This window comes from Leptidea sinapis, chromosome 10 (genome assembly GCF_905404315.1).
Source record: "Leptidea sinapis chromosome 10, ilLepSina1.1, whole genome shotgun sequence".
Lineage (NCBI taxonomy): Eukaryota > Metazoa > Arthropoda > Insecta > Lepidoptera > Pieridae > Leptidea > Leptidea sinapis.
This window is the reverse complement of record NC_066274.1, coordinates 4,289,188-4,433,366: the sequence shown is the minus strand read 5'-3', so window position 1 is coordinate 4,433,366 and position 144,179 is coordinate 4,289,188. Positions and strand designations below refer to the sequence as shown.

The following is a 144,179-nucleotide window of genomic DNA, read 5'->3' as shown; positions in this document are numbered from 1 at the left end:
ATGTACATCATGCTTTTTACTTTGACTTATAGCTCTTATTTAATACCGCTACTACAAAATATCTAAAATAATAAAGAGAAGACTAAACAAAAACTAATAACGGAGGAGAGCATACACATTATACCAAAAAAAAAACTAATGACTAAGAATCAATCTCTTAAAAAGGCAATGATTTGAGTGCAAACGGGGAGATTATACAAATATGTGGATCGCGTCGATCAAGCATTGCACGCATTGAAGCGACGTAATTGTTCCATCGATCGTAACTGTGAAAGAAAACTATCTTATCATGCAAATTTTAACAAAACATCTGAAAGTGAATGTCTGGATACTTTCTATTGCGGTGCTGAATATTTAGTGGACAAGTTAACAGAAACCGAAATTACAATTATTATCATATTTAATACTGAATACGTATTATATCAAATACCGCCGAGTATTACCTGTTAGTTAAAACTTACCTTTATTGTTATAAACATAAGTATAATTATTATTGATGGTAAAGGAGTGGTTATCGTTAGTTGTGGTATATAGTATACGCCACACAACCATATAGTGATACCACTTAAATTGTAAGTTGCAATTTATCAAAATGTAATTATGTGTCACGGACTAGTAAAAAAAGAAGGACTCCGCGCCGTGATATTAGCAAGTGAAGCACCTTTATGCTAGTGTGTGCGGTTACGGGATATACACAATTTTTTCCTAAATTCTCATATATACAAATACTTTTATAGTATTGTTTTTACACTTTTTCACAACGCACGATGGCATATTTAAAATATTTTATTGCGACGCAAATTGATCTGTCACAGACGATGGCAAATCTCATAATGGCGGCCGATCGGCTTGTATAAGTGTAAGTATATGCGTGGGGCATGGGCTATTGTATTTACACGTTTACCGGCTTGTTTTGGTGCCTCACTGTTATGTATGGTGACACGGAGTCCTTATTTTACTCGTCCGTGTTATGTGTATAATATTAATAACGAGTAAAGCGGAAACAATGTGGCTGGACTCAAACACAGTGAATACAAGTCTGATTTCATATATTTTAATTTCATATGTATTATTATATAAGACAGCATGGAAATAAATATAAATATTTTCGCATATCAATTTTTCAGATCAATCTGTCAGAATTAACGAGGATTAAAGAATCCTCAAATAATCAAGTGATTATTGGTTATAAAAATTCAGATCACACGTATTTCCAAACATTTCTATAAAGCTAGCACATACATACACACTGCAACTAGTAGCGTTCGAGAGTTCTATTGACTTCGGACTAGTATGCACTCCTAAAACTGTATGAACCACGTATTGTGAATTCTGTCCATTAATTGTGAAATGAGGCCAGCCATAAAGTTAAGGTGGTATAATACATAATTGTGCATCCAACAGGCGCAACATGCCAAACATGTTACAAATGTTCCGCGTGAATGAGGCGCCCAGTGTTTGGTGATGAGTGCGCAAACTACGTGATACAACAGACAGAAGCGTGGGTACAACAGACAAGCACACCGGTCACCGGCAGTCGGTACGGTACCGTCGCTGTGTGTCTCGCGGGGGCGTGGCCGGCTGTGCCGCATGCGCACTGTTCGCCGCGTCCCTCGCCTGCTGGAGACGTCGCCCCACGCTGCTCTCCTTCTTCCATCCCTTCTGTTTCTCGTCCAAACGAGATTTCTTTCTGTTGCTTCGTTAAAACTTTATCTATCAGTATCAAACCTTGTCAAATTGCCGAAATAAAAATTGCTTGAACCTATTTATTACAAAAAAAAAACGTTGCAAGAAACCACGTTCTATTAAAATTACGATACATATCGGTACAAACAGACGTTTAAACGATAATTCATTATTTGCCGAAAGTATATTATATATTATTTTTAATGTAGGTCACACAAAAATGATTAAGGAATGTATTTCAAAATAGTCTTCGTTTCTTTTGGAGAATTGTAACATGCGATGGAACCGTTATTAGAAGACCCCATCTTCTTTAGAATCTTCCACGTATATTTCAAATGCATCTTGGGGTACATAATGCGATTTAGTTGAGTTTACATTACATTATAGAATATAAGCAAAAACAACAAGCAGTGCCAAACCTTTTGTTGATATTGAGATTGGGCGATCGTTGTCGTGATCGTTTCTGCGACGTCTTAAGGTATTGATGGACGGTGTTCGATTTGTAATGAACATCCCACATGTGAATTCATGTCCCGAAACTTCACATAAAGTGTGAAATGGGGTGCCCTGGTATTTTTGCTAGGATTGACCTCGGTGATTAGCGAAATACGTCGGGCGAGAATGCTCAGGGAGGGCTTTCTCTTGGCGTAAAATCTCTAGGATCACTGCCATATTGTGGTCGACGAACGGGCGCCACTTCTCGACACTAACCTATTATTACATAGCGGCGTTAGAACTTAAAACTTATGTATAACACGAGTATATTTTTTTTAATGATAGTATAATTTTGCTAATCTGCTGGTTTGTAAAATCGAAATGACATTGGCACAAAATGAATTATTTAATTGAAAGTCTAAAATATAAAATAAATCACATGTTACACATTACACAAATAACTTCAAACATTCGAATCGGCGAAGCGTGTCGTACAACGAAATAATAGAACAACTGTAGCTTGTGAAACTTTTTAAAATCACATTAACATTTTAAATTCACTTTCACTTCAACGATTAAAATGTAAGTAATAATTTAACATTTATAATTTAAAATTATGTTTACAAAATATATAAAAAAGACTTATTTTCTGTATGTTTCGTACCTAATCCTGTTAAAGCATAACTGTACTCTTTTTGCTAAGATATTCATCCAAATTAATGGACGATGCGGGACTCGCACCCGCGCCTCTCGGGTTTAGCCAACCATCCGAGTGACGCATCGACCGATATTTTAGTACGTCTTGTTCAACTCTCAGGTTGTGGCTCCATGTATTAAGTAGAGAAAAGTGTAGAAAGTACAGGAGTACAGTTGATAACCTGCTGAACCTCAATAAATTAAAACATTTATTGGGAGGCACTTTCAAAATTTGATTTCTTTAAATAAATCTCTAAGCGAATCACGAGGTCTTAATATATGGTCTATATATAATGGTGTGTAGGACTCTCTTTTGTAATACAAATATGTCCTGAGTATTAACTGCAGATCTCCACAACAACATACAATATGACATAGCAGTATTGAAGTAACTGAAATATACAAGCCTTGCTGTCTCAACATCAGACACAAATCTAATTTTTTTACAGCAAAAACAGCCAACCTGAATCTTCCTGTTAAGGTACTATTAATATAAGGATTTCATTGGAACCGTGAATCTAAAGTTATTCCTAAAAATACCGTCGTTAACTTCAATATTTGTACTGACCTGTTTGACATTTGGTAATGAAAATTTAATATATTTAGTTTTATTTAAATTTAATAACAAGTTACTATTAGTAAACCAACACACTACATTGGAAAGGGCATTATTCACATCGTCAACAATTTCTATTCAACATTCTCGTCTATTTAACTTTAAAATAAAAGAAGTGTCATCTGCATATTATACCGTCTAACATAATTTGTATACATAGAAAGACAGGTCATTTCTATAAATCAGAAAATGAAATGGACCTAATATCGAACCCTGTGGCACGCCCATAACAATAGGGGCACCAGAAGACTTTGCTTTATAAATGACCGATTACAAACAGTGGTTATTTATAACCACTGTTTGTATCACATCACTCAAGTATGATTTAATCATTTTTATTGAGTTTTAATTTGCCCATTAAGAATTATTTATGTTTTACACAGTCGAAGGCTTTAGACAAGTCACAGAAGACTCTTAGAGCATCTTGTTTATTTTAATTTGTTACGATACAACACAGCTGCAAACTGCGTACGATTTAAAATTAATCTTAGAAGCGGGTGTCTACAATTATTATTTCTTTAAAAGGTACGTAAGTAAAACTTGTGTACTATTCATCTTTGTGTGACTAAACATACAGATCATCATACATACATTTTTAGATCTGGTATCCTACATGGACTCTTAAGAAACATATTAAACATAACTAGTGGGAGGCTCCTTTGCCCAGGAAGCCGGCTAGATTATGGGTACCACAACGGCGCCTATTTCTGCCGTGAAGCAGTAATTTGTAAGCATTACTGTGTTTCGGTCTGAAGGGCGCCGTAGCTAGTGAAATTACTGGGCAAATGAGGCTTAACATCTTATGTCTCAAGGTGACGAGCGCAATTGTAGTGCCGCTCAGAATTTTTGGGTTTTTTGAGAACCCTAAGCGCCACTGCATTGTAATGCGCATGGCGTATTAATTACCATCAGTTGAACGTCCTGCTCGTCTCGTCCCTTATTATCATAAAAAGAAAATAATAATAATAATTTAAGGACTACATACCTTTCCCTTTGGTTGTCTCGGTTCTGGCGCAGTGGTGGAGATTGTATCTGAGGCTGCGGAGATTCCTCCCAGTCGTCGCCGGTGGGCACGGGGTTCGGTGTCTGGTTCTCCGTGGGCTTGCCACGTCTGTGTACAAAAATGGAAACCTTTATTATTAATACCAAATCATCACATACCTCACCATACAGGGGCCCAGATAACTCGCGTTGAAAAACTAATAACACAATAAATCCAATTTAACTTTTTATTTGCTACGGCTTAATAATAAATCAAAAGACGAAGGCCAAATCGTACGTTATAGCGTCAAGATATACATATATATACTAGCTGACCCAGAAAACGTTGTATTGCCGATATTAAAATCGCGATACAAAAGTAACTGTTGATCGTAGATGGAATGGAAAATTTGGAGTTGTATGTATTTTTTAACGCTGACTCATAATCAAACAAATTAAAAAAAAAAAAAAAATCGTGTGGACCACCCTTAACATTTAGGGGGATGAAAAATAGATGTTGTCCGATTCTCAGACCTACCCAATATGCACTCAAAATTTCATAAGAATCGGTTAAGCCGTTTCGGAGGAGTTCAATGTTTAACACCATGACACGAGAATTTTATATATTAGATATTTAAAAAAAAAAAAAAATATTTATACATTTCTAAAATTTTAAAATTACATTCAAAAGAGGCTAATCTGCTGATTTGTTGGCTTTTACCAATTATCTATCAAAAGGATCAGTAGCAGTTTGAGTATTTTGTTAGCAGTAAAAATCGAAACGTTAAATCATCGCTTTATTCAATCGTTTATATATTTTTATAGTTACTGTCATCAATAAAGGACGAACACTTTGAGATACCACGATAACATCATCAGTTTTTCAATAAACACCTTATAAATCAACAGTTATAGCCAGTAGACATTGTTTACGATTTGTTATGATCAGTTTATGACCAATCTTTACATATATATATATTTCTTGTGTGCGTGTGTATGTCACTGAACTCCTCCTAAACGGCTGGACCGATTTTTATGAAACTTTCTGTGCGTCTTCAGGTGGATCCGAGAATGGTTTAGATTCACAATTGAACTACCTCCTAAACGGCTGGACCGATTTAGATGATTTTTTTGTGTGTTCCGGTGAATTTGAGATTGGTGTGTGTCTTCAGGTAGATTTGAGAATGGTGTAGGTTCACAATTGAACTACCTCCTAAACGGCTGGACGGATTTTGATGATTTTTTTGTGTGTTCCAGTGAATTTGAGATTGATATAGATTCTCAATCTCCGTCTATATAATATAATTATCCTGTTCATGTGTACGTTAGTGAACTCCTCCTTACGGCAGGACCGATTTTTCAAATTTAACACGTGTGTACAGGACAACGTCTGTTGGGTCCACTAGTAATTATATAAATCTTTACTATCGTAAAATCAGATATTTAGAAACCCTTTCTTACCTATCTTGTCTCTCGGGCTTGGCGAATTTGTCGCTGTGGCGTCCCGGCGCCGATCTATCGAAACCATCCTTGTGATCCCTGAGACACAAAAAGTCAATAATTACGTCATGGTCAGTACAGAAAGTACATCAAAGATTCAAATTCAGAACAGCATCCAAATCGGCTTATGAGATTTCACGAAGAAACAGATAAGCAGACAAAAATTATTAAAACTATTTTATTAGCCTCGGCAAAATTTTGTATGGCAAAGTCTTGCCATAAATACTGAAACAAAAAAAAAATTTCTATTGCAGATAATTAAAACTAGGCGTGTACACTAGTTGTACTTATTACTAGTTGTACTTACAATTAATATCTAGTTGCAGACGACTTAATCCGCGTAGATTTCGTTAAAATGGCAGTCTGACTTATGTATTAAATCTTTATTGATAATTTCAGAAACTATTACGAAACTATAAAGTTCTATCTTTACTATTACAGTATAGTTTCTTATGAACTATACTGTTGAAACTTCGTAAGTAGATGTATTCTGTGAACCGCATAATTTTGGGGGTTAAAAAAAAATTTTTTTCATCAAACCCATACGGGGTGTCTATGGATAGGTCTTTATGAACATCTTCATGGACATGGTCTTCGAAAATTATATTGACGTTTCCAATATATTTTTTTTTTCTAATCAGAACGGTTTAGGCGAAAGACACTTCCAAAGTGGTAAAATGTGTGTGAATGAACAATGATAAAACTAAAAAAAATATATGATGTACATTGTCATGCAAACTTCCACCGAAATTTGGTTTGAACGAGATCTAAGCAAGTAGTTTTTTTTAATACGTCATAAATCGTTTCATCAATAACTGGATTGAAAAAAATACACTATTATTAAAATATAGATCAAAGTTACACGAGAAGTTTTATATTATGTTACTTACTGCTACGGAAACCTACGTGGGCGAGTCCGACTCGCACTTGGCCGCTTTTTTATTCCTCTGGTGCTACGAGAGAGTATGGGCGGCGGTGATCACTTACCATCAGGTGACTTGTATGCTCGTTTGTTCTCTTCTTCCATAAAATAGGTAAAATAAACAAAACCTTTACGTAAATATTATATATATAAATTTTAAACAAATTTGAAAAAAAAAATATTTCCCCACAATAATGAGAGTTGCTTTTGTACATAAATAAACAATGGTGCATTTGTTTTGTACTTACATTAAGGTGTTATTATGTCCAAAATTATCACAGAAATTGCGATTTATTTCAAGATGTATATCGTTGAGCTTATCATCCCCTCATCATTAACTCAACAACACAACTAAAACTTATATAGTATAAGGCTCACAAGTAATTCTACTTACAATAATAAAATTTTGTCACAACTTTTATTATGATAAACTTTTCATTGCTTAACTCTTCGCCTAATTTAATGAACGAATCTCATAATAATAATTATAGTTAATCAAGACACACCTCAAAAATTGCTTATACATGTTATGGCTTCGATGATAGATCTCAACTGATCTCTCAGCATTAACCAGTTCAATGAACCCAGAAGGCCATTTCGGTCATGATTCAGAGCAATTACTTTTTGTTGTATCAACAAAAAGTAAAAGAGCTGAGTTATTATTTAACGGGCGTCGGAAATTGAGATTTGAAAAAGGAATTTATATAATTACTTCTTATGTTAAATCTTACAAAACTACAAAGCAATACATACAAAGACCCTTAAGAGCTAAGGCCCTATTAGCTAAGCCCTTTCTCGGACTAAAGAATTCAAAAGAAAACTGCAATTAAAAAACCGACTCAAACAACTTAAAAAAATAAAATAACTTAATAAAGATTTAATTTGATACACCTCTTATGCAAACCTAATACCTTTAATATTAATAAAATACTATTATTTGTATGTACTACCTATTGATATATTTTAAGTAATTCCCCCTCTTATATAAAAAAAGAACACAAAATAAAATTACATCGTCCATGTAAACAACAACATCATCCACGTAAACATGAATCACGTAAATCAGCTCCAAATAAAAATCCTGAGCAAATTAAAAAAAATCCGACTTTTGTTCCCAACAATTCCCTTCTCTAAAACATATTGGTTAAGTTTAAGTCCAACGAATTTTTGAAAGCTGTATGAGATTATATGAGATATTCTGTAGTAGGCTGTTTCACTTTATCGTTGTCGGATTTGTTTATTGTAAAGCCGTTTACAATTTCAAAATCAGCAAGACACATAATATAATAATGATATTGGTCTTATTTGAAAATATTATTGATCAAGGGTTAAAATGCAAGGAGAGAACAGTCGAGAACGTTTGTATGGAGAAATGGCTTTTTTTATTGAAAATGAGGACAAACGAGCGTACGTGTGTATAATATCCGGTGTTAAGTGATCACCGCCGCCCACATTCTTGTGTTGCCGGTCTTTGTGGAAGTTAAGTGTTGGAAGGTGTACGCGCTTTTTTTTGAAGGTACCAATGTCGTATCGTCTCGGAAACACCGCATAAGGAAGCTAATTCCGCACTGTGGAGGACCACCACACAAGCAGATGATGCTGCAAATGTTTCCCTTAAAACTAAGAAATGTTACTAAACAATTGGCGCCGACTCATGCAGGTTTAGCTGTATTGGCCCGACGTAAGAGTACGTTTCGGAGATTTTGACCATTGTGATTGGTCAATTGTCAGTAGGCTCCGCCTGGTTTCGCATTAGCGGAAACAGTGTAAGCGGAACTCAGCAGACTTTTAAATTATATAATATGATAACACGCGGCCCCGAAATGGACAGATTGGAGTAGAGCGGACTGTGGTAGCCAAGCTCCGCTCCGCAGTCCGCTTAACTCCGCTCTTTGCGAAGCGGAGGGTAGCGAGGTGGTGCGGAACGGCACGGCGCGACGCCATGTGGGGTGGGGTAGTCTTTTCACAACACGAGTCGTGCGCTGCATTTGTTTGTTTTACTTTAGTATAGGTTAGCGACGTCAAAAAACTTCACACATCGAATAAAATGGATGAATAATTAATTGAAAGTGTATATTTTTTAAAGTTATAGGTTGGATTTGACTAATCGGCTGATTCCAGCTTTTGTCTGCTTAGATCAGCTCCACTCCGTATAGTTCCGATTCAACAGAATCACTTTCCTCGTTTCACCGCTCCTATCCGCTTCTCTCTGCCTTAGTGGAAACGCACCCTACACTACTTCTGTGATCGTTTTCTTTACGATACGATGTCCTACTTTCATTATTATATTAATGAGGAACGTTACGTGTTTACTGCGGACATGCAATCGCTTTATAATCGACTAGTAATCGAGTTCACTTTGGAGTACAAAAATGGCTTGGCTAATTGTTTTTAACTTAGACTATTGCTATTTTTTCAAGGAGCTCTTTAATTTAATAAATTGATCCGCGTGCGATGGAAAATCTCCATGTCCGTTAAACATAGAGCCTAAGTCATTTAAAATGGAGTACAAGAGAAAGAATTTATACAATAATAATATAATGATTACCTTATTGGGTATTTTATTTTATTAAAAGGCATAAAAGGCATTTATTTTCTCAAAATTGATTCCTTTAGAATTCTTTTTGATGTCATTTCTAATAACTACTAGATACTACTACCGCTTCGAAAACAAATGGCGCTCTGAGAGAGAAGGAGCGGCGCAAGAAACTCTCCTAGCATTCTTTTTTTGCGCTCTTTTCAATAACTATCGCTATAAAATAATCACAATCTAGTCCCAGGCTGTCCGATCATTTAGATATTCAGCAGTGGAGTAATAGGATTTACGACAAAGCCATTTTTTTATAAAACATTTAAATTTATTTTTAGATAATGCCTGAACAGTGGCTGGGACTTTATTATAGAAGTGTATACATTTACCCTTAAAGCTATTATATATCTTATGAAGCCTACTAGAATTAGTTACAAGCAATCCCTTATTTCTAGTGTTATAATAATGAAAATCACTATTAAGAGCAAAAAGGTGACGATTTTTGTGAGTTATTAAAAACTAAGATAAATATATTGATGTAGACTGAAAATAAAATTGAAATCAAACGAAAAAATACAAAGTAGCAGACATTTAAGCTTTTTTAGTAAGGTTCTTCTGTCCCTATCTCGCAAGATAATTTTTTTTATAAAGTTGGCAATACTAAGGTGTGACGTCATATCTTATTATTGCTTATCTCTGTTTAGTGAGAAATATTAAAATCCTTATAACTTTTTTGTTATTTGATCGATTGAATTAGTGTTTCATTATTTTATTTGTTATTAAATGTCGTTTCAAAAATGAGTCAAAAATATTTTTATTTTAGTATAATACTCAATTATCTTGTAAAACAATTATTAATTTTGATTTATACAACGGAATATTCCACCTCTCAGGAAATTTATCATTTCACATTCTTAATAAAATTAAAACACGTTCTTACTTCCCGCGAAAGCTGCTTCCCCTCTGCCCAAAACCGTCCTCTCTCGGTTTCCTCTCATCTCTGAAACTCTTCTCCTTCCAGAAACCGGTCTTGCGAGGGTCGTCCGGAACGCTACCTTCTGGTGAGCTGATGCTATCGCTGTTGTCTTTCTGTACTGGTGTTGTTGCTTTCTGTACAGTGTTATATGAAATTTTAACAAAGTGGACCAGAAAAACAATACCCTAAATAGGTTAATAGTAACACAACTAAATGCTGTTCCTTACGGGGCAGTGACGGACGCAGTGCGACGCGATGGGGTTCGCTTAAGGTGGTTATACAATGCGTTTTGACCATAAACGTTTACTACCGTGATACACAAACACTCTCCTCATTACGGCGAGACTAAATTTAAAATGTTCATATTGTGTGCTAGTTTTACAGATGTGTTAGTGAGTAAGTTACAGACTTCAGTGGCTCGTATTAAAATCGAATCGAAAATAAACATCGTGAAAGTAGAAGAATCAGAATTTACCTGTGAAATGATTCTTAAGTTCGATTGTTGCTATATGTAATTACACAATCTAATACAGAAAACGACACCTTTAGATTTTTAAATAAATTTTCGTTAAAAAACAGAACAATAACGTTAAAAATACTAAAATTAAAACGCGGTCTAATTTGATAAGAGACTAATGGACACTAAATTGTTTCAAAACGGTTTCATGGTCTTCATCTATTCATTTAAGGATAGTTCTCTCACTTTCAGACAGGGTTCTTCTATTACGGTAGTATACTAAGTTTATGGTTTTGAATAATATCGGCAATATTATGGGATGATTCCGCTTAACTCCCGTAAAAAAATTCAAGAGAACAGGTGGCAAACAAATTTGTCACACACGATTATTTCTTAAGATTATTTTCGAATGAACCTCGTCGTAAGCATGTTTCAAAGTCATAATTTATAAGTCGCAAGGTTTAATTTAAACCTTTTTTTATATGAAATAAACCTGAATGTTGACACGTGTAAAAATTCAATCATATGAAGACCTTCCGACAATGGGTAGAAATAGCAACCTGAATGAAACGATATCCTTTATAGTGTTTTTTAAAAGCATTTATTTTTATTATTTTGACTTTGTGTATATTTCTTAGCTACTTCGTATTTTTTTATTAAATTATATTTTATTGTACTATGGATCTCTGAGACTGCCACAGTTATATTATTATTAAAATATATTGTAAATATACGTGTTAAGAAATAATATTAATATTTCAGTACATCTTAAAAGTACTATAATACACAATTAACTGTAAAATACCATCTTTAATCCATATTTAAAACAGATTTCACTCATCATCGCAATTAAACGAAACTTTAATAACTTTCCAACTATTAAAATAAATTGTCACTAAAATTCACTCGGCGTGCTAAGTTTAAAAAAAATTAAAAACCTCAATATCCAACCAATCCAATTAATTTTCGGATTATAATCACTGAACGTCTGAGCTGAACTGAACGTCAAAAACTACCACGCATTCGAAATAGCATGCCTCAGACCTGAGAAGAACGGGCGTAAGAAACTCAGCGGTTTTTTTTTTCAATTTAGTTTTAATATAATAATAATATGTAGTATCGATAAATAAAATTTATAATTAAGTAGCCTGAGGGAGTTAGTTCTATTCCCTGCATAAATGATAGAATCAATGCCGCACCAATTGTCAAATAAACTTATAAATAACTCCGTCCCTTATCTGAAAAGAGTTAACATAAGATTATGTATGAGAATTTACCTCGTGATGAGTATTGCCCCTTGGTTGAGACAGCTGGTTCATCCTCCTCGCAATATCTAATGGCGGACTGACAGTGTCATCCACCAGAGACACCAACATTGTATCGTTAGACAGAACACCAACTACAGTTGCAGTCAATGTCTTCTCCAGGGCAAGCATTTCCAATTGATTCGAGGTCTTGGTTTCCACTGGCTTATTCTCAAAACCCTGTTGAATTAAAGTTATTTAAAGTTGATTGTTTTTCACGTATTCGTAATGAGGTTATGAAGCTAAACTCACGCACAAACGTAAAATGACAATGACTAACGTCACAAATAAAAGTTATAATTAGAAAATCGATCTACCCTCATATTATTTATTGTGTAATAATGTTTTTAATGCTTTTAATAGTTTTTTATGCAACTGTTGTCTAATAAGGGGTACTAATTATCAACAGTTGCATACAAGACTTTATCTACACCCAGAATATGAATCCTCTAAAAGATTCTGGAACAGTTAGAAAAGTGCTAACATTAAAACACCAGTCCTAGTAGTAACCTAATATCATTCATTTCTGATTATATACAAATAAAGTAAGTATTAATGAAACAATTATTTATTTTAGTAGTAATTTACATTTTCTATAGTGCAATAATTAAAATTCACTCGCTCGCACATGAATCCCTAATTATTTGTAAACAAAACAGTAAAAATATTAATAAAAATTGCGGGGATTCGAATAACCTTCTTTTTTTTACGGCGCGCGACGTTCTGGTAGTGTGTAACGCGCGTAAACGAAAATGTTCTTTTTTTGAAATTCATACAGATACCACGCATCGAGCAATAAGAATGTGGCTGTCTGTTGAAACTCTTTGCGCATGAAGAGATCGAAAAAAAAAACAAAAGATTGTTGTTATGAAATTCAGTACAACATTACAACATTCTTTTGGGTGATGTAATGGTTATTAGAACATTGGGTGTTTTAATGTTGGCAATAAGCTAACTGTTTCAGAATCTTTAATAGAGGATTTAAAGCATGGGTATAAAGATAAATAAATATAAATAAATAAACTTGGGGTATAAAGATAAATAAATAAACTTGACCGAGACATAAAAGGAAAATGGAGCCAGGCACTGACGGAATGTTATCCAAGGGATGGCAAACGAAACCGAGGCAGGTAGTTTACCAAATGGGAGGATGAAATAAAGTTAACATCGCGTCCGAACTGGAGGAGAGCCACGCGAGACAGGAAGCAGGCACACCGAAATTAGAGATGTTTTGTAAAATTGGTTTAAGAATTATTATATGTACATAGGTTCAGAATAAAAAGGTCTATTATTATTAATGTTTTAAGATATTCTTGGTGGATGTATTTTGGATAGAGCTGATGTTTTCGTTGCCAATGCCTTAAATAAATAAAATAATACTAACTATTGCATTATTTGAAAGGGTTGACCGTATGCCTCCCTTCATATTTTTACTCCACAGACTATAATGATTTATCTACATATTTTTTTGAAGTGAAACTTCTTTAGAATCGTTGTGCTTGAAATTCGATGAAACGAAAAAGCGAGACGATAGAGGAGCATTTGTCAGCTATGATTTATATAACTATTATTTTCGCCGCCGCGCCAAATTATGATGTCAACAATGTGGATATCCAACCCGAGGTTCTCGAGGGTACTGAGAACGAATTTGTAATTATTTTTGAAATCCAAGATGGCCTCTGCGCAAAATTATGATTTCAACAATATGAATATCGTATCCGAGATTCTCGAGGATGCAGAGAACTAATTTGGAATCATTTTTGAAATCCAAGATGGCCACCGCGCAAAATTATGATCTCAACAATTTGATGAAATTTGGGATCATTTTTGAAATCCAAATGGCCCCGGCGCAAAATTATTTTTGACGCTATATGCATGCGTGGTGGTTATAATGATAGCCCTTATGCCAAACAACTAAAAGTTGTTGAAATCAGGAAACTATGTGCTAACGAACACGCACACAAAGGACTAGAAAACGTCAGTATTTTGATGTGTTCTTCTTTACTGCATAATATTAATATAACTGCTCAATCTTCACGGACTAATGATGCAAATGAGAATGAAAGTGATGGTTATATTATAGATAACTTAGAAGAAAATGGGGACGATCGGGCACCTCCAATTTAAAAGCAACCACACAACCTTTACTCTACTCCCACTGAATTCATCATAGGTTTGGAAAAAATAAAGCCTTTGAGGGCATACAAGAAGCACACCAACTCACATTGTTGTAGATATATATAACAAAAAATTGAATGGTATATTTTATATAAACAATATGTTTGTTTCATTTCTACGATGACAGCACTCAAAATATTATTATGTTCATATTTTTTAACCAACAGAAGTGTAATAATAAAATATTATTGTATTGGATGCACTGAAGCAGCAGCAACCTTAAGCTAACAACTGTGCTGCTAGCAAAAAAGCAAGTAAATTTCAATGAAATATAATCTTTACATCAGTTTTTAAGAGCTGCAGACAGTTCTGCATTCGTTGGGGCCGTGCTCCAAATGTAAATAGCTAACCTTAAGATACAACTTATTTAAATGAGACCCTGGAATTCATAAATAATGCTAAAATAAACATCAAAAAACAATTATTACTGTATTATAAAACAATTATTAATTTAATAAAATTGACCTCCTGATTGAGTTAAGTTTTTCGATAATTTTATAATTAATTGATAAAATGGTAATTATAAATACCTTCAGTGCACACTTCAAAGCTTGAGCAGGCAGCTGAATCAAGCCCGGTGTAATAGTTCTCAGATCGGAAACATTAACTTCTTGTTCGTTTCCATAATCCACATATGCTACAACCACTTGTTCACCTTGAGTATGTCGTACCATTGCCCTGTACCAGTTGTCATCATCAGGGAATCTAGCACAACACACAGCTCCATCGGGCAGAGGACCAGGAGAAGAACTATTCTCACAGTGGGTTTTCACCGCCTTCATCACAGCATTCAACTCATTTAATTTCTCAGATATTTGGACATAAAATTTTGTACAACTATCTACATAAGAAACAAGAACTGAGTGTCTTGTCCCAAGGGTTAACATTTCTGTCCACTTGAACTGCAACTTGTCTTTCATGTTTGCCATTAATAATTCTAGAACATTCTTATTATCCAAATATAGCTCTCCATATTGAATCAAAGGTGGGCCCTCTGGTGCCACAACTTTTAATGTTAACTTTTTTCCATTTACAAGCTGCTTAAATGTTTCATTTAAGTGGGGGCTCTTCTCTAGTTTCTTCACTCCTGATAAGCAAAACCTCATTGCAAACACATATGGCTTCACAAACTCTTCAGGTATATCAAAAATATCATAGTAGGACACCATTTCTGTGTCTCCAAAATCAACAAAGAAAAGTTTACACTGCGACCCTGAGAGATTCATGACAATTGCTCTACATATAATTCTGTCACCAGACATTCTTCCAAGACATACTGTCCCAATCATTGGTGGCTCTGCCAAACTTTTATGTGGCCTGCGATTTATTTCATCCATCATATCTTGAAATTCATTTGTATCGGAAACCAATTGGATTGCAAATAATTCAGGACCTTCTTCTGCATATGACACAAATGCATAATGTTGTGAGTTAACTTCCAGAAGTCTACTCTTATAAGTTGTAGATTTTTTTGGAGGTGATGGTTTTGATGCCACAACCTTAGGTGGTGGTATGGCTGTCACTGTTGGTTGTGGATTTTCGGCTGTGATATGTTGAAGCTGCCGCCCTGGTGCACGGAGGTTCACAGCATTTCTAGATGCCCGGTTAACTATAAGCCTTTGGCTTATAGAGGATGGTTTGGATGGTACATTATATGGTAATGTCATTTGCTGATTTAATCTCATTGCTGTGGCCGGGTTTGGAAAGTTCTGATTAATTAGAAATGGTACATGTTCAGTTAATGGTGATTCAATCAGTACACTTGGAGACCAATTGGAACCTACTTGATTTTCTGTCATTTGTGATAACATCACTTCTTGCCTAGGCAGTGGTACAAAGGCTCCCAATCTATTAGCTGCAATATGTGTTGCTAAATCAGTACCTTTGAATTGGATTGCAATTAAGGGTAGACTCTTTGTTTGTGCTTCTATTGTAGCTGGATATTCAGCATAACAAACTGAGCTCTGTAGTTTCATTAGAAGGGGCTCTTCCCAACGTCCTGCTGCTTGCATAAGCCTAGCCAAATAATAATCAGTAGCTTGACCAGGTATTTGTAAAAACAGAGGATCGTATTTATCTAAAAAACGTATTGTGCTCAGCGAAATAATATCTTTATTGCCGAAATCAATAAAATGCACTCCAATTAATCCAGTGGTAATGTTGGATGTATTAATAATTTTCGCTCTATAGTACGTCCCATCTTTGTATTTGGCGGCACAAATGATACCCTCACGAATAGCTGCCGGAGGTGCTGATCCTACACCTTTTTCGAGGTCCTCCCGAGCTGCTTCAAACAGCGATTCCACCATCAACGAAGATTGATGATCCAATTGTCCACTTATTTTTAAAAAATGACCAACTCCATCCAAATGTGTGATATAAATGTGAAATGCTTTCTGCAATTCTGATGTTGAGGCCATTTTTACGAAATTGGTTTACAATTATTATTATAAATATTCTTGCTTGTCAATAAAATATTTTCTTTATTTTAAATCAGTATTCTGTTTACACCGTGGTACAGTAGTCTATTTCACACTTTTGACTGCTTTGCCCAGTGGCTTTTATTAAAGAGTTTAAACTTAGAGTCATACTCAAGCCAATTAAGCCCAGTGCCCACACGCACACAATTTTATTTTCCTAATATTTAGGTATTCTTGCCTTAATGTCTAATAAGACAGAACTGTCAGTTGAGCTCAACTTTATTTTTTAATTCCACTACTTTTTGGAGATATTGGCTCGTGCATCCACCACCCTTAAGTTTTTTTCTTAATTTTTCATATTGGAAGTTTTCTTGCATGTTTTACATCGAAGTGCTTTAATTTATTCGAAAGTAGGTAAAATATCTTCAAAGAAAGCGGATGTGCACCCACCAAACACAATCTCATAAAAATTGAGAAGCTTTTCACATTTAGTAACTACGTATGCACTACTAACGACGATGGGCCGTCTTGCCGCGATCGCTCGTGTCCGTCTCTGTGCAAACAAATTTAATTAATTTAATTTAAATTACCTGTAAAGCTAATTAATATTAACAAAACAGTTCTTAATACAATATAGTTAACTATATGCGTATAACTGTTCAATACTTAGCTTAGCCATTCTTTAATTTATTAATTGTTAAAAATATTAAAACATTCGAATAAGACAATACTACTAGTTTTTAATGCTTTGTTTAGACTGTTGGTTAGTAATTGTAAATAAAGTATCGATAAACTAGAATTGTGGGGTATGCCCTATTTACGCCTTTATTTATTTTCAATAAAATGTTATTTAAGTATTTGTAATTTGTTATTCAGATTAACGCGAGCTTTCGGAATGTGTGTATCGTCGTCTGTAATGTCCAAGCTAGTGCTATACGCAGCCCGCGAATGTTTCAAGTTTTGTTGAACAAGTTAAAGTTGTATTTATTAATTTAACTTTCTTAAAGTTCGAGTGAAATGTTTCAATCAATTTTCATTTCTTTGCTACTAATTGTGGTATTCTTAAGAGCTTGTTTACGAGAAGAGAAGAAAGAGCCAATTCGCCGCTGTGAGCTACGTTGTCGCTCCTCGGGGTCAAAGTACGTAGTCTAAACAGACTGTTTTCTTTTTTCTAATTTAATTTTGATAATTAGTTTATTTGAAAATTTCTTTATTTTAATTCAGGGATTTTGATTTAATTATTAATTTAACTATACTTCTGTGGACCAGTATGACTTGTATATTCATTTATTACATATAAGCTATTTCCATACTATATATCGTGTAACTGGAATATAAATATATTCCACATTTCCTCACATTCTTCATACTACTCAAGCGGTTGTTTTATTCAATCTCCAAACGCTCAGTCTCTAAAGTGGTGACCCCGAACAAGAACACCCACGGAAGGAAGCCCGAACACACTTAACCTACACATCGAAGAACAGCTTCACCTGCTCTCTGAAACGACGAATTCTTGTTCGACGAATCTCTGCTCGAAGAATATCTACCCGACGAAGAAATGGAAGACACAAGCCAGGCTCAGCCACTCCCAGCGCCCACCACGACAGAAATCTCCAGCATTTCACTGTCGATGCGCATACCACCATTTCGGCGGGAAAATCCGCGATTGTGGTATCACAGCTTTAAAGCCGCCACCTATGACCTCAAGAGAAGCCCAACCCAGCTGACACAGATGGTGCTCGTCCAATTAGAAAAAGCTGACATCGAATAAATCTCCGACATCATATTTAACATACCGGGAGACAAACAATATTCAGCCGTCAAGGGACGTCTCATATCAATATTTGAAGAATCCGTCGATGTTAGGCCGGTTTTTTACTTCGGTTATACTGCGAAAAGTAAAAGTACTTAAAAATATTTTCTGGTGCCAAAAATACTTCAAAAAGTGCAAAAATAGCATGCATAACATGCATATACCCCTATTGCATATATGTTTTTACAAGTACCCACACTATCCAAAGTGCTCCTACCGAAGGTCTACATGCTTTATATACGGTGAAACTTAATGGGTATACTATGCTTTGAACCAGACATTCCTTAGGTCATCGCTAATGACTATGTGAAGTCAGAAATGAATTAGCATTATATTTTAAAAGTGCTAAGTTTTCGCAAAAACTATGATTCCCGCAACCCTGAAAAGTGACCTGACTGATACGCTGTCTTTTTGAACTCTCTTTGACCTAAAACAGATGAAAAACGTAAAAGTGACATAATATCAGATAATAGTAAAATGCCTACAATTCATTTCAGCTGTGAGGCAATTTATGTTCTCATTTTGCCATGAAGACGAAGTTATTTTGTATTTGCATTTGCTGACATTGAAAATCATTCTATATTTGTATTTACTGAGGTTATGTATTACCCAACAAATCTTTATTGGGTAATATCTAACTATCTAGTTAATTCTATTCTTATTATGAAACTATGTTATGTCAGTATTTTCTTTGATTTCCGCGAGTGTTACACATTTAAATAAAACACGTTTAAAAGATTAAAATGCGTGTAATTGTAACTGTGTTTTTACATTTTGTATTTATTAATATATGTTAGGTTGAAAAGATCGGCCTGTCTGCGTTAATACTCTTTGAATTGTGCTTTGAATCACGATATTTACTGCATTGGAAAATGCGAGAAAGACATTATCCAATCACAATCACGCAAATTCTGTCGGCATTCACTAAAGGAAACCGCTTCTAAAGGCACCCTACACACTGCACCATTGTTAATTCAACATTTTTTTATGTTCGAAATTAACGGAGTTCTCATTTATATTTAAGTTATTACCTAAGCACTTCAATGTAGGATTATTTAAAGTTTTCTTCAAGTGACATTGAAAATAATTCCAAATTTCTGCCGTGAAGCAAAAATGTGTAAGCATTATTGTGGTTTGGTCTGAATGGCGCTGTAGCTGGTGTTATTACTGGGCAAATGAGACGTAACATCTTAATTCAAAAATGTTTTATCGAATAAAGATATTTCTAATACGAGGGGCACACTGAAATGATCGGGAATAAGAAAAACCACGTGCACGGTATAGCTAAATCATATTTTATTGTTTTTCGAAGTATTCCCCGTTCCATTTAATGCACTTTTCCATTCGTGCAAACCAATCATTAAAACAGTAATTTCAGTCTGAAGTTGATGTTGACACAATGGCTGATTTGTACGCTTCCACAGCTGCTTCTGGGTCTTCGAACCGTTGACCGCGTAGTAAATCTTTTATTCTGGGGAATTCAAAGAAATCGTTTGGGCTCAGGTCAGGACTGTACGGAGGATGGTCCATAAGCTCAACGTTTTCCTGCTTCAAAAAGTCATTTGTCTCACGAGCCGTATGGGAGCTCGCATTATCGTGATGTAAGATGATGCGACGTTTTGGGTTATTTTTTCGGAGTTCGGCTATCATTTCTGGCAAACAAACCGTGATATACCACTCAGCGGTAACTGTTCTACGTTCCTGTAAAGGAATATTAGCAACATGCCAGATATGCATGCCAATGCCAAACTGCTTACTGATGTTTTCTTTCAGGTTCGTATGAAGAAATCCATGATTCGTCATCTGAGACGTTATTATAAACGGCATTTGGCTTCTCTCCGTTGAAGCGTTGCAGAGTATTCCGGCACCAATCTACACGAGCCGCCTTTTGCTCTTCGGACAAATTGTGGGGAACCCAGCGGGAAACTAGCTCATTATGCAATATCAACTGAATTGCAGTCATTCCGATACTGATAACAGCCTGAATCTTCCCGTATGCCACATGACGGTCATCTAATATAAGAGTTCGCACAGCTGCGATGTTTTCAGGCGTGACCGCTGTTCAGAGTAAACAGTGCTGAGCGACACACGACCGCGTCGGAACTCGGCATACCAGCGGTATATTGTCGTTTGACTTGGTGCTTCAACATCATAAAATCATCGAAACGAGTTCGTTGAGAAATTTATCTTGAGATAAGCTGCGACGAAAATTGTGATAAATTATGTCACAGAAATGTTCACGCGTGAGCTCCATTTCTGTTAACGTGTGTCAACTTTAAACAAACATAATTTTTGTTATCGAACCTTTTTTTTTACTGTAACTCAATCCAAAATATTCTATTGCCGATCATTTCAGTGTACCCCTCGTAGGCTCCTATTAAGAGATTGTTCTTCACGAATAAGTTTATTAAATATGGATATCTTTGACCATCTTCGTATTAATAATAGGTACGTAGGTATTCCATTCCCGGGCCGGGCTCTCGTGGGGAGAACCTGGGGTCTTGCTCCAAAGATATGTAAATGGCTATATACAGCAGTTATTAGACCAATAATTATCACATACGGAGCAATAGTTAATTGATGTCGCACAAATCTCCAATTAATAGACTTATGAATTCATTCAATAAAAACTTTGTCTCTGTTATTAGTCTTTTTTTATGTTCTTTTTTAGTAATATTTAGTTAATTAAACTGTACTTGTCACGATAGCTTGATGACCGTACAAACCAAGCTGCAGCGATTCCAACGGCTGGCCTGCACAGCAATAACTGGTTGCATGCACACTACGCCAACGTCTGCCCTAGAAACCATTCTAGGGCTCATACCGATTGACATACACATTCAACATGAGGCGACAATGTCGGCTCTCCGCCTGAAGCATCAGCTTCACTCATCAGAGTGTATGCAAGAATGATGACTGCCTCACAGGAAACCTCTGGAACAGAGTAAGGAAGGATTTCCCACTTTGTGAGGCACCCTGTGATAGAATACCCAAAACACACATCTTTCAAACGAATTACCGCATTCAACTGTTTGAAGTGGGAGCAGACCAGTCAGGAGTAAATAAACTTAGAATTTACACAGACGGTTCCAAAATGGCAGCCGGAACTGGAGCTGGCATCTTTTCACAGTAACTGAATATACACACCTCTATACCCTTAGGCACACACAGCTCCATATTCCAATGCGAATGCATAGCCATCAAGGAAGCTGCATACGCGATACTAAGAAGGAAAGTACATGGTTATTATATCCCTATTCTATCCGATAGTATGGCGGTACTGATGCGCTGGGGAGCAACACCTATAACTCAGCGCTGATATACGAGTGTCACCGATCCTTAGAACGAGCTGCCTCTAACAACTGGGTAACTGGCATAGGCTATCGGCTTGTCACCACCTATGGGGCCTTATGATAACACAGCGCCAATGGCTACTTCGGTCGTTAGTACGAGTGGTTTATTCATGTCAGGGTATTGTAAGATTGGGGCATTAATAAGAAGTTCTCTTAATTTTTCGAAAGCTTCCGTATACTTTTGATTTATAACTACTTTCTTACCCTTTTTTAGACACGCTGTCAATGGTTGTGTAATTTTAAAAAGTCCTTGATAAATCGTCTATAGTATCCAACAAAACCCAGGAATCGTTTTATTTCTCTGTGTTTGTGGCATGGGGTACTTGAGAACTATTTGTATTTTGTCTTTGTTATGTCAAAGTCCGTCTTTGGTCAATGTATGTCCTAAGTACTGCACTTCCCTACGTAAAAATTCAGACTTGTCCAATTGAACTTTGAAATTCGTTTGACGAAGTCTGTCGAACACGGTACGTAACTTTTGAATATGCTTTACTAATCCGTTTGAAAATATAAGTATATCGTCTAGGTATACTAGGCAGTGTATACCTTGCAACCCTCTCAACACGTTATCCATCGTGCGTTGGAAGGTCGCTGGTCCTGTTTTTTAGACCAAAAGGCAATCGTAGAAATTCGTAATGACCATTTTGGGTAGAGAGTGCTGTTTTCTCAGTGTCAAAAATTTCAATTTGGTGGAAACCGGAAGCTAAATCTAACGTTGTAAAATAATTGCTTTTCCCAAGTTTGTCAAACAAATCGCATATGTTGGGAAGTGGGTACTTGTCGTCAATCGTTATGTCATTTAGTCGGCGATAGTCTATTACGATAGTATTAGGCGATAGTATATTTCACCTTACCGGAAGCATTTGCCTTTTTGGGAACCAAATGAACAGGGGCACTCCATGGCGAATATGATTCCTGAATTACGTTCTTCTTGAGAAGCTTTTCGACCTGACGTTTGATTTCCTCAGCTTATGCTGGTGGTTGTCTATATGGCTTAAAATAAATTGGGTCTTTATATTATCAATAAATAGTTTAGACTTTAGATAAACAACTAGTTTTATTTTCCTCATATTCGAAATGAAAAGTAAAATGTTTAACACGGGTAAAATAATCAATTCCTACTCGGACTATAGCCGCCCTTGCTGCGCTCGGGCCTCTAAATACCTCGGGAACAATGATATAATGGTATTAAAAGAGGTAGATATGTCACTAGCGCGCCGAAAATTAATCTCCTAAATTGAGTCAATTGGTTCCTTTGGTCGTAGTCGCTCTCTCGATACGAAAACGGTACACATGCGTTTGTTGTTGACAGAATTGCTTACAATTTGATATAGGTACAACATTAAAATGCCGTCTTGTGTTATGGGAAGATGCACTGATGATACGAAAGTAAAAAAATCATAGAATTACATACCACAGTTAAGAAATCATGAATTATAACATTTTATTTGACTTCATTATTTATCTAACAAAATAAATATGTTGCCATGACAACGCCGATCGCCGCCAAGCCGATCATAGATTAACGTACAGTAATGACAAAATATTGATGCTGTCTTTTTCGGTATGATCGAGGTAGAATATTTTAGGTAAGTATGTAAAAAGGATTTGTTGCAGTGAATGTAATAATTTTTAATAAACAAGTGCGTATATAGCTGAACTATCAAACTACTAAAACAAGTTTTAGGGTAGGTAGCGGATGTAGACAGTGAGTGCTATTTGTTTACGTAGGAGTTTTTTCAGTAACACTGTCCCTTTCAGTATATCCCTTGCTAACTGCAGAAGAATCAATGGATCATTTTCTTCTTCTCCCATTACCTTATTGTAATAAACCCTCAACAAAAAGACATTCATAAATAATATAAGATACAAAAAATAATAATTGTAATCTTAAAACTTTTTGGGAGCAATCGTTGGTAAAATTGTAAAAATGGGACCCTTACTGTAGATACCTTTCGGTTTTGTTTTGGTGTCTGTATGTTTTTCATTACTGAATAAATAATTGATATCATCAATGTGGCTATATATATTTTAATCAATATTAAATTATTTTTTTATAAATTCAATGACACATTATCTACCTAATTTCAATACAGTTTTACTACTTTATAGCTTTTACTACATGAACTCATGAATGAATCGTAATTTAGGCATAAATCACGGTGTACGGTTTAAATCATATCTGATGAATTAACTGTATTTTCTCTATACAAATACGAAGCAATTAGTAAATTAGAGTTATCTCTTTTTCGCTTGCGATACTTGCATTTACTATCCTTCTTTGACGTGTAATTGTAATGTAGTGTGCTATTGCAATGTTAAATTATTCATGTGTGCGTTAGTGTATCATTTTCAAACACCGAATGTTGTCTACGTAACCTATCTATACCTTTAAATATCATTGTTCGGGAATGATTCTTTCGACCCTTGGTTAACAATCTACTATTCTGTTTTCCCCTATGAGATATGTTGTTCTGTCACGTATAACCACTTGAAATACGAGGTTTAAAAATAGCAATTTCGGAACACATTCAAACATAGCTGACTTCGACGACTTCAACTGACTATTTCTGTTCTTCTTCATGGTTTATTAACATCGCGCGCTAAGCGATTGACAAGTTTTTATCTAAATTTGATGTTTTCTAGATGTTGCCAGCTCAATAGTCACTATAGATTTCTATTACCATTCATAAAATTGTCGAGAGAACACAATATGGTAGTTACAATGTCAACTTCGGTTTCGTCTCTTTTCCTAGTCATCCCATTTGACTGAAGATAATTCCCAGACGCGGTCCTCATCAGTTCTTCTTCACCAAATGGTATTTGCTATAAGCTAATACTCGAATTGTTTTTGAAAGTACAAATAAGAGAAGTACCCTTTATTTCCCATAGATTCCGTCACTGACTAATTAAGACCTTTAAAAATATTTATGGGATTGTAAAACTCAGAACAATTGTCATAACATTAGCTGTAGCTACTGCATGTATGCATTTAAAATACAACAAAATTTATATGCTTGCCTAGTGTAAGTTGATCAACGTCACACATGACCTTTGAAATTCGGCCCTGAAACGACATAAGATCTTAAATACTCTCTGATCTAGTCTGGTGTTGCATATGCATGGGCTCTGGTTTTTTATTTCTATCAGGTTAGCCACTTGATCGTTCGATATTTATTACTATTTTGCTATTGGAATACTATTCTCTTACAAATACAAGACAATATTTTAGGCCAATCTAATCACCAAACCGATAATTCGTATGTATTTTATCTGCAGTCTATGGTAACATTCTATCTTAACCGATTTATGGTTCAAATCAAATGCAAATTAATAAAACTTTGTTTTATTAAACCAACATACTCATAACAAAAAACAAAGTATTAATATAAAGTAGACTTTACTGTTACTACAAATATGTACAAAATGTCATGAATAACCAAAGGAATGTATAAAACATGTTATACAACTTACATTTAACAATGAAAAACAAAAAACAAAATATACATTCATAAATTGTGGTATTGGTGGAGTAATAATATTTATTTATATACAATATTATTTATAACTTCTTAATATTATAATGTCCTTTACATATAAATGTCATTTAAATCTGTCAAATAACAACAAAAAAAGGCACATACAGAGATTTGAATTTTTATACCTTCATGTTTAATAGTACTTATTCTAAAACATTACACATTTCACAACGCTTCCGCATCTTCTGCTTTATTTATACTGTTTACATGTATAGTGACAATTTTTAATTTTCACCATCACTATTATCTTTTACAAGGGATTCTGCAGTTAACATATTTGATTCTTCAATTTTACCCATCTTGTTCGATTCTATAGTATGCATATATTACAGTGCTGTTTTTCTTATTTTATTGAATCATCTAATTTTTCTTCTTGCAGTGATATCTGCTTCTTGTCAGCTGCACAAGTACCCGTGTCATCAAAGTTATTAAGAGTTTCGCTAGAAGTTTCACTAACCGGTCCTAATGAATAAATTTCACTTTCAAGACATTCTAGTGAATCTCTTGTTATCTTTTCATTTTCAACATCATTATTAACTATATTGGATTCTTTAATTTTACCTGTCTCGTTAGTTTCCACAATGTTTTCTTTGCCCTGCTGATATTCTAATTTTATTGAATCATCTAAGTTTTCTTCCACCACTGAAATATACCTCCTGTCAGCTGCACGAGGAATTGTGTCATCTAAATTATCAGAAGGATTACTAACCGGCGTAAATGAATTCATTTCACTTTCAAGGCACTCTACTGCATCTTTTATTTTCTTTTCATTTTCACTGTTGTTATAGGCTCTCGCATCGGATGTTTCTACGGTCAACGTATTTGAATCTTTTATTTTAACCGTCTCATAAGATTCCACAGTATTGTCTTTGCCCTGCTGATTTTCTAATTTTATTGCATGATCTAAGTTTTCTTCGTCCACTTCGTCAGATGCACGAGTAACTGTATCATCAAAATTATCAGAAGGTTTACTAACCTGCGCAAATGCGTTCATTTCACTCTCCAGGCATTCTACTGCATCTTTAATTTTCGTTTCATTTTCACCATTATTATAGGTGGTCACTTTGAATGTTCCTACGGTCACCGAATTTGATTCTTTTATTTTGCCCGTCTCGTTTAATTCCACGTTTTCGATTCGTTCATTAAGCGTTTCGCTAGAAGTTTCACTAACTGGTGCTAATGAATTCATTTCACTTTCAAGGCATTCTACTGAATCTTTTGTTATCTTTTCATTTTCAACGTCATTATTGACTCTCACATGCAATTTTTCTACAGTTACCATATTGGATTCTTTAATTTTACCCGTCTCGTTAGATTCCACAAAATTTTCTTTGCCCTGCTGATATTCAATTTTTTTTGAAACATCTAAGTTTTCTTCTTCTAATGATATATGACTCCTGTCAGCTGCACCAGTAACAGTGTCCTCAAAATTATTTGAAGTTTCGCTGGAAGTTTCACGAACAGGCCCTAATACATTCATTTCACTTTCAAGGTATTCTACTGCATTTTCATTTTCACCGTCATTATTGACTTTCACATGAGACTCATATTTATTAATAACCTGGGAATTTTCTGTATCAGCTGAGTCATTATGGTGTTTTGGAATTTCATGTACAGAAGATTTTTCTGTTTTACCTGCGTCGTAAGATTCTACAGGTTTTAAGGTACTATAGTGGTCCTTTAATATTACAAAGTCGTGTTTGGTATGAGATTCTCTTGTAACATTAACATCTGATTCTTCTTTAATAGTATCTTTTGATTCTACAGTATCAGCCGAGATATTACATTCCTTTGCGATTTCATTAATACAGGATTCAATTATTGTACGCGTCTCGTTCAATTCTTTAGTTTTACCTGTACTGAGCTGCTTTTCTAATTTTATTGATTCATCTAATTTATCTTCTTCAACAGATATCAGAAGGGTTTCACTAGAAATTTGATGATCCAGCGCAAGTGAGTACATTTCACTTTCAAGACATGCATCTTTTATATCCACAATAAGCGTTTTGTTTTCTACAAAAGTTTCCATACTACAAATACTTTCATTTAGATTTAATTTTGATGCTTCCAATTCATTGAAAATACTGCCCGATTCTTCTGCAGTATTATCTACATCATAACAGGATTCTTGTGGCTCTGTACATGGTTTGTCATTTAATACTGAAATTATATCTACTCCGTCAATCAGTAACTTAACTAAAGGAGGATCCGTGATGCTGTCTAAAAATTCAATTTGGAAAGTAGTCAGTTCAGCTACTAGGTCGTCTATTCTTAGTTTAGTCTCTTCATTCATTGCATCTTCTACACAACATAATCGACAACATTTAGCAAGCGGCTCGAATCCTAATATTTCTTCAGGTAACTGTCTGAAATTTTCACATTTTGCTTTATTCCCATAATCAATAAACTGGACATGAGCACCCACATCACCAAATTCCAATATTCTCACCCTATACCATTGTTCATCTTCAGTCCACAATGCGGCACATATAGAGCCCACTTTTAATTCAGAAACGGGTTCAAATTCCTCGCCCCCCGCTAGTACTTCCGTCACTTTATCAATATTAGTCACTGAGTCATCCAAATGAATGTAGATTTCTTTCAATGAATTCAGGTAACAAATCTTTCCAGTAGCCCATGTATCTTGTCCAACTGGGGTAAGTCTAACTAGAGGGTGCTCTTCACACAAACCTAGAAGTTCTTCAGTAACAGATTTCCCTCCAAGAAACAAATCCACGATTGAAACATCTCCAGAAGCAATAAATTGTACGTTAAATATAGTAGCACCTTCTGCCGCCAATTCATTGAACTTCACTTCGGATTTTTGCGACCATTTTATATCTCGTGGTTTCTGAAGAGCACATTTTCTGGATAGAGCTGGTTTTATTTTCAGCTCGTCGGGTAGATTTCGCAACTCACCTGTTATCGAAGCGTTGCCGTAGTCCATGAATAGGACTTCAGTCCCTTCAGAGCCATCAACGATGACTTGAGCCCTGTACCACGCACCATCTTCAGGGTATAAAGCGGCGCATAAGACTCCCTCTTCCTTAGTTTCCAGCGGTGGGAAATTTTCGGCATCGACCATAGCTGCTTCCATGGCTTGAAGTTCAAAAGTCGCCGATTCTAACTGTAACCAGAACTCGGATGGAGAATTGACATGGCTCGCAAAGCAAGAGGGCAAATCTCCACATTCATCTTTGTCCGATTTAGTTGCGTGCCCTTCGGAAACCAACTGGTCTGTCAGATTTTGGCCATTGACATAAACATCAACGTACGTTGTCACATCTTTGAGAACAATCAGAGCGTCAACGGGATTGGAAAGGTCACCAACCAATTGAGTGAAGTAATCTGACGTCGGTTCAGACCATTGCCCCGTACCAGTGGGGACTGCGTTCACGCTTGCCTTGATTGCATAACGTTCAATTTCCTTCATGTTATCTGGTATTACTTTGATCAAGCCTGGCTGGTTGTCGAGTACATCAGTGTTGCCATAATCAATAAACCGGACTGTCGTTATATCAGAATCCGCGTCTAATATCTCTGCACGGTACCATTGATCGTCAGCGGAGTACTTGGCAGCACACAACGTGCCCATTTCTCTGTTGTCTATATCGGCATAAGATTCAAAATTGGCTTGGAGTTCTGCTTGAATTTCTTCAATTTTATCAACTTTATCAGACATTTGCAACCAGAATTGTCCAGGTGTGTCGATATGGCTGATGTAAACTTGTGTGCAGCCAACCGGGACTGATATAGGTTGAGATAAAACTGCTTCTTCTGGTGACTCTTTTGTAGCTGGTTTCGGCGTGGCTAAGTTTTCGTTAACAAGTTTTACAGTTAAATCTACACCGTCTAAATGGAGCCTTGCAAGCCAGCCGTCGTTTCCAAAAGCCAAAGTGACTTCAACTTCCTTTTCCGTGGTCCATTCACGCAGTTTCTCTATCGCGTTATCATTGCAAGCAACTAGATTAAGTCCCGCCACAATCACGAAATAACATGGCTCGAAGAACTTTGTATCTAGTTTTCTGAGAGCATCTTTGTGGACTCTTTCTGTGTTGCCATAGTCTGGGAACTGCACCGTGACCTCATCGTCTGCGATACTGACAATAGTAGCTCGATACCAGTTGCCGTCTGATGATTTCGCCGCACAAAAATCACCCACTTCGCATGTTTCTAAGGCTTCAGGTGTACCTTCAATAAATAATAAAATTAGATGCGTATTCATTCGAACGACTCATTCCGGAATTTTATGCTTAGCATAAACAAACCTTCCTCGTAGAACTGGTACATTAAGTCCAGGAACGCCGCGATGCTATCGCTGTCCGTGGCCTTCAGCAAATATACTTCGTTGAGACTTTCGACGTGCGACACGTACGCCATACCGAAGTTGTAATTGAACACTGCGCTCGGGCACAACGGAGTCACCTCGTCATAAGCGTCCGGATCAGGCTCAAATATGGCTATTTTTTTGCCGGTCACGGGTTCGTATAGAGTTGACATCAACCTGGTGGAAGTAAAATTTTGTATTATTTTAAAAAACAGTTTGTCTAACAGTGAACATTAACAATGTTATCCCTGGAGTTAGAAGAATGTTTATTCAAAAATAATTTTATCAACTGACTAGATTCAGAGATTGAGGAAGAACTTCGTAAAGAAGAATTTAACAGTATCATGTTCATAACAGCATTAAATAGCACTCTTTAATGCTCTACTTGCTGGAGAATGCAGTTACCTTCTAGAATTCAGATAGTCTTGATCATAATATTTTTGGGAAAATGTTCTATATCGGGGTCATTATCGAGCGAAATAATGTTTGTACTGTTTGACGAACATTTGCCCTCACCGCGAACTCGGATTTATTCATTTTTGATATACTGACACGCGGTGGAACAATAGGTGCCGAACGTTTGCTATCGGAGATATGCTCCTTCACTGTTCGTTTTTAGTGTCCATTCGTTCCTTAAAGTTCATCAACGATTTCTAGGTTTGTACGTGAAATTTTAAACGTTCTTTCGCATATTTTTGCCTTTGTTTTGTATCTGGACACTGTTCTATAACGTAACATATGGCCGTGTATTTTTTGCACGTACCTAATTCCGTCAACATCGTTAATGTACATGATGACCTTGTTCCCTGCGAGCTGAGTCCTGAGCTCGTCTAGTGCTACCAGCGGCTTGGAGCCCTCGTCGTAGTTGTGGAGACAACACTCCAGTGACTGGTAGTAGTACAGGCTCAGCTCCGGCGGCAGAACCATAAGCTGAAATAGTATGGCTATTTTACTATATTTTTCGTCGTTTTTATTGTATCCATTACCATTACTCAACAGTTTAAAGTAGGAGTACCTACTATGGAAGAATCCATATTTGAATGGTTACGATATAACTTATGATAGTCTTAAAATTATCCCCTTAAGATTGTGTATATTATGAATTTAAAATAGCTTCACTACAAAAACATGGATATCGCTTCCAAGGTTCTCAGAGAAAAGGAATTCTCATCAAATCAAATCCAAAGTGGCAGCCGCACAAAATTATCATTGCAAACTCACTTGAAGTCTTTCTTGTTTTATTAGTTATTCGCAATGAAAAAAAAGATATTGAAAAAAGTGAGTGAGAACTAAGAAGTGCCTTTATTTGCTCATCAAGGGCATGCGTCATAGCCCAATCAAGAGCTTACGTGACGCATGCCCTTAATGCATGCGCGATGAAGGTTGAAAGCGAAGCGCGCGCTGTGATATCTGTATATTGGCGTTGCGTTCGTCAACGCATTCAGTTATTGAAAGCGCCAAATGAAAAAAATAATAATAGACAGATGAAGATAAACGATGAAGGTAAAAAGGCACAATATGGACATAGCTAGCATAGATCAAATGGCGACCCTCAAAATATGCGAACAGCTGGCGCTCCATGCAACTGTCAATAATGTGGGAAGGGGATGAAGTTTTCGTTTTATGGAAACAGATGTACTGTGTTTTAGTGAGATTTAAGGTGAGAAGATTATTTTGTAACCAAGTTGCAATATTCCTCATTCCTTGTTTCGCTGTGTGTAGTGTAGTATCCCAGTTTTTCCCGTAAAATAAAAGAGCTGTATCATCGGCATAACAGATGACGTCAGAGCTGGATACTTTAGTTTTGATGTCATTAATATACAAAAGGAATAACGTGGGGCCTAATATACTTCCTTGGGGGACGCCAAAATCTATTGTACTTGGATTGCTTTTCTTATGATCAAATATAACACACTGAGTTCGGCACATTAAATAGCTTTTGAACCAGTTCAGGCAATTACCTCGAATACCTAGGAGCTCAAGTTTTCGTAAAAGTATAGGAATACAGACTGTATCAAAAGCCTTCGCGAGGTCTAAAAATACACCGATACATGCTTGCTGCTTATCTAGTTTGGAAGAAATAATTTTTGTTACTAAGTCTACAGCGTTTTCCGTTGATTTTTTAGTGCGAAACCCGAATTGTCTGTCAGATATTATTTTATGTGCGTCAAGAAAACTTGTCAATCGCTTGTGTACTAGTTTTTCCAAAATTTTTGAGAATGATCCTAATAAAGAAATCGGTCTATAGTTCGTAGGATTCAATTTGTTACCAGACTTATGAATAGGAACAATTGCAGCCATTTTCCAGGCAGTAGGAAAAATGCCTTGAGATAAACTTAGATTACATATGCTCGTCAGCGGGGGAGTAACATATTTTTTGCTAAAATTCAAAAGGCGGTTTGATATTCCATCCAATCCAGGAGCACTTAGTTACTTATCAAGGATTCAATTTCTCGTTCATCAGTGGGTCCTAAGAAAAATGATTGCGCTGTAGTATTTTCGAGTATTATCTTACTAGCGAGTGAAACTTCTGTTTCATTGCATGCTGTGAGTATCTTGTTTGCAAGAGTTTTACCTATGCCTGCAAAATATTCATTGGAATAATCCAGAGATTCCGTTACAGTATCTTTAATATTGTTGAGTTCTAGTGGTACTTGATTTATTTTCTTGGTGTGGGAAATTGTTCTTATACTCTTCCAGAGCTTTTCAGGGTCGTGTTTGTTTTTTTCCAATCCATCGCCACAGCGGCGTCATTTTCTCGTCAGGCAGTAATGTGCATACATAGCCGTAGCTAGCTCATAATTTTGGGTTCTATGAAGAATCCTGAGCGGCACTGCATTGATAAGGATAGGGCGCAAAACTTACCATAGGTTGAACATCTTGCTCTTCGCGTTACTTTCTCATAAGAAAATGACCTTAGGATGGTTCACGGTCGTTTGAGGGGTAGACTAAAACAGGCATTGGTCGGTTTTTCTCCAAGACCAGACCTCTCAACAAAGACCAGGTAAATAATGGGATTTTCTATCCCCGTTAACAAGCAGGGACGACCACTTAACTCGAGTTAAATTCGTCACAAACTTACATTGTCCACAGTCACGGTGACGGTGTTCCCGTAGTCCGGCAGCACTGCGGTGATGGCCACGTCACTCACGTCGGCCAAGATGGCGCGGCGTGTCTGGTCCGCCCCGCGCACGACGCAGTGCGAGCCGGGCGCCACGCGCTCCGCGCTGAGCGGCGTGAGCTGCAAGTGGGACGCTGCATTACTTACTACGACGACATCAGAGTAGCGCCTCACGCATGCCGCTGACCAGCTCCGCGCTCTATTAACACTCAAATAACAAAAGGACACGAAAAGGAAACAAAACTCCAAAAGGCTACTTTGCTATCTATGGTTATATAATAATGCTAAGCGTCTTCACCTGAGCCGTGTCATATTCGTCGATGGCGCGCTCCACAAGTCTCGCCTTTTCCAAATCCAGCTGAACATAGAACTTGTCGTATGACTCCACGTGGGTCACTCGGCACAATATCTGCTGCCCTATTATGATAGTCAGGTCTATCGGTTCATCTGGAAATTAACACAAAGGGTTTAAAAAAATTACTTCAGAACTGTGTTTAAAAAGGGATTGGCAAGAGCTAAGATAAGATTGCATCGATCAATTAGAATTATTCATGTCGATGGGGGAGATACTTTTTTTATTATGGAAGAGGACAAACGAGCGTACGGGCTTGGGCTCGGAGGGCTGATATTAAGTTATCACCGCCGATCACATTCTCTTTCGACACTAGAGGAATCACAGGTGTGTTGCCGGCTTTGTTGAAAGGTGTACGCGCTTTTTTTAAGTAAGCATGTCGTATCGTCCTGGAAACACGTCCTTTTGCTCCCAACACTCCACACCAGAAACGAGCCCGCTACACATCCTCGGAACCCTCATTTACGCGCCTTATCACATGGTCTGTACGAATCCTCGCACCGCTCAGCGGTATAACACATCTCATATCTTGGAAACGCAGCTTAAGAGAGTTACGGAACACGAGAACCATTTTCTATTTCACTCCCCGGAGACCGAACAGGGCTCGAAACATAGTAAAATACATAAAATTTAAGTCCTAAAAAAGTTTTTGGAAAAAAAAGTATACACACCCGTTAATGCGACAGGAGATTGATGTTCTGAGACTGAAGCCAACTGTTTTTCCACAAGCATATCGGCGACACTGACACTATTATTCCACAGAGAAACTTTAAATCGATCATCCATACATTCGTGGAAGATACATTGATATCGAGGAGCACTGAAGCACAAATCTATATCTGGATTCGCCATCCATTCTCCATCTACCGGCACCACACCGGCTAAAGAGCAATGAACCGCCATTTTAGGCAGTTCCATCAATTCTTGGTCCAGTTGCCAGATATCTTTGGCATCTACTAGTTGTTCGTTACCAAAGTCTATGTATTGAACTATATATTTCGAGAAAGGTTCAACAGACACAATGACAGCTCTGTATAACACCCCGTCAACGGGATATCTTGCCAGAACAGAGTTACCAACACCAACGTTTCCGGTATGAAATTTAACGCCTTTGTACATCTCTGGGATTTTGTGCATCATTTCCAAAAACTTCGAGTGTTGGGATAGCAGCTGTGTATAAAAATTCTCGGGTGATATAATCCAAGTGACTGAAGCTTCATGTTGTGAGCCAAGTTCCATTGCGGGTTCCGTAAAGTTTGAATCCAAAGGTACAGGGTTCGCTAATTCTTTATATTGGAACGGATTTTTTTTATAACGATCGCGACTGCCCCTACCACCTCTGTCATCGGTGCGATAGCTTCTTTCAGATCTTTTATCACTGTCTGAGCCACATGATCGTTCGGGCCTGTCTCTTCGTGTGAAATTGCTACGTCCTCCCCTGCCACCTCTGTCAGACCTTCCTCTCCTATCAGATCCGTCGTTTCTATCACCTCGGTTGAATCTTTCATTTTTATCACCTCGGTTGAATCGTTCATTTTTATCACCTTGGTAGAATATTTCATTTCTGTCACCACGGTTGTATTTTTCATTTTTATCACTTCGGTAGAATCTTTCATTTCCATCTCCCCCTATTTCAGTTATATTATCTCTTGGCTCCCTCTTCTGATTCCACCCTTCCTTCTTTTCTTCACAACTTTCATTTTTGATATCTCCCCAATTTTCTTTTTTATCACCCCAATTGTCTCTCCTATCTCCACGATTATCACGCCTATCAGATCTATTTGTGTCAAATTTGTTAAACCCGTCATGACTGAATCGATCACTGAAAAAGATATTTTTTTTTTATTAAATTACTTCAAAAGCGACACATGCCGATAGTAAGCTACCTATAAATATCGTGCTGTTTTATCATCACAAAATCTAAGAAGTCTAAATACCGCTATCTAATTTCAATCACATTTATCTAATGTAATTAAATCCTAAACATATTCAATATTGAAAATGAAATACTTTCAAATAAGAAATGTGCACGAATCCAACAATTAAACAAAAATGTACGCCAATGTGGTCACTGTTAACGGAATTTATTTTAATAGACTAGGATCGATAATTTATGCAACCAAAAAAAATTGCAGGATGAAACAAATTTAATGAATTGTAATGTATTAATAAATATATATTACAATTTAAAGAAGATTCTACAACTTCCTCAAAATATTGTAGATGTCTATTCGCTTTCAATTTTTTCGTTTATCAATGTAACATGGAATCTTACGTTTAAGATTTTATTCGGAGTCGTTTTTTTTAAGTCTCTGCATTTTCTGAGAACATTTACCATAGCAATGAAAATTTTTTACACCATCAAAAAGTAGAGATTTCAACGAACAAAAAGCCCACCGACTTTTTGAAAAGCTGATATTTAAACGTGAGAATTTGCGATTAAAAATTAGGGTTCATTTTCGATGTTTAAGTAAAAAAAAAGGTGAAAAAATAAATATTTCAATTAAAAAAAATGCAGTGTATTTAGGTTACAAAAAGGTGACTCTCCACAAAATTTTGTTGATTTTTTTTGTAAAAGATAAAAATAACAAACCAAAAACTTGGTCATTTGTTTTCACATAAATTTTGAGGTTATGTGAGAAGAGTTTTAAAAACAAAAGTTGTAGATCTTTTTATTACCTACTACTCTCAACTGAAGAAAGAAAAAATAACAATATTTTATTTTCGCCTTTGACTCATTATTCAAACTCGCATAATACAATGTTAACAAAGAGTAAGGAAGAAAAAAGGTATTATAGTTATGGTACATGAGTGTGAAAATTACAATTAGATCGACATAACAGGTGCAACAATAATTAACGAAGATTTCAGCCATTGATGAGTGCGAGTCATACATTCAACAGACAAGCGGTACCGTCGCTTTATGTCTCCCGGGGGCGTGGCCGGCGGTGACGCATGCGCACTGTTGGCCGCGTCCCTCGCCTGCTGGAGGCGTCGCCCCACGCTGCTCTCCTTCTTCCATCCCTTCTGTTTCCCGTCTTTCTTTCTGCTGATGTATTATGGATGGTCTATACGTTCGCCTATTAGGCTCTTTTGAATTAAATAGACAAAAATATCCAATAACAATATTACTGAGTATTTTCACATGCATATCATTAATGACTTTTATATTTGCACCTAGGTTTTAAGATATAGGGCGAAACAATTTCGACGCTAGTAGGCAAAATTATTGTTATTTGTTTTACAATATAGAAATACGAATACGAATTTTTGTAATAAAGAGCACATACCTTTCCCTGTTGTTGTCTCTGCTCTGGCGCAGCGGTGGAGATTCCTCCCAGTCGTCGCCGGCGGGCGCGGGGTTCGGTGTCTGGTTCTCCCAGGGCTTGCCGCGTCTGTATACAAAATTGGAAACCTTATGTATTGCAAATTAATATAAACCCGAAGGCCCAGAACCCTTGAGTTGAAGCCTAGAATTGTTAGCCTTTATTAGAGAAATTTAATATTTTCTCCACGGTCCAGTAGCCTTAATCTAGATTCTAGACGCTTTAAATTTAAAAGCCAAAACACCTAAATCGCATTGCATAGTTTTCTTATGACATCTAGCAGGACGTGATGGTAATTGATTTGCCCTACCCATTACAATGCAGTACCACTCAGGATTTTCGGATTCAGGACTCAGGATTCTCAAAAAAAACCAGTAATTCTGAGCGGCAATCACGTCATGTGCGATGTCAACACTCTTATGGAAGCGCAATAAGGTTCAAACTCGGACACTAAGAGAACGAGACACGTCATAATAATTACTCATAAATCATAATGTAGGTATAATTTATTTCGTTGGTTTAATTCGTGACAGCTGCGGTTGTTATATCGAAGTGTCATAAGCATGCCGGATGTGTTAAAGATGTCAAATTGCGATGGTCATATTTAAGAACGATATACATAGTAATTGTATATTTTTTACTGTGTTCGCATTACCTTGACAAATAAATTTTATTATAGAAATTGAACGTATTCTACTAGCCCTCAGTAAGCATTATCGGAACTGCCTACTTTACGTATTCAGTATAGAAAATCGCGTAAAGAAAAACTTACTGGTTGGGTGTTCAATAGAAGTTCGATTATAGAATAAAAGAACTAAATTTATCTGAATTAACTTGGAATCTAGTGTAGGTATATTAATTAGACTCTAAATATGGTAGGTAGGCTATGCCTATTGGCATATATGGAATGCACGCCCGTGAGCACATGCCTTTCCCTATGGTTGTCTCTGCTCTGGCGCAGCGGTGGAGATTGTATCTCAGGCTGCGGGGATTCCTCCCAGTCGTCGCCTGAGGGCAGGGGGTTTGGTGTCTGGCTCTCCCAGGGCTTGCCGCGTCTGTGTACAAAATTGGAAACCCTTTCTTATGTGTTACAAATTAATATACGACCTAAGGTCCAGAAGCCTTATTCAAAACTCTTAGTTTTTGAATTACTTAAACCTCAACCCCCTTATTCATAATAGTCTGCTAACTCAAAGCATTGCTAATTCTCACTCTGTCTTCTTCTATTGACCTAAGTCAGAATGAGAAAAAACACTCCTAAGCGGCTGTTTAATGTTAGCGGGCCATTATGAATAAGGGGGCAATACTACAATTAGTAGGCTGTATCCGTATTATGATCTAGAGCCTCGCAGTCACTCAAATGAAAGGCGTACAACAAGGCATATATACAAATAATCGTGTTGCCCATCTATTTTTAATACATAATGTTTTAATGAAAATAATGACATCTTTATTAAATTATAACAAAAATCAGTAATCTTTAAATTAAAAATCAAACAATCTCTTACCTGTCGGGCTTGGCGAATTTGTCACTGTGATGTCCCGGGGCCGATGTATCGAAACTCTCCATGTGATCCCTGAGAAACAAAATGCCAACCACTCTTTATGAATTAAGACTAAGGGTAAGAAAAAAACACACAAACAAAGCGCTTTTACACGTGTTTTACGGTGAAAGTATAGAATTTGAAGCTATGAACACTACTTAATCCTGTTACACATACCCTTAAGGCGAAGAGTAAGCAGAAAACACGCAAACATGGTGTTTTCCTGTTACAGATATCCTTAAGTCTTATTTGTAGGTTGCTTATGCTTGCTTTTGTTTATAGTAAACACTGCCGAGCCTTTTTGAACTACTTCTTTTCTTTGAAGTTAAACAAGTTTTTTGGCATGGCGTGACGCATTTTTGTTGGTACTTCTCTCATAAAAGTTATTCTTATAGCTTGTACTTTTTTGTGTAAGTTCATTTATTCAGATTAGTAGTGAATAACGAGGATTGTAAGCATATAAACTGTTTTCCACGCAAGAATTTTGAAAATATTCGCATTGTTAAATAGATGGCGGGCCGGCAGCGGTGAGCTCATATCGCTCAAGGTCGCTGGCATTTAGTGTCGCCGTAAGGCTTTGCAAACGATGATGCCCGAAGTGCGATGTCGCCAGAGGTTACACTTGCACATACAGAGTGCCTACCTTCACCTATTAGCGCGCGTGTGGTATTTTTAGATTTCACCTTCCTATATTAGGTCCAGGCGTTTACAGTGTTTTACTACTTGGTTACATAGAGGGCGGGCGGGCGGCCGTTACATCAAGTCATATCACTCAAGGCTGGCATTGTGTCACCATAAGTAATTTATACATATTGTATTGTTCGAGTAGAGGCAATATCAAAAATTATAAAGTTTATTCAATAGGATCAATGTAATAATTGAATCGTCAGGCTTAATTTATTATGTTTTCTCAGCTGAGAAGAAGCTACAAGTCACTTAGGGAGCAAAAATTTTTTTTTGATTACGTAATATATTAAAAAGTAAGTAAGAATATATTCTTTATTTGGATAAAGAGAAACAATATATAAATGATTAATAGCAATCTATTTCTTATCATTCAATGAAGCCTAAAATGTACTTGATCATGTAATGTATGCCTTATAGCTGAAATTACTCTCAACATAATGGTAATAGTTATTTATGTAACTGTTGTGTAATAAGGGGTTAATTAAAACACGAATGTGGGTGATAATAGTATCACATGAGTGTTTTAATACCTAATTATGAACAGTTGCATACAAGACCTTATCTACACCCCGAATATGAATTCTCTAAAAGATTCTGAAAAAGTTAGCTTACTGCTATCATTAAAACAGTCAGTCCTAGAAGTAACCTAATATCATCCATTATATTACTGATTATATACAAATAAACTAAGTACCTATTAATGAAATAATTATTTATTTTTAGTAGTAATTTACATTTCGTACAATGCAATCATTAAAATTCACTTGAATATTATGTTCTTTTGCACCGTTTAAAATAACCGGCGGTGTGCTGTCAAAACTTAATTGCTAATTTTTTCAAGAAAAATGGCAGGGATTCGAACCTACTTATTTTATGGCTCGCGACGTTCTGGTCGTGTGGAACGCGCGTAAACGAAAATGTTCTTTTTTTGAAATTAATTAATATATATATTAAATTAAATTATTTCATACAGATAACACGCATCAAGCAATAAGAATGTGGCTGTCTGTTGAAACTCTTTGCGCATGAAGTGATCGAAAAAAAAACAAAGGAGTGTTGTTATGAAATTCAGTACAACATTACAACACTTGTTTGGATGATGTAATGGTTATTAGGACATTGTGTGTTTTAATGTTGGCAATATACTAACTGTTTCAAAATCTGTAATAGAGGATTTAAAGCATGGGTGTAGATAAAATCTATTAATTTTGACTATCACTAAGCAGAGTGGGTTGTTCATGTGGACTGTTTATTCTGACTACATAATGTTTTAGTAGTTTCAGTTTTTCTTTTTTCTTCATTAAATTTAATTAGAAAATTATTTAACTCTTGGCAAACACATACTTAAATGAAATTAGTATGTAGTGTAGCAGTACTGCGAGCAGGGGATAACAAACACCTTTTGCAATAGACTACACTGTCCTAAAGATGTTATGGTTTTTTTTTAAGTTTGTGTGATTACTTTAATTGTTTAGCTCTTGGACTAAATCAAGCAATCATTATGCAATTAAAACTCACCTTTAAACATTTCCAATACATGCTTTGGCTCTGGCGACAGATTTCAAGTGATCTCTCAATACTGATAAGTAGAAATACCCCAGGAGGTCATCTTGGCCATTGTTCAGAGCAATCACTTTTTTTATGTCAGGCATAAAGTGTAAGAGTGTTGTGATAATTTCTTTGTGTTATAATGCTCTACTTACGTTATTGATTCTATTATTCAAGAAGATTATGTGTTTGTGGACATGCAATAGAATAACATGAGATATTCAATACGCAGTATAATATAAAAAATATCAAGTAATAATAACAACGGCTTTTGATTGACTAAACAATCTAAAATCTAAAACAGAATGCAGTTTGCATTCTGTTTTAGAAAGTTCTCTAACCTTGCACGAAAACTGCTTCCCCTGTGGGAAAAGCCATCCTCCCTCGATTTTCTCTCATCTCTAAAACTCTTCTCTCTCCGAAAGCCAGACCTATGAGGGTCATCAGGAACACTATCTTCATGAGAGCCAATGCTACTTCCTGGTGTATCTCTGCGGACTTGTGTTGTTTTCTGTATAATCAAGAATACAAAAGTTAATAAGAATAAACTGGAATTAAAAAAAAAAGAAAATTAATCTTGTGAAATAAAGTGAATAACTGTGCCAAATACAATCAAATAGTCAGCTAATTTCAATGGAATTAAAATGACTTCAGCTCGCATTTGACAACAGCTACTGAGAAGGGTACCTCATGAGGGACACTGCCCCTTGGTTGAGACAGCTGGTTCATCCTCCTCGCAATATCTAACAGAGGACTGACAGTGTCGTCCACCAGAGACACCAACATTGTATCTTTTGACAGAAAACCATCTATGGTCATGGTCAATGTCTTCTCCAGGGCAAGCATTTCCAACTGATTTGATGTCTTTGTTTCTACTGGTTTATTCTCGAAACCCTGTTGAATAAAAGTTACTTAAATTTCTTCAAAGTTATATAAATAACTTCACCATATAGATGTGTTCTAAACACACACCATATAAAGTGATGGATGTCTGTATGAATAGGACTGTTCTGTTTAAGTCTGGACTACTTTAGTTTAGTAGTAAAGTGTAATAAAAACAAATACTTACTAAATTTTAATATTCCATATCATGGTAATCCAGAGCTACCATACTATTGTTTTAGTATAAGGTACCAAATAACCAGCGGCTAAATGTTATCAATAAATTTTTATTTATTCTTTAATAAGTTTGGAGAAAATATGATTATTTATTGACTACTGAATTAGGATAGAAATATATTGAACGAATAATACATTTTTATTTTACACAAGGCCCGGTATAATTTGCAGTAAGGTTATGTAAGTCATTGTAATTATGAGCTTTTGCCGCTGGTCAGCATTGTCAGTTAAAGTACCACCGGCCTTATTTACTTATAATAGGCATAAAAGGCATTAATTTTCTCAAAATTGATTCCTTTAGAATTCTTTTTGTCATTTCTTATACTACTAGATACTACTACCGCTTCGAAAACAAATGGCGCTCTGAGAGAGAAGAAGCGGCGCAAGAAACTCTCCCAGCATTATTTTTTTGCGCTCATTTCAATAAAAATATACAATATTGTACAGTCATTTCTATCGCTATAAAATAATCACAATCTAGTCCCAGGCTGTCCGATCATTTAGATATTCAGCAGTGGAGTAATAGGATATGACAGAGCCATTTTTTTATAAAACATTTAAATTTATTTATAGATAATGCCTGAACAGTGGATACTAAGCAATGAATAGTATTATCAACACAGAAGAATGGTAAATAACTTCAAACTATCCTGGGGTTCTGTTTGCTATATATATAATAATTAGGCCTTTTAATATATATTAAAGACTAACTAACTTACTATATAAAGACAGAATATTAACAATAAAATATATCTATATTATAGTATAGTTTAAGTACTATGAACAATTTTGAGAAGTACCCTTAATAACTTATTGATTATATTATGGTGAGATAGCAAGACATTCTGATGGTAAATGATACATCCTTCCAATACAATGAGGGACCACTCACAACTCATTGCTTATAAGCAAAATAGTGTGTGCATGTGTGAAGGGTTTTAACGGAGTTATAGTCCAATTTTTATTTCCTTGAACACAGAAAAAGTGGTATTAATTACTGAGTATCATTAGGCTCATTATCACAATGATTTGTAACTATGGCACCCTTCAAACTACAACAATGGTTGCAAATTATTGTTTCATGCAAAAAAGTGCCCACCTAGCCAGCATCCTGGGCAGAATTGCCTGCTACTAGTCTATCATAAGATCTGAATATTTGATATAACTAGACCAATGTGGGAGTATTCTTTCATAGGAAAGACACATTTCCAAAACAATCCATAAACAATAGGGTCCATAGGTAACATAAATAAATAAATATACCTAGCTTGATAACAAACAGTAAGTAGAGATGCAATAAATCCAACATAAATTAATGATAAATTTAATAAATAAATACCTTCAGTGCACACTTCAAGGCTTGAGCAGGCAGCTGAATCAAACCCGGTGTAATAGTTCTCAGATCGGAAACATTAACTTCTTGTTCGTTTCCATAATCCACATATGCTACAACCACTTGTTCACCTTGAGTATGTCGTACCATTGCCCTGTACCAGTTGTCATCATCAGGAAACCTAGCACAACACACAGCTCCAACAGGCAGAGGACCAGGAGAAGAACTATGCTCACAATGAACTTTCACAGCCTCCATTACTGCATTCAATTCATCTATCTTTTCAGATAATTGGACATAAAATTTTATACAACTATCTACATAAGAAACAAGAACTGAATGTCTTGTACCAAGGCTTAACATTTCCATCCACTTGAACTGCAAATTGTCTTTCATATTTGCCATTAACAATTCTAGAACATTCTTGTTATCCAAATACAGCTCTCCATATTGAATCAAAGGTGGGCCCTCTGGTGCCACAACTCTTAATGTTAATATATTTCCATTAACAAGCTGCTTAAATGTTTTATTCAAGTGGGGGCTCTTTTCTAATTTTTTCACCCCAGACAAGCAGAACCTCATTGCAAATACATTTGGTTTCACAAACTCTTCAGGTATATCAAATATATCATAGTAGGACACCATTTCTGTATCTCCAAAATCAACAAAGAAAAGTTTACACTGCGACCCTGAGAGATTCATGACAATTGCTCTACATATAATTCTGTCACCAGACATTCTTCCAAGACATACTGTCCCAATCATTGGTGGCTCTGCCAAACTTTTATGTGGCCTGCGATTTATTTCATCCATCATATTCTGAAGTAAATTTGCATCAGAAACCATTTGAATAGCAAATAACTCAGGACCTTCGTCTGCATATGACACAAATACCTTATGCTGTGAGTTTACTTCCAGAAGTCTACTCTTATATGTAGTGGATTTTTTTGGTGATGATGGTTTTGGTGGTACGGCATTTGTCGGTGGTACGGCTGTCAATGTATGCTGTGGGTTTTTTGCTGTGATATGTTGTGGCTGCCTAGCTGGTGCACGGAGATTCACAGCATTTCTGGATGCCCTATTAACTAAAAGGCTTTGACTTATGACTGAATGTTGGGGTGATATGTTACATGGTAATGTCATTTGCTGATTCAACCTCATTGCTGTGGCTGGGTTTGGGAAGTTTTGATTTATTAAAAACGGCACATGTTCTGTATATGTTTGTTGATTCAGTACACTTGGAGACCAATTAGAGCCCTGATGGCATTCTGTCATTTGTGATAACAACATATCTTGCTTAGGCAGTGGTATAAAGGCCCCCATTCTATTAGCTGCAATATGTGTAGATAAATCAGTACCTTTAAATAAAATTGCAACTAAAGGTAGTGTCCTTGTTTGAGCTTCTATTGTTGCTGGATATTCAGCATAGCAAACTAAAGTCTGTAGTTTCATTAAAAGTGGTTCGTCCCAACGTCCACCTAAATGCATAAGTCTAGAAATATAATAATCAGTGGCTTGACCTGGTATTTGTAAAAACAGAGGATCGTATTTATCTAGAAATCGTATTGTGTTTAGCGAAATAATATCTTTATTTCCGTAATCAATAAATTGCACTCCGACTAATCCAGTGGCCAAATCAGATGTATTTATTACTTTGGCTCTGTAGTATATCCCATCTTTGTATTTTGCCGCACAAATTATACCTTCGCGAATAGCTGCCGGCGGCGCTGCTCCGACACCATTTTCTAGGTCCGCCCGAGCTGCTTCAAACAGAGTTTCAACTATCAACGAAGATTGATGGTCTAATTGTCCACTTATTTTTAAAAAATAACCATCAGCATCCAAATGGGTAACGTAAAGGTTAAATGATCTCTGCATTCCTGATGGTGACGCCATAATTATTAAGACATAAATTTAAAAAATAGATGAGTATCAAGTTTAAAGTCTAGAAATACTGAATTCTCGTTACGAAGCATATAATTCACTTCACATAATATTTATAGGTACACATTTCCTTCGCGTCCATGTTAAGAATTCGCGCAAAGTGGAAACGCCGCGAATCGCAAAGCAAAATCAAAAAATTATGCAAACCATTCCCAAAGAGTTTTTTTTTTTGGTTCTGTTCGTCCATCTGGACAGGCAAAGGGGTTGTAGCTGTACCTACAACCAATAATATCTCCGCGTGCTCTTTTTATATAAGCAGATGTATGGAGGGTAGTAAGTACCTTTACCCTCCATCGGCAGATGATCAGATACTCAATAGTTTTGACAGGAGTAGTCGTATTATTATTATGACTTAGGTATTGTCATATTATTATTATGACTAAAATTACCCCTAAAGGATTTAAATCTTGCGATATAATGTCACGTAAAAAGGCGTAGGCGGTGGTGTGAGCCTTGGAGAAATTTCGAGGGTACCTCGAAGGCGCTCAAGTACATGTTGCATCCGACTATCAACCTCTAAGGTGGCTACTCTCTCTGTAGACACTAAGCGGCTGCCTAGCCCGGTGGGCTCTTAAGATCAAATCTTTTAATTTGAGTATTAAGTACTTCTATACTCTATAGTGTCAATATTCAACGGTTACTTACTGTTTAAGCTTTAGTTTCGTTACCAGGCCATAAAATCAAAAAAAAAATGTTTATACTTTATTTACATTTTATATACTCTTTGGGAGAAGAAAAAGCGCGGGAACTCTTGAATGCTTAGGGCGATCTTTTTAACTATAAAATTAAATATTTCTAATATATTGTATATAATACTCATATTTTTGAAAAGTATCTAAGTATTTGTATATGTTTATCATTTAATTTGTTTAGTATAAGTAAAAGTCTATATTTTTAGTGATTTAGGTTTGTGCTAAGAGATGTCGAAAAGGCGGAAAAAAACCAAGCCGGAACGAGGTAAAGGTGAGTCTATTCTAGATTCCACCTCTGAAAGTAGCGAATACTCAGATTCGCGTACAGTATTGGAGGTCCACGAGGACTTTTATTTGCTACATAGGGTGGCCGACTATTGTCGCCGATATCCGGAAGACGCAGGTGCCGGTCATGAATTTATAGTCTTCATAGAGAGTGTCACTGAACAGCCACTTGGTAGTCATGACATGCTAACTCTTAGTAGCTGCTTATTGCGCTTCATTAAAGGCATTAAATATCTTAAGAAACTTAACAAATATAAGATAGGAGTAGTGTTTGAACGACCCAATTTGGCTAATACATTCCTAGACAACACGACATTTTTAAGGGAACAAAATATTAAGGCGTCCATCCCAGTTGGTGCCACTGAATTGTCTGGAGTGATTTCCTCCGTACCTATTGAAAATTTTTTTGTTGGACAACAAAAAAATTTTCAAATCTTTGTCAAGTACAAAAAAAAATATTTCTGTGCGGCGTATAATGTAAAAATACAAATCCGATAGTGGTTTTATATTACAACCTACACAGGCAGTCATTATTACTTTTGCGTCATCTACTTCACTCCCAGATTACGTTCACTTAAAGAAGTGGCGTCTACCAGTGCGACCTTATGTGCCGCCAGTTAAGCAGTGTTTCCGATGCCTTAGGTTTGACCACTTGGCTAAATTCTGTAAGAATGCTCAGCGTTGCTCAATCTGCACTGAAAATCATTCATATAAAGAATGTACTATACCTTTTGACAAAGCAGTATGTGTGCACTGTAAAGGTAACTATCTTGCAGTATCAGGTCAATGCCCTATAAAACAAAAAAAGATATTGGATACTAAAAATAAAAGTAAAACACCATTATCAGATTTATTTAAACATCCAACAAACTTTCCATCACTCAATAAGACAGAGAACACACAAGACATCATTAATTTAATTTTATCCAATCCAAACAAAAAGATATCTCAATTGTTAGCTTTTATAGTCCTGGCAACAGTGTACCTAACTTTGACAAATCTAAATTTAATAGACTGTTGCATAGTATTCCAAAACCACTTATAATTGCTGGTGATTTTAATGCTCACCATAACATTTGGGGTTGTAATAGAACCAATTCTAGAGGTAGAGACATCATGGATGTAATGGACGATAATGACTTAATGCTCTTAAATAATGATTAACCAACTACAGTGAGTACTAATTCCTGGAAACCAAATGGACTAGATCTAACAATAGTATCATCTTCATTATTCCTGTGCTGTGAATGGCAAGTTCATCACGACTCTTTGGGCAGCTATCACTTGCCTACAATCACAAAATTTTCCATGGTAGTGTCGGAAACTGAATCTTCTTCAATTCCATCCAACATTCCTCCACACAGTAATCTGAAAATAGTAAATTGGGACCAATATGAGAACTTAGTAAATGACTTGTTAAAACAGTTTGAAATAAATAATTATAATCTACGTCTTACAATAACTTCTGTTCCATAATTCTTAGAGCGAAGAAAATTCAGTACCTAAAACCAACTACCACTGTAACAATATTATTCATCTACCTAAAAGAAAGTGACAACTTCCCTGGTGGAATGGGCAATGTACTAAAGTGGTAGAAGATTGCAAGCAGACTTATCTGTTATTCAAATCAAATTGCAATATCCAAAACTACTTTCATTTTAAGCAAGCTCAAGCAAAGAAAAAACGTATATTAAGACTTGAACGTCGTAAATCCTGGACAGATTTTTGCTCCACCATAAATAGGTTAACGCCAATGAAACAGATTTAGACAAAAATGAGGAAATTTAAGAACTTATATTCTAATAATAATTGTTTCTCTAGCAATAATTGGATATCCAACTTTTTACACAAATATACTCCAGATACAGTACCAAATTTGACAAATATTCACAATAATTATCCTTTAAACAGCACCAACTCTTTTATTGCCCCTTTTTCTATTGAAGAATTAAAAGTTGGTCTATCATCAAGAAAGGACTCTGCATGCGGTTTGGATTGGCTCTCCTATAAAATGTTTAAACTCCTAAACTCTTCTAACTTAAATAAGTTTCTAAAAATATTAAATCTCCTATGGAACAACTCCACTATTCCAGAAGAATGGAAAACATACTGTCTAATTCCAATTTTAAAGCATGGGAAAGATTCTAGTTCAGCTGATTCATATCGTCCTATCACACTAAGCTCGTGTGTTGGTAAAATGTTTGAACAATTAATAAAACAGAGATTAATATTTTATATTGAAAGTAACAACCTCTTACCTAATAATCAATTTGGATTTCGACGCGGTCGTTCTGTTTGTGAGAGTCTACGGCATTTATGTCTTGACATCCATAGTGCCCAGATTGACAATAAGATATTGGCTGGTGTTTTTTTTGATGTTGTAGGAGCATTTAATAATGTTGATTTAGAACAATTATCATCCATTCTTCTATCCTTAAATGTCCCTGAAAAAATAGTTAGTTGGATATTCAATTTCTTGCATGGTCGTAAACTTTATGTTAGAGTCAATAACAAATTAATAGGTCCTCGATATTCATATAGAGGCGTATCGCAGGGCGGAATTTTGAGTCCATTGCTCTTTATAATCTACATAAATCAAATAAATATTGTCTTGGGTAATAGAGTTTCTAACCTCCAATTTGCTGATGATCTAGTAGTGTATAGTTCAGGACTTAATTTATCAAATGTTGTGTTAGATCTTAATGTAGCACTCAAAAAATTTGAGCTTTATTTTCAATATCTTAGTCTTGAGGTCAGTATTGACAAAAGCAAAGTAGTAATATTTTCAAAGCATTCTATAAGAATAAGAGATGTAAAAATATATTATGGTACTCAGGAAATTTCAATAGATAATTCAATAAAGTTTTTAGGAGTTACATTTTTAAGTAATTTTAGATGGCACAAATATGTTGAAATATTAGAAAATCGAGCATTAAAGGCCTGCAATATTCTGAAATCATTAGCTGGTACATATTGGGGTGCAGACCCACGCATCTTGCTAACATATATATAAGTATATATGTTAGCAAGTTACTATCATCATCATATAAGTCATTAGTCCGTAGCCATTTTGAGTATGCCTTCTTTTGTTATGGTGGAGTAATTACATTAGTGAATAAATTAGAAAAAATACAAAATAAATGCCTAAGGATCATAACAGGCGCTTTTAGGTCTACTCCTATTATATCATTACAAGTAGAATGTAATATTCCCCCACTAGCTCTTAGATTCAAATATCTACAAACAAAATTCTTTCTCAAATTAACTTCTATTAATAATCATCCACTCCTATTAAAGATACAGGACTATATTAACCGAACTGACAATAATTCCTACTATCAAGTAGAAGGCATCTCTGATTTGTTACATTTTTCTTGTCATCATAATCTATTTTCTAGTATTCTTTGGCCATGTTATTTAAATTCTTATAATTCAAAATATACAACTATTAAAATAATTATTAATGAATCATTAAAATATAAGGAAGATGTATATAGTATGCTATAAATAAATTTAAATGTTTTATAAAAAAATGGCTCTGTCGTAAATCGTATTACTCCACTGCTGAATATTTAAATGATCGGACAGCCTGGGACTAGATTGTGATTATTTTATAGCGATAGAAAAGAGCGCAAAAAAAAAAGGAATGCTGGGAGAGTTTCTTGCACCGCTTCTTCTCTCTTAGAGCGCCATTTGTTTCCGAAGCGGTAGTAGTATCTAGTAGTATAAGAAATGACGTCAAAAAGAATTCTTAAGGAATCAATTTTGAGAAAATAAATGCCTTTTATGCCTTTTTAAGTTAGAGTGGCAAAATTATAACCAACTTTATACTGATGGATCTAAAAGTAATACTGCTCTCTCTATGGCAGTTTATGACATACAACTGCGGAGTGGGTATGGTCATAGGTTTTTTTTTTTTATGGAATAGGAGGACAAACGAGCGTACGGGTCACCTGGTGTAAAGTGATGACCGCCGCCCACAATCTCTTGCAACACCAGAGGAATCACAGGAGCGTTGCCGGCCTTTAAGGAAGGTGTACGCGCTTTGTTTGAAGGTACCCATGTCGTATCGTCCCTGAAACACCGCACAAGGAAGCTCATTCCACAGCTTTGTAGTACGTGGAAGAAAGCTCCTTGAAAACCGCACTGTGGAGGACGGCCACACATCCAGATGGTGAGGATGATATCCTAACTTGTGGCGTGCGAAGGTGGAAATCGGCGGCAGGAATCAGGTTAAACAGCTCTTCGGAACACTCCCCGTGATAAATGCGGTAGAAGATACACTGAAGCGACGTCTCTACGCAACGCCAAGTGATCCAGCCGTTCACAGAGCACTGGGTCCCCGAAAATTCGAGCTGCTCTGCGTTGCACGCGGTCAAATGGATCGAGCTGATACTGGGGTGCGCCAGACCAGAGATGACAGCAATACTCCATGTTTGGCCGGACCTGCGCTTTGTAGAGCGCTAGTATGTGGGCCGGCTTGAAGTATTGCAGTGCTCTATTAATGACGCCCAGTTTCTTTGAAGCCAATTTGGCTTTGCCTTCCAGATGACAACGAAATTGGCAATCGCTCGAGATTTCGAGACCAAGTATTCCGATACTAGACGAGGCTTTGAGGGAAGTGTTGTCGAAGAGCGGTGATACGACAAATGGGGTTTTTTTAGTGGTAAACGCGCAAACTTGAGTCTTCTGGGGGTTAAATTGGACAAGGTTCAATGAGAGAGAGACCTGCATGGCCCGTGTATACGGCATCACCGGTGCTGTCGTCTGCATAGCAATGAATGTTGGAGGTGTCCAACATATCTTTGATATGCAGAAGAAACAGCGTGGCAGACAGCACACAGCCTTGGGGCACTCCAGCATTCACGGGCTTCGGGTTCGAGCAATATCCGTCGACAACGACCTGTATGCTACGCCCAGTGAGGAAGCTGGAGGTCCACTTGCACAAGCTCTCGGGAAGCCCAAATGATGGAAGTTTGGAGAGGAGCTCCTTGTGCCATACACGATCAAAGGCCTTCGTTATATCCAGTCTAACTGCCAGGCCTTCCCCCTTGCTTTCAATAGCCGCAGCCCATCTATGTGTCAGGTATACCAGAAGATCACCTGCCGACCGACCATGGCGAAACCCGTATTGTCGGTCGTTGATCAACTGGTGACCCTCTAGGTATACCAAGAGCTGACGGCTAATTAAGCTCTCCATGATTTTGGAGAGCAGGGAGGTAATAGCAATAGGCCTGTAGTTTGCCGGATCCAAACTGTCTCCTTTTTTTTGGATCGGATGGACAAGGGCAGACTTCCATGAGTCAGGGACTACGCCTTTAGAATAAGAGTGCCGGAATAAACGCGTTAGCACCGGCGTCAACTCAGGGGCACACGTTGTAAGCACGATTGGAGAAATGCCATCCGGCCCGCTCGACTTACTGACGTCCAACGAAAACAGAGCTCGCCTAACAGTTTTCTGTCTGAACTGTACTTCAGGCATAGAGCTCTGACACCGCGGGATGGTCGGCGGTGTTTTTCCGTTGTCGTCAAGAGTCGAGTTGGAGGCGAAAAGAGTGCACAAGAGATCGGCTTTCTCTTTTGCCGTATGGGCCAGGGTGTCATTCCTCATGTGCAACGGCGGCATGGACGGCTGGCTGAAGTTACCAAGAGCAGCTTTCGACAACGACCAGAACTTGCGTGTTCATAGGTTAAAATACCTTGGCCCGTATATACACAGCAGAATGTGCTGCCATATATGCTGCTCTAGAATATATTGAAGAACAGTCATATAATAATTGGATTGTTATAACAGATAGCATGAGTGTTTTAAAAGCTTTACAATATCCTAAATGTAATGCTACAACTAATTTCATCATTTACAATATTAGAGACAAATATCTATGCTTATCCCTAACAAAAGATATTGTTTTATTCTGGACTCCTTCACACATAGGCGTGGAAGGAAATGAACTAGCTGATTCTCTTGCTAAATCTATTGTGAATAGTAATCAGATACATACTGCTTTGAACATTCCCATACCACACACAGATGCACTGTCTCATTTTAAAGGTACATTCTTGCAAGACTTTCAGAATTATTGGCAACAAGTTGTTCAAACAAAGGGCAAATCGTTAGCCGACATTAAAAACAAAATCTCTCCTCCCTGGTTTGTTAAAAAGAAAAAATACTTACACAGAAAATTTTACACCACAATTTGTCGGTTACATCTGGGACATTCTCGTAGTGGTGCTCATTTATTTAGGATCATTGTTTTAGATTCTCCAACTTGTCAATTCTGTAATTTATCCATCCAAACTCTTGATCACAATTTCTTTGGCTGTCCCCAATATAATTTTCAAAGATTTACATTGATAGACTGCCTCTTGGATATTTATAAGAATGCTGAAGACATCCCGCGCTCACTTCAGCAGTTCTTGAAAACTTATGACTGCTTCGTGCCGCTTTACAAATTTATAGTTTCAACGGTAGGCGAAATTTTAAAATACGGTTTGGCTTTTGACACAATCCCTTACACAGACTTAAAACATATTCGTCCATAAATTATTATTGGACTTGTGTTTATAATGTAAATTTTAATGTATAAATGTAAATATTATATTTGTAGTTATACCTTAAATTAGTTTCATATTATCTTATAATTATATTCAACTAATATTCATCATTATTACTTATAATTCATGTATAATATATTTCTTATAACGTATATGAGATTTATATTTTAGTATTCTATCATAAAAGTTTATTATTGAACCCCGGGCTAAGCTTGATCTTCATTGGAACAAGAATACTATCAATAAAAGACTTGGCTTCGGCCTTTCATGCGAACCTATATGTATATGAAGAAAATGAAACATGAAGAACACGAAATACTACTTTTATGGGAAATTGTACTATTTATGTTTGAAGATGAAGATTATATAAATACTTAGCTTGACTTTGAACAAGCTGTGTAACGTGAAGAATAGAAAAATAAAAATGAAGACTTGGCTGTATGGGCTTTTGACCCTTTAGAGACTGAGCGTTTGGCGATTAAATAAAACAACTGTTTGACTGTGAGGAATATGTGGAAGATATATGGAAGATATGATTTATTAAAAAGTTACACGATATACATACAAAATCCTTAAAACTAGTTACCCAATTACAATCGTTACTTAAAAAATATTTACAAGTTCAGAAAATACACACCAATACTAAAGCTTACATTTTAACCATTAGTAAAACGTTTCATTCACTAAGAATTGAGAATAATATTATGTGTTCTATCTCGCTCTAAAACTAATGCTATCGCAGTTTGTGTAAACTCGCGTCGAAGCTCGATCATACGATGTCAATGAGCATTCCGCACCTACGCTATTGCTCATTGATTAAAATTGCATATATAGCGATCGACCCCCGACGCTTCTCAACCTAGGTAATAAATATGACTACCATGGCTTCACCAATGGTTGCCGACGAGGGCCTTCTAAGCGCCCTACTAGATAGGTTATTCACGGAGAAGATCGCTCCGCTAATGAAAGTAACAATCAACGAGACAGTGGATGCCGCTATCAAAGCGAAATCCAAAAACTATAACTCGTCGTCTGACGTTTCGGGTTCCGACGGGGAATCCAAAATGGAATTAGGCAACATCTCCTAGTTACTGTTACTGTTAGTTCCGTGGCCTCGGTCAAGCCGAGAAAAGTGATCACCCGATCAGCCCGCCCGCCTGTCCTTCAGGCTTACTTTGACGCGCAGGCGACCCCTAAGGTCTCCGCGGTCACTCCTGACCGCACGGAAGCCCCTCAGGCTTCCAGTGCTTCACCGGCCCAGCCGGAAACCGCTCTACCGTCGAGAGCGGAGAGAGTGGCGTCGGACACGGACGGCTTCACCACCGTGAGCCGTAAAAAGAGCGCCCGCCCCCTATTTTTATAGGAGACCGAGGCCGCTGGTTGGTGATCAAAAATAGGATCCCAAAGACGCTCTCCTTCCAGGCGAGGGCGTACCAATCTATTATCAAATTAGAGACCAAAGAGGTAGCGGACCACCGCGCCTTGACATCTCTTCTTAGAGAGCTGAGTGTGCCACCGGCGCCTGCGTCCGCGGCAACAGGCAACCAAGGCGGCAGCGCCTTTGCCTTCATGTTCGAGCTGTCAGAGCTGTTCGACATAGATGAAATCACAGCCCTGGCCAGCAGGCTCGAGGCTGTCCGGGACGACCCGCCGTCGCTCCTGCAAGTTATGGCAGACAACGCCAAAATATTCCGTGCCCTCACCGATATAGGGCGAAAGTATAAAAACATTCGCGATGCCTAATCACGTAAGCGGACGGGTTTAACCACATACGCTCCGTATAACGTATTTTAACGCCAAACACTCCAGCTGGAACAGTAGAGCCACAAACAGAAACGGAATCTTATTAGATTCGCTGACAGACACGCTGAACTTTTCAGTAATAGCACCCGACGAACCAACACGTTATCCGGATAACGTCGCGCACCGACCCGACATTCTAGACGTTGCGTTACTTAAAAACGTAACGCTCAATGTAAATTCAATCGAGGTTTTTCACGAATTAGAGTCAGACCACCGGGGCGTCGTCCTAAATCTAGGCCCACCGGTTAACTTTCAACCACCGACGAAAACAGTGATCGACTGGCAACGGCTGGAAAAGGATCTCGACTCTATCAAGTCCGACGACCTTGACCTTATACCGGACGTAATCGACTCGGTCGACACGGCTCACAGTGCTATCTCTCATGTGACGTCACATATACAGAATAAGATCAAGGCCTGCTCCAGGCAGATTCCGACGATGCAACCGCATCGCCTAAACCTGCCTCCAGAGGTCAGGAACCTACTCACACAGAAGCACAGAGCCACTAGACTTTACGATAGGTATCCGTCGGTCGAGAATAGGCGCCACGCTCCGCTACCTACAGCGGGTGGTACGGGAACGTATCGCGGAACTCCGCGGCGAACGTTGGGACCGCTTGCTCGGCAACCTTAAGCCATCACATGTGGCTTTCTGGAAGCTGCCTCGCGCGTTCAAACAGGAGCCGCCCACTGTCATGCCTCCTCTGGACAGACCGGGACTGCAGCCGGCGCTCGATGACGATGAGAAGGCTGAATGCCTCGCCGATAGTCTCAAGAGTCAGTGCTCTCCAAATGCAGCAGCCGACCCGACACACGTTGACGAAGTTGATCGTGAAGTTGAACGTCGCTCCGCTCTGAGCCCTTCAGGCGATGTAATAAAACCCACCTCTTACGAAGAGGTGCAGCTTATCATTAAGGAGCTTCACTCCAAGAAGGCCCCGGGGCCCGACACTATAAACAATAGGGTTCTTAAAATCCTACCCTCGACTCTTATTACTTTATTGATTACCATTTTTAATATTCTATTGTCTAATAGCGCGTTCCCCGAACAATGGAAGGATTCCATTGTTATCGGTATCCCAAAACCCAATAAACCTAAAGCTAATCCGCCTAGGCCTATTAGCTTAATTAACTCGATCGGGAAACTTTACGAAAGATTAATTCTCGCGCGTCTTAATCATTACATCGCGGAGCTTAACCTGATACCCGACATACAGTTCGGATTCAGAACCGCTCACTCGTGTCCCCAGCAGGCTCACCAACTCACCGAGTACATTCTCATACGGCGTCAATTTCACGCTACCACGGCAGCCGTGTTTTTCGATGTCGCGAAGGCCTTCGACAAGGTATGGCACAACGGCTTAGTATTCAAGCTGTATCAACTGGGAGTGCCAGACAGGCTCGTGCGCATCATTCGAGCCTACCTTACTGATCGCTCCTTCCGATATCGAGTAGAGGGCACCCTATCCTCACCCAGACCCATCAGGTCTGGCGTGACACAGGGTTCGGTCCTCTCTCCCACTCTTTTCTCGCTCTTCACGAGCGACATTCCCAAGTTTCCGAGTGTCCAGCTCGCTCAGTACGCTGACGATACGGCACTCTACTTTGGCTCCAACCGCTCAACCTTGAGCAAGAACATTAAAGTGCTTCAAGCCGCCGTCGATGAACTAAGCAACTGCTTCAGAAAATGGCGGATTGAAGTGAACCCCACCAAGACTGCAGCGGTACTCTTCGGTAACGCGAATAGCATCCGCGCTAAAAAACAACCGATCGACGTTATTAAACTGTATGAAACACCCATACCGTGGGTGAAGGATTACAAATACTTAGGAGTCACGTTCAACAGCAATATGAACTTCAAGAAACATATTGATACGGTATGCAATAGAGCCCGATTTGTCCTCAGTCGCCTTTATCCACTTGTGTGTGGGCGAAGCAAACTTCCGCTCAAACACAAAGTGACGCTGTACAAAACCATCGTACGGCCCATACTGTCATACGCAAGCGTCGTTTTCGTGCACACCCGACCGAGCTACTTACGTCGTTTGCAAGTAGTTCAAAATAAATTCACGCGCATGGCAACCGGAGCCCCGTGGTTCATCCGAAACGTTGACCTTCACCGCGACCTAGAGCTTCCGACGATAGCTCAACACTTTAAAGAGATCTCGCGACGCTTCTTTGACAAGGCGCCTAACCATCCCAACATCTTGGTTAGGAAGGCATGCGGGTACACCCCCCTTCACCATAGTCTCAACCCAATAAGACGTCCCAGTCACGTAACGGTAGACCCGGATGACGACATCACCATCGCGAACGCGACACCCACACAAACACCGACACAGACACGCACACACCGCCTTCGCAGGCGTAGGCGCGGTCAACCACCGCAAACCACTAGTACTCGTTACTCTGACGATGGCCAGCGGCCCGCACTCTAGATACACCACACATTGTTTTGATACCCGACGAGACGTTAGTCCTCGTCCTGTAATCGTTTCACTACACTCACTCACACACGGACTGACATACACCACTTACACAATCACAAACACACTCCACAAACAGACACAAACACAAACATACATGCACACAAACATTTACACTACTTACATACATACAAACTTACATACATACAATCATAAACACATACATACACACTTACATACATTACACAAAACATCACTACACTCGCCGGCGAGTGTGTTCTTATCACCTTTTCATCTTTCATCTTCATTTTCATTCTCTCTCCTTCCCACAAGCACACAGCCGGTCAGAGGTTCCAGTCTCCTTAGGAGACACCCCGCGACTGTTGTTGCGTAGTCTTTACGGCCTCCACGGCCCACGTCCTACTTCGCTGTGAAAGCCAGGGCTGCTAACAGCACAGAGGAGGTTTTAGTCGGTATGGGGCGTCCGCTTACGCGGACACTCGAGTCCGACATATTACGCCCCGTTCCGGGGCGTAAATACGTAACAGTATTTCCTCCTCTCAAAAAAAAAAACCCCCGACGCTTCACTCGTCAGTCGAGTCCGCTCGGCCTTGCTGTGCGATTGTATAGCGCGGAGCATATGACTGATCACGTGAGTATGTCTGCGATCGTCGAGAGAAAGTACGATGCTTGAAACTTCACTGAGATGACTACTGGTGATCTGTATGATTCTATGAGTTGTTGTACAGCATTATGAAATGATTCTTATCAGAGCTAATATTACGTTATATAAAATAAAATGTTCTTGTCAGAGCTAATATTACGTTATATAAAATAAAATGTTCTTGTCAGAACGAATCTTTCGGCATACGCTTATTACAGTTATTATGCACGATTACTATTTTTACGATCTATAAGGCTACGTTACAAGTTAGGTATTAGACATTTGTATTAAATACACTCCGGGAAAAGTTAATGTGGTGGCGGACAATCCAAGCCATCCAGACTGTATCCCTCCCCGGAATGACGTGGTAGAACCAGCATGTGATAGGTATATGTCTAGTTTCCGTCGATTTACCTCATCACACCTAGGAAGAGGTGCGAGTTGCTCAACTCGAAGACCCTGAAATGGTAAAGATACTTCGGAATTCGAAGACGGTGATGCCGCCTCGTTTAACAGATCGGGGATATTATGTTTTTAATAGATTCCTCTTTCGGTTCGATCCGTTTGGTGAATCCGAAGAACCCCAATTAGTACCAGAATCCATGCACGCTGAAGTGGGCTTGGAGCGCACACTAAAACGGATCAAGGAAATGTTCTATTTCTCAAACACGCGTCAGTACGTGTTCACATATCTAAAGAATTGTGAAATGTGTCAGAAGTTTAAGCCGACAACTAACTTCAAACAAGCTGGTCTTCTGCAGACACCTGTCCCCTCCCAAAGGTTTGAAGTTCCTACTATGGACTTATTTGGCCCACTACCTGAGGGTAGCAAAGTGGAGAAATTTATTTTTCTGTATGTGTGTTTCTTACTTAACATTTGCGGTCTCCGCTGGGTGTTGCTTTTGATCTGAGGACCGTTGTAGAGCAAGAAAACTAAGTGTCGCAAATCACTCCGTACTTGAAAGACTTCGTAGAGCACTTACAGGAAGTAAACTGGCGAGTCGAACGACAACAAGATCTCCGTTAAAGGATGCTGCGGCTAAAGCCCACTGTCTAGGGCCAGCTTATAAAGAAGGTGACCTCGAAGTCATCGCTTAAGTCAGGTCAAGTTCGCCCCTCGACGGGAAGGTCCTAATTGGGTTAGCACATTTTCCCTACCACATATGAGGTGGTCGATAGGGAGAGCACACCCCGTGGCATTGGGGTGGGGTGTCATTCATAATCATAAGCGACGCCTGCTTCTAAGGTTATTAGAATAACTTGTACCCCCTCGCTTGTACGCTCCCCTCCGACGGGGCCGTTTTCAGTTACGTAATACGTACGCGACGCGACTGTGCCGCCAGAACTTATTTAAACTTAAGTTTTTTTACGCTAATACAGTGTTTGAGTCATACAGGGTTTTTTAACTAATTCAAACACTATAATTGTCCAAAACATAAAATGGCCACACTTAACTTACAATATTATAATTACTAAATTTTAAATTACTCCATTAGAGCATTTAATATTAACATGGTTAATCTTTTTTTTGGGTAACAGTTTATATTAATCGCAGTTACCATTACACGTGTCCTTGCGCTCTTAAAATTAGAGTTTTTCTCTTGCTGTTTGAAGTTATTTATATTTTTTTTCTTGCAGTAACCATGATAGCGATTTAAAATATCTCAAATAGTAGAAATTTAAGAAAGTAACGATTCAGCGTGATAAAAAAAAAATATATAACTTTTTGATTACTATGGTAAATAAATAAATAAAAAAAAATATGATATATAAATAAATAAAATACGAATACTATTTATTTTTATTTCCATATAAATCGAATGACAACTACAAATTTCTACCTGAAATCGATACATGTATGTAATTTAATAATATATATGCATAAGACGTTTAAAAAAATTAAAAACTAATTATTTTTTAACTTTTTTGTACACTGTACATTGCACCAACGACATTTGAAGTTTGAGCCAGGTGTCATTGATGATTCGCCCCAAAGAGAATTTAAACTCTACGAAATATGAATTCGCCGATCCGAGTAGTAACTAGTAGTTGTCAAAGAGAATTTCAACACTTTACAGCATTACAGCAACATTATAGTTTACACTACGTTAAGTAGTTGGCACGTTCAGATTTCAATTATTTATTGAATATATTTTGAAAATTATTTTTTATATATATTTTTCTAAATTGTAAGATACCTAGTACATTTAAGATTTTACAATGATAGAAACATGTTCGAAGAAATGCATGTTGTTTGGCACAGTGTCATTAGGAGTGTTAGTGATTTTGTTACTTATTTTTAACAATGAGTAAGAAATTCTCGACAATGCTCATACATTTAATGTTCATTGCAGGCTTACAATTGTTGTTCTTATCTTAGAATCACAACTTGCCAACACACTATCAGGAAGTCAACGGAAAAATAAGACTTTTCCAACTGAAAATAATTCAACATGCTGGATCAGTCAACCCTACACTGTTATTAGTGAATGCCATCCTTGTTCAGGTATAGCTGTTGCCTGTTATTGAAAACCGACCGAACCGAATGACCGAACTACATTTGTTGCAATTCTTAGTTTATAATTTCTAACAATTAAAATGAATCATTTTGGTAGTACAAGAGAGGTCTAAAAGTGATTGAAACTTTGGTTTCAAGCAACAGATAATTAGTTTGGCTGATCACTTCATGTAAAGTGATCATACTGTTGTATGTAGGTGGCGGTGCTACATACAACAGTAATACCAGAGGAATCAAGGGAAATTTGGCTTTAATGAAGGTTACTGCTTCTTATCCATGTTATTATATCCCAGAAACATGGCACAGAGAAGCTCATTCCACTGTGAAAGAACATCTGTATTGTACATTATATATGTATTGCTGTGAGGTCTCACTACATTATCAATCATAATCTTTGGTTTGGGTCAAGTTAAGTCTTTACTGAGCAACTTTATTAGAAAAATCAAGCTTGTGAAGTTTCTTTAGAAATGATTTTCTTATTTCTTATAATAAATCCTTAATGAGTTTTTTCTTGTAAGCACTAAAATAACAAAAAGTTTGATAAAATTATAATGATTTTAATTATGATGCAATTCTTGTTATATATTATCATTTCTCAGAAAATAATAACTATTGCGATGAAATTGAATACCGACTGGTTTTTGGGAGCTAAAAACATATTGAGGTCCCATCAAAAATGTTTTGGGCATATATTTAACCCGTTTTAAACAACAGCAAAACATTTATATACACCAAAGCTTGGTCATTCAAGTATTGAAGTACTTTGTTGTACAATGTTTTAAACTTATAATCTCATTCTCAAGTTTTATCAAGTTGTAAGTAATATATGGCTCAACATTGTTCTAAATGTTAGTGTAAGGCTGGCAGCAATAGATAGGGTGATCCACTGTTAAAAAATAGCTAACTTTCTAGAAGCTCTATTGAGATGCACGAACAAAACTTTGTTATATAGTATGTAATACCAATAATAACAAATAATGCAAGTAAAAATAAAAAATGAAAAAATTTCAATCTAAACTATCACATCTTTATTCTTGATAGAAATATAATTGCCAACTTTCTAGAAGCTCCATCGAGATGCATGAACAGAACTATAGTTATAAAGTATGTAATGCAAATAATGCAGGTTAAAGTAAATAATCTAAACTATCACATCCTTAATTCCCAATAGAAATATAATTGTCAAATCATTGTTTATTTCTTACAGAATTTGAAATAAGGAGCAAAAGTATTGGTGTTTGCATACACACCAATTTTAAAGAAATATTGAAGTGTGAAAATGGGGAAACTGTCACAAGAAGGTACTAATATAAGACATTTGTAGAGTGTGTTGCAAAATTAGCAGCCACAGAACACTACCCATGATAATTTTTAGTTGTTTTAATTGATGTAGAGCTTTTAATGACAATCATATTTTTCAGCTGTGACAGGGTTGCCTATTTAGAAGAAAAGGCATTTTGGAAATTTACAATTTGGTCATTTTTGCTTGGTTCAGTCTCATCATTATCTGTTATGTTAAGGAAGAGAGTTTTAAATCATAGAGCAAAAAGGAGGGCAAGACAAGTTCTTAGTAATGGATCAATTTAATTATTACAATATTTATATTACTATCTTATTAAATTATAGTAAAACTGTATAGTTAACACATCTGTACATTTTACAGATATTTTATTACAAACCGATTGTAGGTGGTGGTAGGGAGTCTAAGCTGCACACAAAAATACAAAGTTTATGGGACATGTTAATCTCTGGAACTACTCGGCAGACTTTCATGAAACTTTCACTCATGCCTTCAGCATAATTTGGAGCAACATTTAGGCTCCATTTTATGAAGTTATGTAAGTTGGCATACAAACAAGTTAGTTGGTTTACAAGGTTGGTTAACAAGAGGTTTGGACAACATAATATAGGCAATATACATGTCCACATGGACAATGTCACAGGCAGCGGCCAGTTTTATTTTTTATTTTATTTATTCGGGTCAACAAACAGTAGCAAGCAGTGCTTAGAAAAAAATCAGTAATAATATAATACAGTAATACTACATACATGCTACCCACTATGTCAACCACATAATTATTAATTAATACTTAATTACAAAAGTTACATGTATGAATATAAGTGTAGATATAAAAAATATATTCGTTTAGTTTTATTCTTATTATTCTACAGGTTTAGTCTAATATAGTAATATTCTTCTTAAGATAATCCATGACCAGCTTTTTGAAAGAGCCCACACGAGTGGAAAAAATTTCAATATTGCCAAAGCACGCATTATATGAGTGTGTCATTCTCCATAGTGGTGAGCGCTCGCCAGAATTTGTACAACATTTTATAGTAGCAAAAAGTTTGTGTTTGATTATTGCGTACATGACTTCTAACTGGTATTTTGTAACAGAGTTTACGAGTTAAAGAAATACAGTCGTATTTATTATGGCACAGATCAAATAAGAGCATAGCTTCAAGTTGTTTGCGCCTTGACTGCAAGTCAAGTATACTATATTTTTCAAGAAGCTGGTCATAAGGAAGGTAGCTTCCCGTACATTTATAGTGCATCGTTCGTAAAAAAAAATTCGGTACAGTTTCTATTCTCTTAACATATTTATTACAATGGGGATTGCAGATACAAACAGCATATTTGAGTTGTGAGCGAACCAGTGATTTATACAAATTTAGATATGTAGCAACTCTATTGAAATTAGTACCGGTCCGCATTATAAATCCATACATTTTAAAAGCTTTATTCACAATGTTTTGTGTATGTTTGTCTAAATGTAACTTACTATCCAATGTTATTCCGAGATCTTTAATATTTGTCTGGACTCTCTCCATATTAATATAACAATATAATCTGTTTTGAAGGGTGAATAAAATTAGTTGTTTGTTATGAAAATAATATTTTCAATAATTCACTTATTACTTTAACATTAACACTGTTACCTAACAATCTATAACATTGTTTGTTTGTAATATTATCTGGAAACTCATAATCATTGGGAAAAGCCATTATAGCTAAAACTTCCTTTGGTGTAAATAGCCTTAGTTTTAAAGACCTTAAGTTTTCAATGAATTCTGCACTACCAGGTGGGTATCTATTTGCCTCTTCATAACATTCTTTTACTTTATCTAAACTTGCTTCAGTAAACACAGATCCAGTACCATCAATGTAATGTGAATATGCTTTGGTAAAACAGCACGACCTTCTGGATTCTTTATTGCATATATCAAGTACTTTACCCCATTTTAAAAACTTATCTTGCAAAATAAATGATTCCAATTCATTTGAGTCAATTATTTCTCTTAAAGGGAAAGGTTCCTTAACTTCGCCTGACAATTCATATTTCTGAAAAAAGAATTACCATCATTATGTATGTGGGTATTATATACAATATGAAAATTCAGAAGAAAATAACATACAATTTCAACAGTTGTAGGGAAGTCCCAAAAACTCCTTCTAGCCAAGCAGTAGTATCTCAATCTTGAGTTAGGTATTCCTACCTTTGAAGGACATAACAAGAATTCTTGATATTTAAAGTTACACTCCACTAATTTTTCTATGAAAAGATTTCTAACTTTAGAACATTCAAATCCTTTTACATTCTCTAGTAATATATATTCTATGGTATATAACTCTTGTAAAATACTTAATATATAAAGAAATGAGTCTGCTCTTTTGTCTTCTGCATCCAAATATTTGCCATTGCGAGTGAATGGTTGACATGGTGGTGACATTAAAATTACATTTACATCCATTTTATTTATTTCTTTTACTGTTATAGATTGAATATTCCTTGCAATTAGGTTTATTTCTGGAAAATTTTTCTTATAAACACTATTTGCAACTGTATTTATGTCAACAGCTGCTATAATTTCACCCTGAAGTCCTGAATCTAAAATTGAATCCATAATAAAATCTAAGTATTTTAATAAGTTTTTAGGATTAAATTACAGTTTAACAAAGAAAGGAGCAAAAGTTACCTTTCCAAGCACAATGCATTCCCCCAATCCCACTATAAAGTTCTAAAACTTTGTGCTTCATATTCAATAATAAAATAAATTAACTTTTCAAAACATGGATACAAAGTTTTACGGTTAAGCTAATTGCTTAATCACTTAAAAAAAGCAGCAACAGTAAATAAAGTTTAAGGTGTATAGATAAAAATAAAGTATATACTTTTGGGTCTTTTGGGAACGAAATTTTTAAACAAATAAAATATTAAAAGACAGTGTTCTGTGTGCATTGACAGATGACGGCTATAATCTTGGAAAAAAAAGGAGAGCCAAAATTCACAACGAAGCAACTGTTCGCTTTCAAACTTAGCCGGATTATACTTCGTCGCAAATCCTCATTCTATAATGACTACAACCTGTACCTACTATTTCGAACTTTTCAAAATTATTCATTTGACGTTTCATAGTAAACTAAATTTCAATTTTTATTTAGGCAGCCTTCGCCTCTTATTACGTAGTTTTTACATCCTCTTTCTTCTTTAAAGAAAGCCCAAAGGTATTCTGTAAAATATGGCTATTACTTAGAATATTGACACTATATTCTACTACTTTTTCGTGGACCGCCACGTTGGGAGCAGCAGCTTGTTTAAATTTATAAGATCGATGCCTCGAACCACAGAACACTTTTACTCTAACGACCTCGAGCGCAATTCGTGTTATGCCATAATGATAAAAGATTCGTACAATATTAGGGGTGAGACGTATTTATCGTCACAGGTATTAGAATATCACCGGTTCTCACTGTGACAAGATATCAAAAATAACAGTGACAAGTATTAGGAGTATTTTGTAACAACTAGTATTTTATAACACCTAGTATTTTAGTAACGACTGTTATTTGAGTAACAACTGTTACTAAACAAGTATTTGATAACAACTAGTATTTTAGTAACAACTGTTACTGAACAAGTATTTAATAACAGCTAGTATTTTAGTAGCAACTGATATTTGAGTAATACCTGTTATTGAACAAATAATTAGGAGTATTTAGTAGGTATTTTTTAACAGTATTTTGATACAGCTATAATTGTGTGATTTGCAGGTCTGTTATATTATTTTTAATTCAATAGGTAATAAAATAGTTATAGTTCAACTATTCTTTTAAAATATGTGGGATAAGAAAAACCCTGTTTACTTTTATTGTTTACTGAATATTTTTCTTTTAGACACATTTGTAAATAATAGATACATCACTTTCATACATTTATTTAACATACTATTGTTAAGATAACATAGGTAGGTTCCTAATTAAAATATTGAAGTAAATTTCAAATGGAAGACCCTGTCTCTAATATCATTTTTCGTAATCGTATTTATTCACAGTTATATTGTGCCTACGAGCAGGAAAATACGGCTCACCTCTTCGAAAGAAAAAACCTATATTGGTAATTCGATAGTACCTACTGAATAATATATTTTTATGATGTTTATTTCTACTTTATTGTTGAATTATTCGTATGTTAAGTGCACATTTTAATTGTGTACTAGGTAAGGATCACTGTTTAAGCATAGGAAGTATTGAAACATAATGAATACGAATGTATAATGATTATTTTTATTACATCAAAACTATAAAAATAAGGTCTATATAGGTCTGTACAGCTTTACCTAAACAGAACTTTTGAAATTCGAAGTTACCACAAAATAAAGTACTATGTAATATGTATAGATGGCGCTAACAAGTAACACGAAAAATATACGCCTCACTACAGTAGCTAGTATATTATCACAGATAGTATTAAAATAACAGCTAGTATTTTGTAACAGGTATTTGTCGCTGTTACTTTTGAGTCACAGTCACCGTCATACCTAGTATTGCATTTTGCCTAGTACGTCTCAACTCTATACAATATGCAAGTAGCACTGTTTTTATTTTCGAACTCTGACATGACTAACGTCAGAAAAGCGACAGTCGACAGTTGAAAACTTGGAAGCGTCAGAAGTTCGTTGTTTTTTTTTGGGAGATACGGACGCGGTAGGTACGATTTACGGTTAACGTCTGTGAGTCTGTCACTCACACCCATATTCTAAGTCGTAAACTCACGATTTCCTCGACTCGACTCAACCTCACTGAGGGGTTTTCATATTCACAGTTGTAATTTTTGTCCTTACCTCAAACACCTTCCTCACTCGAGGTGAGTTTGAGTCGAGGAACCAACTGTCAAATGTAAGGTTGATCGCCATCTACCTTGAGGAAGTTTATAAGTAATTGTTAGCTACAAAAGACATTATTTCATTAATTTTTTATAATGTCTTTCGAAAGTTTTATTGAATATATGTACGATAGTCCTTACGACTACTTATCGCGACGATATTTACGAGATGCAGAAAATCCGATGGAAATTTATGATGAAAATGAATTTCGAATAAGATTCCGCTTCACCAAAAATATTGTGGCAAGCTTTTTGTTACCCCTGCTCTTCCAAAATACTGGAGACAGCAATCGTGGATTGCCGATTCCACCCGTGATCCAAATGCTAGCAGCCTTACGATTTTACGCAACTGGAAACTTTCAAGTAAGTATTCTTATAACTTGTCTACATTCATAAAATTGCAATACAAAGCTTTGTATGTATACATTTTTACTTTAATCGGTATTTTTACAGATTGTTTGCGGCGACTTGCACCAAATAAGTCAATCAGTCGTTTCAAAGATTGTGGCCAATGTATCGAAAGCTTTAGCTTTAAAAATAAGGCGCTTCATTAAATTTCCTGACGTCCCTGAGCAAGCTAATGTGAAGATTCAATTTCATCGTGTTGCTGGATTTCCTGGGGTTATTGGATGCATTGATTTTACCCATATTCCAATAAAAAATCCAAACCGACAAAACGGCGAAGTATTTCGCAATCGTAAAGGTTGGTTTTCAATTAATGTGCAAATAGTATGTGGCCCTCGGATGGAAATATATGATATCGTAGCACGCTGGCCTGGATCTGTCCATGACTCTAGAATATTTAATAATAGCAGGTGTTATATGAGATTTGAAGAAGGGGAAATTGCAGGTTTACTGATTGGTGATAGTGGTTATGCACAGTCACCATACATATACATGTATGTAAACACACTAGTCCATAATCCACAATCACAACCTATAGTGTATACACACTAGTCCATAATCCACAATCACAACCTGAATTCAAATATAATAAGGCCCATATCAGTACTAGAAATATTATAGAAAGGTTTAATGGATATGGAAAAGAAAATTTGCATGTTTGAATAGAAAACTGCAAAATAATCTGTCAAATACATGTAATATTATAGTGGCATGTGCTGTGCTACATAATATTAGTATTGAGACCAATCAAGAAATGATTGAACCCTTAACCAATCTTGCTGTAGTTCCAGTACCTCACACTGGTGATACAGCACGAGGTAGTGCTATAAGGGCTGCATTTATAGCAAGACATTTTAGTTAACACCTACATCTTATTATGTTTTTATATATACATTTTTTTATATGTTACTTTAAGGAAAATTTTAATATTAATCTTTACTATTATTGTTCTATTAATAAGTTTGTTAAATACTGTTCACAACTAAATTTTTGGATGATTTATAAATGAATGAATACTAAGCAATAAAGTTTTTTATTACACAATAGAATTGAAATAAATATATACATACAACCTAATACTAAATTAATTTTCAAAATTTTTTATTTTTAAATATTCTTAAACTTAATTCAGCCTCTTCTCTTTTGGCTCTATTGCAGAGGAGAAGTTCCTCTGCAGCTTCTCTCTCAGTTTTGGCTTTGAGAAAAATCTCCTCTGCTGCCTTCACCATCCACTCCTTCTCAGCTATTCTGAGCTTATGCAGCTCCACTTCCCTTTTCTGAGATTTTCCATATGTTAGTTGACGGATATGAAATTCTTCTTGAATCACTCTGGTCCGTATATTTCTTGACTCTGAAATGTAAATCATATAATAAGACCTATATTGTAAATGTAAAACAACAATTTCAGACATTTATTGATTTTTTTTTAAATAATAACAATAGGCCTGTGGTCTCCGTCTCTCTAACCATACCATCAATAGAGAACAAGTTAAACTGTCGACCCAGTCACTACCACTAACAACTGATAATAAATGTAAAGAGTTGCAATAAGTTATCTAAGCACATCAACCAGTATTTAATCAGCATGGTGAGTTGAGGCTCTATATCCCCTATCTTCAAATAATAAGAAAAGACACCAGTGATGAACAGTCAGACATTAATTAAGTGGTTGATTATGGCAACTATTTTGCCTATAATAATGTGTTCAGGTATAACATTTATTTAATTTAATTGAATGTACATTCATTTTAAACTTTGACAAAATATTTTTATAACTACCTTGTGATGGAGCTGCACTATAATCAGTCAACCGGGACTCTGTCAAATGTGGAGGAGTGTTTATAATGTTTTCTGTAAAATTACATATAACATTAATACTTAACAATAAACATAATATATAATAACATAATATTATTTTTTATAATTTTAAAAAGGTTGGTTATTTTACCTCTTTCTGACACATGTTCAACTGCTGGTACTTGAGATGACATGTCTAACAACATCACATCATCAATTTAGATTACTGCCAAACAGAAAAACAGTCATAAAAAATCACAAATGGCAATAAACTTAAAGCAGTAAGTACCAGAAGTACTTTAATGTTACTTACGTGGACTACAAGGTATGTTATCTCTGTCGATTACATCTGCCAACTCCACATCTGTCGGTTCAGCGAGAGCATCCTCCAGTACAGGTACTAGGTATGTAAGCATTAGAGGAACCACCACCGGTCCTCATCCTTTCCCTTTTCTCTAAGGCCAACATACTTTTACGCCTGGTCCCAACATTTTTTAAGTTGAGCTTCAGTACTCTAAAAATAAAGTGATAAAGAAATAATTGCTCAAATGTTTCGTAAAGTTTGCCTTAAGTGAATATAATAGAATAAAATATATTTTCAACTACAGTAAGTACTTACTTTTGAATTCGTTTCTATGGCATTGTACTCCTCTGTTAGGCTAAGCCAGGGATTTTTTTAGCCACTGCGCTCCCCATAGTGGCTATCGAATTTAATTTGTATTTGATCACTAACTCCTGCAGACAAATCTTTTCGGCTTCATTGAAAAGCTGTCTTCCAGTTGCAGTCATTTTAAATAATTGCTCAATAAGGACAACACACGATTGAATTCACTTGTATACTGCGAAGCGAACAAAATATTTTCTTCTCCAAGCCACCCACTTCACAAATATTACAGTATTTTTTGCGCAAAACATGGGTTTTGTTTTCAAGTGCATTTAAGGAATTCGAATTACGCTGCGTTAATATTTGTTTATTTATGTGTTCGCTTTCATTTAACACTTCACTGATCACTTGACAGTTGACACAAGAAGTTGAAAGCCACAGATAAAAAATCGTCAATAATAAGGTTAGCATTCCTCTAAACGATGCCGTAATTCATGAGTTTTACCTCGAATCACACTCATTCGAGGAACCTCATGAATTCCTCAAACTGACAACTATGAATACCAAACTTGAGTTCCTTTCAAGTCATTCCTTGAGGCCTCCTCGACTGAGTTCGAGTCGAGGGACTTTCGAGGTAACGACTTAGAATATGGGTGTAAGTGTCTCTCGTCTGTCAGTCATCACATAACAGTTATCACTCGCCAGTCGCCAGTCATGGCGGATTCACTTTGTGTTATGGACGTGTATCACGCTAAAGGCGATGAGACTGTCGATTCGAAAGAGCAGGTATTTCTTGAAGAAACCTTTTATATATTGTCCAAAAAAAAATCTGTGTTCCGGGTGCGCCTGACATCTAAAGGATTATCATTGATCAAGGAAACCGATGATATTGCAAAGGAACAAACAATATTGCTTCGCGATATCGTAGGCAGTAAATGTATGAGAAGTAAAAGACGTCGTGCTGGTGGTGGATCTTGTGTGTGCAGTTCATTAGTGGGTCATCATCAGCTCAAAGTTGTCGATGAAAACAGCGGCGACCTTGATGAGAGTGATATCAGTGCTTATCTTTACATTTACGCTTACGTTCTGAAGCGTGGCCGCCGAACGAAACGGGAAAGAACAACAATAACACTGCGCTTCAGGTCGTACGACAGATACGAAGACAATAACAAAGAAGCACTAAAATGGAGAACAACAATCAAGTGTTTACTTGCCAATTTATCGATCTCAAATAATCCGCCGATAAATGACAAAAAGTTGCTGGTACTACTAAATCCAAAGTCTGGGCCAGGCAAAGCGAGAGAAATATTTCAAACAAAAGTAGCACCCATTTTGCAGGAAGCTGAAATTCCATATGATCTTCAAGTGACCAAATACGCGAATTATGCAAGGGAGTTTGTTCGAACGAGAAATGTGTATAATTGGCGAGGAATTGTTGCAGTGGGTGGTGATGGTGTTCTCTTTGAGATCCTCAATGGTATGTTTGAACGCTTGGATTGGCAGCAAGCATTTGCCGAAGTACCTCTGGCTATTTTACCCTGTGGTTCTGGAAATGGATTAGCTACCACTATCTGTTATCATTATGAGTAAGTAATGTATGTTATATATATATTATTAATTTAAAAATATTGTATTAAAATACTACTCAACACCTGGGTTTTCAAAATCCCTACTTGCACAAATTCAAATATTCTATTCAAAATTGGATTTAAAATCACTTATTTTTAAAAGCATTACTTTGACCTGAGAGAAATGGGCTCTAGAAACTAGTGGATTTTTAGAAATAAAGATAAATAACTTAGGGTGGTCACACTGTTCCTATTTTTTGTTATTGTTAACATATTCATTTATGTTATTTTAACCCTTACCAGGTATAAAAATCTTTTTACAATTATTTTGATTTTTGTAACAAATATGTTTTGTACATTTTCTGGAATGTTGTAAGAGGCATAAAGGCATTTATTTCCTCAAAATTGATTCCTGTAGAATTCTTTTTGATGTCATTTCTGATATACTAGATACTACTACTGCTTCGGAAACAAATGGCGCTCTGAGAGAGAAGAAGCGGCGCAAGAAACTCTCCCAGCATTCTTTTTTTGCGCTCTTTTCAATTAAATTTTATTTTTCCTTTCATGTGTTCCTATTGTTCAGAAATCAAATTGAAAGAATAGTTTAAAATGAATAACTAATGAGAATCTTTATATTTTTCTTACTTTCTCAGGAAGTAAAAATAAACTTAATTTTGGTTATCTATAGTTGGTAGATTAACTACAGTTGTTAACAATGTATCAGATTATTTTAATGTTGATTGATAAATTTTAAGTTTTGTCATAAATTAAATTTCAACAAATATGTCAATCCATTTTGTATATTGATCGATACCTTAGACAAAGAGTGCATCCTTCTATCCTATCTTTTTCATTTATTTTTTATTAGTATTTTATTATGATTTAGCATTGGAAAATACATACAACTTCAAATTTTCACCTGTAAACGATCAACACATTTTATGTATCGCGATTTTCCATCCACAGATCCGCAAAAGGGTTGCAAGATGGCAATAGAATACAATAATTGTAGCATGATAAATTTTATGTACGATATATTTGGAAGGTCTGAGAATCGGTCGTCATCTATTTTTTATACCCCAAAATTTTTTTTATTACCTTAATTACCACTACAACATTTGATGGGTCAGCTAGTCAAGAATATATATTGAAATGCATCAGTTAAATGTTTTAATTTCTTTAATTTTTAATAGCACTAATAGCCCTCTTTTGCAGTACAAAAATGGTGATAATATGAATGACATTTACAATTCATCAAAATTGCTATATTCATTCATTTGGTTAAAAAAATAACACTCAATAATGACTTTTTCACAGCTGTCGATTAGTCTATCTGGACGTATAAATGATCTAAGATCTATATTATAATTTTATAATTTGTATAAATTCTAGATTTAGTTCCTTACTTGTGCTGTGCTGCAAATTTACGGTTACAGATGAATGGGGAATGCCATACCACAAATATATTTATAGTTTTGATTTACTTGCAAATACTTTTTAGGCTATATTATAGACTTTTTATGATAAGTTAAATTTATTGAGCTTGCTTGATTTTTTGCACTAGGTTAGCAAAATTCTAGTTGTCATGATAAAGGCTTCAATATTAGGTTTTCACGGGCTACTTTCCACAACTTGACATCTGCTGTGCACCTTTTTTGTGTGGTAGGGTTGGGTTGCTAATCTTGCCATCCCAACTCCTCAAGGAAGTTACTCAAACCTCTGATGTCACCAATGACCTTGAGGAGAGTCCTCAGTGGCCCCAGGTGTTTGGCCTGGTGTGTGGCCACATTTTGGCACTCCAGGATGATGTGTGTGGCCGTGTTTTCTGTCTCCATGCAAGCCATGCACAGGGGCCTGTCAATGACATTTATATTAAACAGATGGTTGTGACCCATTATAACATGAGTATGTACATAACCTTGAACATGTGAGTTTCACCAGCTTGCGAGAAAGCCTCTGAATTATACATGGTAGGGCCTCTTTCATCTGTCTGCATCCACTCATCTCGGTCCAGTATTTATTATGTAGCTCCTTGGTGTGCTGTCTTATGATTGGAACAGGCAGGAGAGGGACTATGGGTTCAGGTCCAATCGCATTCTTCAACATTACAGAGTGCTCTTTATTGTTCTTGGATTTTCATTATAATATATGCTGTGAGAAACTCCCAAGAGGAAAACCGCAGATGTCAAAAGACTGGCGGGAACAAAGTGGTTGGAACTGCTCAAAACCGGAAAAGATGGTAAAAGCTGAAGGAGGCCTACAACTTAGAGGTTGAGAACGGCTAAAGGTGATAGAAGAAGAAGAAATATGCTCCGATGACTCTCACATGAATGTTTCGTTAACCTAAATTTGGTTTGAAATTAAATGATATTGATATTTACTGAAATGGTTTTACATCATGTGGTATTCAGTCATTTTCTCATCATAAATATTCTTATTTTAAGTACCTACATAAACTAACAATGTTTGTCCAATTTGAGCCACAAAATATTCCTCTTGATGAGATTAAACAAGCAACATTAAATGGTGAAATATACTTTTAAGATTATGTTTATCTTTTATTATCTCGGTTAATACAGGCCTGTTGTGACTAATAATTACATGATTGCTATCTAACTCGTAAGAGAGTTTTTATAAGAGTGCTAATTGTTCCTTCATGTGTCCAATTAGTAAAGATAAGTCGCACGCACTACTCTCGTTGAGGGTGAATTATATTTAACTATTATGTTACTCAGTGATAATATACCATACCACCATTGAGATATTTTTAAAATCGCTATTTCCTCAAACATGTAAAATACAGCCAACTATGATTGCGCGGAGTCAATCATGCATTGAGGCGTAATCACGGACTCATGGAAGCCATCTCTTCTCGGCTTCTTCCCTAAAAAACTTGAACTCAAATCAAATTAATAACCAATCGTCTCGAAAACCATGAATAGTATTATGAAGCGTAAGCCCTTCTTATACTCAGATGACCCTCCTCTAAGTCCGATCGGCTAGTGACCCTTCCATAAATCTGACATCAACACGCGGCGGAATTAAAAGGTATTTATTTTCTCAAAATTGATTCCTTTAGAATTCTTTTTGATGTAATTTCTAATATACTAGATACTACTACCGCTTCGGAAACAAATGGCGCTCTGAGAGGGAGAAGCGGCCCAAGAATCTCTCCCAGCATTCTTTTTTTTGCGCTCTTTTCAATAAAAATATACAATATTGTACAGTCATTTCTATGACCAAAAAATAATCATAATCTAATCCCAAGCTGTCCGATCACTTAGATATTCAGCTGTGGAGTAATAGGATTTACGACAGAGCCATTTTTTTTATAAAACATTTAAATTTATTTATAGATAATGCCTGAACAGTGGCTGGGACATTATTATAAAAGTGTATACATTTATCCTTAAAGCTAATATGTATCTTATGAAGCCTACTAGAATTCTTTGCAAGCAATCCCTTATTTCTAGTGTTATAATTAAAAGAGAAAGCCTAGTATCAGGTAAAACCTTTGGAGAACTGCATCTAGACTGACTAAGGTTGTACAAATAACTCGGTGCTTAAGTGTAGAATGGGATAGTGAGCAAGAAAAATGAACCCGGATTGTTATTTCAAGCCTGTAAAATTAAACGGCAGCGTAACCTGGATTTTGAAAGCAAAAATACACAAAAGTTTATAACATCTTTGGAGATGTGGTGCTTCCGAAGAATGCTATGGACCAGCGAAGTACTCTAATGTGTCGGTAGAAATTGAAAACTACTGCAGACCGTCATTGAGCTAAGAAAAGTAGTATATCTGCGTCATAGGACCTTTTACTACTTCTAATGATGGGGAAATGTGGAAAGCGCTGGACGTAGAGAGAGATCATGGCTCCGAAATATCTGGAAATAGACGATAATTCATCCAGCGGAGGACCGTGTTTCCTTGGCACAAAACAAAGTTATCTAAGCTGACGCCTAATTTCCAGAAGGGGAGAGGTTTACAAAGAGAGTGAAGGTAAAAACGACCTGTATAGCCGAGTGGTTAGCGATCCTATCTACTAAGCTAGAGGTTTCGAATCCCGGTAGGTGCAAGGATTTATGATGCACATATGATGAATATGGATGTTTGTTTCCGAGTCATGGATGTTTAAATGTATTTATGTATGTTTAAGTACATAATATATTGTATTAAATATATCAATGTCTTGTAACCCATAACACAGGCTATAGATGCTTAACTTGGGGCAGTATAATTTGTGTAAAAAGTGTGTCAATATTATTATTATTATTAATAACGTTGTGTATACGGGTGCTGTTACTCTAAACCGGTTGCACTTGCCACAAGCAACCAACGAGTTCGGTGAAAGAATAACAGCCTCGCCTGATATATAAATTGCTGCGCGAACTGTCTCATTGAACTGGGAGAAACTTAAAACTTGACAATAACAACAATCACTAATCCTAGTTGGATTGGAGGTCAGTCTTATGCTTTAGGTAAGTAAAGTAAGTAGGTAGTGGTGAATGCTGACATAAGTTATGACTAACTCTTATTTCTTAATTTTTTTTTAATATTTTTTGTTTCTCATGGAAGCTTTGTAGACAATTTAGCAATAATACAAACGTACTGACGTGGTAGTGAAAAGTTACTTAAATACAAACTTACTTTTAATTGTTTGTAATTTGTGGATGTTGATTGAGAGTGAACTAACTGTAAGGGTCGTTCGCGTAAAGTCGGCTCAAGTAGGCTTGCGCATAGTAGTACGCGACTGGGAGCGGTGAATTTAGTTAATAGGTCCTTAACGAACTAGGTCGGTCTTCTAGTTCGTTAGTTCCTTTCTCCAATCGATACTGATCGTTCGCCCGATCTGGCTTTTCCGGTAGTTTCACCAGTGGGAGGCTCCTTTGCACCGGATGCCGGCTAGATTATGCGTACCACAACGGCGCCTATTTCTGCCGTGAAGCAGTAATGTGTAAACATGTCTGTGTTTCGGTCGGGCGCCGTAGCTAGTGAAATTACTGGGCAAATGAGACTTAATATCTTATGTCTCAAGGTGACGAGCGCAGTTATTGGGTTTTCAAGAATCCTGAGCGGCACTGCATTGTAATGGACAGGGTGTATCAATTACCATCAGTTGAACGTCCTGCTCGTCTCGTCCCTTACTGTCATAAAAAAAATTGTTTACTAAAGAACTGCGAACTACAGTGAACGTCCCCAGGTGCACAGAACTAAAGCTATTTTAGTGAACATAATTAGGTACCTAATGACAACTACCCGCAGAATATTTTGTACACCGAGCCTGCTCAAGATAATAATAAACAATTTAATAATTTAGTTTGCGAAGTACAACAGTAGTGGAATTCGAAAGAGGATCCGTAGCACAGATTACTAATGTGTAGCATGCATACGATCAATATTGGACGAAAGAACTATGGAGCAAAGGATCCGGGAACTGGTTCGCGTAGTTCGTCTGTGGGAGCGCTCTTTCGAACTATGTTAGTTCGCGAACTACACAAGACTAGGCTCAAGTCACCTAAGGGAGCGAGAGCAGTCTGTGCTAAGTGTGAATGTATAACTTCATAAATATATCCAAATCCTTTGAGTTTTCTTGAGTGGTAATTCTGCTAAGATGTGTCACGACACGTGTAATTCGACACACATATAATTCGACACGTGTTTCGCCTCTACAAGAGGCATTCTCAAGAGATGTACTCTCGCCAAATTCTGGCACGAGACTCTATTTGAGTAGTCTAATATAATAAAATAGTATTAATAACAAGAAAACTCGCAACATTCGGACAGTTATGGATTACCGCAAAAATAACGCCTGATTCAAAAAATTTCATGAATACATTTAAGAATAAAAAAATTGTTTCGTAACCTCTCCATGATAAAGATTTCAATTCTGTCGGTTTGCCAAAAAAGAACTTTTGGTCTCGCCACTCAGCTGTATAGGTAATATAAATAAGAATTAGTCACAGTGAAACAGAACTTTATAAGTAAATTTTAATATAAAATCGCTGTTGTATCATCGCTGTTTAGATTTATATCTAAGGATTAAAAATTTCTTCATAGTCTTATTCTTATCTCAAATGATAATTTAAACCAGACTTACAATATAATATTATTAATCGGTAACGCATTATTGGAACGAAGTCCAAACGTGTTGTGATATGATTATAGATCATGAAAGAACCTTACCAGTAGGAGGCTCCTTTGCACAGGATGCCGGCTAGATTATGGGTACCACAACAGCGCCTTTTTCTGCCGTGAAGCAGTAATGTGTAAACTTTACTGTGTTTCGGTCTGAAGGGTGCCGTAGGTAGTGAAATTACTGGGCAAATGAGATTTAACATCTTATGTCTCAAGGTTACGAGCGCAGTTTTAGTGCCGCTCAGAATTTTTGGGTTTTTCAATAATGCTGAGCGGCACTGCATTGTAATGGGCAAGGCGTATCAAATACCATTAGCTGAACGTCCTGCTCGTCTCGTCCCGTATTTTCATAAATAAAAAGGTAAAATACCTTCTTACTTACTCCCTTATTGAATGGTTCTTCTCAATCGGTCACATTAGTCGTCGTTCGTCTCTTTAGTTTTTGATCGCACTGCTCCTCTTTTTGCAGTTTTTTTTGCAATACTACAAACTTCTGGCAGTTTGTAGCATTGCGGATGCACTGCACCATAGTTGTCTGGGTCACTGCTTTGATAAGATCCGTCAATCGCCTGAATGAGCGTCCTCTCACTCACTTCCCCTCCACCCGGCCCTACAACCTACTATCAACCGCTCAATCGATTCTTCATTTCTGGATATGTGACCGAAGAACTTCAGAATTCGTAGTTGCACGGTCGACGAAAGCCTTTCTTTTATCATCAGTTCTTTAAAGATTAGTGGTTCGGAAGGCCTTCCAAGGGATTAGGAGTCGCCTCCAACACCACATCTTTAAGGCATCAATTTTCCGGCGGTCTTGCAATCTAGGGGACCAGTTTTCAGCCACGTAGACAAAGATTGGAAACACAAGGCACCTCACAAGTCGAACCTTGGTGGTTCTGAATGGTACCAAAGTGCATAACAATATTAGAAATTTACCCGAGAACAGTCGTGTAAGATGAGGAAAAGGGATCTCCATTATCATGTTTATATTTTTGTAAAGATCATTTTTATGTAATTATGCTATATATTATATTTATGTATTGCTTAGTGTGAATATGGAGAAGTAATAGGATTTTCTTTTATCAACGCGAGTGTAACACATTTCAATAATACACTTTTAAAGGATAAAGCTGGTGTGTAACTGTGTTTTTACATTTCATCTGCACTCCCCTGAAAACGGAACTGGAAATGTCTTGGAACGTCGGGTTAACTAAAATAAATATGTAACTTTTACGCAAAAATCTAATGTTAAAACACAGAATTACACGCGTTTTAATCCTTTCTGAGTGTTTTATTTATATGGAGAAGTAAGTTTTGCATGAGCTAATAAGAATTGTAAGATTCGGTTTAAAACTAACTTGTTCCCGAAAATTGTTCGTGTAAATCAAAATAACTTAAAATTTTTGAATTATTATAAGTACATCAAATAATTATGTATCTAATCTATCTATATATATAAAAATGAATTGCTGTTCGTTAGTCTCGCTAAAACTCGAGAACGGCTGGACCGATGTGGCTAATTTTGATCTTGAATTATTTGTGGAGGTCCAGAGAAGGTTTAAAAGGTGAATAAATTTGAAAATGCTCGAAATTAAATAAAAACAACAACTTTGTTTTTCCTTTGATGTGTCCCCTGTCGTTCAGAAATCAAATTGAAAGAATAGTTTAAAATGAATAACTAATTAGAATCTTTATATCTTTCTTACTTTCTCAGGAGGTAAAAATAAACTTAATTTTAGTTATCTATAGTTGGTAGATTAACTACAGTTGTTAACTATCTATCTGATTATTTTTATGTTGATTGATAAATCTTAAGTTTTGTTGTTTTTTGTTAAATTTTATTATTGATTTTTTCTTATTACTTTATATGGCAATACAACGTTTGCTGCGTCAGCTAGTATTTACTAAAAGTCATATAATTTATCACACTTGAGTGAACGTTACAAAAGTAATAGAACGTCTATAGTGTAAATTATTATGACTTAGATGTAAAAATAGTAGTTTAGGAGCAATTTTATGGTAATGGCTTCGGTATATTATTAACATTTAAGAAAATTAATAAAAATTTAATTTAATACACCTCTTATGCAAACCAATGATATGCTGTCAACATTAACGGATCTAATTGCGGTAGATTGATATGCGGTTAAAAAATCAGACAGTTAACTGACATAAATACGGTGCGTATCCATAGTATTATGTACTATGGTATATTGTTATGGGGCAGTGCAGGCGATATTAATACCATCTTTGTGCTGTAAAGAGGACTATTCGCGCTATTTATAACCAAGGTCCCTTAAGAATCGTTAAGAGAAAAATTTCAAGAATTAAACCTTTTTGACTGTCGCATCTCAATATATTCTTGATAATGTTCTACATAAAATATATGTTCATAAGCACATTAAAGAGTTCGCTATCATAATGTTAACACGAGGTACAAACTTAAACAAGGTTAATTCGAGTAAGTCTTTTATTGCGCGATGTACATGCTTTTACAACATGATCCTTGAAAATGTACAAAACAAATGTGTTAAGAAATTTAAAAGAATTGTTAAAAAAAACGTATGTGTGGTAAAGGTTATTATAACATGGAACACAGACTGGGAATGGAGCGAACACCTTCAGGCTATTTAATTATAAATGTTTATTGTACGATATAATATTGTAATCCATATTTTTTAATTAAGAAAAGTTTCTTTCTTCTCAGTTCTGAGGCACACCATTTCGAATGGGTGCTAGTTTTTGACGTTCAATAAAGTGATTTTAAATCCTATTTTGAATAAAAATATTTGAATAAGTCAGATAGTGCTTTGACTTAACCTGTTTCACTGATTGTCCTATATTCACTAAAAATCACCACAGGAATACAGTTTTAACTATTTTTCTCGTAAACACCAATAACACAGTACTATGAATATCGACACCGATAAATCCATTGTTATGTCATATTTCGTTACCCTTATTTTTCACTATTTGTACAATATTTAATGGTTTGAAATAAAAACGAAATAAAAAAATATTTTTTTAAATTACCGTAATATGGCGATAATAAAGATTCGAAAAAAAAAATATTTGAGGCAAATTTAAATTTCATGCATATGGAATATATCCAGCGCGGCAAATTGTCTCATAGATTAAATGTATTTTTCGTCAATAAAGTCACAAAAACCTTTCATCTAAATTAGCTACCTAATCTTATATTTTTATTTTCAGTGAACCGTTCACGAATTCAAATATGACGGGTCTTTCGATATCTTTGACTAGAAATCGAACAGCTCCGATGGACGTAGTTCGAGTCGAAACAAAAACTAAAGTAAGTGTTCATTGCGTATTCAACATGTTCATTTTGAAAATCATAACTTACGAGAGGAGCAATGCATTCACCTGATGTCCCTACTACAGTGAAGTGCCTTAGAAGAATCTTGAAAACCTAAAATTCTTAGCAGCACTGGTTTTTTTTTTCGAAGTTAGATTTGAAGTTTTGGCGCGTTAGGGAAAAATTATCAAATTAATTTTTTAGATGCGCGCGCACACCGACACTCAATTTCGACCACCTTAGTTCAGTTGGTTATTCAACCACGTTAGTTGGTCAACTATACAATTTGTATCCTACTTCAGCTACCAAGAGCCTCTTGTAATTCATATGCCTTCTGAACCACACCACAATCAATGGACGAGAATTAAGTAGTCGGAAGTCAAATAAACTTTATTCAATTAGACTTAAACTAACCGCTTTTGAATTGTTATTATAATATTTGAGTTACTGAATGTAATATAATAGGTTCGGAAAAAGTAGAGGTCGTGAGAAGAAAATAGAATAAATTCAATATGTAAAGTTGTTTTGTTACGCCAAAGAAGTTTATTTTTTTACGTGCGTACACATACTTTTTTATATAAGGTATACGGGCAAGTACCCCACCTTATGAAAAGTAAAAAAAAAACAGCTGCCATGAACATCAGCAATACCAGAGTTGAAGAAATGCGTTGCCGATATGAGGTGGGAATATGCCCCAGACTTGAAGGTCCCTATGTCATTTCGCTATGACAGCGAGCAGCGCTTCTTAGCGCTCTACTGGAAGACCAAATGTGCTGCACCCTGCTTGGTGGCAGCAAAACGCAAATGACTAAATAAAAAAAAATCTTTCATGATTTAGTACAGTTGATGATATTTTAAAATTTATCTTGTATGAATGAATACTTATCTCTCTCTGGGGTCGGTCAATCAGTTCTGAGTATCGTGGTCAGCCTTAGGGTTGCATCTGGAGCGAATGATCTGCCTCTGTTTTTGTCTAACACGTCTCTCACAACCGTGAAGAATTTAGATGACGAGTCTTTAAATTGGTCCGTCCATCTTGTTGAAGTAGGACCGTTCGATCATTTGCCTTCGGTACTTCCACTTTCTTCGCCTCTACACATTGTGTGGCTAAAATATGAAAGAATACGTTTTTTGTGCATAAGACGTGAGTTTTTATTCAGAGCTGGTTCAGGATCTACATCGGTCCGTTTTTCCGTCCAAGGTATTCTTAACATTCGCCTCTAACACCAAATTCGAATGCATCAATCCTTTGCCCATCTCGGCCCAAGATTGTCCACGTTTCTACTCTATACACGAAGATAGGGAAAATCAGTGCTCGTATCAGTCTAGTCTTAGTTTTGATATGTGGTTTTGATACAAATTCCTTTTTTCCACTAGAATGTTATATGAATACTTTTATTTAAATACATTTTCCTTATGCAAAACCACAAACCGTAATTTAATACTCATCTTGCGTTGTTGAATAATAGGTCGTAATATTTGGGGCACAGAGTTCTTAATGACGTGCTTGTGTTAATTATTATTCTCGGTAATTGTTACATTATGTTTGATAACGCGTCTTGAGATGTTTAGTTCAAGGCTTTTGTTTGAATATTTTTACGAGCAATTTCGTCTTTGTGGATTTCGAAATTTTAATTTGCATTTATCACTTAAAAGGGTTAAAAAAGGATTTCTTAATTTTTTTAATTGCATTTTTAACGTCATTGTAATATATTTGTATACATAAGAATATGGCGTATTGCAATATATTCTGTTTCTTACTGACTTAAACTCAACCTGCATAATAAAATATATTTATATAGGGATGACAGTACGTAAGTATTATTTTGTTCAAACACATTAATTCATTAGTTAATGATGTGAACAATGTTTATCCTTCATAGTGCTGTTGTATCCGCGTCAAATGAGGGGACACGAATTACTGTTCCCTCTTACTAGCTACACAGGGTCAGTAGGGCTGCCAATTTATAATATTAAAATATTGGCACAATTTTAAAATGCCAATTTAAATATTGGCAAAATTTTAAAAATGCTGTTCATAAATTTTGAATTCGGATTGGTGATGTCTAGTTGCGTAAGTTGTAGTTGCCTGATTGTGCTTTCTATATAAATTCTTGAGTACGCAAAAAAATTAAGAACATCCTCAAATATTATTTTTACCTTACATGTATGCTCTAATAAAGATAAATAATATTTTTAATACGATATATACTTTCCGAAATATTAAGTAGCTAGGCGCTGCCGGTGGTGCTAACCATTGTGACGTCATTGCACTACATATTACTACTTATTATGACGTGGCGCGGACATTTCGCGCAGTACGTAAAATTTTAATAATGCAGAAACGAAAATGATTAAGTATAACTACAAAACCACTCACTAGATTTTACTTAAACAAAAAATATATTTATGCAAAATTATATATATGTACACACATATTTTTTGTCTTGTAATTCTTATCTTCTATTTAGGCTATACGCTCATAAAGTTTTAAGTGACTGACGGACTTGATAATGAAATAATTCATTAGACGTCTAATGCAAATTAGTATAATTGGTACCTTATAAAACAGCTCTATGTCTTGTGCTCTTAAATTAATGTCAACACACTTTTTTATGATACAATGTGACGAGTACGATATTGTTGCTCAATAAAATACAGTAGGTACTGCTTCGGATTCTTCAAAACCAATTTAAGCGGTACCTCATTGTGCTAGTCGCCTTGAGACATGAATATTGTTATGTTAAATTTCAGTAGTCAAATAATTATTGTGCTTCAACCGGAGCACAAATATTGCTTCCGCATTACTTCGTCTTGTCTTAGAAAAAGTATTGTGTGTAAGTATCCTGAATTTGATCTGGCTAAAGATATTTAGTAACACACTTAATTTTTCGTTTGTTTAATAATACAGCGGTTTGTATAGATTAGAGTATTTGATTTTGTGATACAAATGCGAAACTAATGCGCAGTGCATAATTGATATTGCACTGCTCGATGAACGCTGATTGTACGCCTCTCGCCATTTGAGACTGAAGACGGAGTGGACGTGTGTTTTGTTTATTCAGAACTACGATTCTTATATTATAAATACCTTAATAAAGATCAGTGCTGGGGCCTATTTGTTATTTATAAACAAGATTAGATACAAATTAACCTACTTACTTGCTTTACTAAACGGCAACGCGGTTCGTTTAATACCGTAACCGGATTAACACAATAAGTAGTAAACATTCAGGTTATGTATGAAATATTATTAATGTTTATACTTTTTAAAGCGCAGAGCTGCTCAAACTGTTGGAGATTCAGGGATCATTCTTTGTGAGAGGCTAGATCACTTTGCAATACTTTTATTGCCTCGCACAGCCACTTTGTGGAATCAATTGCTTACTGCTGTTCCGTTCTTTTCTTGAAGGGCATACGACTTAGGGACCTTCAACAGAAGAGCATACTCCTACCTTAAAGGCCGGCAACACATTTCTTCACCCCTGGTGTAGCCTATGTCCATGGGCGGTTATCTCACCACTCCCCATTACATGAGCCTCTTGCCCGTTTGCCCCCTCCTATATCAAAAAAATATTAAGATTGCTCCAATTTATATTTACGCAGTTATAAATTAAATACACGCGCCAGCCCTATTTGAAATCGTATCTCACGGTTATCCGACTTGAATTGCGCATTTTGTTGCGGCACTGTAAGTGATCACAACAATTCTCTACAGATTTTTCTGTTCTTACGTCATCAACTATCACTTTTACATCGGATAGACGTCTTATCATCTAGTTGATCTGCTTGTTATGGAAACAACCTTTTTAAATACATGTTAATTATAGCACAAGCACGTAACAGTCTTCCTTCTTACGTATTTTAAAAGGATGTTAACCTTTTAAGGCTTCATAGTTGGCTGCCTATAATAGTTCATTGTCTCAGAGGCCTTGTGTAGCCCCTGGGTAGCTGTGAATGTAGAAAGTGAAGCCTTTTAAATCGACTCCTTGAAAAGTGCGAATTTTTCTTACTTACATGAGATATGATGGAGAAAGAATGTATAAAAGTAGATTTACTACATAAAGTTTAAGTTAAGTAAGTGGGAGGCTCCTTTGCACAGGAAGCCGGCTAGATTATGGGTACGACAACGGCGCCTATTTCTGCCGTGAAGCAGTAATGTGTAAACATTATTGTGTTTCGGTGTGAAGGGCGCCGGAAGCTAGTGAATTACTGGGCAAATGAGACTTGACAACATATGTCTCAAGGTGACGAGCGCAATTGTAGTGCCGCTCAGAATTTTTGGGTTTTTTAAGAATCCTGAGCGCCACTGCATTGTAATGGGTAGTGCGTATCAATTACCATCTGAGCTGAACGTCCTGCTCGCCTCGTCCCTTATTTTAATAAAATAAAACAAAGACCTAAGCTAACATTTGAAGATCGCACATCGGAAATATAGTTTTAACAGAAGAGAGCGAGTATAGTATTGCTGGTGGGAGATGCCAGGGAAATATATCAGGACTCCATTTCAAGAGACGTCCATAGCATTCGACATCCCTGACAAACATGAGCTTCATTTTTCTCTTCACTCCAGGTCTGCCTACGTCTTTGCTTGTGCAATCACCGCCAAGCGTACTTAGGGCGAACACGGTTCAGTTTACCGTGGCGATTCTAATCCAGGGATTGCCTTTACGTCAGGAATCATTATGGAATTTGTGGCCAACCCAATTTCTTTTCCGGCGTATGATGTGGTGTTTTATTGCAGTGTATTTAAAGACCGGCAACGTTTCTATGATTTCTCTGGTGTAGCAAGAGAAGTTGGGCAGCGGTGATCACTTAGCACAAGGTGATCCGCTCGTTTGTCCATTTCCATAAAAAAAAATATGTTTGTTCCATAGATCTGACTATCTGAGTAATCATAGGCCAGTATAATTCTAAGAGTAGGGCGAACGCATTGGTATATAAAGACCTTGAGTTGGTGTAAGATGGTCATTGTGATCTTCCACTTCCCGCTTCCGTTTGTTTCTAAAATTTCGTTTGTGGCATATTGTGGTCCCATAATCATTCGTCCCCATCGAAAACACTGAGTGATATTCAAGCTCATAAGATATATTTACTACTAGTTGACCCGGCAAAGTTGTTTTGCCATATAAATTATTTTTAGAGTTAGGTAGTTTCTTGGACATTGCAACATTACATTATTTTTCTAAAATAAAAGAGTTTTTCTAAAATAAGTAGCCTAAGTTCCTCCTTATTACATCAGCTACCTGCCAATAAAAAGCCCGTTAAAATAGGTCCAGCCATTTCAGAGATTAGCCGGAACAAACTGACAGACAGACAGGTAACAATTGTAAAAAATATTATTTTATGTGTAAAAATGGTTATTTCAAGATTACAAACAGACACTCCAATTTTATTTATATGTATGTATAGCTATGGTTTCCGTAGCTGTTTTTTAATTTAAAAAGGAAATTATTACTTGCATTTTCGTATTAAAAAGGTACCGGATATTCAGAGAATACACCGACTATTGATAACTCTGGAAAGGTTTAATATGTGAGGATTATAAATTGTAAAATGTGTAATAAAATAAATAAAAGTTATTTTACAAGCAGACTTATAAAAAAAAATCACATGTCTTATAAGTCTTTATGTGGTGATGAAACACGCGAGAATTTGGAATGTAGGTAAAATTACTTAACCTTTAGCTTAATTTTAAAACTGGAGCGTATTTGAATGAGACTATGTCAACACTTCAACTTAACCCACTTGTTTGCAAGCACAGATGTAGGTAGGTACCTATTGTCTACGCTGATTGTATGGATATGCGGATACATATTAAAAGTAGAGCCTGCCCGCGATTTTACCTGCGTATAACTTCAGAATGTAGTAAATCTATAACAGTCTATTGTCTACTGTGTCTATAAGTAACGTCATATTCCGGAATAGAACATTTGTGTCACATAATATATTATCCGATGGTCGTTCAATAACTATATTCAGAATTAGCGTGCGAACATTTTAGTGTCCAAAAAGTAAATACTGGATGGTTAAGCTGGAATATTGATTTAAAAAAATAAATACTAAGAATACGTTTTCCTTTAGAAACGGAAGTCTTCTGTTTTCAGTTTGAAGGAAAGTACAGTTATTAAGTAGATGCATGAAAAGTTTTAGTAGGGAATAAGTTTATCACTATTAGCAGAATAGCATCAAGACCCAGGCTCGGGTCGCTCGAAAATGGCAGTTGTTGAAAAAGTAAAAAAAAATGTTCTAGCAGTTCGTTGTGTCACAGTTCGTTTTATTACAGCAGAAAAAATACAGTTGTATCATGCTAATAGGCGACTATATCGAAATAAAAATTAAGATTTAATAAAAGTTATCAGTTAAACAGTCGCACTCTCACATTTGTTTTATAAACCATAACATAATAAGGTTAATTAAAACGATCGCTTATCAAAACATACGTTATGTTTTCAGATAATGTTTTCGTTCTTATCTGTCGGTTGGGGCTTGCTGTCCGATATTGATATTGAAAGCGAGAGATTACGCGCTATTGGCGGCCAGAGGTTCACCGTTTGGGCCATAGCGAGACTGGTCGGATTGAGAAAATACAAAGGTACAGTCAGCTACGCCTTGATAAAGGATATCAAGACCATACCCAAGTCGAAACATCCCCTGCTCAGCCATAGCGTTAGTCAGGACGGCACTCTTGACTCTCCCGACACGGAAGCGTTCTACGATTGCGACGAACAGTCCGAAACGTTCAAGAGCGTCAACGGACGGAGACACGAGCGAGTGGACTCTTGGTACTCGGTGCATTCGAGGCGGAGCGCCTTCTACAGCACGCGAGACTCTGATTATCACAGCGTCACGAGCGGCTCGGAGGTAAGGTCGCCGGTGCACGCATGCATGCACGGCCCCGCCCCCCATCTACCCTCCCTAATGTCGCAGCTCCCCAACACGTGGGTACACGAACACGGCGAGTTCGTAATGGTACACGTTTCATACCAAACCCATATAGGCGCGGATTTATTATTCGCCCCACAATCAAAACTATGCGATGGTGTAATGTGGATGCTTATCATCAGAGCGGGTATATCAAGATCTCAAATACTGTCATTCCTCTTAACACTCACGCAGGGTAATCTTGCCGAAATCAATAATGAGTTTATAAAAATGGTACCAGTTAGTGCATTTCGTATAGTTCCTGAAGGTCAGAATGGGTACCTCACAGTCGACGGAGAACTGGTTGAGTACGGTCCTATACAAGCCGAAATCTTTCCTAATATTATAAATTTGCTCGTTCCCGACAATGTATAACAATTAGGTGAGAATAGTATGTGCAATAAATACATAAATTATTAGTTAAATTAATTAAAATACCTTAAAGGTTGTGCAAAAAATAATATCGATAAAATAAATACAGGTATTCTATGTTGTCACTATTTTTAATTTGGTAAATTGGTGAAACAGCTAAATTGTGATATTAATATATTATGTATGTAAACATTGTTTTGTTGTAAGATGTTGTATTGTGTGTGTAAATTATATCAGAATAAGATAGTGCCAAAAGAAATGCACTCTAAAATAATCAGATCGTTCAGATTGTCGGTGGTAAAATAAATGAAAGTTAAGTTTTATGTCCGAAGGGGTTTCCACTTTTTATCTATTACTTTATTGAAATTTTAATGTATACGTAATATACTTTTTTAAGTATTATTATTAAGCAAATCTTATAGGAAAAATCGCAACAAGTATGCGTTACGTACTGTTACCTATTGTGTTACAAATAAGTGGCAACCCTTTCTTACTAAAATGATTTTATCGGCCTATGGACTTGCATCCAGTGCCATTTAATAAATTAAAAAAAAAATGATTTTGTCTATTATCAATTTTGTAAAGCGATTTTCTTGCTTATTTATATAAAACAATAGATGAATTCAATTCTTATTAGCTAATTGATTGGCACTTGGAACAGGCATGATTTCGATCAATTAGTTTAATGAGTTTGTTGTTTGTTTTCAAGGTAGACTCCATAATTTGCTAGGTTATTCTAGTGAGGTAATTTTAACGTGATGGTCAAATATCAATGGCAGCATGGACAGAAGTCCTAGAGTCTAGAATTACTATTATTAATTATTAAAATATAGATAATTTATACGCCTAGACAAGAGGCCAGGTTTAATACTTTAGCGTGCATGCGTTGCTGAAAATAGAGGTTAACTGTTCGCCGCTATTTTTTTCGACGTGTTCACAGCTGTTACAGTCTATCTAGACTGATAAAATTTTAAAGATTAAAATATAGGCCAAAGGGCACCAGTCTAGATTTGTTAGATTGTATAAAGTAAGAGGCTTTAAGTACAATAATTTATAATAATATTATTAAATAAATACAGGATTGGTCTTATTAAATCCGCCCAAGCTATTATGTCTTAAATTCCGGATTCTGGCAAACCTCGGAAAATAACCGGTGGCTTGCCGATAATTGCAGAAGTAAATTCCCATAATGTTAATAATCTATTGTGTTCTAATTATAAGTGGATTCCATTTTCCTCAAGAGACAATGCGAAGTGAAAATTCAATTTTTATTCATATAAGTACCTACTAAAACATGTTTCTAATATTAAATAGTCCAAAAGTACGGCAAGTCGTCCAAAAAAGATATAATATAATGTGTAAATAATATATTTAATATGTTTTTCTTCTATATACATAATATTTAATATTGTTATTTTTCTGCCCTAATCTTTTATATTATAATACCAACTTAAAAGGCATTATTATATGAACTGTGTTTCAATCCACATTAAATTAATCGTTTTTGGTTAAGGTGATATTAAAAGAATCAGTTGTTACTTAGATTAAAGAATGGTCTCCGCTGCGCTCCAACTAGATAGCGCAGGCATAGTCGTAAAGCGCGGCAACTAATACTACGCCCGTACGAACGTCCGCGTCGTGGCGAACAGTGTGTGACGTTGACGTGTCACAATGTCAATGTCATGTTCTGTCAAACTTTTAATTAATTTCAATGTAAAATAACATGAACCGTATGTTACAGAATTTGACAGATGCCATTGAGTGTCAAGATGCGAGATGCTTGATAATAGCTTTAATAAAAAAGTTATTGTTCTTAGGTAGTGCGGTATCTAGGTGCAGCGCAGCGCAGACCAATCCTTAACCTAAGAGTTGTCATTTATATTTTTTCACCTGTTCATAATATAGAAAATATTTACATGTATTTAAAATTGCCGATTGTATTACAACATTAATTATTAACAGTTACCGGCCTTACCTCCAAATAAAATTGTCATAAACTTATACCTGAGACTTAAGGCGCGGACTGACTAGGATTGTAAACGCTACAACCAACAACAAGCTGCAAATGGGACATTTATTTTACTGGTTTTATTTTGTTTATTCAAAATATACATATTAAATTGAATAACTGTTCGGTTTAAGTTTTAGAAAATTACTAATTCTATTAAATTCTTTAAAAAAAGAATGTTGTTATTGCTGTAAAGTCCGAGATTTTTAACTCCAAAGTTTATTTTTGGGAAGCTACTTCCAAATTTTTTATTGGATATTTCAAATTATATATACATATTATATTCGGTTCAAATTTTTCTTTAAGTCCTTTTTTGTGCACTGTATTTTTTGCGTCGGAATATTTTCATTGCGTTATGTTGTAATCGACTCTCTAAGAAACCAATTTTTGTGAATATTGAGGTATGACCGCGCCTTAACCAAAAATATGCAAAATGTTTACAAATAGACATTTTGCTTACGATTGGTTCATTCGGACGTTTAACGTTTCCCGCGTTTATTTGCAAGGCTGCTTGACATTCGGAAAACTTCAGAATTATCATTGTATTGACAGTGTTGTCAGCGATATACTCAACATTTTGCCATATTCTTGGTTTATTCTCAGATATAACTTTATGCCAAGTTTATTTGTAAGGCTGTAAGAATTTTGTAAGTATTATAGTAGCGAACATTCCATGTCAAATATTTTTTTTTAAATTAGGTAGTTATTTTATTATCATTGTGATAGTTAATTTTCTTAGCAACAGGCCTAACCCAGTGATGTATTTAGTAATTTAATAAATTTTGTTATGTTGCATCTTAGATAATTTATATGTCTAGAGCCGTTTGCTGTTAGGCAATGCATGACAACCGGCCAAGTTCATGACATCAGATACGTCTTATATCAATCAATCAAATTCTTTATTTGCGTATAAACATGGTATGTTACGATGGTATAATGTTACAGTTTCACATGTTGCGCCAGGCTTAACTAGGCATGCAAATGTAATTTAATACAGTAAATAGTAAGGTAAATAACACATAATAAGATTAGATGCAATAATATGTCTACATGTCAGAAACAATAAATATTAATTATCATAATACTGAAAAATAATACAGAACTACAGACTCACATAATAATAAAGTAATAACAGCCTAACATAATATTATTAAATATTGTCTAATTAATTATTAACAAAAATTTTCACATTTTTATGTTATGACATTACTCGCGTTCAGAAATTCATTTATCGTATAAAATAGTCGCTCACTTAACCAGTGTTTAAGTTTTTTTCTTAAAAAGTCTTTTATTCAATAATTTTAAATTAATGGGCAGTTTATTGTATATTCTGACACTAATAGCAAGACAACTCTTGTCATACTGCAAGGTCAGTGGGATTTCGTCGAAAATTATACTCGCGATATGTCAGTCACTCTGTATTAATGTGCATGCGTTTGCTGAAAATGAGATTAATAGTTCACCGTTATTTTTTTTGACGTGTTCACAGCTGTCCCAGGCTATCTAGATTCTACACATATTAAGTATCTAAGTGTTGCATCTCTTAGGGTTAAGGTCACGTATTACATAAACTTATCTATGGATAACATTAGAACATTCCTTCAAAAGAGCACCTTATTTCGTGGCAGTAAAGTCCAAAGTATACGCTCATTAGAAGCTCGGACGCGAACACGAGGCAAGAACATTTTGTTTTAGCAATTGAAATGTAATTATTTAGCAAATTGATTAAAAAAAGTCAAGTTACCTACACAATTTTCTTAATTTAAAGGGGCCTGAAATACGACGCTATAATATCCTTTTTAAGATTCCATATGCTGTTATTTCTACTTGTATTCAAAGCGCGGTCGCGTAAGATACAACTGAACAAAAACTCTGCCTAATAGACGCGTGGGCAGAGTTTTGCGTCAGACAATTTTTGAGTGTGATTGTGAGTAGTTTATTTTGTGGTACCCGCACAATAATTTCACTGACTTCTCAAGAGCATGCCAGGCTCATCAGCTCTTATTAATAAGCAATTCCAACAATAACATTAAACTCTACTTAAATAATAATGTGTTTCAGAGTGAAAACTTCTCTAGGCGGACTCGCTACACTGGGCTATGTAAACTCGGTTCGCGAGCGTTGTTGTATTTCGTATCTTTAACCTCTCCTGAGTGAATTTTTCATTTCTGTGGTATCGTGTTAAGCACGCACCGTTTTTAAAGTGAAACTTTTATGACATCGCCTCAATTTTTTCCTCTATCTATCACATGTCGCCTTACAGCCGGCCGTGGAGTAGGGGTGAAGTTCAATTCAATCATTAATTTCAACGACTGCTTTCAAGTCAGGTTGGCCGAGATTTAAGCATTGGTTGATTGGCACGACTGACAACTTAGGTTTTTTTATTACATTATATTTTTATTTAATAAGTAAAATATAATATATACAGTTTTTTTTTTCTATTATTACGCTAATATTAATGTTATTTTGTGAAAAAAAATTTTCATTTTGGTTTCATAAAATCACACCAAAATGACACCAAGATTTATGAACGTGCGGGACTTGGACGGAACCCAAGAGGTTGCGGGATCGAGTCCCGCATCGTTCATAAATTTTGGGTACAAATTAAATTCACAAAAAAATCCCGTATTTTTACAATGTTGCTTTATGTAACATTTTGGAAACATGAAAGAGAACTTGATCGGTGTCCATTTTAAAAACAATAGTTATTGAAGTAAATTTAAGTCTTTCTTAACGCCTCAACTTATTTAAGATGATAATTTTCAAGTTGTTATAGGGCAGTATTAGTTGTTCGCTTTGTATTTAATACTTTCTGTGATATCAAAGAATTATAATTTATGCCATAATAATATATTATCACAATAAAAACCCCAAAACTTTATGCTTTTTTATAATGTGATATTTTTTACTTTTTAATGATTATTATTGCATAATTATTAAATATTGTTGAAAATTAACTTAAGAAAATTCAAGAATGTCTGTTATATCAGGTTTAGCGAGTTGATCTTATATAAAACCGTACTTTCCTATTGGGTTTAAATTTATAATGGTCATGGAACAATTATGATGAGTTATTACTTGTATATTGTTGTTTTAAATAAATAATATATCTACCTCACGTTATTTTATTATGTTGTTACTGAGCCTAACATCATGTATATAAATTACAAACCCATCCAACAACAATCGGTCTATTATAAATTAACTTTTTAAATTCCCGGCAACGTCGGAGCCAACTAGAAGTTTGGCGAGCTACGTTCTCGTTAGAGTAAATGTTATATTCTTTGGCTCAAGTCCAAGAGGTATTCCCCAAAAATGTAAGTATAAAACTTGCAGAAAGCATTGTTACACGTAGAACATCATAGGTGACCTCGACTGCAGAAAAGGTTGTTTTTCAAAAGTAACTTTGTTACCTAATAATGTTTTCAATTGAATTCTCGACTGGTTTTTTGTTCAGTTGACTTCCCGCAATTGGACGTGATTCCAGAAAAACGTTCCAAACCACAATCATGTCCAAATTGAGTTAAGAACACAAAACTTGTCACTTGATTCATATTAACGGACTGACAAAAAATGACAGCCCTACTGACACTTTATATGACATCATGACTTAGTAGCTCAACTCAGTATGGAATACACTAATATTTATTAAACTTTAAATACGAATTCCTTAAAATATGATGTTTGTGGCTTGGAACGTTTTTCAGGAACTACACTGGCCTTCAAAAGTAAGTATCACACTTTTAAAATTGGGATAACGTTTTAAGTTCACAAGATATACTTTCGAAATAAAAAGGACTCCAAAGAGAATTTAATTTTGTACATAAAAACTTTATAGTCGGTAACCTTCTTTTAAGAATTGGCTGAAAAAAAACTTCAAAAACAAAACCATTCCTTTTTCAAAGTGGACGTTTTCGAATTACAATTTTACCATTCACATTTTTCTTTTTGGTTTAAATTTTTTTTCAAGATCGATGGGTCTTTTTTCAAAAATTTATGCTTAAAAGCACATAACATTTATTTATCATGCTTCTTTCAGTTGAAGAATGTGCTAGGATCATGGCTTTTCTGGAACTAGACATCAGTATGCGTCGCACTGCAAGAATGGTGGCAGTGACGGTACGAACGGTCCAGAAGGTAAAGCGAAGGTACGAAGAGACTGGACACCATCTGAGGAGACCTTGTAATGGCAGACTCAGGTGTACCAGTGCCCGAGAAGATCGTTATATTATTTCCACTGTGTTAAGAAATCGCCAACAAAATGCAGTTGAAGTCCAGCAACAGCTACTTCAGACCCGGAGGGACTACATTATTGCCAGTACAGTGAGAAGAAGACTTGCTGAAGTAAATTTGAAACCACGAAGACAAGCGAGTGGCCCAAAACTCGAGAGACAGCATCGAGTAGCGAGACTGCGATACGCCCGTGAACACATGCAGTGGGATGAAGAAGAATGGTCAAGAATTTTGTTTGCAGATGAGTCTCGATTCTCCCTTTACACTTCTAATGGAAGGCGAAGTGTTTACAGGCGACCTGGTGAGCGATACCTTCAAGCCTGCATCTCAGAAAGAGTCCAATACGGTGGAGGCAGTGTACATGTATGGGCTGGCATATCTTCAGAAGGTCGCACAGACTAGTAGCTATAGAAAATCACCCTCACTGGGCAAAGATATGCTCAAGAGATTCTCATTGAGTATGCAGGGCCGTATTTAGCAAATATGGGTGATGGATCGATGCTGATGCATGCCCGGCCACACACGGCTCATATCGTACAAGAGTATATTCAGGAGGTCGGTATCAGCGTGATGGCTTGGCCATCAAGAAGTCCTGATCTCAACCCGATTGAACACGCCTGGGATGAGCTTGGGAGGCTAGTCAGAAATCGCAGACCACCACCTACTACCCTCAGGGCACTAAAGCAGGCCCTGGTAGAAGAATTGGAGAATATTCCCCAACATCGGCTCCGAAACCTAGTGTTCAGTATGCCAAACCGGCTCGAAGCTGTAATCAGAGCTCGAGGAGGCAATACCAGTTATTAAAAATTAAATAACATGTAATACATTTAGTTGAATTTTTTTACACTAAACTAAAAGTGTCTATTTTCATTGTTTTATCTTTTTTAAGTTAAAAATGTTACTAATGTATAATTTTAGTTTCTAAGAATTAAAGCCTATAAAATTTGCAACAAAACGGTTTTTATCTTAAATCTCTACCTTCTATAGTTAAGAAAAAAATTTAATTTGAAAAGTGTGATACTTACTTTTGCAGGCCAGTGTACGTCCATTTTTTTTTCGGAAGGTATCTTTTTTTATGACGTTATGAATCAGGCTGTTTCAACTCTCGTCGTTATCAATTTCATATCAGACAACAGTCAATAAATAACGGTTGTGGTTAATAATAATAATTGTTGATTTAATTTGTTTATGAATGCCTACTGATTATAAAAGAAAGATAAATTATCATTACAAAAATCAAATCAATCTCTTATTGTTTAATTAAGAAGTATATTCATTTTATATAGCAGATTATGGCTATAAGTATTTTATGAAAAAGTTATTTGGGATGTTGCATTGTATTAAAATATAAACTTGTTATTAAGATGGTCTTTCATTTAAATACTCACTCTTACATTGTTGATGCAATTAAATTACTTAGGAAGTTTTTACATCTTCTGATTTTTAACCTGCTTCTAATCCATATTTTACATAGTGCAACCAAACGAGAAACAGTACAGGATAGAATCAGGCTATTTCAACTCTCCTCGTGTTCAATTTTATATCAGACAGCAGTAATTAAAAAAAAATAACAAAAAAACAACCGACTCCAAAAATACTATTCCAAAACAATAGATATAATGTGCACTAAACAGTATAAAAATAATTGCGTATTTTTATACAATCTAATTAATTAATATAATTCTTGTTACGATTATTGTTATGGAGCGGGTAGCGTCCTTCCGCCGCTACCCGCTCTCGCCTCTCACCTCCTCACGACTCAAGCACATCTCACCTATAACTATGTATGTAGTAACAAACCTATCTTGGATGACACCGACTCCAAAAATTTCAATAATCGTAACTAGAATAAGATTGTATAAAAATACGCAATAATTTTTATACTTTTTAGTGTACATTATATCTATTGTTTTGGAATAGTATTTTTGGAGTCGGTTGTTTTTTTTTTTTATTTTATGATTTTTAGTGAATTTGAAGTACACTAACTAACAATTTGTCTAAATATGTGTAGATAGATATACAAAATTTTTCAATGCAGCAATGTACGTAAGTTAGAAATTCTGCCACAGATCGCACCCTTACTGTAAGTCGTTAAGGAGTCCATCATATTCGACTACGACAATTACTTGACCATAACTATGTTATGGTAGATGACTTTATCCGGATAGCATAAAAAAGATTCGGCCGAGTATCGTTAATTTGGTCCTAAGAATTGAAGAGTTCCGTTACTTGGCCATGGATTCTGTAATCAGAACCTAACTAATCTCTCACCAAACTATCTTTAAAGTATATTTCTTATCTTATTCCTTTCCAATAAAAAAAGAATCATCAAAATAGGTTGGCGTGATATTGAGTTATTCGTAAATTTATCATCCACTTTGCTATACATACGTATAGCAAATTTAAGGCTTTTATGATTTTCTCATGGATGCCACTGTCAGATCTGGACCAAATTACCACACGGGAAGGACCAGCCTTCAAATAAAAAAAGAATTATCAAAATCGGTTCACCCAGTCGAAAGTTTTGAGGTAACATAAAAAAAATACCGACGAATTGAGAACCTCCTCCTTTTTTGAGGTCGGTTAATTAATTACGGTTGTGGTTAATAATAATTATTGTTAATTTAATTTGTTTATGAATACCTACTGATTATAAAAGAAACACTGACGGAGGTATGGCGAGTCGCAAAATATATGATCTCGCAGCAGAAGTAACTTTGCGACTGAAGAGTCCGCGACGCGTCTTAGTCCCCTGTTTCTTCTTACCTCGGTATGAGGGGAGTTGATCTGTTACGGTTTAGTCTTTTTTTCACCGTAATATTTAACGCTTACAACTTCTTTATGTAAGTCATTCACAAGTTTAAAAAATGACCTATCGGTTGGTACTTAATACTAATACTCATACGATTGTTGTCTATAGTATTTGGTATATGAAACAAAATGTGGAAATTGTTTCAATTCCCCTCGGTCACCCCTACCCATAATCTAGCCGGCATCCTGTGCGAAGGAGCCTCCCACTGATAAATGCTCTTAGTCGTCTCATACCGCAGTTTGGGCCTGGGACTTGTTTTTATGCCCCAGGGAGGCAAATGGCTAATTGTTTTACACATTTGTTTTTACCTAATGAGTTTATGATGGGCATTCTATCTACTTGGCACTTCAACCAGAGATTGATGTGGCGGCACCTTAAATTTCACTTCAAAGATGTGTTTGTTGTTGACTTGTAGTCTTCAGGGTGTTCTATCATTCTTCGATCCGTATCTGAAGAGGAGATACCACTATAATCTGCCAAAGAGCAAGGATGTTGTTTGGCAATCGATTAAACCAACTAAATCGTGACAAACAAGTGAAAGCAAGAGACCGGTTGAGGGAGTACATACAGTGTAGATAAACTATACTACAAAGGAACTTTCTTTCTTCCTGTTTATTCTTAAACAGAGTTCAGAAGCGTAAACATGCATCGCGATATCGTCTCATGATGATGATCAAGACTTCTTGCCTCCTGCAACGGGTTTCAATCGGCGCCCATTGAAACGGTCAGGTATAATGTATATTATCATGTATAATACACAAACAATAGATGTTATAAGCACAAATATTCTTAGTTTCTACTTTCAAACAAACAATGTCTTTGCAATTAATATTTAAAACAATACAATAAAGTACCTGACTATCCCTTTGATCCCTGATTTATATTGTAGAGTCATGGAATGTATAACTATTACTTTATCATGTACTGTATCTCTTTTGGTTGCACAATGTAAAATGTGGATTATGAGCAGGTTACAAATCAGAAGGTTTAAAAACTTCCCCAGTAATTGAATTGCAACAACAATATTAGAGTGAATATTTAAATGAAAGACCATCTTAATCACAAGTTTATATCTTTTTGTATAATGCATTCTAAATAACTTAAGACTATTTCATAATATACTTACAACCATAATCTGTTATATCAAATGAATATACTTCTTATTTATACAATAAGAGATTGATTTGATTTTAGTAATGTTAATTATATATTTGAAATAATTAGTATAGACAAAAAAGTTCCTACAACTTACATTATATTATTATATTTTATAAAATATCAATAAGATCAAAACCAATAATTAGTAATCTAAATTACTACATTTTTCTTATTTGACTATTAAAACAAAATATTAGATGAGAAAGTAATATTAAGAGTAGACATATTATATATTGTAAATAAGGCCTTGCGAATGCAATGAATTAATATCAATCATAATCTTATCTTATCAATTATATTATTATTAATCAATATTATACTTAATTACACAATATAAAAATGGACTTATTGTGTCTGTATCTATCTGTTTCGGCTCATAATCATCTGGACATACAAGTTCTACATTTATCTCAATTTCAAAGTATCAAGGCTATCCAATAAATTTTGAACTTCAGAGTCAACTTCCTCTCTTGTGCTTACTTTTTCCAATCTTTGACACAATGATTCAAGGTCACCCGGATCCTCTTTCTTGATTTTAATAAACTTTAACATCATTTCTACAATCAATTTTATCTCTGCAATCAATGCTTGTGTCTCATGAAAGCCAGGTTTTAATTGGATAAGTTTTAATTTGCTTTGAGCAAGTTGTAACGGTGTACGTCCATTCTTGTCATTGGAACTGACATCAGTGCCGGCATCAAGTAAAGCTATGACAACAGCAATATTACTAGTGCAAGCAGCTAAATGAAGTGGAGTATTACCAAGTGTATCTTTAATATTTGGATTGGCACCATGTTTAAGCAATGTTTTAACTACAGATGCATAACCTCGACATGCCGCTAAATGTAGTGGGCTTCTTTTATGTTCATCTGAACTATTTGGATCAGCACCTGAGAGTAAAAGTTTTTCAACAAGTTCTGTATTGTTTGTGGAGGCCGCCAAACACAGATTTTTTTTTTTAGGATAATATACTAAACCATTTCTGTATTTGAGTCGGCAGTGTCTTGCATTAGTGCAAAATTTTATCTTTCCTATATGTTCGTGTTCCCCATAAAATGTTCCAGGCATTGGTTGGCCAAAATTATTAATTGGTATTGGAGGAGCACTGAATTCTAGAACGCGATGAGTGTGGTCGAACACTGTATTGTCACTGCTTTCGTTTCCTGTATCAACCCCAGAATCCGCCATGGCACTTGTTGTTTTAAGTTTAGTAAAACGCAATATTGTAAAACAAATAAAACTTTCACATTCGCTCGACAAATATTTTTATTGTGTGCTTGACTTTTGTTTTACTCCTAAGATATCTATCATAATATATTCCCTATATATTATTATACTCTTTGATATCTATTATCTAATGTCACAGTCAGTACTCAGTTATTTTTTTCTTCTAATATTAGGGCAGGCAAAGGGTTCAAGCCCATACAGCCATTTCTTTGTCGTTTTTTATTTTTTCTTATAATTTATTCCCAATAATAAGTCAAGTCGGATCATATTTTTTAAAGGCAGTAGCCAAGTCTCTTGTTTTGTAATTCAGAAGAATATCAGGCCGAAGAAAAGTCTCTAGTTATATTTTCCCGTCCAGAGTCTCAAACAATATAATGTCATTTCAGTGTTTTTTTTTATATTAACTGGCTCCGTCGACTGAATGTCGACGATTCGGCCAACGTCAAGGTGGAGAGATTTTTTATTTTAATTTAGCTGATTGAAGTATATAAAGAGCTGATTTAAAAGGAAATGATAGGTTGATATAGCTGTGGTTTTTGTGAACTGAAGATTAGGCAACAATAGTTAGGACGGTTAGTAATAAACACCCATAATATTAACTAACTTGTTAATATCTAATCTAAGTTTAAGGGAGAAATGTGTGAATGTAAGTGGGAATATGTGCCGAATAGAAGCGTAGAAAGTATGGAGGATAGAAATTACAACTTATTATTGCGGTAAATAAATTCTTAAGTACCTTCCTCAAGGCCTCATTCACATATAGAATGGTCCCTTACCCGGATCTTAGCCAAAAATACTGGGGAACAGACAAATCCCAAGCAAAGTCATATGATGACAGAAATGAAGTTTTGTGGTTTGCCATAAAGCATTCCATGAATCAACCAGAAAGGGTTTAGACATAGCGCGTATATCTCGAGGAAAACAGTAATTAAATTTTAATGTTCCAGACTGAATCGTGTCTTTAGCGCACGTCTGCAATTTCATTGCCAGTTATCCCTAGATGGCTAGGTGTCCAAGCTAATGCAACTTCTATTCCCATTATGTGACATCTGTACAGGGATGCCTTTGTTCTTAAATTAATTGTGAAGTTTGTTTGAAGATTTGAAAGGATTTTTTGTTACGTCCTACAAGCAGCTTAATGAGTCAGACAGGATTAAAGCCTTGTTGATCTTATGTGATTCAACATGTGACACCGCCTCTGACAGGGCAATTGATTCGCCAGTAAAGATGGAATTCTGCGGGGGACTTTTGTAATTTAAAATTATATGGAACTTAGGGATTCAAACTGCAGACCCGACCCAGCTATTGTTGGATAATTTGGATGCGTCCGTGTACAACGTCACCCAAGCAGACCAATCAGAAGATAGAATGGAGTTAAATTTTCTATTGGCTTCAGGGCAGTGTTTAGTAATTCCAAAGTCAAAGAAAATTTTAGGTTGGAAAATGAGAGACTGATATCCTACTTTAAATACTGGGCATAAGGCTGATTGGAAAATGGGAACTGGAAAGGCTTTAAATTTAGCATAAGAATTAATTAACGGAGGCGGATCTTTATGAGACCAATATAAACAAGTTTGAATAGATAGAGACATAGAGTGCTGAATATCAAGAAGGGGGTGGGCGCTAAATTGGATTACGTTAGTTAGGAATCTATCGGCTAGGTACTGACGGCGAAGGTGAAGAGGTGGGTCTACACACTCCACTAGGAGAGCGTTGACGGGAGAACATTTCATAGCACCAGTTATGATTCGTAAGCATTTGTACTGGATTTTCTCTAATTTGGACAGGACTATTTTGCTACACGGCTCAAGTAGAAAACTACTGTAATCAAAATGACTACGAACATTGCATTGCTTAAAAGTTTTTGACAAAATGGGTGCGCATCCCAGCATACCCCCGAAAGGGCCCTCATAACGTTCATACTTCAAGTGGCCAATACCGGAGAGCTTAGAGTCAAGAAAAAGACCTAGGAATTTAACATTATCCTTAAACGGGACTGATTCATCACCTACTGAGAGATTTATGACCGGTATAGTGTGTTTTCGGGAAAAAATAACCACAGTATATTTGGGAACAGAAAGAGAGAGGTTGTGGTCTAAGAGCCATTGATTCGGATTTTTTTTTATATAAATAATATATTGCAATCTGTTTAGGACGATATTCATCAATAGGTCATGAATTTATATATATCAGGCTTGTGCGACACTCGTCCATTGACAAGTCCGCTTCATTAAAATCAATCTACAGTAGAAGATCCTGTGGGTTTTTCCTTTTTAACCTTCTTGTCATGGCAACACTCAGGAGGTACCTTGCAAGTACATTTGGAAATTGCGAAATTCTTGTAGTATAGGCTTTCATTTTGTCCGTTATTTCTTGCTTAACTGTTTTCATGTTAAGGTCATGATGCAATCTGTGGTTTGTGATATACCATGGTGCGTTAACTATCATTCTTAACATCTTTGACTGAAACCTTTGCAGGATCTCAATGTTTGAGTTTGCCGCCGTGCTCCACAGCTGCAATCCATGAGACCATATGGGTTTGATGTTGCATTTATAGAGAAGCAGCTTATTTGTCAGTGATAACTGTGACTTTTTGTTCAACATTCAGTGCATTTTCCGAACCTGTTGTCCCATTGCCAGTCGTTTGGTGAAGATATGCTTTCTCCATGTGAGTCTCTTGTCAAGGTAAATTCCTAAGTATTTTGCCTCATCGGCTTGTGGGATCTGAACTTCATTTAATGTTACTGGTGGGCAGGTGTTATGACGAGTAGTGAAAGTTACTTGGACAGATTTTGATTAGTTTGCCTTTATACGCCAATCCTTGAGCCAATTTGCGATCCTATCAAGACTATTTTGGAGCATTTGGGTGGCTTTTTCCGGAAGCTCATACGATGACAGTACTGCCGTATCGTCGGCAAAGGTGCACGTTATAGTTACCTCAGAAGTAGGAAGGTCCGCAGTATGGAGAAGATATAGCGTGGGTCCCATTACACTGCCCTGCGGTACACCTGCATGTATTTCGTATAATGGCGTTACATCTTCTCCTTGCTTCACGAAGAAGTGTCTGTTTTTTAAGTACGATCTTATGAACTGATAGAATTCTATTGGAATAGATTTTTTAATTTTGTATAGGAGTCGTTCATGCCACACTCGGTCGAAGGCCTGAGATATATCCAAAAATGCAGCTGTACAGTATTGCTTTCGTTCAAAGGCGATATTAATATGGTTAACAAGCCTGTGGATTTGTTCTATTGTAATATATTTGTGTCTGAAGCCGAACTGATGATCAGGAATTATATTTCTTTCTTTGATGATTGGCATTAGTCTACTTAGGAATAGAATTTCCATTACTTTTGACAATAAGCTGATAGGTCTGTAAGACAACATCTTCTGGAGATTTACCAGGTTTGACGACCATTATTATTTGGGCTACTTTCCATTGTCTTGGCACCGCTAATCTTCTCAGTATAGAATTGTAAACATACGTCAAGAATAGTACACCTTCGTCTGGCAATTCCGGGTTTGGAGAGTTTCTTCTGCCTTTCGTATAGAGTCAGATCTTAATAGGTGACTTTTTTGCTATCCCTGGCGAACCAGGTAATTTACCTTTTTATAGATCTCCGTATACTTGGCAGCCCTTATAGTTAGCTGGGTGATTCCCGTCGCATAAGACACATTTAACTTGATCAGATCTAGTCTTTCGCGGGCATTCTATCGACAAATGATCTCCTGCGCATTTTATACACTTAGAATTTCTATGACAATAAGCCTTTGTATGCCCATACTGTTGGCATTTAGCACATAGTGGTATTTCACGCTTAGGTCGGGGAGGTTCGAAGGTTATTTTACAATTTATGAGACTCTTGACTTGATATATGCTTTTATTATTATCATTTGGTTTTAGTTCAACAATGAACATTGGTAGTGCTTTTTTTGTTTGTCTTTGTTTAATATTCCAAATCTTAACGCTTTCATGACCTAATTCTAGTAATGCTTGTTTTATTTCGGTTACATCGGTGGATGCATGTAAGTTTTTAAGAATCACTTTAAAGTTTCTTTCTTGTTTAGGCTTGTAAGTATAAAATTCAGTATCTCTTATTTCAAGTTGTTTGACTACTTCTCTATATGCTTCTGATGTTTGTGTTTCTATTTTGACTTGTTCGTTCTTAAGGACCTTGACTTCATAGTTGTTAGGGATGTGCTCATTTAGTAGGCTGATGAGTGGTTGTATATTCTCAACTTTATCAACGAAGATAGGGGGAGGCTTTATTGGCTTTTCTTTTTGCGCGTGGCTTGATTCTTCAGTTTCGTCGTCTTTCAGTTGCGCAAAACTGTTTGATGTAGATATTGGCTGTGCATGGGACAGCCAGTCATTATTTAGTTATGTTTGTTTCGATGGTCCTTTGGTACCATTTGGGCTGGCCGTAACCGTTTCTTCCCCGTTAGTTCTTTCCAGTTCGTATTGCTTCTGTTCTCTGTGTCCTGTGATATTTTATTTATGCATTGTTGAGGTCTAGAGAGAGGAATTTCGCTAATTGAGTTCGAGAGAGGTCTATTTTCGAACATTCCTTTATGGAATATTTGCTGAGGTAATGTCTCTGATGAGTTGGTATTTAATAAGTTAGGTTTAGTTTTTATTAAGATCATTCATATTGTTCCCACGAGTAGGGTCGATCTAAGAGGTCACTCCTGAGGTGACGCCCATTCTCAGGATAAGGCTATTTACTAAGACGGGTCGCCTGGTACGTCGAGTTGGTCGCTAGGGGCTGACTGTCATTCATCCTTTTAGCGTGCCCCACACTGTAGGATTAGGGATGTTTTTATAGAGGTTTATCTTCCTCGCAGTCCAAACGGCGAAGTTTTAGACCCCCGTCTCTGGAAATATTTTCACAGGATTACGGTACTGAGGCGACCCTTTCAGGCCGCACATTGGTTTTTCTGTCGGGGTTTTCTCCCTTAGCTAGATATTCAGTTTTAGGCGCCGAATAATCGCCTTTGCCCTCTTACTTTGCTATCAAGGCCACGAGGTAGATGGAGTGTGCAAAGCTTGTTGTAGGCTAGGACATTGCCCAGGGCATGGGACGATCCACAAGACGTGTAAGATAGGACTTTAAGGTGCGCGTCTGATAGCCTAACTTTGCATACTTAGGCGTACGCTGTCGGCTCTATCCCGGCATTTTATTCGTACAAACCTACTAGCATAAGTGTGTACCTTCGAGGCCATCACACCTATTTCCCCCCCAATTCGGATAATATAAAGCAGAATTTAAGCAAGATGAAGAATAGTTGAAAGAAGTTGAGATGGAGTATAGTGCTATATCATCAGCATATTGAAGAATTTTGCAGAATGGGCTAACAGTAAGGCCTAGGTCAGAAGTATATATATTAAATAGGATAGGACTTAACACCGAACCCTGTGGGAGGCCCTTCCACACAGTTTGAGGAGGGAGGAGGGTTCTTTGATGGCGGATGGAAATAGAGCTACCCATTAACATATTACAAATGATATTGATCAACCTAACATGAATACTCAGCTGGTGCATTTTCTGCCTGAGTAGAGGAACGTTGTCATATGCCGCTGAGACATCTAGAAAGACCCCAACAACTTGCTCGCTTCTAGAAAATGCTAAACGAATTTCCTAAAGCCATATTGGCTATTAGAAAGGAGATTTTTATTTCCTATTATCCATTCTAATCTGTTTTTTACCAAATTTTCCATAATTTTGGCCAGAACTGAAGACAAAGCAATGGGACGATAGGAGGAAGCAACCAATTGGTCCTTGCCAGGTTTAAGGATGGGTATAATAATTTGTGTTCTCCAAGAATTCGGGATTACAGAGGAGGAGTAGAACGAATTGAGAATATTGAGAAGGACTTTTTTGGTAGAGGATTTACAAATGAAGGAATAAGGTATACCATCCGCGCCAGGAGACGAATGACGAAGGTGATCAAGAACAGATGTTAGTTCGGAGAAGGAAAAAGGATTCTTAATTTTGTCTGAGTCGGAAAGGGTAGAAATCGGATCGGGTGTAAAAAGGCAATTAGATTCACGGACGTAGGGAGGAGCTAGATGGCAAAAGAAGTCATTAATAAAAGAGTTTGGGTCATTGTTTGAAATGTCGGGCATGTCAAAACCTCTACGATACGTTTTTATTTTTTTCCAAACGAGGGAAAGGGGGGAACGAGGAGATAAGGATTCACAGACATCAAACGCCATCCAAGGGATTTCTTTTTGGAAAGAAGTCTTGATGTGCGAGCAGAAATCCGTTTAAAGGAAATAAAATCTACCATGCTACAAGATGCGGAGAATATTTTCTCAGCTTCTTTTCGCGAGCGGACCATGGCGGAATATTCAGCATCCCACCGAGGAGGGGAAGAAGTTAATTTTCGGTCAGGATTTTTTATGGGAATTGAAGCATTAGCAGCCTGTAAAATTGACGAAATGAACTTCTCATATATCTGGAGACAATTAGATGTTGTTATCTCTGTAAAAGAGTCTCTTTCTGTGTCCATAAATAATGAAAATTGATGCCAATTGGCATTAGCGACTCGGTATTTGAGGAGAGATTGGGAAGAGAAGAAGATGTAAGAGAAAGGTCTGACACACTGATATTTTGTGTGCAAGACCTTTCTCTGGGTCATCCCGGAGGCAAGAAAAGCCTGAAATCCTAAAATGGGACCCAAGTATGAGCCACGTCTCCGAAATGGCAAGTATAGACAATTTGTGTCGATTAATCAAATATGACAAATCATGTTTATGACGACGAATGCTTCTACAATTCCATTAGGGAATTTGGAGACCTATAGAAGCAATTATTGCGGAAAAGGACTTCAAGTAACTGTTCAACTAGGGCAGAGACATTGTTCGGTAAGGCGTCCGAGAATTTGGACAGCATATTAATTAGAGAGCAAGGAAGTAGTTCAGCAAGATTATCATTTGGAGTGGGGAGAGGGGTTGATTCTATGGATGGCAATATCTGTAAGGCACAGCCGTTTGGCTGGGAAGAGGAGGGAGAGGAGATAATATTTTGGTGAGCGTGGTGGTCATAGGATTTCCCTAAAACTGGTTTAGGGTTAGCTGGGAGTAAGAAAGTCTTCGTGTAATATGTTGAAGAAGTACGGGGAGTGGAGGTCGCTGGTTGGAATGGAACAGGGGGGGGGGGCCGGAGACCTCAGAATAAAGTCGTCTAGGTTTATTAAACCTGGTTGAGGCTTCTGAATAACTTATATTTTCCTGTGACATAACAAGTTTAATCGATTTTTGGCGAGCATGTTCGGGGCATACTATCGATGGCCATATGACTTCCACCATGACAAAGGAAGCAGGAAGCCTCCAAGTCATTAGTTGTGCAAGAGTCTCCGGAATTAGGTTGAGCGCATTTATAACATCGTGGCTGAGATCTGCATTGTTTGGCTATATGCCCAAATCTGCAGCAGTTACGGCATTGAATCGTGGGAATCTGGTAAAGGGAAACTGGGAGAGAAGCATGGTAGCAATATACTTTATCGGGTAGGGATTGGCCCAAAAAAGTTAGTACCACTGAGTTGGAAGGTATCCATGTGGTGATGCCATCATTCCTAACCTTAACATTTAGCCTTCTCGCTCGAATTACCCCTCCACAATTTACTGGTAACACTATGCCTTGAATAAGTTCTTCGAGGAACCAATCTGTAGGTATATCGCGGACCACCCCCAGACGAAATATTTGAAATTTCGGAATATATGCAGAATATTTGTTACATTCTAGAATATCCAGGGCTAAGAATTTGTTAGCTTTAACTGTCATGTTTCAAGTCAATGTCATGTCGAATGTCGATATAAAATATACGAGATATGAATATAACATATAAATAACAATTTATTACTAAACTAAACTACTGTCTACCTCTTTAACTATACAGGGTCTCCCAAAGTTATGGGACATGAAGGGAAAGTACCTTAAATATCGAAGATAGGCTATTTTACTGAAAGAAGCCTTATGTTATTTTTAAAATTTAGTAATTCTGCATTCAAAGATTTTCTAAAAATTACTTGCCTCGTCTGGGAATCGAACCGACTTAAACGTAAAAAAAAAACACACTCTTATGATGCCAATCGAAAGAATGGCCAAAAACTTATAACTATTTTTAAGTAATATAGTATTTTAAAAGAAAGTAGTCAATTAAGTGGGTATTATTTGTAAATTAATTAATTAAATGCTCAAAATGTGATATCTCTTGTCTTACGCAAATCGCCAATCTTTTAATGAGTCCGCTGCCTGTTGATTTTCTTATCATTTTATGGTGAATTCTCGATATGATATGGCATAATTCTGTTTGTAACTAGCCCACGTTCTTGTATCGCTTTTTGTATAGCATATCTTTCACGTATCCCTAAAAGAAGAAATCTAATGGTGTAAGGTCCGGGATCTGGCCGGCCATCTAATAGATCCATTCGTACCAATCCAAGTAGGAAAATATTCATTTTACTTTGTTCCTTTCTTTTAAAATACTATGTTACTTAAGAAGAGGTATTAGTTTTTGGCCATTCTTTCGATTGGCATCATAAAAGTAGGGGTGTTTTTTTTTACATTGCAGTCGGTTCGATTCCCAGACGAGGCAAGTAATTTTTAGAAAATCTTTGAATGCAGAAGTACTAACTTTTAGAAAAAACATAAAGTCTTCTTTCAGTAAAATTGCCTATCTTCGATATTTAAGGTACTTTCCCTTCATGTCCCATAACTTTGGGACAACCTGTATATAAAAATAATTACAATAATACTAAAATAATAAAGTATATTAAACTACTGTATCTACATACGTTTTGTAGGTAATACATTTACGTATAGCAGGGACGAGTAAAAAAAGAAGGACTCTGCGTCGTGATATTAGCAAGTGAAGCACCTTTATGCTAGTGTGTGTGCGGTTACGGGGGATACCAGTTACACAATTTTTTCTCCCGTAAATAATCATATATGGCGACAAGTACTTTTATAGTATCGTTTTTACACTTAGTCACAACGCACGACGGCATTTTTAAATATTTTATCACGACGCAAAGTTGTTACAGACGATGGCAAATATCATAATGGCGGCTGATCGGCTTGTATTAGTTTGTTTGCGTGGGGCTATGTATTTATTATATTACAATTCACACACATTAAATATTTAGTACGTACTGACATTGAAAAATGCAAAATGACAATTGACATATTATGACATGGACAGTTAATAAAAATCGAAAACAGAAAACTCTCTTGAAAGTTATGCTGAAGGTCGGCCGTAGGGGCTAAACTAAGGTCTGTGTAATGTGTATTGGATAAATTTCATTTAAATACAAATACAGTAACAAATTCTTATAAAAAATGCAACCAATAACTATATTTATGGTGAGTATTTATATGTGTTTATATGCTAGTATTTTTGTGTTTTAAATTTTATAACCTCTAAAATATACATATTTTAAAAGGATATCGAAAGCTCCCGTTCATACATTGATGAATTATATTCTTCTGATGCGGGGAAGGTGCTGGAGGCCTTGATTGCATTGAAAAATTCAGTCATTGGAAGCAATCGCCAAAAAAGTTCAGTCATCCAACAAGGCATCGTACCAAGATTGTTGCAGTTGATGTCTGGACAAAATATGGATCCAAATATTAAACTGGAAGCGACCATTACAATTGGTAATATCTTATTGTTAATCTAGGTATAAAAACATATATAAATACACACATCCAATTATTGTTTTTGTTTTGAAACTGATTCTGAGTTGTACAAGTAGTAATCTTACTCAAACAAACTAATATTGAAATAATAAACGTTTTGACAAACTTGGATAGTGTTTGATAAAATAATATACAAATTCAAATTGTGTCAACAAATTTTTATATAGGTTTAATAATATGGCTGTTTTCTTCTAAATAATATTCTTAAATTTTATACGGTACATTTTACCTATGGACTCTAGAATTATTACATAAATAAGAGGAGGAAAAAAAAAGTGTATGTAATATCATGTTAAGTTACCACCACAGATAACATTCTCTTGCAAAACGAAAGGGAGTAATCATAAGAGCACTGCTGGCCTTTTAAAAAAGTGTACAAGCTTTTTTTTGTATAGAAGGAAGTTCCTTGAAAACTTAACTATGGAGGCGCAGACCCACACATTCCGATTGTAGGGATGTCATCATAATTTTTGGTGTGTTGTATGATGGTGCAATTTGATGGCAGAAATCAGATCAAACAGCTCTTTGGAACACTCCCTGTTATATATGTATTAGAAGACATACAATCAAGTAGCATCTCTATGCAACACCAAGTGATCTAGCCATTCCTGTAGTACTGGATCTCAGACAATGCAAAACAGCTCCGTGTTGCATGCCACTATTATACAAGTACAATATTTTGAGCTAATACTGGGGTGAGCCAGACCAGAGCTGTCAATTATACTTTGTTAAATGATAGAATGCCAGCTTGAAGTTTTGCCGTACTCTATTAATGACACCAAGCTTCTTTGAAGCCACATTTGCTTTACCTTCCAGATAATCATAGATATGGCGATTGCTCCAGATTTTGAGACCTAGTATTCCAATACTAGTTGAGGCATACATTTTAATTTCTTTTACCAGTGTCTTGATCTTTTATCTCTCCACAACAATCATTAATTATGTTATATAATCCTTGGCATTCGTTTTGATTTATATATATAACGATTATTAATGATAATATTAAATTTTCTTGTATTTATTTGAGCTTTAATTTTATCTGAGGTCATATTATAATTATGAATTCTTATCTACATGGCATACAAGCTTGTGTGTTCACTACAAGATTGTGCCTTTCATTGCCCTTAACTTGTGATCGCATCTATAACTGCCACAGTTGGTATATGCATATTTGATGTCAATATATCAGAGATGTTAAGTACCTTTGTCATTACAACAGAAGGCAAAATTCGCCTCTAAAAGCTTTGGTGTACTCAGCCTGGAGAGACAGTAATTCACTACAAGCCCCCTCTTGCAACTATACCAGGTGCAAATTCAGCTTCACATGAAGTATTGTTTTCACCAAGGGGTGGGAGCTCCCCTGTAACAGGTTCTTCTATTTGGTCCCTTGCCATGGCATTGTACAACTGCACATTTTACCTATCGATCTATTGTTTTTGCCCATACTTTTTCTAACATCATCATTAAATCTATAAAACCTTCATAAAATTATTATATATAATTAAATATTATTCACAAAAGTTTCACTTAATTTTAATACCTTTTTATTGTAAAGTCATGAATCTGTAAGTTTATTTCTTTATTTGTTGAGTTAATTTTTAGTTAGCAGCTTGTTGTCAGTAGCCGTTTGTATATTTTCTGTTAATCTTACTATTTCCCCCACGAGACAGCAACACCTAATGTGCGGGTCAGCATAAAATGATGTAGCATTAATGTGCAAAATATATGATTTTATAATTGTTTATGGTATTGAAATATGAGTATTAAATTTTGAAACCGAAATTTTCACAGAAAAAAATGACATTTAAAATTAAATTTGAAATTTGACTTACCTATTTGAAAATAATTTATAATTCCATATAAGGCAAATATCTTCATCCTCACACACCACATAGCAATGTATATTGTTACGTTTAATCGACACTTTAAAGGGTTGGCTACACTCTTGTGATTCCTCATGTTCTTCTTCTTCTTCACATGGGCGGTTTCCGCAACTAGACGTCATATGCGCCTATTTTGCGTGCGAGGGTGGTAGAGGCTACTTGAACCAGCCAATCTCCTCCAAGAAGTCACCCAACTTGATTCCTCATGTTACAACAGAGTATGTGCTGGGATTATTTCATACCATCAGGTGACCCTGCATATTTGTTCGCCTCTTTCATAAAAGAATTAGTGAGATTGAAATAATAAATATCACCAGACTTTGACACGAGACAGAATTAAATGAGTCGGAAACCGCTCTTTTATACCCTCATCGGCTGTTGTGATGTATTACAACCGGAAGTGATACATAACTATGGTGAAGGGACCAAATTTGTTTGTTCATTCAGCAATGTAAGCATGTTATTTTTGTGTTTTATTATTCTGAAAATGACTCCTGATGTTTACTTAATTATCTACTTTTGAATTAATAAAATTTAAATGTATTTAGGTTCATTAGCTAAAGGCACACCGGATAATGTGGCATTGTTAATAGAGCAAGGTGCTGCCACAGCTCTAGTGGATATATTAAAAGAAGTGCCAATTGGCACTAAGCTAGCAGAAGCCTGTCTTTGTGCCCTGAGGAGTATATTTACAACACCCCCAGCACCACTCTCTGCATTGCCAGCGGAAATGAGGCTTTTGTCAAGGCTGACACGTAAGTGCTTAAGATATTATGATTACAATATTTTTTTGACAAATATCTGCAATGGCTAGAATGATACTCAGGAGTTATCTGTTTCTAAAACAAAGGCAAATTCGTCATGTAAGCTCATTTATTCAATAATTTTAGCCAACCCGATTTCTCTTATCAAATAGTTTTCTTTTAATAACAGAAGATCTTGTTACACCTCATACACATGTAGCAAGCAACAGCTTTAAAAAACTATGAAATGATAAAAGATAAAGATAGCCTTTATTGCTAGATATTATATGTAGTATTTTTATATTTCCTTTATTTTTTAATTATTTCTAGCTTGTCCACCGATATAGGCCTCCTCTAAGACCTTCCAGCAACCTTCTTTATTTCATCTTCACATATCAGTATCTGTCTGCCTCTCTTGCTTTTAGCATCTCTGATTTCACCAATGATTGATAATGCTACAATATTGATTTGCAAAACAGGCGAATAAGTTTGGTTGAATTAGTAGTATCTATCTCCTATCTACCTCTGTCCCACCGTATGTGGAGAGACTGGTTGAGCTTCGCTTTACAATAGAATGTATGTTATTGTGTCCACTGCAGCCCATGGACACGCTAAGTATCAAGTCATTGATACATGCGTGGCATGCTATGCTTAGGGGAGTCGCAGGAGATCTCCTGCCATTCACATCAACCCTCCGAATTCTATTATTTAAATATGAGATTTCTCATCTAGAATAATTTATCATTATTATTGATTTGTCAATGTGTATGTTAAATATTAAGGAGCTTATCCCAATTGTGGCTGACTTACTACTGCAGCTGCAGCCTTGTTACAAATGTTCTTCTCCCTCACACACTTTGTCTGTATACTTGTTATTATATTGTAAGTCTATAGTCTTGTGAGGCGAGTGACAGAGAAAGGAGATCATTGGCTGTATTTTATTTGCCATCTTTTTCATATTGGGCAAGGGCTGAGAGAATTACATTATTATTATTTTTAGAGATTGCCCGAGAAGGCTCTACAACAGCCCGAGCTTGTGTTGTCCGTATACTGTCAATATGGTGCACCGGTGCTGTGGAACAAGAAGCTTTATGTGCTGCAGGTGCTTGTTCAGCTATCGCAGCACTGTTAGGCTCTCGGGGAAATATAACACCTTCTACTGCAAAAGTGTTGCCAGCGTTGGACTTATTAGCTGCTATGTGCTTTGAAAATGCAAATGTTGCACAAGTCACATTGACCACAAAGTAAGTTATGTCAGTTATTAAGAAATTTATTCTCTGTTAACATATTTGAGCTAGAATGTTATTATCTTTTATGCAATTATACACATGGGCATGCACTACGTTTCATTATTATATTATACTGTTATAAAAATACGGTGGAATTGAATAGTTCCATGCCATTAATGTTTTATGTGAACCCATGGGCGTGCATTGGTTTTCTAGCAAGGTAGGCACTGTAGATCTAACTAGTCGTAGTTGAGCCTGGAGATTGCTTACCGTAAGTATTTAGGAAAATTTTATGAGTGGGGAGTTCAATAGAAGTTTGGTTATAAAAAAATGGAACTAAATTAACTTTAACACTATATTTATGCAGGTTCATAAAGAGGTAGGCACTGCCTAATTGCCTATATGATATGCACACCCCTGTGTGAACCAATGGACGACCAGTATTCTTTGACAAATAACCAATCATATCTGTGTGATTAACTATAAATGGATTTATCAATATATGATTTTGCAATATAACCGAAGCAAAAAAAAAGACATTTATTAGTACAGATAAGCAAAATCCAGAGAGCCCTGCATGCTTAGTTTGTCTTTTATCTTTTTTTTTTATGATCGTAATTGATACGCCATGCCCATTACAATGCAGTGCCGCTCAGGACTCTCAAAAAATTCAAAAATTCTGAGCGGCACTACAATTGCGCTCGTCACCATGAGACATAAGATGTTAAGCCTCATTTGCCCAGTAATTTCACTAGCTACGGCGCCCTTCAGACCGAAACACAGTAATGCTTACACATTACTGCTTCACGGCAGAAATAGGCGCCGTTGTGGTACCCATAATCTAGCCGGCTTCCTGTGCAAAGGAGCCTCCCACTGGAGGTCTGCAATTGTGAGGTCCAAAATATTTCAAAATAAATTGTTCCTTAAAGGACGTTAACGCTCCTGTGATTGCTTTAGTGTTGCAAGAGAATATGGATGGTGGTGATCACTTAACACCAGATGACCTGTACACTCGTTTGTCCTCCTTAACCATAAGAAAAAGAGAACTATTACCGAATTCTTGAGTCTTTTCCTCACGATTTTTAGAATGAGCTGCAGTTGTATTTATCGCATTTATTATTGTCTCGCTCGTGTTAGCGCGACGGTATATTGAATTCTTAAATCTGACAAAGGTCTCTGCTAATGTTACCTCATAAGGAAAATATATACTTAAATAAAAATTGAAAACAAAATTTTATGAAGGATGCGGGACTCGAACCCGCGACCTCTCGCGTTTATATATATATTTTTTAATTTTATTTGTGTAAGAGTTTGTGTGAGAATTTATTTGTGTAATCAGTCCCAGAAGTGAGGGTTATCACTTTAAAAGCAAATAAATTGTTTAGATTTGCAAGAGCGACATCTCAAGTCAATTACCTAATATGGAAATATTGAGCAGGCCATCAACTGTAAAGTAGATACTGTAGATGAAGCCACAACCCCAGAGTTGAGCAAAGCATACAAGATTTTATCAACGATAAGCCACTCGAACTGTTGGCTCAGTTGGAAGAGCCCACAGGATGCGAGAGGTCGTGGGTTCGAGTCCCGCATCGTTCATCAAATTTTGTTTTCAAATTGTTTAAATATGTACATATGAAACATTCCCTTTATATAGCTAGGTTATGGATGATAGTAAGGCCTTTTTTGTGCACGAACAAGTAAGCTTGTACCATTACTTGATTTTATGTGGTGATTGAATACCTTGAAACCACATTTCACGATGACGAGGATCATAAATGACCACTAAAATAAATCTATTAGCTGTTTATTTTCTTATATAGTCACTTCGAGCACTATTTTCATATTTATTACCTACACATGACTTAATTTTATGAATTATAATAAAATATTTATAGCACATAACTTATTCACATGTTTAGCTTAGTGAAAATGTGAAATAAATAGGTTTAAAAAAAATTACTATGTGATTTATTTCATATCTCTTAAAAATGTACATTTCAGATGTTGTTGTTAGTAAGATACATAATAGCTTTAAGGGTATACACTTCTATAATAAAGTCCCAGCCACTGTCCAGGCATTATCTATAAATAAATTTAAATGTTTTATAAAAAAATGGCTCTGTCGTAAATCCTATTACTCCACTGCTGAATATCTAAATGATCGGACAGCCTGGGACTAGATTGTGATTATTTCTAGCGATAGAAATGACTGTACAATATTGTATATTTTTATTGAAAAGAGCGCAAAATGCTGGGAGAGTTTCTTGCGCCCCTTCTTCTCTCTCAGAGCGCCATTTGTTTCCGAAGCCTTTTATGCCTTTTAGTATATATTTGCTTAATATAGATTGTTATTACAATTGTTCTTTTTGAGATATGGATCCCAGACTGAGTAAAGCCTCCCGTAACTTCATCCACAACCTCCTCCAGCTGAAACTATGCTGGTGATGATGTACTATTTCATCAGCTGACTGTTATGTTGGTGTAACTCTTATTAACGTTTCTCCATGTTTGAGAATACTTTTACTCCGATCGGATAAACAAAGAAAAGAAAATTTGTACCAAAAATATAAAAAGGGACACTCAACTGACTACTCATCTGCCTCGACGATTCCGTATAGGCTTAACTAGATATCGCACTACCTAATAACAATAGCTTTTTATTGCCGCAACTATTAGATGCTTGTGTGCGTGACATTTTGACACTCTATTGTATAAAAATACGTTAACATATTGGGGCGAGTGCCTCCTTCTGGAAGTGAACACAGCATGCTTTTAAATGTGTTCTAGATTTTATATAAAACTAAAAACATTAACTTAAGCTAGATAAACACAATTCAACCCCACAGTCCCCAAGCCAATAATCCGCTTTTTCTAGCAGAAGTCTTCTGAACCTAGGGACTGACGGATTGAATATGTCTACTTTCTGACAGACTTCATTATACAAAGAACAAATGCGATATAGACTAGAATGTTGACCATAATTTGTGCGTGTTGAGGGTAGACTGAACGTTTTCCTATTAATAATACGGCTGCAATGCCGTGGGACAGCCAAGTTAATTCTATTTAATAATAGATGACTGTCTATGTGGCCATGAATCAGTTTGTGTAAAAAGACAAGGTCTGACACTTTCCTACGCTGTACAAGAGACGTCATGCTCTCAATGGCATTTTACCTTTAAATTAATAAAACACAAAATTATTACTGATGATATGTGATCCCGGTGTCTTTCTTATTTTTTGCAGTATTATTTTAGTTTCAATTATTTGCAAAATCTAACAGAACATGTGGCACGTCAACGTCACACATTGTTCGAGACTAGCTCGAGTACGCTCCACTTTGGCGTAGTAAAAGTTGCCCCACTTTGCGGATTCGCCTGCGGTATCTAGTCGGAGCGTAGCCTAGGCCAATTCTTAATCTAAGTGTATAGGTATGTTTTAGTAACATCATTGTATCCAGTTAGAGCTGTAGTTCTCCCTTTGGCACTCTACGTTGGTGATCAAAGGTGAGAAAGCAAGAGAAAAACTCCCGACTCCTCAAATACCTATTTCTCAATCCACGGTAGACCGATTCACTCTTAGACTGGGTTGCACATAATAAACATTTGTTTTTTAATGAAAATAAGAGACGAGACGAGCAGAACGTTCAGTTGAAGGTAATTGATACGTTCTGCCCATTACAATGCAGTGCCGCTCAGGATTCTTGAAAAACCCTAAAAATTCTAAGCGGCACTGCAACTGCGCTCGTCACCTTGAGACAAGATGTTGAGTCTCATTTGCCCAGTAATTTCACTAGCTACGGCGCCCTTCAGACCGAAACACAGTAATGCTTACACATTACTGCTTCACGGCAGAAATAGGCGCCGTTGTGGTACCCATAATCTAGCCGGCATCCTGTGCAAAGGAGCCACGCATTGGTTAAACATGTTAATGTACTGGTTAAGCAAAATATGTTTCACCATTCAATAATTTGGAGATGACGTCTTACCTCTAACTGTAAACAGTAACCGTCCAATGTTAGCCGGTTAAAGCTATTGTTAATGTTAAATAGCTAAACAGCGATATGTAAAGAGTTTCATATAAATATTCGATATTGACTTGATATTTCACTTTTTAACTTTAACTATGCCAAGGAATACCCATCATATTCCGCAGTCTATGTTCAAATTCAGTGTAACTGTTATAGTTAAATTTGTTTTAAACCTTAACTATCTATATAGCTAATATGATACAACCCAGCCTTAATTTAAGTAGCTCTTAATGAAGTTCAAATATGAACATATAATTTTCAGATATTGTGATAAGTCAATACCAGATTTACTGACTCAGCTGGTGTCCAGAGATAAACCGTTATCAGTTGCAATGGGAGCTGCGAGATGTTTAACATTCATACACAGAGCGGGGGCGCTGTCTGCCGAAGATAACAGGTACATTAATTTAATTCAAATTCAAATATTTTTATTCAAAACAGGATTTTCAAACACTACCATCCGTTCGAAAACATAATTCAAATCTAGATCACTTTATTCATGTAGGTCAAGAAAATTTATGAATTTAATTTTTTTTCATTTAACTATTTACCAGCACCTCGGAAAATGAATTTAATGAGAATACATGGCAAGAAACCCATTGCCACTCTTTTAAATGAAAATTTACAACTTCATCGTTTTACTTTTTTTTTTTATTTATAATTGATAACACAAGGGTTAGTGTGTACCTACAGTAGATGCATCAATCTACACACACCGTAAATAAGTAAAGGTCTTGTGCGAGCATTTTGTTATCGATTATAAAACTTTAATTTAATAAACATGAAGCAGAATTTTCGATAACAGGATCATCCAGTCACCACAAGTAGCGACCAGCCATCGCCTCCCTCGACCATATTTTAGGGAAGCGAACGATCTGACCCACAACGCCGCCTCAGTATGGCTCAGACCTAAGAAGAAAAGGCGCGAGAAATTCGACGGGCCTCTTTTGAAATTACTAATTTATTCATCAAAGTTAAAGTTGCTAATTTCGTATTTTATTTTCACTTGAAGAATATCTACATATAATAGCATTGGACGGCTTGAAGACCTTTGATATTGCTTAATGACTATCAATGAAGCCATCACACTTATCTGGCGAGGTTAATAGTAGGTTACTTTGTAATAGAAATGAGTTCTAGACTCAATGAGCACAAATTCAAGAAATATATTAAATCTTCTTTATACAAATGACTTAAGTTTGCTTTAGTGTTAATTCCGCCAATATTTGTTTTTAAAACAATTCGACACGTGTTTCGCCTCTACACGAGGCATCCTCAGGACGTGTTGTCTCGCCAAAATCTGGCACGAGACAATCTATTAGTCTACTATTATTAGGATGCCTCGTGTAGAGGCGAAACACGTGTCGAATTGTTTTAAAAACAAATATTGGCGGAATTAACACTAAAGAAAACTTAAATCATTTGTATAATTATGGATTTCCGCAAAGTAACGCCTAATTCAATAAATTTTCTTAAATCTTCTTTGACAAAGAAGGCTTACTATAGTGCAGTAGATTGTATTGAGTATAACGATGCAAGGTTATTTTCTGGTTTTGCGCAGGTCACCTTAAATTGTATTATATTATGATATATAGTTGTTATATGATTCAAAACGTAGCCTGGCAGTTTCTTATCAGTTCTTCTCCCCATGTCCGAGCCCTTTTGCATACTGATGTAGCTTCTTGGCGTATACCAAGTGTTGATGAAATATGTTACGTTATTGTCACTGCCTTCTATTCGTTGTGCATACTTATTAGTACTTACTTACAAGGGGCGTTCAATAAATAGAATGAGCGAAAACTCTTTGAATCAAAAAAATATATAAGTCCTGGCAGGTAAAGCTGGAATATTGATTACATAAAAAAAGAAATTATTCGAATATATTTTTTATCTAGACATGGAAGTCCAAAGTCTTCAGTTTGTGGTGAAAAGGATTCTACGTTTCAACTTTAGTTTGTCAACATAAAGTCAAAGTTAAGAATCTATTGTATAGTATAGGTAGTATTTAACGTTCTATAAGTGAGTTTAAATCCTGTTTTAAATTCAAATAAATATTTGAATTTGATATAAGACGTGTTCCAAAAACTTATGATCTCTTTTTCATAATGTAGTCGGGCCCAGGTGGTGTAAATTTAAATAGGATATAGTGCAGAAAACATAATTGAATACTATTTTAATATGTATTACAGTTTCATAAATTTGCAAATCAAATTTAATGTTATTTAACTTTAATAATGTTTTTAAATTTTAACGTTATTTTTAACAGTGTCATACAAGACTTAGAATGTCATAAGACAATAAAATACCTCAATAAACATTATACCCCAATATTAATAACGTTTTATGATATGTTCGACTTCTAGTTCAAGTTGAGAGGGCTTGGGGATAAATAGTAACATTGGTGATATAAAAAATAATATCCGGACGACCGAGCCTTCCTCGGATTTTTCAGAGTGTACAAAACTTGAAAAAAAAAACTAATAGGACATCTGGATTCGAACCGGGGTCTTCTGCTTTCCGGATCACCCAATGTCCCATCTGAGCTATTATAGTCTTGTATATAGTTGCGATTTACCTTTGTATTCTATCTAATGTTATTGTAGCTATTTCTCATTGAAACCTAGATCGTTTTATCGCCCCCGAAATCCCCTGTATACTAAATTTTATTGAAATCGTTGGAGCCGTTTCCGAGATTCAGATTATATACATATATATACAAGAATTGCTCGTTTAATGATAAAAGATAAACGAATTGCTAATGAACTTCAACTTCAAAGTTTATATCAGTAAGCATTAAATGTAGTTTTTATGTTGTTGTTTCAGAGTCGTGTTTGGAGCACTGCCATGTCTGGCTCGTTTGTGTACGAAGGACATGCCCGAAGATATTCGCGCCACAGCCGCCGAAACTTTGGCGTATTTAGCCGAGGTATGTACGAGCCGTTCGTGTCGACATAACATGACGTCATAGCAATGACATACTGACCAATGATAGACTTGCTGTCCGTTTATCTTGAAAGCTGCAAATATAAAATACTTTGTAATAATCATAAATAGATAATAATGCATCAGATACAGCATAGTTAATATTACTTTATCTGTAATAAATAATAAGAATATAAGTAAGTAATAAAAAGAAGAGAATTATAAACTAAATTAATTTAGTTCTATACAATTTATTGACATTAAATTTAATTTCAATACATAATTACATATAATAATAATAATGTTAAATATGTCAATTAGTCCAGGGTCAATAATTTTTGAACCCAAAAAAATAATGGTAGGGTGAAACCTATTGGAAAAGGAAGAGAATATAACAATAATGAAATGAAAAATAAATTATGGGTGATCTGAGATCAGAAAGTGTAAGAGGGGGGTGCTTTAAAAAAGAAGTTTTTTGTAAAAGATAACAATAAAAAACCAAAAGGTTGGTTATTTGAATTTATCACATGAATTTTGAGGTTGTGTGAAAAGAGTGAAACAACAAAAGTTTCTTTTTATTACCTACAAATTTGCTATAACTATTTTTCATATGACTTTTAGTTTCGCCTCAAATCGATACAAACCATTTTTACCCTTAAACACCCCTCCTTTTACCCTTCCCGATCTCAGCTGGCCCGTGATTAATTATTCCTTTCATCCTACTATTTTTTTTTTTCACTTTTTATCATTTTTAAAGGCTTCAGCACTGGTCTAAATAAGTTGTCACAAATGTCATATTAACACAATGATACACAGCGTTAATTATTAAATAAAAGCTTTTTTCAATGCGGTCCATAAGGGAAGCGTTACTTTTTCTTAAAACACTATAGAAATCAATCAACCTGTCAACCTATTCTTCGCAAACATGCCCTACGCGCTACAGCGCCACGGTAGCTTAAGCATTGCTCTAACGGCCGTTCCCAATATTCAGTCTATCTCCGGTTGTGGCCTACTTGAGATAAAAATCGAACTATCGTTGACTTTTCTGTCCCAATAAACTTATCGATGGTTACTCACCTTATCCGTACACGCTGTCTGTCAATGGGACGACGTATAGCTTAGCAGCGATAGAAGTTTGTATGGAAATTGCAATTCAAGCGTCCCTATATAAGGCGATAAGAATGACTTATCGGGTATATTGGGACAGCTTCAGATTATTGACAGCTAAATACAGACAGTAGAAGGTAATAATTTAGCTCTATCTGTAGATAGTATATTGGGAATGGCCGTAAAAGCGTTACAGTACGGCACACGAAGCGTATGGTAAACTCGCTTTGTATAGTTTTTCCATAAGTAACTGTTATAGAACGATTGGCACTGAGCGCCGAATATACTAATTTTTAAAGGTATACTACACCTTGAGAATCTAAAACGGAGAAATTCAATTATATGGATTTAAATGTGTTAAACGAGACTTTGTCTCGTGCCAGATTTTGGCGAGTCAACATGTCCTGAGAATGCCTCGTTTAGAGGCGAAATACGTGCTGCTTAAAAGACAAATATTGGCGGAATTAACTCAAAACATTTGGATAATTATAGATTTCCGCAAAGTAACGCCTATTTCATTTTTTTTTTTAAATGTCTTACTGTTACTTTCAGGTTGACACATCATTACAAAGACTAGCAGCCATTTCGAATCATCTGATGAGCTCACTGGCAGAAATAGTCAACTGTCCCTCAGCGGCGGCCAAACAAGGCGCGTTCAAATGTTTCGCGTCGCTGGGAGCCAATGACGAAGATATACGCAAGAGGATCATCGAGACACACGGCTTGATGGTGCATGTTGTTAATGGAATGAACAATCCAGAACCTTCGGTGAGTTATGAAAAATATCGATTTGGTTGAAGTTTTTTAAATGGAATAGATGGAGTTGATAAGCAGTCTCCTCTGTCCATAACGACAAGCATGTGTGATTCAAGGCAACATACCTGCCATCGCGCGGGGTTCTCGATACGTCAGTCAAACACCGCAACGCATGTGCCGGCAGTCATCGGAATGAACTCTTATTGCGATTCAATTGACAACCTAAAACGAACTGCTTTGCTATTTCGTACCACGAAATTATTAGAGCTATCTAATTTAGGTTGACGTCAAATCAACTAATTAAATCGCAATGATGTCAATTGACTGTCAAAAATTATGTCAATTGAATTGAACTGATTTATTTCGTTCATTCATTACCAGTACCATGAGGTACTTTCAACTTTCAACCTAAACTGGATAGCTTATGTGTCAAAGTGAGCGATTCGAAACAAGTTGCTACTTCCTTAGAGGAAAGTGAATCGTTTGTTAATAACTTTTAAAAAATAGCGAAAACATACAGAAAAGGAAAATTTTATTGATGAAAGATGAGATGAGAATACTTTATTGGACTTTTTTGTACAACAAAATACTGAAAATAAATATCAAAAATGAAAATACTAAAGACGAGGCAGTAAGGGCCCGGGCTATTCGCAAGAACGAATTAAAAAAAATGCACTATGTGCTCCTGTCAAATCAAACATCAATGGAGGTGCGGTCTTAACTCGTTTAGCAAACGTTCAATTTGTAATTCAAAGAACTATATTTATTTATATTACTATTATTTAATTAGTACAAAAAAGGGCTTAATGGTTTATAATTTGACATTTGTTTTGATATAGCGCTATTTTAAAATGTATTTATAGTATTTTCTATGCAAAACAACCGCAAAAATCATATCATTTTAGGTTTCGAAACGCAACGCATATGGTTCGACTAAGAGAGACAAAGTTATGCAAAGACTGTAGAGCGTCACACAAGGACAACAGACAAATTTATTTCGTTGATTCTTCTTAAGCGATCCAAACGCCATTCAGTAAAACGCACTTCATGGTACGAATTTTAGCGATTCAGTTTAGGTATCTAAACTGAACTGCATCGGAATCGCATCGCATATTAAAAGTTGATGGTAGGCCCTCAGATCGGAGTAAAAATCTTCTTAAATAGTCTATATTTACATATAAAAAAAGTTTCGATTAACAAAACAAACGTAAACATTACATCTAGGCACGTAAGTATCAAAGTAAATCATTCTTTATGCGTTAGTAAATACGGTAGAAATCGGAGGCTTACCCGAAAACGCTATGAAATCATGGTTAAGATGCTAGGTTATGCTGGCCTTGAACTTAAAAACTACCAAGCTTACGCGGATCTAAAGAAAGTCCCTGCCTAATTCTCGTCGAAAGGAAGACAAAAGCAGGCCAAAAACTGTGGATTGATACTGACCACGAGAGACATCTCTCATTTTGTAATATTTTGTAAATATAGTGTAATAAATTTACTTTCTTCTTTTTGTATTTCTCAGATTTAATGTATGCTTTGTGTAGGTATTTGTTGCGTGTCGTAACCAATAAACCTAATATTGACGTTTATCCCAGTGAAAAATCTTGCCACAAATCATATATACTCTCATTCTTACCAACTGGGATCGTGGTTTCCTCCACTGTGTGGATTTTAAAGAACTCTTTTTCATGTACAGCCAAATAATGGAATGATTTGGGTACTCTTGAGTTGCCCTCTCTTAAATACATCCTCCCTCCACCCATAACAAATTCACAAGTAATTCCTGAGACTCACTCCAGAGGAGTTACATGATGTTGCCCGCTCTTTAGGTGGCTGTGCTCCCTTTTTTTAAGAAAATCAGTGGAGATCTCTAATAGCTGCCAGCTTTTCTAGAAGACAGTTTATAATATTCTATCTTCACTTGATTGGCAATAAATTTAAATTAAATTTATATTACTTACCACCATAATTATATAACACAAGCCGATTAACGTGTAAATACATAGCCCAACGCACACACCTGTGATAGATCAGTTTGCGTCTCAATAGAATATTTTAAACTGTCCCAGCAAACGTTGTATTGTCATTATAGTTAACATCTATAGTTATTCTACCAACTATTGGTAGCTAAAATTAAATTCTGATTCTAATAAGTTATTCATTTTAAAGTATTCTTTAAATTTGATTTCTGAACGACGGGGGACACATTAAAGGAAAAACAAAATTGTTGTTTTCTTTTTTAATTCCGAACATTTTCATATTTATTCACATTTTAAATCTTCTCTGAACTTCCACAAATAATTCAAGACCAAAATTAGGCAAATCGGTCCAGCCGTTACGAGACTAACGAACAGCAATTCATTTTTATTTATATACAGATAATATTTTTAAAATGTTTTGCAGGTTAGATTAGCGGCCGTGAGATGTCTTCATTCACTATCAAGATCTGTCCAGCAATTGAGGACGACATTTCAGGTATATTCAACATATTATTTTTTATTCGTAAATTACCTGAAGTTGTCTTCTGCTGCCTCTTACTCCTGCAAGTAATTCTTTACAATCGCAGTTGCTTAAATATAAAAGTATTTAGTTCCGCTGTCAATAGGTTGAGGAGAAATGAATTCAATGGATTGGATGCATTACAGGTATAGTTAGGAAAAATTAAATTAAAGAATTGATATCTTCAAGTTTTAGAAAAACGGTTGGTCGTGGATTCTTTTTTAGATTTTTATTTAGTACAACCAGAAGAATTTCTTCAATAGAAAACACTCCTCTTAGTCGCACGACCCGCAAAATCACACTCGCTCATTTGGAAAAGTCCGTTCGAGTCGACTAGGGAGCGCCATCAGCAGAGCAAAATTTATTAGAGTAATTTATACACATTTACTATTGAATATATTGTTATGACACTCAAGTCGAACTTCGAATGTTCGCGAGTATTCGATAGATATCAGCGTGAAGGATTCTCTCTTAATATACTTAGTATATGTAAACACAGCTTGTTTCACAATATAACTATATTATTTCTACCCACTGCTCGAGAACATTCGAGAATAATCCTTACAAGGTATATATAGAACCGCACTTATTTCCTTGGATCATTCAGTAACTGACTGAAAACATGAGTTTGTTTGGTAATCAGTAATATTGTGTACTGAGTTATTGGTACCTAATAAAGAGTTATACTGGTGTTTTTCGATCCCTGTGGTCCAAAAATTAATTGTATTTCGGATTTTTAACCTCGCCTTAATGAAGATTTCCCTTCTATCGTGAGGTTTTTTGCAATCACCGTTTTTAAAAAGAAAAGAAGATACTTTTTGATGTTATTTCTAATATACTAGATACTACTACCGTTTTGGAAACAAATGGCGCTTCTTTTTCTTCTTAATTCTTCGGAAAAAAAAATTTAAGTGAAAACTTCTTTAGCGGTGTTGAGCACTTTTCTTGGGATGGGTATAAAATGTTAAACTCGCGTCAGGACACGTGGCTTATCGAAAATTCGTAAGACAGTCGTTGAAACTAAAGTTGATTTTTCTGAGAGATAGATTGTAATTCTTGTGTAGGATAGCGCAATAAATGAATATTGTATTAAACCACATACATTCTTGTACTTTTTCTAATAATATCTTCCCTTTCTTGGCGTGCGTCCGTGCAGAATGGGATGTCGCTATGCCAACTTAATGGCTGACAGGCTTGCCCTGCATGTTTCATTATGACAACTCGATGATAATGATTATTCTCAAATTAAACACTTTACTGAGATAAAACCTTTAGTAACTACTAGTATACTAATAAATAAAGCAATTCGTGCGAAATGATTCCTTAACCATTCCAAAATATTCAAAAATGCACAACATTAATGTTCGAGTTCACTTCTACCAACACTTCCGGAGTGCAACTCGTTTTTTTTTATTAAATTATTATTTATATTAATTATACTGTTTCCACAGACTTGTCCTATCACCTACTTAAAATTGTACTACATTTCATGATGAATAATTATGTAAGCAGTTTGAATGATGCAGGACCACTCAGTTTGGCGACCTCTGATGCAACTGCTGACAGACTCGCCGGGAACCGAACTGCTGACTGTCGGCTCCTCGACTCTCTGCAATCTGTTGCTGGAGTTCTCACCTGCCAAAGAACCTATGCTTGACCAAGGTTTGTCACACCTGTCCAATATATGGAGATATATGTGTGCAAATGAGTAGAAAACCACTGGATTTGGGAATAGGTGTGATACAATTCTAAAACTGAGCACTTATTTGACTGATAAAATATATAATTGTTATTCTCATTCATAAAACAAAAATACATTAATAAATGATATAATTATATTACCACGATAACAATCATTAGGGTCAAAAATCATATTCCAATAAAACTCAGAAAAACGGGGTTTTCTCATTTTTTTTATGATATATTAATACCAGTGAACGTGTATAAAACATGGAAGCAGTCTTGTCATACTGTCTACCGTGTATTATTAGCGCCAAAAATTCACACAATTAAGTCACAATTCAGTAAACTATCACTGCATTAAATAAAGAGTTTTATTGGTATTGAATCTAGGTCGATATTACGATGTGCTTTGTCAGTTACTATGTGACGTTACGCCTAACGTGATTTACATGATTGGTTCTCGGCATTTTTTTATATATAAGAGGGGGCAAACGGGCAAGAGGCTCACGAGATGGGGAGAGGTGAGGCAACCGCCTATGGACATCCGCAACATCTGGTGTCACAGGGCATGATTACTGTAACTAAGGAACACTGGTTCGCGCGATTGACACATTGTCAATGTTTGTCAGATATGTGGACGATGTATGCGTTATACATATAAGCTAGATTAGTGTATCCTTATCTTAAAGGCCGGCAACACATGTGTGATTCCTCTGGTGCTACAGGAGCATGTGGCCGGCGATGGTTTAATTCAATAATTTGTATTTTATTCTGTATTGATTATATTTAAAATAATAAATTAATTTTCAACAGTATATTTATTAAGTATCACAAAAAGCACACATAACATACAAACAAAATTGATATGGTTAAAAAGAAAAATGTAGAGAAACATGTTTGAAAGTTTTATGTGACGCACTTTATTACCAGCATAATATAACTTATATTCCGTGAAAAATCATAAGTAAATTTGGTTTTTGGTGAGATGAGAAAATGAAGCAGTCTTTTCTTGCAATGTTAGTGTGCATACGAGTGCTTAAAACTCTTGAAAAACTGTGTGTTTTTTAAAGGAATTAAATATGTCATTGAACATAATCGTTTTGCCATCAAATCAAATAATTTCTCCTGGTACAAATTAGTACAGCACTTTTTGAAAGCATCGTGAATTTCTTATTCGATGAATGAATTAAAAATTAAATTTAAATCGTAAGTTTTTAAATTGAGGTGATTGTGTGTGTGTGTGTGTCTTAGGTATCATCAGTAAATTGAACAGCTTTTATCCATATTCTTTGCGAATCATTTCTTGTAGGAATCTATTAAAAAGTATGGGAAATAATAAAGGCTGGTGCACGTACATATTTTTTTTATAAAGAAAGAGTCGAAAAAAAGTGAACCGAAAAACGAATACCATCCAACAATTAAATTAAAAAATTAAGTCTGTTTGGGTCCCTATATATTATAATTCTAGCTTCATAGAAGTAGTCTGGTATCGGTATTGTAACAGTAATGACACTAACCAATAACAGTACAATTGTTACAGTAATAGCATTAGGTATAATTATACATTATTAGGTATAAGAGTCCCTTGAAAGCAGGACCGTGGATGAACATCAAACATACACTAATATTAATTTTAAGCTCCATCCGAAATGCTAAATTAATGGATATTACAGGTAATTAACTATCTACAGGTGCTGTGGAGATGCTGTGCAGTCTCACCAAGCGGCCGGAAGCGGCGCTGCGACTCAACGGCATCTGGGCTCTCATGAATATGGCTTTTCAGGTATGTCTGATGTACTGCTCCGTACCATCTAACAGATTGTAGGGGCGTTGGTGTTAATTAAATAACTTATAACAAGCATACGCACTATATTTACATCGATCAGAAGGTTATATATAACTAATCACTATATGCTAACACTTCTAATATAATTTACAGAACACATACTATATTAACATTAACGCGGGCAGTGCACAAGTTGAGTTGCCACGTAATGAATCTGACGTAATCCACTCGCATTCACTAAAAGTCTCGAAACCCGTTGTCGATTGGTCAAGCCTGCGCAGAGATCGCGGTGCGCATGCGCCGGCGCGGCGCAGTATCGACTTGCCGCGGCGACACACCATAGCTCAGCTGTCAACTCAGTCTGTACATCACGCGCGCCAATGACAGTCGCGTACCGAGGCTACATGTACTCTCGGGCGCGCGAAATTACAAAATTTAACTAATCACCACAAGATCTTATAAAACTATGTAGTTTTATAAAATAATAAATTTTTTCATTGGCCAGCGGCCATTTTGGAATTGGTGAGTGTCGGTTTTTGCGATATTTTCAGAATCGTATTGTGGTGCGACATACGTGGTATTGCGACGTGATACGACTTATAATATAAAAAAATTAAAATGAAATTGGATTTATTTCGAAAGAAAAGAAACTTTACCACATATTCAAACAAAATAAGTTCATTCAACAAATATTAGCTTTTTGTTAAAAACAAAAGCAAATAAGAAAATAAAATCATGCTAAATGATCTGGACTCCCAAAAGTACTGGTCTCTGGACTGGACAAAAGTGGAGTCTCCTCAATTACAGTTGTGTGTTTTAATGAGTACAAATCTGATTTTCAGTGACCACATTGTGTGCCGTTTAAAGCTAAACTGACATATTGCCATTTTGATACGCAGAAGATACTGTACAATTTCACATGGGTCATCTACCCATTACGTCACTTATTTCCATATAAACTAGCTATAATAATTTTTATCCCAGACAAAACCTAGTAGTTTATGAATAACATCCTGCAGGCTGAACATAAAGTGAAGCAGCGTATCTTGTGCTGCCTGGGCACGGAGCAGATGTTCCGTCTGCTGAGCGACCCTGACACGCGCGTCATCATGAAGACCCTGGGCCTGCTGCGGAACCTGCTGTCTACGCGGCACCACATCGACGCCATCATGAGCGAGTACTCCTCGCAGGTCATGCAGGTGACATCAATCAATAGATTTTTTTGATATTTTTATATCGTAGTAACCTAGTAACAAGATATCGTACTCAAAGGGCATGAGTAACCCTGGTATATAAAATCTGCACGACACCCATATGTAATATCTTTTATAGATATTACATATGGGTGTTATAAACTATAAACGATAACACAGATCAGGATAATTTTTAAATATCACTTTCTAACAGATATGAACCCTAGCCTTGCATAATTTGAACAAAGGTTGACATTTTCAGGCAGTTATAGTGGTGTTAGAAGGATCATATCCTGCGGAGGTGAAGGAGCAAGCATTGTGTATACTGGGCAACATTGGGGATGGAGAGAAGGCGAAAGACCTAATTATGGCAAACGAGGATGTTTTAAGGAAATTGGTCGACTATTTGGTGAGTTTATTAATCTAGAAAGATGTTTGTAACCCTCCTGCTTCTCCTTCCCCACCTTTCCCCGCGTCCTTCGACATGCCTACATCAATCGTCCGAGGGTCACCGCGAATGAAGATCGAATCACGCCCGCTAATTGTTTTTAAAAACAGAGGAACCAAGGAAACACTACTTTCTGGCCCATGACGGATGTCCCCACGTTGAGTATAATTGGTTAATATTTTCATCAGGGATAATCCCCTGATTTTGCTATTTTCTGTTAAAAATTTAAAATGATAACAGAAGTCGAAATCTTTAAGTTCAAGATGTAGGAATATAATATGCCGAGCGGATTCGCAATAGGCGATTTGCCTACAAATATTCAAATTCGTAGAAAACAGGCATTTAATACTTTTATCTACACCCATGCTTTAAAACCTCTATTAAAGATTCTGAAACAGTTAGCTTATTGGCAACATTAAAACACCCAATGTTCTAATAACCATTACATCATCCAAACGAGTGTTGTAATGTTGTACTGAATTTCATAACAACACCCCTATGTTTTTTTGATCCCTTCATGCGCAAAGAGTTTCAACAGATAGCCACATTCTTATTGCTCGATGCGTGGTATCTCTATGAATTTCAAAAAAAGAACATTTTCGTTTATGCGCGTTCCACACAACCAGAACGTCGCGCGCCGTAAAAAAAAAGTAGATTATTCGAATCCCCGCCATTTTTCTCTTCGATATTTCTATTGTTTTGTTTACAGAAAATAGTAATTCATTTTAAACGCTGAATATTGTGGATAAAGGTGTACGCTCAGATCCGTCCAACTACCGCCCCATTGCCATTACCTCCATTTTCTCCAAAGTAATGGAGTCGATCATCAACCGCCAGCTCTTGGGATACCTAGAGGGGCACCAGCTGATCAGCGACTGCCAGTACGGTTTCCGTCAGGGTCGCTCTGCTGGTGATCTTCTTGCATACCTCACCCATAAAAGGGTGCAAGCGGTTGAGTCGAAGGCGTTGGCGGTGAGTTTGGACATAGCGAAGGCCTTCGATCGGGTGTGGCATAAATGCTGCCATCCTATGGGCTTCCCGAGAAGTTGTGCAAATGAGTCACTAGCTTTTTGGCTGATCGGAGCATCAAGGTTGTTATCAACGGTGCATACTCCGACTTAAAACCCATAAACGCTGGTGTCCCGCAAGGCTGCGTGCTATCCCCTGCGCTGTTTCTGCTGCATATCAATTATATGCTGCAAATCAGCAATATTCATTGCGATGCAGACGACAGTACAGGGTATGCTTCCTACACCGGCCGTGCCAACATGTCCCGGGATAGCGTCGACGAGAACCGGAACAAACTTGTGTCTGAAATCGAGACTATGCTTTGCAAAGTCTCGGAATGGGGCCGACATAATTTAGTCCAATTCAACCCCAAGAAGACACAAGTTTGTGCGTTCACCACTAAAAAGTCTCCCTTTGTCGTATCCCCTCGATTCGAGATCACACTTCTAACTGCCACAGCCTGTATTGGCATACTTGGCGTCGATATATCGAGTGACGTTCAGTTCCGTGGTGACTTGGAAGAGAAGGCCAAACTGGCCTCTTAAAAGCTTGGTGTTCTCAGTAAGGCGAGACAGTACTTCACTAAAAGGCACCGTCTGCAACTTTATAAGGTGCAAATTCGGCCTCACATGGAGTACTGTTCTCACCTCTGGGCGGGTGCTCCCCAGTACCAGCTTCTTCCATTTGACCGCATACAACGAAGAGCGGCTCGAATCATCGACGATCAAGTCATATCCGATCGGCTTGATTCACTAGCATTGCGTAGAGATGTGGGTTCTCTGTGCATCTTCTACCGCATTTATCACGGGGAGTGCTCAGAGGAGCTGTTCGGGTTGATTCCAGCGGCCGAATTCCACCATCGGACATTACGTGCAAAGTACCATCCGCATCACGTAGACGTCTGGCATTCCACAACCGCGCGTTTGCGTTCGCGTGCGACAACTCGCACAGCCACTTTGTGGAATCAACTACCGACAGTGGTCTTCCCGAACAGATACGACTTAGGGACCTTCAAGAAAAAAGCATACTCCCACCTAAAAGGCCGGCAACGCATTTCTTGACACACCTGTTGTTGCGGATGTCCATGGGCGGTTGCCTCACCTCTCCCCATCCCGTGAGCCTCTTGCCCGTTTGCCCCCTCTCATATTAAAATAAAATATTATGTTACAATTCTATTTTCGGATGTCATTTGGCTAAAAGCAATTATAACTGAATATAGTGTCATCTAAGCAGTAATGTTACACCATTCGGTCATTTGTATCTCATTCATTCAGAATGGCTCGGTTAGTAAAAAAGGATAAAAATTCATGATGAACACGAAAAAAACGTAGCTTGTTTAAACAACTGTTAGCTGTTAACAGATCGGTTACGTAATCAGCGGTTATATTGAAGTTGATGATCCCGAGCCTAAGTTCTACTTCCGTAAGGGTTGCTATAGAAATATTTTAAAATTATTATTTTTCTCTCCTAATCCCATATTTGTTGTGTGGTACTTGTTTGCTTAAGATTTCCGTTAACTGTAGGCTCATCCAGAAAGTAAGCTGCAAGAGGCTGCGCTGTTCGTAGCCGGCAACCTGGTCTGGCGCGGCGAGGCCGGCTGTGCGGCGCGACAAGCGAGGCTGGCGGAGCTCGGCGTGCTGCGGGCGCTCAAACTGTTGCGACAGAGACAGGACGCGGCACATCTTCACGACAAGTGAGTCCCCACCCCCCATACAACACGACAAGCGAGGCTGGCGGAGCTCGGCGTGCTGCGGGCGCTCAAACTGTTGCGACAGAGACAGGACGCGGCACATCTTCACGACAAGTGAGTCCCCACCCCCCATACAACACGACAAGCGAGGCTGGCGGAGCTCGGCGTGCTGCGGGCGCTCAAACTGTTGCGACAGAGACAGGACGCGGCACATCTTCACGACAAGTGAGTCCCCACCCCCCATACAACACGACAAGCGAGGCTGGCGGAGCTCGGCGTGCTGCGGGCGCTCAAACTGTTGCGACAGAGACAGGACGCGGCACATCTTCACGACAAGTGAGTCCCCACCCCCCATACAACACGACAAGCGAGGCTGGCGGAGCTCGGCGTGCTGCGGGCGCTCAAACTGTTGCGACAGAGACAGGACGCGGCACATCTTCACGACAAGTGAGTCCCCACCCCCCATACAACACGACAAGCGAGGCTGGCGGAGCTCGGCGTGCTGCGGGCGCTCAAACTGTTGCGACAGAGACAGGACGCGGCACATCTTCACGACAAGTGAGTCCCCACCCCCCATACAACACGACAAGCGAGGCTGGCGGAGCTCGGCGTGCTGCGGGCGCTCAAACTGTTGCGACAGAGACAGGACGCGGCACATCTTCACGACAAGTGAGTCCCCACCCCCCATACAACACGACAAGCGAGGCTGGCGGAGCTCGGCGTGCTGCGGGCGCTCAAACTGTTGCGACAGAGACAGGACGCGGCACATCTTCACGACAAGTGAGTCCCCACCCCCCATACAACACGACAAGCGAGGCTGGCGGAGCTCGGCGTGCTGCGGGCGCTCAAACTGTTGCGACAGAGACAGGACGCGGCACATCTTCACGACAAGTGAGTCCCCACCCCCCATACAACACGACAAGCGAGGCTGGCGGAGCTCGGCGTGCTGCGGGCGCTCAAACTGTTGCGACAGAGACAGGACGCGGCACATCTTCACGACAAGTGAGTCCCCACCCCCCATACAACACGACAAGCGAGGCTGGCGGAGCTCGGCGTGCTGCGGGCGCTCAAACTGTTGCGACAGAGACAGGACGCGGCACATCTTCACGACAAGTGAGTCCCCACCCCCCATACAACACGACAAGCGAGGCTGGCGGAGCTCGGCGTGCTGCGGGCGCTCAAACTGTTGCGACAGAGACAGGACGCGGCACATCTTCACGACAAGTGAGTCCCCACCCCCCATACAACACGACAAGCGAGGCTGGCGGAGCTCGGCGTGCTGCGGGCGCTCAAACTGTTGCGACAGAGACAGGACGCGGCACATCTTCACGACAAGTGAGTCCCCACCCCCCATACAACACGACAAGCGAGGCTGGCGGAGCTCGGCGTGCTGCGGGCGCTCAAACTGTTGCGACAGAGACAGGACGCGGCACATCTTCACGACAAGTGAGTCCCCACCCCCCATACAACACGACAAGCGAGGCTGGCGGAGCTCGGCGTGCTGCGGGCGCTCAAACTGTTGCGACAGAGACAGGACGCGGCACATCTTCACGACAAGTGAGTCCCCACCCCCCATACAACACGACAAGCGAGGCTGGCGGAGCTCGGCGTGCTGCGGGCGCTCAAACTGTTGCGACAGAGACAGGACGCGGCACATCTTCACGACAAGTGAGTCCCCACCCCCCATACAACACGACAAGCGAGGCTGGCGGAGCTCGGCGTGCTGCGGGCGCTCAAACTGTTGCGACAGAGACAGGACGCGGCACATCTTCACGACAAGTGAGTCCCCACCCCCCATACAACACGACAAGCGAGGCTGGCGGAGCTCGGCGTGCTGCGGGCGCTCAAACTGTTGCGACAGAGACAGGACGCGGCACATCTTCACGACAAGTGAGTCCCCACCCCCCATACAACACGACAAGCGAGGCTGGCGGAGCTCGGCGTGCTGCGGGCGCTCAAACTGTTGCGACAGAGACAGGACGCGGCACATCTTCACGACAAGTGAGTCCCCACCCCCCATACAACACGACAAGCGAGGCTGGCGGAGCTCGGCGTGCTGCGGGCGCTCAAACTGTTGCGACAGAGACAGGACGCGGCACATCTTCACGACAAGTGAGTCCCCACCCCCCATACAACACGACAAGCGAGGCTGGCGGAGCTCGGCGTGCTGCGGGCGCTCAAACTGTTGCGACAGAGACAGGACGCGGCACATCTTCACGACAAGTGAGTCCCCACCCCCCATACAACACGACAAGCGAGGCTGGCGGAGCTCGGCGTGCTGCGGGCGCTCAAACTGTTGCGACAGAGACAGGACGCGGCACATCTTCACGACAAGTGAGTCCCCACCCCCCATACAACACGACAAGCGAGGCTGGCGGAGCTCGGCGTGCTGCGGGCGCTCAAACTGTTGCGACAGAGACAGGACGCGGCACATCTTCACGACAAGTGAGTCCCCACCCCCCATACAACACGACAAGCGAGGCTGGCGGAGCTCGGCGTGCTGCGGGCGCTCAAACTGTTGCGACAGAGACAGGACGCGGCACATCTTCACGACAAGTGAGTCCCCACCCCCCATACAACACGACAAGCGAGGCTGGCGGAGCTCGGCGTGCTGCGGGCGCTCAAACTGTTGCGACAGAGACAGGACGCGGCACATCTTCACGACAAGTGAGTCCCCACCCCCCATACAACACGACAAGCGAGGCTGGCGGAGCTCGGCGTGCTGCGGGCGCTCAAACTGTTGCGACAGAGACAGGACGCGGCACATCTTCACGACAAGTGAGTCCCCACCCCCCATACAACACGACAAGCGAGGCTGGCGGAGCTCGGCGTGCTGCGGGCGCTCAAACTGTTGCGACAGAGACAGGACGCGGCACATCTTCACGACAAGTGAGTCCCCACCCCCCATACAACACGACAAGCGAGGCTGGCGGAGCTCGGCGTGCTGCGGGCGCTCAAACTGTTGCGACAGAGACAGGACGCGGCACATCTTCACGACAAGTGAGTCCCCACCCCCCATACAACACGACAAGCGAGGCTGGCGGAGCTCGGCGTGCTGCGGGCGCTCAAACTGTTGCGACAGAGACAGGACGCGGCACATCTTCACGACAAGTGAGTCCCCACCCCCCATACAACACGACAAGCGAGGCTGGCGGAGCTCGGCGTGCTGCGGGCGCTCAAACTGTTGCGACAGAGACAGGACGCGGCACATCTTCACGACAAGTGAGTCCCCACCCCCCATACAACACGACAAGCGAGGCTGGCGGAGCTCGGCGTGCTGCGGGCGCTCAAACTGTTGCGACAGAGACAGGACGCGGCACATCTTCACGACAAGTGAGTCCCCACCCCCCATACAACACGACAAGCGAGGCTGGCGGAGCTCGGCGTGCTGCGGGCGCTCAAACTGTTGCGACAGAGACAGGACGCGGCACATCTTCACGACAAGTGAGTCCCCACCCCCCATACAACACGACAAGCGAGGCTGGCGGAGCTCGGCGTGCTGCGGGCGCTCAAACTGTTGCGACAGAGACAGGACGCGGCACATCTTCACGACAAGTGAGTCCCCACCCCCCATACAACACGACAAGCGAGGCTGGCGGAGTTAATTATATTAGGCATAAAAGGCATTTATTTTCTCAAAATTGATTCCTTTAGAATTCTTTTTGATGTCATTTCTTATACTACTAGATACTACTACCGCTTCGGAAACAAATGGCGCTCTGAGAGAGAAGAAGCGGCGCAAGAAACTCTCCCAGCATTCTTTTTTTTGCGCTCTTTTCAATATAAATTTACAATATTGTACAGTCATTTCTATCGCTATAAAATAATCACAATCTAGTCCCAGGCTGTCCGATCATTTAGATATTCAGCAGTGGAGTAATAGGATTTACGACAGAGCCATTTTTTTATAAAACATTTAAATTTATTTATAGATAATGCCTGAACAGTGGCTGGGACTTTATTGTAGAAGTGTATACATTTACCCTTAAAGCTATTATGTATCTTATGAAGCCTTCTAGAATTAGTTAAAAGCAATCCCTTATTTCTAGTGTTATAATAATGAAAATCACTATTAAGAGCAAAAAGTTGACTATTTTTGTGAACATATATTAAATTTTCATAAATGTACTGACAATGAACAGTCATAATATTTATTTCTTTAAATTTTTCTTTGAGAGACTGTCTATAACCAAGCTGATAAATAGCATGAACAGAGAGCTGTATAGTGTTTGCACTGCAAAAGAGAGCTTTTGCAGTGCAAACACTATATCAATATCAGCAGCATGACCCCATAGTAATATACCGTACGTCATGATGCTGTGAAAATAACTAAAGTACACTAATCTAGCGGTCGCAACATTCGTGTACTCTCTAATCTTTCTAACTGCATATGCCGCAAAGCTGAGTCTATCTGCTAGATGGGTAATATGTGGACCCCACTGAAGCTTTTTATCTAACGTGATACCCAAGAAGACCGTAGTGTCCACAAGTTCCAATCTCTGGTCATTTATAAGTACGTTGGTTTGTACCTCCGCTGTGTTTGGTGTAATGAACCGTAAACACTTTGTTTTTTTACTGTTTAAGTGCAGATTATTCGTCTCAAACCAACGCACTATCTTTGAGAGTGCATTGTTTACCTCGTCATCAATATCCGCACGTCGCTTCACTTTAAAAATAAGTGAAGTATCATCAGCAAACAATACAATCTCATGGCTATCATCTACCACAAACGGTAGATCGTTAATATATATAAGAAACAAGAAAGGACCGAGAATAGAACTCTGTGGAACACCTATCCCCACAGGTTTACCCGAAGACCGTTTGCCATTTACATCGACTATCTGAACTCTTTCGCTTAAATATGATTTTAACAGAGTTAGGGCTCTATTTTTCACTCCATAATGTTTTAGTTTTAGGAGTTAAGTTTCATGGTGGACGCAGTCAAATGCTTTTGACAAATCACAAAAAATGCCCAATGCATCCTGTGACTCTTACCAGGCGTCAAAGATGTGCTCAATGAGTCTAGTACCCGCATTAATTGTTGATAAGCCCCTAGTGAAACCAAACTGATTTTTGCTCAATAATTTACAAAAATGCATTTGTAGCTGTTGAAGCAAAAGTTTTTCAAAAATTTTACTAAAAACAGGCAGCACTGAAATAGGTCTGAAATTAGCAGGGTCAAAAGAACTGCCCGATATAAACAAAGGTATAACTTTGCTGTATTTCATGAGGTCAGGGAACACACCCTCATCTATGCATTCATTAATTTTTGGTTTTAGATTTATTTTTGAATTAGGTTATTGAAAGTTATATTGGGTTTACATATATTTATCACCTCACAATTCTTTGCAACTGCATTATTTAATAAAGGTCCAAACCCTTGGCCAATTTTATCTGAAAATAATATAAACCTACTTGATGCACTTGTATCCATACTTTGACTAGTTTTTAATGGGGATACACTTAGGTCTTGATAATTTTCTAATGAATGTTTATTAGTTGTGCTGGAGCAGTGGCACATATTATTATTATTATTATTGTTTATAAAGGATTCAAAGCGTTCCATGTTTTAATTGCCTAATTTAACTAAGCAATCATCCTGCTTTATATGTTCTGATATTTGCTCCTGGATGAATTATATTTTTGAGTAATGTTTTGCAACATTGTTTCTAGAGAAGATATTTTATTATTTAATATATCTGTATCAATTTTATGTATTGCATGGGACTGTTAATTCTTTATTATATTTTTGTAATTTTTTCAGCAACTCTTGGTTTTTTGACCTAATTTTACAAAATTTTTGGCCTAGGAATTGGTTATTAAGGAGTTTGCTACTTTTTGCTATAAACCTTTTGATTTTTAAATATTTCTTTATCTTTTTTGAGAATTTGTTGTAATATAATTCTTATTATTAGTGGAGCTTTCATTTGTTAAATCTACAGATACCATGCTTTGTTTTTGAAGCAATTCAGACTCAAGTATGTTTATTCGACTTAAAGCCCATTCATATTCAGAACTACATTTGTCAAATGAATTAATGATTTTATGTAAGCTGTCCCTTTCTAAGGTTAAATCTAAACATTTTTGGTGCATGTCTGCCAGCTCGGACTTAAGAGAAGAGTTTGTTTTATCTTTTACTTTTTGGAACTTTTACTTTTGATTAAACTAGTAACCAAAATTTTTGAACGATGCGGGACTCGAACCGGCGACCTTTCGGGTTCCGTCTTTGATTAAGTCTCAAGTCAATTTCCTAATATGCAATTATTGGGGTTGAGCAGGTTATCAACAGTAAAGTTGATCATGTAGATGGAGCCACAACCTAAGAGTTGAACAAGACATACCAAGATTTACGAACCATACGTCACACGAACGGTTGGCTAAGTTGGAAGAGCGCTCGAATGGAACCCGAAAGGTCGCGGGTTCGAGTCCCGCATAGTTTATAAATTTTGGTTGCAAATTTAATTTACTAGAGTACTTTTTAAGATTTGTAAACGTAACCTACTGTACTTTGTTTCAGAGTAAAGACAGCGCTGGCACAGTTCAACGAATTGTAAAACGGGTGTAGTGGTTCGAGGGCACCTCTCCATACTTTATATGTGATCTATCCTCCGGGCAGTGAGTTATCGAGTCATCGTAGTGTTTAAGGCTTACTGTATATAGATAAGGTACCAATATTATTGTTACAATGGTGAAAATGTTATGACTATTTATTTTAGTTTATCGCGTTGTTAGTTGTTCATTCGCGACCATTTTGTTATCAAACCCACGTATTTTTTTTATTAACTAACGAGGCATTGATACTCTGACATATATATATACTATCCAGACTTAGAATATACTATCATATAGACAGTCTAACAGGCCGATAATGCGTTACAATTTGTTTATTTTTCAATGTGTGCGTTAGGGGTTTAATATTCAAAATACTAAAGGAGCTAATTCTTGGTATTGGCTGACCGTCATGTGACGTTACATTAACAGATTAGCTTTCCTTTTCTATCTCTTCTGTTTGTCTATACACTAATATATTGTAAGTTTATGTTCCAGATACTAATGCTACTTTTGTCAAACAATAATGGTGATATAACAAATTCAATTAAATTGAATTTTTTAATGTTTGATGCCTTGTATACATGCCAGTAGCATCGCCGAATAAAAACGAAAAGTCTCCCCCTTTCTTTCACTTGCAACGATGAACGGTTTACTTTTTTTTCGTTCGTTAGCTAATTTTCGGCCATTCCGTTCTTTATATGTAAACCCCGCGCGTTGACACAGGGACGCAACCTTGCCGTATTAAAGTTTGCGTGAAAACACGCTCTGAGTTCAGTGCCAGTTGTGTGTTTTAATACTCTGAGGTTAATATTATTATTATTCCAATGTAGGTTTCTTACAAGATAAACGGTAATGTGCAAGCACTATTGTGTTCCGGTCCGAAAGGTGCCGTGGCTGGTGAAATTACATCTTACAACTTAAAGTGACGAGCGCAGTGGGAATTCTTTGCTATGCTTTTTCAAAAAATGCTGAGCGTCATAAATCATCTCAGCCTTTTGAATTTTGAGTAGGCTTCCCTAAAACGCGAATATGAATTCTAAAACATATTGATGGCACCGGCTCAAGTTTTTGCGCCACCTTTTCTGAGGGTAGTATTTAGTAAATGACTGGACGTGACGTCACTAAGATGATGTCTTGCCCCATCACATCGCGCGGGGTAATACTGTTTTAATGATAAGTTTTATAAATTCTTATTATTATTGTGAAAGCTTTAAGCAAAATGCAAGGCGCGTACAAATTTTTATGTAGGTCAAGATGTATACTTTCGGTGCAGTGAAGCATGCGAGATGCTTTCTAGTATTAGCTTACGTAATCGGAAACTAATGGGTCCACAGGTTTTCCTATTACGCGGGTATTGCACATTTAAATAATATAATTTACTTATTTTTTGGTCTTCTGATGTAAATAAATAATTCTTTTTTCAGTCACCGATCTCTTCCAGTCCGTACTAAAATAATAATTTATCGAATAATTACTAGGAAATCCATAGTCTTAAATCATTAATACTATGTAACTCAAGGCGCAGAGTATTTCGTATCGTTACAGAAATTTTGCGTTTTATAAAATAAAGAAAGAAATACAAAGAAATTCGTCATAACTGTTTATATTTTGACGTATTAGGACTAAAGGGTTGAGAAAGTCTCAGTATAATCCTGCAAATAATTTATACCACCGTAATAACAGCTAAATTTATGGCTAAGTTCACATGACCCCGCGGTAACACACGGCGATTGGCGTATTCAAATGACAAGCATAAATATTGTGCGCGCGGTAGTCTGACATCAGCATATTTTATTGATATATGATAGAATTGAAAGTAGCATAATTTTAACTGTTTTTTATTTAGCTAAAATTTGAAGAATCTCAACCTTGTAAAAATCGTAATGGATATAACCACGATATTAATGTGTTTCTATAATATTAGCTAGATCGAAATTGTAATCAAATACGTCCACTTAATAAAAGTGGTGTTGGTACCTACTCACCAGTAATTTTCTGTTTAGTGGTCATCAATTGTCAAAATACTATGTATGTTCTAACTGTATATGTACATAAGAATCGAGCAGTTGAAATTTACATAAAATATATTTATTAAATCTTCTATGAAAGTGCCTTTCTAATAGCGCATCCTATTAACGTGACAACTGAGCCGAAAGTGCGTAATTTCAACCTAGGATGAAGTATTAACTGGATTCGCCCGGTGCGTACACCCAAAAGTGAAACAAACTTACGCGACAAAAAAGCAGTACAACATGGTAGACTACTAATTACAATGGTAGACAAGCTTGATTTTTGCTTCGGGAATGACCTTTGAACATATTACTGATTTCTTAAAATAATATACTTATTATTGTGATAAAAAGTAATATTTTTTACATATTTATATTTCTAATTATTAATGGACTTATTAATGGATTATGATCACTACAACCTCTTCTTGCGACCAAGAAAGAAAACAAACTCTGACAAAGACAGAATATAATAATGTTTACTAGTTTTTTTCAATCCTTTTTGTTGTGATCTCGTTTATACATTAATTATTTTGTGTGTCACATCGGGGTTTATACTTCCTCCTAGTTTATTACGTACAAATATAGAGATGGAAAAGTTGTATATAAATTTCTGACATCAGTTTAATTATTTTGTGTATTATTGTTATATATTGACTATTGATTATTTTGATGAAAAACGATACTGACTACTTCCAACATACAAACTATCTGACTGTATTGATCTTTTTAAAGTCTTTACGAATCGTAGTTATCTAAGAAAAAATAAATGAAATATGATGATTTTGGTGCATTTCATTATCAGATTTCACCCTTGTAAAAAACAAATAGTTGACTTCAAAAACTTAGCAAAAGGCTCTTCACCCGTTAATTGTTATAAAATTAGCATTCAAAAAATTTCGTCGTTTTTCTTGCTGACTCCAAAATGTAAGGCAGTTATAGGCGAATTATTGTTTAAGGATAAAATGCCTTAAATAGTTCGTTCAATTTGTTGTATCTATATGTATATACGTTTTTAAATGTTGATGTATATCGTATTCAATATAATTATCATTGTCTTGCACCCGTAGTACAGGCTATGTCTAGTTCGGAGCAAGATTATTTGTATAAAAATGTATTAAATATAATTAAAAAGAACCTGTGTATTGTATTGATAACGGATATTAAGATGGTGGTTGAGACTGAGGTAGCAAAATAAACAAATACTACGTTAATACTACTAAACGGATTAAAAATAAAATGTTGTAAGACATATCATTCGCAGTCTGACAGCGGAACGACAAAAGTGTGCTTTAAGACTTAGTCATGTGTCAACTGTCACTGTCCGAATAAAATATGTTTTACATTGCTGCTTATTCGCCAAGAATATTTTAACTACTGGAGTAAATGGGGCAATGTATACATATAGCAGTCGAATATATAGATATCGCAGAATGTTCCATATTTCGGCTCCGTTTATTTACGACGTGATATGTCTATATGTATAGAAAACGTCATTGTGTTATATTCATAAATTAGGGTATACATTTAACCTTAATCTTGACTTAGTATATCAGAAACAGTAAGAGCGCGACTTGTTATAAATAATGTTCTTTGTAATCTTTATAATGAAGTACTTATATACAATTCCTCTGCAGAATTAAAGGACTCAGGTCTAAAATTGAATTGATTAGTAGTAATTTAATCTTTTTATTGCATAATATGTAATTTTAATTATGTAAGTATTCTTTTTTGCTAAAAGAGAGTACTTTGCGGGTAGGAGCTATTAAAGGCGTCGATTGTTTGGGACACGACAGAAGTTGTAATTATAACAATTTGTACGCGCAATTTCTGTCTATGTGGCAGATTTCGTTTAAACCACGGACTAGTAAAAAAATAAGGACTCCGTGTCACCTTACATAACAGTGGAGCACCAAAACAAGCCGATTAACGTGTAAATACATAGCCGCACGCACACACTTACACTACCACAGGCCGATAGGCGGCCATTATGAGAATTGTCATCGTCTGTGACAGATCAGTTTGCGTCTCAATAAAATATTTTAGAAATGCCGTCGTGCGTTGTGAAAAAGTGTAAAAACGATACTATATAAGTATTTGTGGCCATATATGATTATTTAAGGGAGAAAAAATTGTGTAACAAGTATCCCGCGTAACCACACCCACTCCAGCATAACGGTGCTTCACTTGCTAATATCACGGCGCGGAGTCCTTCTTTTTTTACTCGTCCGTGGTTTAGACATGTTGACATATTTCTTTTTAGAACTATTACAAGAATAAGTTCTTCACGAATTAAGATTCGCCTCATGAGTTTATAATTAATGATCCAATTAAATTACAGCATGATAGTAAAAATACCAAATAGATTCTCAATTTATTGTATGAGTAGTATGTAACTGTTAATTATTAAGTAATGTTATGAAATCGTAACAAAGCTAAAACTATACGTCTAATATTATTTTTTAAGAATACTTGCAGTGTTTTCTACAGTACCGTATCCAAAAATGTACTTTATAGAATTTTTGTATATCTGTATGTATGTACTAGCAAAACGCAAAACTACTGTATAGATTACATGCAACATGCAGACATAGTATTTTGCTGCTATAGCGGGCGAATCCGCGGGCAGCAGCTATATTTCTTCTGTGTAATTATTACAATATACACTTAAATTGAATAGATAGTAATTATTTGATGATTTATGTAGATAAAGAAATGGTTAAAACATTGACTGAGTAAACTCTTAACTACGCGAAACCATTAGAAATAAATATTATGATGATTTATAAAAGTTTGTTGGGAAAAAAATACTTATCCAATATTATATTATCAATTATTATTAGACCTGACTATTAATTTACAAATAAATGAAACAGCGTAACGCTTATAAACTTAATATTACCTTTATCGCAATTGCTAAAGAACATAATTACTATTATAAGAGTTTGTCCAAAAAATTGTCAAAAAAGTTTATAAATATATTGAGGTGTAAGGTGAGCTCATTAGAATTTTTGCGTCAATGCTGGAATAGAAGGAGAAATTGCGCTATTTATAGTAGAATTGATAAGCTAACAATGCTTAAATAATATTATACTTTGCATATTTAAATATAAATCTTGGCGCGGTTTTTTCTTCTGTCATAGTATGTACAGTAATGTAAAACTTGTTAATTTGGTTTATATACGGCACTTGACAACGTCATAATAATTTGTTTATTTCGTCAGTTAAATTATATGAACAAGAATATAACGACTTTTATTCAATCTTCCTTTGACTGAGATCATAATATTAATTTATTTTTAATCCGGCTCGAAGGACCATTATACATTGGTTCCTCAGACTCTTAAGGATCCCTGTGGTAGGTAAATAAGTCAAAAGTTCCTCGAAGGCTGATTTATTGACGACGGACAAGTCTAAAACATGACCTAAATAATCATTGAAAAATGTTTATAGCTCACTTTTGCTTAGCTTTAGCTATTACGTAATGTTAAACAGAGCCTTAGGCCGATTCACGCATATTCTAACGATCCAAAAATCGTTGTAGTTCAGAAGTTTCATAAAACTTGGTCCAAAATTGGTATTCACGTACTGATTCGATAGGATGACAACTCAATAGGACTGAAACTCAGCGATTCATCGACGACTTGCGATAGGAAATTGCCAGTCTAATTCTACTATTCCTTTATTTTCTACCTTATTCTTTTATATATGTTTATTATGATATCAGAGTCTCTTGCTCAGTAGTACTAGTAAGTACTCAACCTAACAATATTTGAAGCCGTAGAGTAGTAAAAAGGTAAGGTATAATTATTTTTATACAGAAATTAATAGGCTGAAAATGAAAAGTCGTACCCAAACGGTTGTAATTAAAAAAATCGCCATACATACGCCGTCAAACTGGAGGTAACTCTTCGCCCAAATGTAGGTAACTGTTTCTCGTCTCATTTTGTTCGATAAAAGCTCAAAAATGTTCAAAAAAATGAGCTCGAAGAAGATTGTAACCGTGCGTCAGCTTGAATTACTTACTGAGCTATTTTAGTTTTTTCATAAAAGCTGTAATAAGTACCTTCAATATTTAATTAATAATTACGTAGGTATTTAATTAGTCCAATAACATAGGTAAAGGTAAATAAATAAATCTTTATTCTATCTCTTCCATCCTGAGTAAGAGGAAAATAAATATGTTTTTTTGAATAACTCAACATCATTGAGTGCTTTAGTCACTTGTCGCGCTGCTCTAGACACTGTAGGTTGAGATACTGAGTGGAAATTACTCTGACCAACAATGGTTTGGTAAGATCCTGTAGCATAAAATGCTAGTGCTATCAATACCTATAATGTAAAAAAGCACATGATTTTATAATTTACTAGCTGACCCAGCAAACGTTGTATTGCCGATATTAAAATCGCGATACAAAAGTAACAGTTGATCGTAGATGGGTGAAAATTTTAAGTTGTATGTATGTTTTAATGCTGACTCATAATCAAACAAATTTAAAAAAAATGTCAAAAAAAATAAAAAAATAAATTCATGTGGACCACCCTTAACATTTAGGGGGATGAAAAA

General features: G+C 36.7%; 8 protein-coding genes and 1 pseudogene across 14 annotated transcripts; 4 read left to right on the top strand and 5 right to left on the bottom strand.

The window, feature by feature from the left end:
* Window positions 1–1,524: 1,524 nt before the first annotated feature.
* On the bottom strand, window positions 1,525–16,939 carry LOC126966480 (maternal protein tudor-like). 2 transcript variants are annotated; one of them, XM_050810557.1, is made up of 6 exons: window positions 14,812–16,939; window positions 12,077–12,283; window positions 10,307–10,476; window positions 5,876–5,953; window positions 4,419–4,544; window positions 1,525–1,696 (listed from the first exon to the last, which is right to left on the bottom strand). In XM_050810557.1, exons 1-6 carry the CDS (start codon window positions 16,699–16,701, stop codon window positions 1,528–1,530), a joined length of 2,640 nt encoding a protein of 879 aa, XP_050666514.1. In that variant the 5' UTR covers window positions 16,702–16,939; the 3' UTR covers window positions 1,525–1,527. The 2 variants fall into 2 exon arrangements, with proteins under 2 accessions (XP_050666514.1, XP_050666515.1); XM_050810558.1 differs by lacking the exon at window positions 1,525–1,696 and adding an exon at window positions 1,718–2,397.
* Window positions 16,940–25,200: 8,261 nt separating this feature from the next.
* LOC126966470 (maternal protein tudor-like) lies at window positions 25,201–44,934 on the bottom strand. Of its 6 annotated transcripts, none has more exons than XM_050810522.1 (13): window positions 42,773–44,934; window positions 41,002–41,208; window positions 40,656–40,825; window positions 38,044–38,112; window positions 37,465–37,590; window positions 36,500–36,604; window positions 36,124–36,258; window positions 33,881–35,031; window positions 33,156–33,304; window positions 32,819–32,977; window positions 30,500–30,666; window positions 29,678–29,913; window positions 25,201–29,600 (listed from the first exon to the last, which is right to left on the bottom strand). In XM_050810522.1, exons 1-13 carry the CDS (start codon window positions 44,660–44,662, stop codon window positions 25,753–25,755), a joined length of 8,412 nt encoding a protein of 2,803 aa, XP_050666479.1. In that variant the 5' UTR covers window positions 44,663–44,934; the 3' UTR covers window positions 25,201–25,752. The 6 variants fall into 6 exon arrangements, with proteins under 6 accessions (XP_050666479.1, XP_050666480.1, XP_050666486.1 ...); XM_050810523.1 differs by having other exon boundaries at window positions 36,124–36,255; XM_050810529.1 differs by lacking the exon at window positions 32,819–32,977.
* A 14,271-nt stretch (window positions 44,935–59,205) lies between these two features.
* On the top strand, window positions 59,206–62,934 carry LOC126966552 (protein JTB). The gene is made up of 5 exons (XM_050810688.1): window positions 59,206–59,411; window positions 59,490–59,641; window positions 60,861–60,954; window positions 61,075–61,223; window positions 61,317–62,934. The coding sequence occupies exons 1-5, from the start codon at window positions 59,356–59,358 to the stop codon at window positions 61,349–61,351; spliced, it is 486 nt and encodes a 161-aa protein (XP_050666645.1). The 5' UTR covers window positions 59,206–59,355; the 3' UTR covers window positions 61,352–62,934.
* LOC126966525 (tRNA (cytosine(38)-C(5))-methyltransferase) lies at window positions 60,190–64,043 on the bottom strand. The gene is made up of 3 exons (XM_050810655.1): window positions 63,632–64,043; window positions 63,071–63,543; window positions 60,190–62,996 (listed from the first exon to the last, which is right to left on the bottom strand). Exons 1-3 carry the CDS (start codon window positions 63,690–63,692, stop codon window positions 62,538–62,540), a joined length of 993 nt encoding a protein of 330 aa, XP_050666612.1. The 5' UTR covers window positions 63,693–64,043; the 3' UTR covers window positions 60,190–62,537.
* Window positions 64,044–65,683: 1,640 nt separating this feature from the next.
* On the top strand, window positions 65,684–67,012 carry LOC126966540 (putative nuclease HARBI1). Its single transcript, XM_050810673.1, has 2 exons — window positions 65,684–66,180; window positions 66,271–67,012. Exons 1-2 carry the CDS (start codon window positions 65,914–65,916, stop codon window positions 66,772–66,774), a joined length of 771 nt encoding a protein of 256 aa, XP_050666630.1. The 5' UTR covers window positions 65,684–65,913; the 3' UTR covers window positions 66,775–67,012.
* A 224-nt stretch (window positions 67,013–67,236) lies between these two features.
* Window positions 67,237–69,078, bottom strand: LOC126966633 (uncharacterized; annotated as a pseudogene).
* Window positions 69,079–69,347: 269 nt separating this feature from the next.
* LOC126966497 (sphingosine kinase 1-like) lies at window positions 69,348–92,057 on the top strand. Its single transcript, XM_050810600.1, has 3 exons — window positions 69,348–70,209; window positions 79,537–79,636; window positions 86,096–92,057. Exons 1-3 carry the CDS (start codon window positions 69,359–69,361, stop codon window positions 86,936–86,938), a joined length of 1,794 nt encoding a protein of 597 aa, XP_050666557.1. The 5' UTR covers window positions 69,348–69,358; the 3' UTR covers window positions 86,939–92,057.
* A 4,986-nt stretch (window positions 92,058–97,043) lies between these two features.
* Window positions 97,044–98,499, bottom strand: LOC126966538 (ankyrin repeat domain-containing protein 54). The gene has a single exon (XM_050810672.1). It carries the CDS (start codon window positions 98,332–98,334, stop codon window positions 97,552–97,554), a length of 783 nt encoding a protein of 260 aa, XP_050666629.1. The 5' UTR covers window positions 98,335–98,499; the 3' UTR covers window positions 97,044–97,551.
* Window positions 98,500–107,606: 9,107 nt separating this feature from the next.
* Window positions 107,607–142,861, top strand: LOC126966494 (armadillo repeat-containing protein 8-like). Its single transcript, XM_050810594.1, has 14 exons — window positions 107,607–107,741; window positions 107,822–108,035; window positions 110,509–110,715; window positions 111,704–111,947; window positions 116,222–116,356; window positions 118,783–118,885; window positions 120,541–120,756; window positions 123,148–123,219; window positions 124,770–124,905; window positions 126,618–126,709; window positions 127,732–127,911; window positions 128,168–128,314; window positions 130,885–131,054; window positions 137,569–142,861. Exons 1-14 carry the CDS (start codon window positions 107,718–107,720, stop codon window positions 137,603–137,605), a joined length of 1,977 nt encoding a protein of 658 aa, XP_050666551.1. The 5' UTR covers window positions 107,607–107,717; the 3' UTR covers window positions 137,606–142,861.
* Window positions 142,862–144,179: the final 1,318 nt, after the last annotated feature.

What these genes read in the sequence shown, in the direction of transcription:
- LOC126966480 (XM_050810557.1), bottom strand. Translation starts at nt 16,701, where the DNA reads ATGGCCTCAACATCAGAATTGCAGAAAGCATTTCACATTTATATCACA. An exon ending in GGGGCAATACTCATCACGAG is followed by an intron (nt 10,477 to 12,076) that starts GTAAATTCTCAT and finishes AACACTGTACAG; the next exon opens with AAAGCAACAACACCAGTACA. An exon ending in AAGCCCGAGAGACAAGATAG is followed by an intron (nt 4,545 to 5,875) that starts GTAAGAAAGGGT and finishes TTTTGTACACAG; the next exon opens with ACGTGGCAAGCCCACGGAGA.
- LOC126966470 (XM_050810522.1), bottom strand. Translation starts at nt 44,662, where the DNA reads ATGGCGTCACCATCAGGAATGCAGAGATCATTTAACCTTTACGTTACC. An exon ending in GGAAGCAGTTTTCGTGCAAG is followed by an intron (nt 38,113 to 40,655) that starts GTTAGAGAACTT and finishes TTTGTTTCTCAG; the next exon opens with GGATCACATGGAGAGTTTCG. An exon ending in GTACCAGTTCTACGAGGAAG is followed by an intron (nt 29,601 to 29,677) that starts GTTTGTTTATGC and finishes TATTTATTGAAG; the next exon opens with GTACACCTGAAGCCTTAGAA.
- LOC126966552 (XM_050810688.1), top strand. Translation starts at nt 59,356, where the DNA reads ATGATAGAAACATGTTCGAAGAAATGCATGTTGTTTGGCACAGTGTCA. An exon ending in GGGGAAACTGTCACAAGAAG is followed by an intron (nt 60,955 to 61,074) that starts GTACTAATATAA and finishes CATATTTTTCAG; the next exon opens with CTGTGACAGGGTTGCCTATT. An exon ending in GAGGGCAAGACAAGTTCTTA is followed by an intron (nt 61,224 to 61,316) that starts GTAATGGATCAA and finishes TACATTTTACAG; the next exon opens with ATATTTTATTACAAACCGAT.
- LOC126966525 (XM_050810655.1), bottom strand. Translation starts at nt 63,692, where the DNA reads ATGAAGCACAAAGTTTTAGAACTTTATAGTGGGATTGGGGGAATGCAT. An exon ending in AATGCATTGTGCTTGGAAAG is followed by an intron (nt 63,544 to 63,631) that starts GTAACTTTTGCT and finishes ATTCAATTTTAG; the next exon opens with ATTCAGGACTTCAGGGTGAA. An exon ending in TCCCTACAACTGTTGAAATT is followed by an intron (nt 62,997 to 63,070) that starts GTATGTTATTTT and finishes TTCTTTTTTCAG; the next exon opens with AAATATGAATTGTCAGGCGA.
- LOC126966540 (XM_050810673.1), top strand. Translation starts at nt 65,914, where the DNA reads ATGTCTTTCGAAAGTTTTATTGAATATATGTACGATAGTCCTTACGAC. An exon ending in ACGCAACTGGAAACTTTCAA is followed by an intron (nt 66,181 to 66,270) that starts GTAAGTATTCTT and finishes GTATTTTTACAG; the next exon opens with ATTGTTTGCGGCGACTTGCA.
- LOC126966497 (XM_050810600.1), top strand. Translation starts at nt 69,359, where the DNA reads ATGGACGTGTATCACGCTAAAGGCGATGAGACTGTCGATTCGAAAGAG. An exon ending in ACTATCTGTTATCATTATGA is followed by an intron (nt 70,210 to 79,536) that starts GTAAGTAATGTA and finishes TTTTATTTTCAG; the next exon opens with TGAACCGTTCACGAATTCAA. An exon ending in GAGTCGAAACAAAAACTAAA is followed by an intron (nt 79,637 to 86,095) that starts GTAAGTGTTCAT and finishes TTATGTTTTCAG; the next exon opens with ATAATGTTTTCGTTCTTATC.
- LOC126966538 (XM_050810672.1), bottom strand. Translation starts at nt 98,334, where the DNA reads ATGGCGGATTCTGGGGTTGATACAGGAAACGAAAGCAGTGACAATACA.
- LOC126966494 (XM_050810594.1), top strand. Translation starts at nt 107,718, where the DNA reads ATGCAACCAATAACTATATTTATG. An exon ending in GGAAGCGACCATTACAATTG is followed by an intron (nt 108,036 to 110,508) that starts GTAATATCTTAT and finishes AAATGTATTTAG; the next exon opens with GTTCATTAGCTAAAGGCACA. An exon ending in GGAAATTGGTCGACTATTTG is followed by an intron (nt 128,315 to 130,884) that starts GTGAGTTTATTA and finishes CGTTAACTGTAG; the next exon opens with GCTCATCCAGAAAGTAAGCT.